Source organism: Mesoplodon bidens (assembly GCF_964165515.1).
Source record: "Mesoplodon bidens genome assembly, chromosome: 3".
In the NCBI taxonomy this organism is placed as follows: Eukaryota; Metazoa; Chordata; class Mammalia; order Artiodactyla; family Ziphiidae; genus Mesoplodon; species Mesoplodon bidens.
In genome coordinates, this window is record NC_138178.1 from 94,964,878 (window position 1) to 95,109,056 (window position 144,179).

General features: G+C 44.8%; 2 protein-coding genes across 2 annotated transcripts; one reads left to right on the forward strand and one right to left on the reverse strand.

Moving 5' to 3' along the window:
- Positions 1 to 469: 469 nt before the first annotated feature.
- BUB1B (BUB1 mitotic checkpoint serine/threonine kinase B) lies at positions 470 to 57,213 on the reverse strand. The gene is made up of 23 exons (XM_081227208.1): positions 56,952 to 57,213; positions 54,786 to 54,932; positions 47,735 to 47,794; positions 47,204 to 47,348; positions 43,060 to 43,256; positions 34,950 to 35,119; positions 33,300 to 33,514; positions 33,038 to 33,129; positions 31,265 to 31,494; positions 25,560 to 25,672; positions 24,909 to 25,024; positions 24,272 to 24,321; positions 23,065 to 23,125; positions 22,825 to 22,930; positions 19,227 to 19,501; positions 11,444 to 11,577; positions 11,008 to 11,148; positions 10,552 to 10,652; positions 8,199 to 8,348; positions 6,428 to 6,570; positions 3,355 to 3,526; positions 2,467 to 2,573; positions 470 to 1,024 (listed from the first exon to the last, which is right to left on the reverse strand). Exons 1-23 carry the CDS (start codon positions 56,984 to 56,986, stop codon positions 793 to 795), a joined length of 3,192 nt encoding a protein of 1,063 aa, XP_081083334.1. The 5' UTR covers positions 56,987 to 57,213; the 3' UTR covers positions 470 to 792.
- A 34,140-nt stretch (positions 57,214 to 91,353) lies between these two features.
- BMF (Bcl2 modifying factor) lies at positions 91,354 to 112,308 on the forward strand (the record flags this gene model as incomplete). The annotated part of the gene is given in 8 exon segments (XM_081227114.1): positions 91,354 to 91,418; positions 91,420 to 91,456; positions 91,458 to 91,482; positions 91,866 to 91,904; positions 91,907 to 91,993; positions 94,166 to 94,462; positions 95,995 to 96,155; positions 108,324 to 112,308. Coding segments are annotated over 8 exon segments (813 nt in total). The 3' UTR covers positions 108,426 to 112,308.
- Between the last annotated feature and the right edge of the window lie 31,871 nt (positions 112,309 to 144,179).

Consider the following 144,179-nt stretch of genomic DNA (forward strand, 5'->3'; position numbering starts at 1 on the left):
TCATTAACTGCGCCCCCACCAAGTCATTTTGCATGTAACAGAATGGTAATTATTCCATTTCTGAAAGGTTGCTAAAGCCCATTCAAAACCTTTTCTTTTCTAACTTGCACAGCCCTAATCAAGAGACCAAGTAGCAGCAGCACTGCTAGATTATATAAGTAGACCAAGGGGCTTGGTGGATAAAAAATGAAAACATTAAAATATAATAAAAACAAATAATTTTGCCCCTTGAAATTTAAGAAAATTTGGCCTTGTGGAAACCATTTTACCTGCTTTTCAATCTAGACCATTTAGTGGAAGGTCAGGAACACCTAAAGGAATGGTTGGCTATTCTGTCTCGTTACGATCCTATCATAACAGTTCCAAGTCTAGAATATACACATTTCCATGGTAAAGTAGCTCCTGTCTGCAAAATCAGGCCTTTATTACCTTAGTCAGCAAAAAGTAGATGAGATGTTAGAAGCACAAATTTAACAAATACTATTTTATTATTTACAAAATACCTAGTGATCATAAGGGCACAGGTCACAAATTACAAACAGGAAAAAGCACAGGGAAAAGTTGAGACAAATGCATTAAATGACAACAAAGTACCCATTAATATGGAATCCATTTAGAATAAAACAGTTCTTTGTTAAAGTTAGACAAGGCCAGGAGGAGGTACCTTGTTGAGTAGAAAATGCCAGTTACCTAGAAATATACTTCTACCAAAAAGCAGAAAAGTGTTAGTAGTGTACCTTAATTAAATCATAGCATATACAGGTCCAGTGTTCCACAGTACCACCATTGGTTTTAGGCAGGAATCTGCGAGAGACTTGACTGCCTATCTTGCTGTAAGTGGAAAGCCCCAGGACTGATTAACTTCCCTACCTTCCATAAAGCTTTGTTCAGGTGACTTTGGAATGTGGTGTCAAACACCCCATTCATTTCTGCTGCAAGTTCCCTCAGAACAGACACTGTGGACTCATCACTGGCATTCAGAATCCGCACAAAGAATTTATTCCACAGTTCACCACCTTTTAGCCTAAAAATATATAAAACCATTTTCATCAAGATTAGGCATATAGGAGTTAGAATTCTTTCTGTGTTTAACTCAGCGGTACATTTATGCACCAACATGATTTAAGGTAATACCTAACTCTAGGGTTAGAGATCATTCAAGTAGTGTCCTTTGAAAACCCAAGGTGAAACTACAAAAAAAAAAAAAAAGAAGAAGAAGAAAGACTACCATAGTGGGAAAAGCCATAATATAATGCACATAGAGGGAAAGAAAATCTTTCATCTGAATCTATAAATTTCCTCCATGTACTAAGATGCAGCATTTCTCTTCTACAAATAGAAGAAAGACAAATTTTGTCTCCTCTCTTCTAACTTTCCTAAAGTCTAGGTCATTAGAAAGACTACAGCTTCCTCTCTCCCCTCGCCCAGTGGTTTATTATCTTCACAACCTTCTCAGAATCCTAAGCTCAAGTGAAGAAACAACTGCTTAAGTCTATGATGTTTGCACCTTTTTTTTTTTTAAAGATCAGAGAAGCTTCTATTATTGTATAAGGCAAGGCTGTTAGGCAACCCCACCTGACCCCACTTGCTTCTGTTTGTGTAAGACCCACCTAGGACCATAACCAACTGGAGATAACCTGAATCTATCCTATATGCCTTACATTATATTTCAAACCTATTTTGAAAGTACATGTTAGAGACAAATAAGACTGGCCTAATTCTGAATTAAATAAAGAAAAAAATACAATTCAATTGTTGGGAGGGGAAAATGGAGGTGAAGGGGTGTTAAATTTCCAACACTGATTTTTCTTTTAACCAAAGAATGTATCAGTAAGTGATAGATTGGTAAGCTTATTCTGCGAAGTTAATAGCTATGATAAGGTAAGGGAGAACATGGGATATTTAATAAGTATTATGAGCAGGCTTGAGGGAGTACTAAGGTTCTGAGACCAAGCAGCTGTTATTAAGAGAGCATTTACTTCCTCACCAAGGAGATTCAGTTCTCTGCTTTGGTTTCACCCATTCATTAAATAAATAATAGCCTAAAATTAGTATGTAATTTAGAAATTTAAGTTTCTTCAAGAGATGCTTATTAACTTTTGAAAAAAGCTATTAAAAAGGGCCATAAGACTAACACCAACTGGTTAGAAAATTATTCTCATAAAATGTTTCTATTAAGCCTTCTAAATTGAGAGGCTTCCATACTCTAGTCACGGTTTATATGTCTATGATACATCTAGGTCCAGAATGATGTCCTGAAGTCCAAATAGCTTGATTCCCATTTTTAATTAACAATTCCTTTGTCCTGCACAAGGTGCTCCACTGATACTCTAATGAAAACTGGTTAAAATTAATGAAATCATGGCATTTGGACTAAGAAATCAAGGCTGTCAAAGCAGAGAGAGCACCCAAGATAAAGAGAACATTATTTGGACAGGCAAAGACCCTGAAATCACCAATACTTACTCAGAAATATTTTGGCTAAGTCTCCAGAGGGACCCATCCCAGAAGACCTGCAGGTGTTCCTTGAACAATAGTAAATGTGCTAAATCTGCTATACCAAACAGATCTACCTGAAATCACAAAAAGCACCATCAGCTAAAATCATTCTCTGCTACTATCATGGCAATTTATTTATGTAGGAAGTTGACAGGTATCATAGTGCTTAGATAAGTTTATTTTATGATGTACATTTTAGTATACTGTTCCTTATCCTTACAGTAAAGAGAGAAACTCCCCAAAGAAGTGATCAGTAGAGCCAACTCTAGGAATTATCCTAGAACAAAAGATGACAAATATATCTGGACCGTCAAATTCAAATTTGTACACCTACTAAATTTGCATGGCCTCTAGCTGTGATCTAAATGTGTTCTAAATGACTAGTTCAGGGCTATGTACATATTCAATCAGCAAAATGCCATATATCCAGAGCTGAGTCAGAAGGGATTTCTGAATATAATGCCACCATATAAAACACTTTATATTTGTCCTAATGTCTTTTTTATATACATTATTTCATTTAATCCTCCCAAGAATTCTGATGTAAACAGAGCTGATTATTATCTTTATTTTACAGAGAAGATCACAGAAAATGATTTACAACACAGGTAAGTGGTAGAAATGGCCCTGACACTTGGGTTACTGAGTTAGTCATGTGTCTGCACGTGTATGTGTAAATTCTTCAGTGTTGTGACAGAAAAATGGTACATTTTACTTGAGTTGGTGATATTTGAAAACTAGGTCATCTGTTCCAGGAGAGACAATATCAGTAAACACTAGCTTTCATGGCTTATCTAGGTAAGAAAGAGATTAAGAAACCCTCTCCATATCTGCTCAAGGTTGTTTTACACTTACCTGGTAGGGAGAAGAACAGTTAGCCAGGATCTTTTGTCCTTCCAGGATCTGTACAGTCCGAAAGCCGCTGAGGTTAAAAACATCTAGCTGTGCCCTAAGGTCAACACTGTAGGAAAAGTCCACTATCTTCAAAGCTTGATTGTTCTTATTACAATCATAGGGATCGTGGATTCTAAGCCCAGATGTAAGAGAAGGAGATAATAAAAATAGGCCATGAAAGAAGCTGCATAGCTGGTCTTTAAAAAAAAAAAAAAAAAGAAAGAAAGAAAGGAAAAAAAGGTACTGCAGGTGTGCCTTAGCTATGCCAATAGCTCCCTCCAGTGGTTAGTTATGAAAATGCACCTGTAAGAGCAGTGGCAGTATTCACCCAACTGGGGAATGTTAAGATGAGTTTAGTGACCCAAGCTATATCTAAGCCACAGTGCATGGCCACCACAGAACATTTATCAAGTTTCCATATTATATAAACTAAATACTGGAAGTAGACTGCAGGCCTCTGTCTTGCACTGTACATATTAACATGTATAACAGCAATGATTTATACACTGACAAGAATTATGATGGAGGAAATTAAGCTTTGATAGATGTCACAGTCTTTCTTGTTTACTATTAGATTAGGCTTTCCGAGTGTCATTCAGATCCCTCCTTCCCAGAGTTTAACTGAAAACAACATAAGGCTGTTTTGTGGTAAAGTGATACCTTTACAAAATACTGTAAACCATCCTGTTTATATTAAATTAATACCATACTCTGTCTTCATCTTATATGTAATTCCAATCCTGTTTCCTTACAAAAAAAAAGTTTTAAGAACTTTATAGCACTAATTCACTATTGATTTTCCACAGGCTTATCTATTCCATGTAATAAAGCTATTCTCCAAAGAGATATAGGAACTATTTATGTGAGGAAAAAATGGATTATTTTTGTGTTCCTTCTGTTTCTCTGCTTTCTCAGTTGGTTTTTTCAAATCCCTGATTGATATCAGTGGCAGGTCTTATATTCCTAAATACAGGCTTTGATTAATCCTATCACATATACCTCCACAGCACAGAATGATCTATTTTACTTTAAAATTTATGATTCCTTACTACAACTTGTTTTTGGCCATCATAAAACTATAATTCCCCAATATTTTCAAAACTTGGGAGAGGTAGGAAAAATGTTTCTGAGAATAATAAAAAGAAGCAGGAAGGTCTCCTAGCTCTCTAATCATCCATTCACTGTTACCCTGGGCAAGACATTCCACTTTTCTGGATCTCATTTTACACACACACACACACAATGTAGAAACTGCATTAAATGATTTCAAAAGGCTCTTTCACACAGACATAGAGAATAGACTTGAGGACATGGGGAGGGGGAAGGGTAAGCTGGGATGAAGTGAGAGAGTAACACTGACATCTATACACCACCAAATGTAAAATGTAAAATAGATAGGTAGTGGGAAGCAGCCGCATAGCACAGGGAGATCAGCTCGCAGCTTTGCGACCACCTAGAGGGGTGGGATAAGGAGGGTGGGAGGGAGATGCAAGAGGGAGGGGATATGGGGATATATGAATACATGTAGCTGATTCACTTTGTTATACAGCAGAAACTAACACAACATTGTAAAGCAATTATACTCCAATAGAGATGCTAAAAAAAAAAAGGCTCTTTCAATTCCTTGTGAATCTATATGAAATTTCCTATCAAATTTGAAAAGTTGTGACAAAGTAAAAGGCAATGTCTCTTCAACACTATGTGTTTTCCTGGAGTCCTCTAGTGACTGAGAGAAGGATATTTGAATACACAGCATACAAATGCCTAATCCCAAAAAGGCTTAGAAAATCTCTTTGCTTACAATTTCCATGAAAAGTCCTGAGAACTCTAGCACTATCCTCTGAAATTTCAGTGCTGTGAAATAGAACGAAAATAAAAACTATACCGGGGTTCTCACATTTGGAAACGTATGGGGAGATATTTGGTGATCACAATGGCTGGGGGATTGTAACTTGTGTTTGGGCGAGAGGTAGTTACGGGGAAATAGATATAAAATATCCTGACATGCTTGGACCAGACCTGCACAAAGAATTATCTCATCCAAACTACCTGTGGTGCCCTGGATGAGAAATGCTGCTGTATTATGCCTGGGGAAGCCTTTAGGACTCTGCCATCTCAGGAAAGAAGGTAGGATGCTCTAGTTTTTTTGGTTATAATTGCAGAAATACATTGAAGGTTCTTTTAATTTCCATGCCAACTATGATTTAGAGTCTAATTCAGTTTCTTCTTACAGAATAAGTAGTCAGGAGAAATGTAAGGAATGATTCCAGCTTTTAGTGTACACCAATGACCTCAGAAAGTTAACTGCTTACCCAAGTTACAGGCTTGGGGCAGACAAAGCATCTTTAAACCAGACTTCTTCACTCAAATACCATGAGATCAATGCCCATTATTAGACGGGTGTGTTGGTCCTCTAGTCCTTTCCATAAAACAAAAATTGTTGAGCATCTTTGCCTTGTTTATGCCTCAATGTTGTCTGTATTTTCTCAGTTCTTAGTATTTGGGCTTCATTTCTTATTTCCTGCTCTGTGCTCACCCCTTGAACCTGATGGCTAAACTGGATTTAATTTGAACACTAAGCCCCTTTTCTCAGCATGATTTGCATTTGTACTCTGGTTTTACCTACTTCTCTTGGCAATTACCTCAATTTGGTGTGACTTAAGCTTTGGTCTTTGAAACTGAGCAGCACCTCAGTTTTGTTAGCATCCTTGCTAGCTCTGCACTGGTCCCACACAAAGAAAGACTAGACAATCTACTTCACATTTCCCCAAATATTCACATTTTACATCTCTTCTTGACAGGAATCATCACGATAGAGTTGTTAATTCTTTTTTTCTGAATTTTTTCCTCAACGTGTTTTTTTGTTTGAATTCTTTTAAACTATTCCCAGTGACTATTGACTTTTAGGTAGCAAATATTCTCTTAATGTACTGTGTTCATTAATATGGCATTTATCAAAAGGCAAAAGAGAATGGCAACTATCCATGTTTTACGACAAAGCTGACAGAATTATAAGAGAATGAAAAGGACCAACCTGTTTCTAAGAATCAGACTCCTTGGACTCAAGTCACCATGGACTATTTCTGCTTTGTGTAGTTTCTCCATCATTGTCAAGAGGTTATAAATAATCAACACTGTCATTTCATGGGTAATAAATTCACTGTATTGAAGAAGATCCTGGAAATAGAAGGATAGAAAACTATTTCTTAATTTGGGGTGACTTATACTCAATACCTTGCTTACCACTGCCCTGTACTCTTCCTTGTTGTTCTCTATTAGAATGTCGGCTCCTTTGTAGGTTGGGTTTTTGTCCCATTTTTAATAATGCTGCTCTCCAGTTAGATTGTTTATAAGGATTTAATGAAATAATGGATGAAAAGCATCAAGGGTGAGCCTGGCCCATAATAGGTGCTCTATAAATGGTAGTTTTAAAATACCATCATTCCAACCATTTTGGAGAATTTATATTATCATCAAAATTGCAGCAAAACCATCACTATGTTGTACACCTGAAACTAATATAACATTGTCTATCAACTATACTTCAATTTAAAAAGAGAGGTGACAAATAAAAACCTCAGAAACACTAAACTAAAAAAAGGCAGTAAACTCTCTTAAGAACATTCTAAAGAATAAAATGATATATTGTGGGGAGTTCCCTGGTGGCCTAGTGGTTAGGATTCTGGGCTTTCACTGCCAAGGGCCTGGGTTCAATCCCTGGTTGGGGTACTGAGATCCCGCAAGCCGTGTGGTGTGGCCAAAAAAGATATAATGTGTTTGGGTTCCAAAAATGATCCAGGGGGAAAGTATAGATAAGACAAGAGTGGCAAAAATAGACCTCTGGTTTCCATTCCTCACATAAGGAGCTTGGAAGTTACCACTGTCCTAACATGTAAAAAGCTGAGCCAACTGAAAAATCAACAACCTTTTAGGATCTGTAAGCATAGGGGGGCCCCACATTTTTGTGAACTTTACCTCTAGGAGCCAGACCAGGTTCTCACAGTAAATATCACAGAAAAATTCCTCTAGTGCTTCCAGCAGCGGGAAGGGAAAAAAGAACCATTTGAAATAGGCCACAGCACTCTGTTCTTTTTAACAAGGCCTGCCTTCAGGGGAAACTAGTTAACCAGAGCCTAACCTGCTGGGGCATTATCAGAGCCTACCTGACCTGGGGAAGGGAAATAAACAATTCCAGCCCACTCCAGCCATCTTGTCCTACCTAAGCCGGGTGGTGGGGGGTATGGGGGTAGGAAACTGAGAAACTTGTGAAGTTCACAGTCCAAAGGCATAGGCTCGCTGCAAAAGACGATGAATCATAGCACTGTACAACACCTTCCCTCCCCTCACACCTTATGATCATATTACTGAAGGCCTATTTACAGTAGTTCCTTTTACCCAGTACATCATGCCTGGCTATCAAGAAAAAATTACAAGGCATACCAAAAAGCAAAAAATGCAATTTGAACAAGCATCAAAACCAGATATGGCAGCGATGTTGGAATTAGCAGACCAGGAATTTAAAACAAAAGTGGACATGAGCTGGTGATTGATGGTCACAGTTAGATGACCAGGTCATTACACAATTCTGTCTACTTTCATATGTTTGAAAATTGACATAATAAAAAGTTAAAGGAGGTTCTTGGTCAAAATAACTTGGAAAAAGAAAACAATGCTTTTAACTCATAATTTAATTGGTCTATTTCTAGAAGATTAACAGGAATTCTGTACTAAATTCCTTTGCTAAATGGAGCACAAATCTCTCTACTTGAAGACTTTAAATGATATGTTTTCCTATTATTGCAAACCTGAAGGGTGAAGCAGTTTATATATTGGTGCCAAACAATACAGCCATCTTGGTATTGATAACAGATACACAAATTATCACACTCCTCATTCAAACGTTCCTTTAATTTGAAGTTGATATAAAAGTCCCATGGGACAGGTTGAGAAGATACCTGTAAGAAAATATATTTTAAAAATAAGAGTCATTAGAATCTATGGTTATCGTTGGCAGAATGAAAACATTCCCTCCAGCCCTTCCTATATCCCAACAGAAATAACAGTAACGGGATATTTTAAAAGGTAGAAATCTATAATAAAGGATGGAGCAGCAGGAAATTCTGAAAGCTGGAAAGAGAATAATAAGAGGTAACAATCCACTTAACAGACCCAAGAAAGCTGATTCTAGCAATGGAGAAAGCTGAAAGCAACCATATTTATACTACAAGACCATCTCCCTGTAATATAAAACTGTTGGTACTAATTACCTATAGAAGTAAGGGTGAAGGTGGAGCTAAAACAGGAGTGGTTGAACTCCGTAAAGAGAACATCAGTCCCCAGATTCCCCTCCTGCTCCTGTAGCCCAGCCTAGCAACTGCCTCTCTCTCATTCCTGAAGACCAGAAGTTTATTTCTAGAGAATATAAAACAGAAGGGCTCTGGACTAGAGGACACCACGCATTGTTGAGGGTGGGAATACCGTATGGAGAAGAGGAAAAAGTTTATTATATGTCAAATGTTAAGATGCATCTTCCTGCCCCTCTGCTCTCCAGACTAACGTCCCCATGCAGCTTTCAGGAGGCTAGCAGCCAGGATTACATGCTCTAGGCAGAAAACCAGAAGTTTTCTCTGAGGAATCTGATAAGCTCAAAAGACCCACAGATTGAGGATTTTCCAACAAAATGACCAAGTGAGATCACTGTACAGTGAAGCCTACAGCTGTCAAGGTCCCACCATATAACAGAGCTTTCAAACTGGCTTTCTAGCAACCCACACTTAAATATGAAGAGACAGCCAAAGACTTGAAGAAAGCCTCTAATATGAAAGACAGAGATCAAAACAGACAAAACGAAACAGATGATGCAGGGAGAAAAAAAAAATTAAAGTATCATTAATATACTCAGAGATAAGGAATATTTCATCTTTGAAATGAAGAACAGAATGCTACAAAGAAAGAACTCTTAAATACATAATAGAAGAAATGAAAAACCCAGTAAAAAGACTGGAAATAAAGTTGACAAAACATTCAGAAAGTAAAGCAAAAAGACAGAGAAAATAGGAGAAAAAAAGATAAGGTTTTTAAAGAATCTGTCCAGGAGACCCCAAATCCTAATAAAAGGAATTCTAGAATAAGAGAACAGAAAAGACTGGGGGGAAGAAATAATTTTTTCTTTGAAGATAATTTCTCAGAACTGAAGGAGTCTCCAGACTGAAATGGCCATCAAGTGCCTAGCATATGGGTGAAAATACACTTTTACCAAAGCATGTAATTGTGAAATTTCAGAATGCTGGGGACAAACATAAGATCCTACAAGGATCCAGAGAGAGGGGAAAAAAAAAAATCACACAGAAAATGGCAAAAGATTTTAAAAGCAAGGTTAGAAGCCAAAAGCTAATGGAGCTTATCTTCAAAATTCTAAAGAAAAAAAGTTTTGAACCTAGAATTCTAATATCCAGCCAACCTACCAATCAAATAAAGATGTGGAATAAGAAATTTTTTGACATGCAAGGTTTCAAAAAATTTACATCCTATGCATCCTTTCTCAGGAAGCTACTAAAATATGAGGACTTAAACCAAGAAAGAAGAAGAAAATGGGATCCAACGTAACTAGGCATTCAATATAAAAAAGAGGTCATGTGAATCCCTGGGATATTGGTGAATGGGAATTTCAAGGTAATATAGTGTGTGTGTGTGTGTGTGTGTGTGTGTGTGTGTGTGAGTGTACACGTGTCAAGCCTAGAATGTAACTTGTCCAGAGGTCATGTGAATCCCTGGGATATTGGTGAATGGGAATTTCAAGGTAATATAGTGTGTGTGTGTGTGTGTGTGTGTGTGTGTGTGTGTGTGTGCACGTGTCAAGCCTAGAATGTAACTTGTCCAGACTGGAGTGAGCCAGAAAATTTCAGATGTCCTCAAAAAGATAGAAATTGATGTAACACCTGACATGTTTGGACACATTGAGAGATTTACACAATACCCTCTCATTTCTGATATCTCATCTTGGCATATAATGGTGAGTGATTTCTTTATGTATCACTGACTTTCCTATAAGGAAGCTTATAGACTATGAAAAGGATCTTATAGTACCATGGGGTCACAGTTACTACTTCAACCAACATTATTTACAAAGAAATTGAAATGACAGAGAATCAGTCCCACCTTTATTATGGTTAACTCTGCAGAGTTTCTTGGCGCCACCCAGAATAATTTGTAGTCTTCACATATCAGGTATTGTTGTTTAATGCAATAATCCTCATTATCTGTTGAGAAGGTTTGATTCCATTTCAAAATCACTGTGAATATGTATAGCCCCCCTAGCTTTTACTTCCTGGCTTAAGGGCTAAAGGCACTCACTTTATATTTGCCAGTTAGTAGCATCTAGAATACTTTTCAAAATCATTTGTTAAAAACTGAAAGAGGGGATAAAAAAATTGAAAGAGGGGAAGACAATTCCTATTGTTACTGGGACATGAACTTATCAATGTGTCAATTTCTATAATGCTGTTTCTTACATTCTAGAAATATTGATTGTACTTAAGCATCAAATTCAAGTACAAATAATCACTTATTTGTATACTGTCATACACAAAAGGACATGCATTCAACGATACTTACCTAATTCAATTTCCTTCTCTATTTCCAAATTAGGCATTGGTCTATCTTCTACAATAAACTCTGTAGAGGTACTCAGCTCTGGTAGGGATTTTAGTAGTTGTCTGCGATACTGTGAACACCAGGGTGACTGAGTAGGGCTGTCTGGGGGAAAAAAAATGTTGAAAAAAATTATCCCAAAACTTTAAATGGGTATTATAACAGAGGAGGGGGAAAAAAAACCATGATCGCATGATCAGTACTGCTAACCTAACAACACTCATCTATCTCAGGTCTTTATGGTACCGAATTCAGTTAGTACTCACTTATTCTAGAGATTTCACAATTTATGGCAACTTTTCTAGGGAAGAAATACTTATACCTCGGTTTGCTCTGATAAATAAGTGTTCACTGGACATGGATATAGATATTTGTTTACAAATGGTATATATGAACCTACCTGCAGTCTCACTAGTGAGCTCCAGTTTCTCAGGAATTTGAAGACATTTGATGGAGGAGGTGCTTGTAACTGAGGCAGAAGATCCAGAGAACCCAGAGGAGTGTGTGGCTTCACGGCTGTCTTCAATAATTGGGCTGAAAGAACCACAGATGAGTCAATCCTCAAGGGGGTAATTTATATCAACTTATCTTTATTATACTTTTATTTGCTATTCAATAGTCTCAATTTTAAAGTCCATTATTTTCCTGAAAAAAAAAAGATTCATAATCAGAATCTAGGTTACTTTATCTACTCTGGTTGAAAAGCAATGCCAAGCATTAAATTTATGTTTTATTAACCTAATCTATAGGAAATGCCTTATTCTACGTCTATTCTAAACTGACTGAGAAAAACTAAGACACTAACTTCCTTCCTCTTTATCCATTCTTTGGACTTTTTAACTCTTCAATAAGCAAAGGTCAAGAAAGAAAAAGGGAAATTATTCAAGGTGAACACATGCTAGAAAATGTGAAAAAAGTTTGAAAATACAGTTTTAAAAGCACAAAATGGCAAATTAAAGAACATTCCTGGGCTTCCCTGGTGGCGCAGTGGTTAAGAATCTGCCTGCCAATGCAGGGGACACGGAATCGAGCCCTGGTCCAGGAAGATCCCACATGCCGCGGAGCAACTAAGTCCGTGCGCCACAACTACTGAGCCTGCACTCTAGAGCCTGCGAGCCACAACTACTGAGCCCACGTGCCACAACTACTGAAGCCCGTCCTGGAGCCCGTGCTCCGCAACAAGAGAAGCCACGCATCGCAATGAAGAGTACCCCCACTCGCCACAACTAGAGAAAGCCCGCACACAGCAATGAAGACCCAATGCAGCCAAAAATAAATAAATAAAATTAAAAAATTTTAAAAAGCAGCTTGCTCCTTAAAAAAAAAAAAAAAAGACTATTCCTAAAACTGGAATAAGTTTGTTTAAATAAGGTGGCTTTTAAATATGGGGAGATCACAAGCCTTAGTCCCTCTCTATGCCATTCCCCTCTCTTCTTTATTCATTTCCATCTCTCTATCAAAAGATACTTAAAAAAACATGTCTCCAGTGGAGTCAAGATGGCTACCAGGAGGACGCGAAATTCGTGTCTCCTCACAACTACAGCACCTACCAGGAACTGGTGGGGGACCACAGACATCTAAGGGGACGGGAGGAACCCCCAGCCACCGGGTAGGATGTGGGGCATGGGGGGAGTAAAGGGGGAAGAGAAGTGGATGGGGACCGGACTGGTGCCCCTGAGGGGCAGCTGGGGGAGGGTAAGGGATCCCACCCTGAAAGGGGGAAACTGGGGAACCATTAGGAGGGCAGAGGATCAAAAGGGAGCATGGCCAGGTTTCCACTGCCCACTTGGACCCCCAGGAACCTGCTGAGATCCTGGGCCTGATCCTCTGCCCACTGAGGCCCTCTCCACACGTGCGGGTCCTGAGGGAGTGGGAGGGAGGGAAGGGGGAGCAAAAGTAAAGGTCGGACTTCAGGGACCAGCACCCCTGAGGGGTGTCTGGGGGAGGAGGAGTTCCTACACCCAGCAGGACCCACCCATGGTTAGGGGTCCAGTGGCCCAGTGGGGGGCGGGTGGGGGACACCCTGGCAGAGACCGTGGGGTCTGAATGAAACAGAAGGTAACACGGCCAGTGCCTTCCCTGTCCACTTAGGCACTGGGAAGCCTGTTGGACTCCAGGGCCTAATCTTCTGCCCTCAGAACCTCCCTCCTGCCCCGCAGAGCCCAAGCCCTGCCCCTATACCCTCACTCAGGGCCCTACCTCCAAACTCCCGAACGCCACACTCTAGAGGTCCTTCTTTCCACGTGCTGCCTACCCACTTCTGTGCAGGTGCTAAGCAGAGGACCCGCCCCATGCCTGAACGTCGCCCCGCCTAGGCCCCACCCCATGCTCAAACGTCACCCCCATGCCCTAGGTCCTGCCCTACCCTAAACCCCACCCCCGCCTAAACTCCTCCCCCATAGTCAAGGCTTTTTTTCTTTTCTTTTCTCCTCTTTTAGATTGGGTTCTGTTTTACCTTGTTGATTCACTGTTGTTGATTCTTTTATATTTTTATTTTTCCTAATAAACCTTTTATTATTCTAATTTTATTTTATTCTTTATACTTTGTTAGTGATCTCTCCTTTTGGCTTCTTCCCCACCCCACCCCACCCCTTTTTTACTTTTTTCTGCTGCGGTTTTATTTTACCTTGTTGCAGTTGCTTCAATTATAGTTTATTTTTCCTAATATATTTTTTTTTATTCTTTGATATTGTACTGCTCCTTCTTTTCTTTCTTTCTTCCTTTTTTTTTTTTTACCGTGCCACAAAGCTTGCGGGATCTTGGTTCCCAGGCTGGAGGTCGGGCCTGAGCTCCTGTGATGGGAGCTCCGAGTCCAAACCACTGGACTAACAGAGAACCTTAGACCCCAGGGAATATCAATGGGAGTGAGGCCTCCTGGAGGCACCAACGCCTGGATCTATCCAACTGCCTGCAAACTCCAGTGCTGGATGCCTCAGGCCAAACGACCAGTAAGACAGGAGTACTACACCACTCATCAAAAAAAAAAAAAAAAGAAAAAGAAAGGACAAAATAACTTGTTACAGACGAAGGAGCAAGGTAAAAACCTACAAGACCAAATTAATGAAGACGAAATATGCAACCTACTGGAAAAAGAATTCACAGTAATGATAGTAAAGATGATCCAAAACCTCGGAAACAGAATGGAGAAAATACAAGAAACATTTAACAAGGATCTAGAAGAACTAAAGAGCAAACAAACAGTGATAAACAACACAATTAGTGAAATTAAAAATACTCTAGAAGGAATCAATAACAGAATAACTGAGACAGAAGAATGGATAAGTGAGCTGCAAGATAAAATGGTAGAAATAACTGCCAGGGAGCAGAATAAAGAAAAAAGAATGAAAAGAATTGAGGACACTCTCAGAGACTCTGGGACAACATTAAACACACCAACATTCGAATTATAGGGGTCCCAGAAAAAGAAGAGAAAAAGAAAGGGTCTGAGAAAATATTTGAAGAGATTATAGTTGAAAACTTCCCTATCATGGGAAAGGAAATAGTCAATCAAGTCCAGGAAGCACAGAGAGTACCATACCGGATAAACCCAAAGAGAAACACGCTGAGACATATATTAATCAAACTATCAAAAATTAAATAAAAAGAAAAAATACTGAAAGCAGCAAGGGAAAAGCAACAAATAACATATAAAGGAATCCCCATAGGTTAACAGCTGGTTTTTCAGCAGAAACACTGCAAGCCAGAAGCGAGTGGAAGGACATATTTAAAGTGATAAAAGGGAAAAACCTACAATCAAGATTACTCTACCCAGCAAGGACCTCATTCAGATTTGACAGAGAATTTAAAACATTTACAGACAAGCAAAAGTTAAGAGAATTCAGCACCACCAAACCAGCTTTACAAAAAATGCTAAAGGAACTTCTCTAGGAAGGAAATGCAAGAGAAGGAAAAGACCTACAATAACAAACCCAACAATTAAGAAAATGGTCAAAGGAACATACATATTGATAATTACCTTAAATGTAAATGGGTTAAATGCTCCAACCAAAAGACACAGACTGGCTGAATGAAAACAAAAACAAGACCTGTACATATGCTGCCTACAAGAGACCCACTTCAGACCTAGGGACACATACAGACTGAAAGTGAGGGGATGGAAAAAGATATTCCATGCAAATGGAAATCAAAAGAAAGTTGGAGTAGCAATTCTCATATCAGACAAAATAGACTTTAAAATAAAGACTATTACAATAGACAAAGAAGGACACTACATAATGATCAAGGGATCAATCCAAGAAGAAGCTATAACAATTGTAAATATTTATGCACCCAACAGAGGAGCACCTCAATACAGAAAGCAAATGCTAACAGCCACAAAAGGGGAAATCGACAGTAATACAATAATAGTAGGGGACATTAACACCCCACTTTCACCCACGGACAGATCATCCAAAATGAAAATAAATAAGGAAACACAAGCTTTAAATGACACATTAAACAAGATGGATTTAATTGATATTTATAGGACATGCCATCCAAAAACAACAGAAGTGCTCAAGTGCTCATGGAACATTCTCCAGGATAGACCATATCTTGGGTCACAAATCAAGCCTTGGTAAATTTAAGAAAACTGAAATCATATCAAGTATCTTTTCCAACCACAACTCTATGAGACTAGATATTAATTACAGGAAAAAAACTGTAAAAAATACAAACACATGGAGGCTAAACAATACACTACTAAATAACCAAGAGATCACTGAAGAAATCAAAGAGGAAATCAAAAAATACCTAGAAGCAAATGACAATGAATACATGACAACCCAAAACCTATGGGATGCAGCAAAAGCACTTCTAAGAGGGAAATTTATAGCAATACAATCCTACCTCAAGAAACAAGAAAAATCTCAATTAAACAACCTAATCTTACACCTAAAGCAATTAGAGAAAGAAGAGCAAAAAAACCCCAAAGTTAGCAGAAGGAAAGAAATCATGAAGACCAGATCTGAAATAAATGAAAAAGAAATGAAAGAAACAATAGGAAAGATTAATAAAACTAAAAGCTGGTTCTTTGAGAAGATAAAATTGATAAACCATTAGCCAGACTCATCAAGAAAAAAAGGGAGAAGACTCAAATCAACAGAATTAGAAATGAAAAAGAAGTAACAACTGACAATGCAAAAATACAAAGGATCATGAGATATTACTACAAGCAACTCTATGCCAATAAAATGGACAACCTGGAAGAAATGGACAAATTCTTAGAAAAGCACAACCTCCTGAGACTGAACCAGGAAGAAATAGGAAATATAAACAGACCAATCACAAGCACTGAAATTGAAACTGTGATTTTAAATCTTCCAACAAACAAAAGCCCAGGACCAGATGGCTTCACAGGTGAATTCTATCAAACATTTAGAGAAGAGTTAACACCTACCCTTCTCAAACTCTTCCAAAATATAGCAGAGGGAGGAACACTCCCAAACTCATTCTATGAGGCCACCAGCACCCTGATACCAAAACCAAACAAAGATGTCACAATAAAAGAAAATTACAGGCCAATATCTCTGATGAACATAGATGCAAAAATCCTCAACAGAATACTAGCAAACAGAATCCAACAGCACATTAGAAGGATCATACACCATGATCAAGTGGGGTTTATTCCAGGAATGCAAGGATTCTTCAATATATGCAAATCAATCAATGTGATACAACATATTAATAAATTGAAGGAGAAAAACCACATGATAATCTCAACAGATGCAGAAAAAGCTTTTGACAAAATTCAACACCCATTTATGATAAAAACTCTCCAGAAAGTAGGCATAGAGGGAACCTACCTCTACACAATAAAGGCCATATATGACAAACCTACAGCCAACATCGTCCTCAATGGTGAAAAACTGAAATCATTTCCACTAAGATCAGGAACAAGACAAGGGTGCCCACTCTCACCACTATTATTCAACATAGTTTTGGAAGTTTTAGCCACAGCAATCAGAGAAGAAAAAGAAATAACAGGAATCCAAATAGCCAAAACAATCTTGCAAAAGAAAAACGGAGCTGGAGGAATCAGGCTTGCTGACTTCAGACTATACTACAAAGCTACAGTAATCAAGACAGTATGGTACTGGCACAAAAACAGAAATATAGATCAATGGAACAGGATAGAAAGCCCAGAGATAAACCCACGCACATATGGTCATCTTATCTTTTTTTTTTTTTTTTTTTTTTGCGGTACGTGGGCCTCTCACTGTTGTGACCTCTCCCCTTGCAGAGCACAGGCTCTGGATGCGCAGGCTCATGGGCCCAGCTGCTCCGCGGCATTTGGGATCTTCCCGGACTGGGGCATGAACCCATGTCCCCTGCATCGGCAGGCGGACTCTCAACCACTGCGTCACCAGGGAAGCCCTGGTCACCTTATCTTTGATAAAGGAGGCAGGAATGTACATTGGAGAAAAGACAGCCTCTTCAATAAGTGGTGCTGGGAAAACTGTACAGCTACATGTAAAAGAATGAAATTAGAACACTTCCTAACACCATACACAAAAATAAACTCAAAATGGATTAAAGACCTAAATGTAAGGCCAGACACTATCAAACTCTTAGAGGAAAACATAGGCAGAACACTCTATGACATACATCACAGCAAGATCCTTTTTGACCCACCTCCTAGAGAAATGGAAATAAAAACAAAAATAAACAAATGGGACCTAATGAAACTTCAAAGCTTTTGCACAGCAAAGGAAACCATAAACAAGACGAAAAGACAACCCTTAGAATGGGAGAAAATATTTGCAAACAAAGCAACTGACAAAGGATTAATCTCCAAAACATACAAGCAGCACATGCAGCTTAATATCAAAAAAACAAACAACCCAATTCAAAAATGCACAGAAGACCTAAATAGACATTTCTCCAAAGAAGATATACAGAATGCCCACAAACACATGAAAACATGCTCAACATCACTAGTCATTAGAGAAATGCAAACCAAAACTACAATGAGGTATCACCTCACACTGGTCCGAATGGCTATCATCAAAAAATCTACAAACAGTAAATGCTGGAGAGGGTGTGGAGAAATGGGAACCCTCTTGCACTGTGGGTGGGAATGTAAATTGATACAGCCACTATGGAGAACAGTATGGAGGTTCCTTAAAAAACTAAAAACAGAACTACCATATGACCCAGCAATCTCACTATTGGGCATATACCCTGAGAAAACCATAATTCAAAAAGAGTCATGTACCACAATGTTCAATGTAGCAGTATTTACAATAGCCAGGACATGGAAGCAACCTAAGTGTCCATTGACAGATGAATGGATAAAGAAGATGTGGCACATATATACAATGGAATATTACTCAGCCATAAAAAGAAATGAAATTGAGTTATTTGTAGTGAGGTGGATGGACCTAGAGTCTGTCATACAGAGTGCTGCAAGTCAGAAAGAGAAAAATAGATACTGTACACTAACATATATATATGGAATCTAAAAAAAAAAAAGGTTCTGATGAACCTAGGGGCAGGACAGGAACAAAGTCACAGATGTGGAGAGTGGACTTGGGGACATGGAGAGGGGGAAGGGTGGGCTGGGACGAAGTGCGAGATTAGCACTGACACGTATACACTACCAAATGTAAAATAGATAGCTAGTGGGAAGTAGCTTCATGGCACAGGGAGATCAGCTCAGTGTTCTGTGACCACCTGGAGTGGTGGGATGGGGAGGGTGGGACGGAGATGCAGGAGGGAGGGGATATGGGGATATACATGTGCATGTAGTTGAGTCACTTTGTTGTACAGCAGAAACTAACACAACACTGTAAAGCAATTATACTCCAATAAAGATGTTAAAAAAAAACAAAAACATGTCTCTAATTGCCTATTTGAAATTAGCATCAACCTACTCTACCATTATTTTAAGCTCAGTATTAAAGGAAAAATAAATGCCTCGTCTCTATCAATCAGGTACACTTTGCTGAGTTTTCTCAAAGGTACCATAACCAGCAAAATTTACTTTTAACCCTTAGAATCAAATCAGTTACTAAATCCCATTAACACTTTATCTGGAGGAGCCCAGCTGTCAGGTAAAGCACTTAGCACAGTACCCAGCAGGTAGTAAAAGCTTCATAATTGATTGCTATAACTGACAAGCACACACAGAATAAGGAAGCCCTCAAACAACCTGATTTGTAAAACCTATAATCACCAGTCACCTCAGCTTCTTGATGCTGAGAGTTGGATTGTAGATAGTGCCAGAAGCAGTTTGCTGGTCCTCAGAAGTCTTCACATCTAGGTCCTCTTCCTGCAACAGTCTCTCAGGATCAGAAGGGAGATCCTTCAAGGATATTATCTCATGAAAAGGAGTGGATGCAAAACGAGCTGCTCTAGCGAAGTCACAAGTGTCTTCTGGGTTAGGACCAATAGTTACATTCCTGAAACCTGTGATAATAGCATCCTCACTCAAGGGCTCAATTCCTGTAAATTCATCCTGAAAAACCACAAAAAACTTGGCTCAAACATTTCAGTGAGCATATGAATGGCCTATCTTTTTTAGTGAAAGAGATACATATTAGATAAGTGATTTTTAACACAGGGAACAAAAGTATCATATCAGAATCTCTAGAGAAAGACAAATTTAAAAAGCACATCATTACATTTGAGGAAAAAGGTTTTGTATTATGAAAACAGCAAATTATATTTCATCAAAAAATACACTGCGAGGATTCTCCATACAAAGGAAAAATACTGGACAATGTTTTTTTCCCAACCAATTTCACCTAGGAACTAGAGGACTAATGCTATTTTTCTTCTGGCTTTGGCCTAAATATGTTCAAATAATCTGCTATCCTCCTTGCTTTTAAGTCTTTTTCTTTGACAAATGTTTAATTTCTATTTTATTTCTTAAAGGTAATTCATGAGCATGGTAGAAAATATGGGAAAAAAAGTATAAAATAATGGAAAACATTTAAAATACGCCTTTGTCTTTAAAAGTAATACAGTATATAGTTTTAAAAAGTCAACTAGTTTAAAAGGATATATAGTGAAAAAGTCTCCTTTCCACACTTGATTCCCCCTGACATCTCCACTCCAGTTACTACTCCCCAGAGGCAACTGCTGTGACCATATGCATCTGGTAGGATACATGCACAAGCATATTCTATGCATTTAAAAAGGAGGTTTAAAAAAAATAAAAAATAAAAAAATAAAAAAGAGGTTTTAAACAAGTGAAATTATAGCATCTATGCTAGTCTATATTATTCCTTCTCATTTTATTTTTTAGTATATTTTCTGTGATATTAAATATTCTTTAGAAACATGATGGTAACATCGTGGGTTTATCAGAAGTTGACCAAATGTTTTAGGTTATCCCCTGTTTTTCACTGTCATAAAACTATTTTAAATATTCTTGTAGATTTAAATCTTTAAGAATATGTTAACTTTCTTAGGAATAATTCATAAAAGTATAACTATCAGGTCAAAAAGGTAATTGAACACTAAGAGTCTTTATACATACTGCCTAACTGCCCTCAGAGGGACTGTACCACTTTATACATTTACCTGAAGTACACAAAAATGTCTATTTCATTTAACCCTTATAGATACTAGATATTAATTTTCTAGATCATTACCAATATGATACATACTCTGAATTTCTGACTCAACATTATTTAGTAGAGGTGAGATACATCTAGAAGAAACAATAAGTGAAACTAAAAAATTGTAAGATTAGAGTAAAATAGATGTCTGCAGTCTAAGAATACATTTTATGCAAATTCTACTTATGGCCCTATTAGTTTAGACACTTAATTTTTTTTTTGTAGGGGAAAGAATCCTGGTAGGTACCTATTAACATAATTCAAGTAAAAGGTTTAAGACAAAAAAACTAGATTGAGATTTACCCCTTTAATAACTTAGTCCATCCTTGAACAGTTGAACCTAGAACCACTACCTCCAAATCTAGCCTATCCATCTATTCTCTGGTGGTATTCTCCAGAACACAGTATGTAAAACTTACTTTTCCACATCATTATCTTTTCATAGCAGTCAGTGGATTACCTATATTAGAATTACTTGGGAAACTATTTAAAACAAATAAAAATACATGCTTGGGTTTTATCCCTGGAAATTCCAATTCAGTATAGTTGGAATGGGGCCTGAGCACCTTTAGTCATAAATGGCTCCCAAGGTTCCTCTGGGTTGCTGGAAATTTTCTGTATCTTGACATGGGTGAAGACCGCATGGATATTCACATATATAAAAATTAATATTTGTGCAGTTTATGAATATAAAATATACCTCAATAAATAAGTAAACAAAAACATGTTTGAGTCATTCCCTAGGATGTGGAGAATATACTGTTTTAAATCACTGTAGCTACTGATCATGTCTCCCCTTAAAAGTCTTCAGATTAAACATACTCAGTTCCCTTCAATCTCAAGACAAGTTTCCAGATTCTGGTTTAAGACTTCAATGAAATGTCACTGATAAAGTTTATTTACTTTGTCTTGAATGTCTACACAGCGTCTTTTTCTATCCTAAGTATTATCATGTCAGTAGTCCACAGTGGTTAAAATAAAACATTACCACACACACACAAAAAAAGCTTGGTTCACATAACTCTTTCATTGCCAAAGTTTCATAAACATTTTATAAGATCTTTGGCTTTCAAGGCAGTGATTTTTTTCCCCACTTAAAAAAATTGAGATATAATTAACATATCAAAAACTTCACCCCTTGGGCTTCCCTGTGGCGCAGTGGTTGAGAGTCCGCCTGCTGATGCAGGGGACATGGGTTTGTGCCCCGGTCCGGGAAGATCCCACGTGCCGCGGAGCGGCTGGGCCCGTGAGCCATGGCTGCTGGGCCTGTGCGTCCGTAGCCTGTGCTCCACAATGGGAGAGGCCGCAACAGTGAGAGGCCCGCATACCGCAAAACAAACAAACAAAAACAAAACAAAACAAAAAACTTCACCCTTTAAAAGTGTGCATTTCAGTGGTTTTTAGTATATTCATAGGGCTTTGCAACCATCACCACTATCTAACTCCAGAACATCTTCATTACCTTAAAAAGAAACACCATATCCATTTGTAGTCACTTTCCAACCCACTCTCTCCCTAATCCCCTGGAAATCCCTCATCTACTTTGTCTTTATGGATTTGCCTATTCTGGACATTTCACATAAATGGAATCATACAATATGTGTTCTTTTGTGTGTGGCTTCATTTTAGCAGTGTTTTCAAGGTTCATTCATGTTGTAAGATATATCAGTACTTCATTCCTTCTTACGGCTGAATAATATTCCATTGTATGGATACACAACATTTTGTTTATCCATGCATCAGTTGACGAACACTGGGTTGTTTCGTTTTTGGCTATTATGAAAAATGCTGCTATGAACATTCATGTAGTTTTTTGTGTGAAGATATGTTTTAAATTCTTTTGGATATATACCTAGAAGGGAATTGCTGGATCATACGGTAAGTCTATGTTCAACATTTTGAAGAACTGCCAAACTGTTTTCCAAAGAGGATGCATCATTTCACATTCTCACCAGCAAAGTATGAGGGTTCTAGCTACTTCCCATCCTCACCAACACTTGTTATTTTGTCTTTTTGATTATAACCTTCCTAGAGCATGTGTGCAATATTTCACTGCAGTTTTGATTTTCATTCTCTGATAACAGGTGGTTTTGAGCGTCTTTTCATGTGCTTATTTCAAGCCAGTAATTTTCATTTTAACCCTAAACTTTTGTGAGAATTGAATGAAACTATCCACTAGTCCATTTATATAAACTTAGGGATATTTGCTCCTTACGCAAACATCTGGAGACACATCCTCATTTGAGGTGATGCTTTCTGAAGTTTTGAGAATTGCAAGGGGTCTTCGTTGGGCTAAAACCCGTGGGGGATCTGCAGAAGGACTGGAAAAAGACATATTTCATTTAGCAATTTTTCTCTTAACATAGATAATAGTAACCTCCTATTTCATCCTCATTTATAATAATAGAAAACTTTTAATTGTCAAAACAAAACAAAACCAAAACCCCCCTCAAACCTGATAGTCTTTTTTTCTGAAAGAAGAAATTCATCAAAAATGGAGAAAGGTACACTGGAACCTATAGAAAGAGAGACTAAATTTACACTCTTAAGAGTAAATGCCCTACTCTTCAAGACAACTAGGTCAATTAACATTTTTGCTGTTTGAAAGCAGAAAGACAATTGTTTATCTTTTATAATAAATAATTTCAAATATATAAAAGTAGACATCATTTAATAACAATTACCTAAACATGGATGATCTTGTTTCATCTTTATTTCCCACTACTACTCCCCCAAACCTAACCCAATTCTGGATTATTTTGAAGCAAATACAAAACACCGTATCATTGCATATGTAAATATTTTAGCACATATTTCTTAAAGAGATAGCCTCTTTTTAAAAAGCATAATCTCAAAACATGATCATACCTATAGAATTAACAATTTCTGTATTCAAATATCCAGTCAGAGGTTTCACATTTTACCAAAACTTTTTAGAAAGTTTGAATTAGGAATGCAAAGTAGATTCATACACTGTGACTAGTTGAAATGCCTCTTAAATTGCTTTTATTTTATAGGGTTTTTGTTTTTGCTATTAATTTTTTATTTTAGAAACTGGGTTGTTTGCCCCATAATGCTGGATTTTTTTGCCAGTTATATTCTGTTTCACATGTTCTTCTATGCTTTGCATTTCCTATAAATTAATGGTTAGAATTAGAGGTTTAATCAGATTCTACTGAATTTTTTAAACTACTTATAGATGGATATTCATGTTTCTACCACTTTTAACATGTTTCTGAAAAGACAACAAATTTGAATATAAAGTAGCTTTAGTTTTAAACTTTCTCCCCTCATTCTTCCAAAAAAAACACTTTCCACTCTTGGCTGGGTACTACTGATATGCTTAGCTAGAGTACATTAACTAAAGTGGAAGATTATTTTGTAGTTAGTATAAATTTAAATTACATTTAAACCAAATATTTTAAAACAATGAGTTATTTTATAAAAATATTCTTTCAAAAAAAATAAAAAAATAAAAATATTCTTTCAAATGTCTAACATATCTTGAATCATATGCTTGTAACTGAATTCCATGATTCAAAGATAACAGTACCTTTGTCCCTCTCTCTGCTTTCTTTCAAATCCTTTTACCACAATCAAGAGAAGTATTTACACTTATTACATAATGCATTTGTATCATGAGATTGTCAAATAAAACTCACTTTTAGAATGAGGCTGTTCTTGCCAAATGTTTTCTGCAAGTGAAGTTTCCCTGTGAAGAAATTTGTTTTAAAACATGTGCTTAGTACCCACAGAAAGAATTATTTAATTCTTAAAAGTCCAAGAGGTCTTTTTATTAAATATAATCTTCTTCACTCTAAGATAAAGAAAATATTCTAGTACCATTAAACCAAATTCTTTAAGATAGAACCTTCAGTCATTAAAATTGTCATAGAATTATATTTGATAACAGATGTTAAGTTACATTAAGTTACATTAACAGTATAAGCAGATTACAAAATGGTAAGCTTTCATTTTTATAAAACAAAACCAAAACAACAAATAAGAAGAAATATATCTATGTTAATACTAGTCATCTCTTGGTAGTAGAAATGGGTGGTATTATCATTTTAAAAATTATTTGATTGTTTTTATAAGAAACATGTATATTTTTTAATGGAAAAAAAGCCAGCACCCAGACCTCCCTCATCAGCATCAAAGCTTATGTTGTGACAAAGACTTGTAAAAATCATGTCTCAATACTATAAAAGTTAAGGAGACTTCAAGTCACTAGAGAGTCAAAGGTTGGTTCTAAATGCCCTCCTATAAGCACCATCCCTCCCACCAATGCGGTCCTACCTGGCACAAGAGTTTACTGGGCAAGCAGAATTGCATAGAGCCATTCCTGGTATTTCCTGAGACTCTGAAACAATTCGCAGTTCAGCTGTCTCCTCTGTAGACATCTTCTCTTCTTGCTATTTGCATTAAATAAACAAAATCAATGTGTCTCTCCTACGTAGAAAATGCTACCTATTCTCAAGTTTTAGTGCCAAAATTAACTTTACTATACTCCTCCCCTAGACATATATTAACCATATAAAATGCCTGTACCACAAAAGTTCTTCCCAATAATTTATGTTCCCAGTATAAACTGGTACTGTTGTACTCAACTGAGTAGTGGCAAGGAAATAAATACACACTAAATTTCTTTAGCTAATCTCATTTTAATGGAACATAACTAGAATAAAAATCTAAAGTCAGAAGTAACAGAATAGTGATTTAGAGTATAACTAAGAAGTCAATAGTCAATAAATTGCATCACTTATATGCCACAAATTCCATTTGAAGTCACCTGTTAAATTACTTTCCTGCTCAACTTTACTGATACTAATAGTGAAGAAACTATCAGAAACTGAGTGGGTCTGACAGGACTTTTTACTTTCTATATTTTTATATTGTTTAAATTTGTTTCAATAAGCATTAATTGTACGTATTGAAAAAGAGAATGACCTGATCACTTGCTCTTTCTTGCTGAGTAGTTTGGATTTCTTTTAGCTTCTTCTCCATCTCTTCAATCTGCTTCTGCATTTCTGCTCTCTTCTCTGCACTGGTCAGTAGCTCAGCTAGAAACAGTGAAGTTGGCTGAGGCATTACGCCTCACAGCAATTTATCCTGTCAAAAACTGTCTTTGGGGCTCATGTCCTCAACGTATGTTAATATTACAGATAAGAATGATACAAATGGAGCAAAGCCCTCAACTTGAGGTCTAGGTCTCTATTATTTTTTTATTTTTATATATATTTTTTGCGGTTCACGGGCCTCTCAATGTTGTGGCCTCTCCCGTTGCGGAGCACAGGCTCTGGACGCGCAGGTTCAGTGGCCATGGCTCACGGGCCCAGCCGCTCCGCGGCATGTGGGATCTTCCCAGACCGGGGCACGAACCCATGTCCCCTGCATCAGCAGGCGGACTCTCAACCACTGCGCCACCAGGGAAGCCCATGATCTGACTTTTTTAAAAAGATAATTTTCTGTGAATAAAATGGACTGTGTTAAGGCCAGAATGAGGGTAGAAAGTCTAATTGCAGTAGTCGAGCTAAAAGACTGTGGTTTCGATTGAGATAATAATAGGAGTGGTGATAAATGAAAGATTATGAAATTTTTTGGTGATAAAGTTGATAGGCTTATTCATTAGATGTGGGGGAATGGTAAGGAAAGAGGGATCAGAGATGACTTCTGGACTTTTTTTGGCTTGAACCAACTGCGTGTATGGGGATGCCTTTTATTGAGATAGGGAAGCCTGTGGTACATTTGTATATTGGGGTGTGGTTTGTGACAGAAATCACTAACTTTGTTTTTCTTTAAAATATTTATTTGGCTGCACCAGGTCTTAGTTGCAGCATGCAGGATCTTCCCTGCGGCATGCGGGATCTTTTAGTTGAGGCATGTAGGATATTTAGTTGCGGCATGCAAACTCTTAGTTGCAGCACATGGGATCTAGTTCCCTGACCAGAGATCGAACCAGGGCCCCCTGCATTGGGAGTGCACAGTGTTAGTCACTGGACCACCAGGGAACTCCCAGTAACTGTTTTTGGTTAGGTTGAGTTTAAAATGTCTATTAGGATAGCCAATAGATGCAGGCAACTAAATGTGAGTCTGCGGTTTAGGTAAAATGTCAGGGATGGGGATATGAATTTGAGAGTCCATGACTTGAAAACAGTATTTAATCTATTACCTAAAGATAGCTGTTGAAAGAAAAGATAATTGGGATACTTCAGAACTCTCCCCTGGGCCTCAGGAAGAGGTCCTGAATGAGAAGAACAGCAGTAAAGGAAACTGAATGGGAATACACATCAAGGAAGAAGCCAAGAGAAGCATTTCATAAAGTAGTATTTCATCAACTGTGCCAAATGAAGCCAAGAGGTCAATAAAGATCAGGACTGAGAAAGAGCCATAAGATTTGGCAAAAAGGAGGTTTCTGGTCACTGTGATCACTGGAATAGAAGAGATGCTTGAGGAAATAATAGGCAGCAAAAGAAGATTACAATTCTCCCCAAATTTTGCCGTGAAAGAGAGTATAAAAATGGGGTAGTAGCTAGAGAAGAATATGAGGATAATGGAGATTTTTTTTTTTTTTTTTAAAGAATGGAGACATTCGAGTATATACGTATATATTAGTGAGAATGGTTTAGTAAAAAGGGAAAATGCTGGAAGGGGAAGAAAAAAGGGCCACTCCTTTGATAGGAACAGAGAAACATTAATTTTTTTAAAAAATTTATTTATTTATTTACTGGCCATGTTGGGTCTTCATTGCTGCCCACGGGCTTTCTCTAGTTGTGAGTGGGGCTACTCTTCGTTGTGGTGCACAGACTTCTCATTGAGGTGGCTTCTCTTGTTGCAAAGCATGGGCTCTAGGGGCACAGGCTCAGTAGTTGTGGCACACGGGCTCAGCTGCTCCTCGGCATGTGGGATCTTCCCAGACCAGGGCTCGAACCCGTGTCCCCTGTATTGGCAGGTGGATTCTTAACCACTGCACCACCAGGGAAGCCCCAGAAACGTTAGGTTTAACAGAAAGAATGAGTGTATAGGTACAGATTGCAGATATGGCAAATTTGGTGGAAGAAAATGGAGTTACCATTACATTCCTTCTATTTTCTCAATGAAATTGGAAACAAGATTATAGGTGAGGAGGGAGAGGGATGCAGATTTGAAAATATGAAGGAAAATTAAATTAGTTGTTTAGCAGAAAGAAGATTCACCTACCAGGAAACTAGAATGATTGTTAGGCACTGGTAAATGCTCATTTGAGATTTGTGGTCAAGAATTTAAAATGACTGGACAGCTACATGTAAAAGAATGAAATTAGAACACTCCCTAACACCATACACAAAAATAAACTCAAAATGGATTAAAGACCTAAATGTAAGACTGGACCGTATAAAACTCTCAGAGGAAAACATAGGAAGAACACTCTTTGACATAAATCACAGCAAGATCCTTTTTGACCCACTTCCTAGAGAAATGGAAATAAAAACAAAAATAAACAAATGGGACCTAAGGAAACTTAAAAGCTTTTGCACAGCAAAGGAAATCATAAGCAAGACGAAAAGACAGCCCTCAGAATGGGAGAAAATATTTGCAAATGAAGCAATGGACAAAGGATTAATCTCCAAAATATACAAACAGCTCATGCAGCTCAATATCAAAAAAACAAACAACCCAATCAAAAAATGGGCAGAAGACCTAAATAGACATGTCTCCAAAGAAGACATAACAGAAGAGGCACATGAAAAGATGCTCAACTTCACTAATTATTAGAGAAATGCAAATCAAAACTACAATGAGGTATCACCTCACACCAGTCAAAGTGGGCATCATCAGAAAATCTACAAACAACAAATGCTGGAGAGGGTGTGGAGAAAAGGGAACCCTCCTGCACTGTGGTGGGAATGTAAATTGATACAGCCACTATGGAGAACAGTATGGAGGTTCCTTAAAAAACTAAAAATAGAACTACCATATGACCCAGCAATCCCACTACTGGGCATATACCCAGAGAAAACCATAATTCAAAAAGACACATGCACCCCAATGTTCATTGCAGCACTATTTACAATAGCCAGGTGATGGAAGCAACCTAAATGTCCATCAACAGATGAATGGATAAAGAAGATGTGGCATAGGCTTCCCTGGTGGCACTGTGGTTAAGAATCCACCTGCCAATGCAGGGGACACAGGTTTAAGCCCTGGTCCGGGAAGATCGCACATGCCGTGGAGCAGCTAAGCCCGTGCGCCACAGCTACTGAGCCTGTGCTCTAGAGCCTGCAAGCCACAACTACTGAGCCTGCATGTCACAACTATTGAAGCCCGTGTGCCTAGAGCCTGTACTCTGCAACAAGAAAAGCCACCGCAATGAGAAGCCTGCGCACCACAACGAAGAGTAGCCCCTGCTTGCCGCAACTAGAGAAAGCCCACGCACAGCAACAAAGACCCAATGCAGCCAAAAATAAATAAATTTATATATTAAAAAAATGATGTGGTATATATATATACAATGGAATATTACTCAGCCATAAAAAGGAACGAAATTGGGTCATTTGTAGAGATGTGGATGGAACTAGACACTGTCATACAGAATGAAGTAAGTCAGAAAGAGAAAAACAAATATCGTATATTAACGCATATATGTGGAATCTGGGAAAATGGTACAGATGAACTGGTTTGCAAGGCAGAAATAGAGACACAGATGCAGAGAACAAATGTATGGCTACCAAGGGCGGAAAGTGTGGGGTGGGATGAACTGGGAGATTGGGATTGACACATATACACTAATATGTATAAAATAGATAACTAATGAGAACCTGCCGTATAGCACAGGGAACTCCACTTCGCTGTACAGTAGAAACCAATACAACATTGTATAACAACTATACCCCAATTAAAAAAAAAAGAATTTAAAATGAGACCAATACACACAGCTGCGTTTTTCTCCAGCTACATTTAAACTATCAATACTTGGATGCAGGTACAGAGTGTGAGCAGAGAGCTGGATTTAACCAGGGTTGAGGTTCTGCCAGGTGAATACAATATAGTGGATGATGTAGGGAGTAGAAAGTAAGATATGAGCCAGGTGCTTAGTCAGTTAATGAGTGATAGGGAGTGACTAAAAAGTCTGAGGTGAGAACACTAAGGAGGCTCAAGAGGTAGAAAAAAAAAATTGGAAGACATGAATCCGAAAGCAGCTTTTTGAAGGAGGGGGAATATGGTTTGGAAGTAGCAATGGGAAGAAAGGATAACAGCCTTGTCTTTAGGACCAACCTGTGGCTTCCTCATTTCTCATATCCCTGCCTGAGAGTGAAAGTCTGCAACAATCTTTGAAGCTAGTTTTCAATATAAGAAGAAACCTCTTTCTTATAGGCATAAGGATTTATAAGAGTACAAACTAGATCCAGAGACAAGTTTAGGAAACGAGTATTAAAATATCCTCAAAGGTCAATACTTCTTTTTAACTACTCAAATCCCAACTAACTGTAGCTCAGGTCCTTCTTTGGCTAGTTGAGAATAATGTACTATTTTACTTTTATATACTTGGTATAGCTAGAGCCGTCCCTTTAGGAAACAGTAGTTTTAATCTAAGTACCTAGTTCCTTTCCCAGATCATATTTGGCTACTCTGCTAGCATACTTCTTTGTTGTGGTGGTTCCCACTTTGAAAAGCTTTACACAGCCAGCTCCTTGCTTTTTAACCATTCCCTGTCTCCTACCTAGACACGTAGATTCCATTTTTCAATGTATTATTTGAGCCCAGAGCACTTCTGTCAACCTTGGAAGGCACCAGTTGATGTAACAAATAGGGCAATTCCAAACGTACAGTCTGCTTTACAGACGTTTGCTTCTAACTTGTCAGCCGGAACTCTGAAATATTTTTTCTCAAACAAATTATAAGTGATGGTTAAGTTTCCCAGCTAGCCTTATGAATGCCACATCTCCTTAAGTGAGCTGAGCTGCAATAGTAGGTTACTCTGGATGCCTGTGTTTAAAAAAAAAAAAAAAATTTCTTCTTTCTTGGTATAGATCCTAGTCAAAATGTCTAAATGAATGAAATTTATTTCTGGACTCTCCCCTACCTCCTTTTCTGTACTCTCGCGCATCTTCTAATGCCTTAAGCTCCAAATGCTATACTTCCCTACTTTCAGCCTATTCTGCACACCTCTTGCCCCCAAGTACTTCTAGGCTTCAGAATCAGAACCACTTCCCACTTCCCCCAAATTCCCAGTTTTTCAATTTATAGTGAAGCTTCCCTTAACTTAGAAAGAACATAATGTCTTTAATAAACAGTACACATAACTATCATCTAAATGAGTGAGTATGTTAACCTAAATAAGCCCTGGGAGAAATTTCAGCCGAAGTATGAAAAGTAAAGTGAAATATTTAGGAAATGTTAGGAAAAGCACTCTGTCTGCCAATTGCAGGGAAATTATGAATTGGTAATGCAGTTCCTTTACTTTTGAACACAAACTTAGTTGCTTAACATTTTTCCTCAGGGGTTTCATGGAAAGCAACAATGGAAATTCAGCCTAAATGGAGAAACACAGAAACCATACAAGCATCACATAAAGGTACACACAATGGGGTAATTTTCCTCAGACTTAACATATCAACTCAATCTTCCTACAACTAAGTTATTTTTACAAACTTGAACTAGATCAATACACATACCTTCTCTTTGCTCTTTTAATTTCTTCCGGAAAACCTCAGCCCGGATCTCCTCAAAGGAGAACTCCCCCACTCCTGCATAAATCTTCTCCTTACAATACATCATTTTCTCTTTCTTCTCCTCAGACTCTTGCTGAAGGCTTTGAACTCTTTGTAGGAGATCTCCTTCTTCCTTTCTAGGCTTTCTTGTGCTTAGAATGTGGTTTATACTGGGTTCAATTTTACATGGTGTCCTAAAAGAAGCAAGATAATTATTATTCACAATACAGATCAAATGAGTTATTTCTTACGTTTTGACAGAACACAGGGACAATGTCAGTAGTGAGGCTATATGTGATCGATTCCAAAAAAACAAAAACAAAAAAGACTGAGAAAACAGGCTAAAAATAATTTACATGGTCCATCAACAATTATGTTCTGAGTACTACTATGATGAAGAAGGAAATTATGTGTAAGTTAGGGTCATCATATAGCTTTTATTACTTATAGGTAAAAATAAATCTGAATACCATACCTTTTTTTAAAGGAGGTAATATTTTTATTTTTATTAAAAAAATTGTTTTTATTGAAGTATAGTTGATTTGTGTGTTAGTTTCAGATGTACAGCAAAGTGATTCAGTTATATATATATATATTTATATATATATTCTTTTTCAGATTCTTTTCCCTTATAGGTTATTACAAAATATTGAGTATAGTTCCCTGTGCTATACAGTAGGTCCTTGTTGGTTATCTATTTTATATATAGTAGTGTGTGTATGTTAATCCCAACCTCCTAACTTATCTCTCCCCTCATCTTTCCCCTTTGGTAACCATAAGTTTGTTTTCTATGTCTGTGGAAATATCTAAATCAAAGCCAGTGTATGAAATGAAGTTAACTTATGCAATACAGCCCATTTTCCATTGTTTAGCACCCCAAAGAATTAGAGTTAGGAATATAGCATTTAGGGAACTGATGATGTGAAATTCAATGTTCTCAGCTGAGGGGGAAGAATGAGAGTGGTAATATAGGTTTGAAAAGAATGAAGCATAAAGTACCTCAGTCGGGATAGGGCAGATGTTCTCAATCCGGACAATGGATCAGAATCACTTATATATCTTTTATTTTCTTATGTATCTTTTTACAACTAAAGATACCTGGTCTTCACCTCAGATACACTAGATCAGAACCTTTAATGGCCCAAGCATCTACATGCTTAAAAGCCTTCCTCAACTTGCTCAACTGATAAAAGACCCTATGAAAATCCTACACAAACATCATACCTAGCATATATGAAGGGTTATAGCTTAGTTATGAGGAAACTCTTGCAATGGGGCGCAAAATACGACCTAATACTAGAACTCCACAATGTTACATATTAGACTGAATCTCAGACTGCCTGATTATTTAATCATCATCTATCATATTTTTTCTTATAAACAGAAATGCCAAGGGTAGGGAAGAAAAAGACATCCAGAAAGAAAAAGCAGGTTACGAGGAAAAACTGCCATAATTTCTCATTACTGTCAATAACAAAGGTAGAACACCTCATTTAAATCACAGTGACTGTCTTTGACTACAGCAATGTAAATATAAACCTATCGAGTTTATTCCTTAATAATACTAACAAATAGTCTTTCAGCCCTAACATACTCAAAAAAATATAGATGTAAAGGAAATAAAACTTTGGTTTACCTTCATCCCCACAAAGAAGAAAATGCCTTTGGGAACTAGGATAGGTGCCCCTGCCCACTCTTCATAATTCCCACCTCAAAATATCTGGAAACCAAACTCACATAACTGGCTGTTGTGCAGTCTCTTCCACATATGGAGTAAAACTGGGAAGCACAGAGGGTACAGCTGTCATAGAAGCTGTATTGCCACGAGGCTGGTGATGAAGAAGAAAACTAAAATTACCATGGTTTTACACTGACACAACATATGCAGACCATGCCTAATTATTCAAGAGGAATTAAAAGAGATGCTAAAAATACACCCCTACTCTAACTCTGAAGTCTTTGTTATGTCAGCAAATAAACTGGATCTAAGAGTCCTTACCCTGTATTCCAAAGGCCTGCCTGTGTTCCAAGGGCCAGCTTGCAGCTCATTCTCTTTGGCCCTGGACACAGGAGGTGCTATCCATGGCTGCCCCGTAGGCCTAGATGACTCCGCTCCAGAAGGTTCATCAGCATTTTCATCAAAAACAGTAATTCTAGAATTACTTTGCATCTGTTGAGGAACTGGATTTTGGAGTCCTCTGTTCTGCCTTGGAGCTAAGAGAAAAATATTAAAACTTCATGTAAAATCTTTAATTATCAATTTAGATGCCCAAGAAGGTATACCTACTTCCTTCCCAAATCAAGGAGATTACTTCTACTACCACAGAATCAGAAATTTTTTAAAATAATAATTTTAAAAACCTTAATGGATCAAATTAGTAATTTTTAAGTCCAGTCTGTATGTTACTTGTACCCTACCTCTTTTCCCTCACCTGTAATCTTTTATGCATAGATGTCCAAAAAACAAATTCTACATCTTCCTTCAGTCATCATTCTAACATTGCCTAATTTTACCAAACTAACTTAATCGTAATCTTCATTTTTCAGTTTAAAACTTTCTCTCAATGGAAATCAGTTGAAATGCACTGAATCTAGACAAAACAAATTAGCCCACTTATTAGTGGTATTCTCTTTAGTGGGGCTGCTTATTAGAATCAAGCTTCATCATGATCTGGATGAAATATTCTTTAAGACTATATTCCTTATACCCTAATTCTCAGATCTCCAAGGAACATTCTGAGTATTAATTTTTATTTATTTTTGGCAGCGTTGGGTCTTTGTTGCTGCACACGGACTTCTCATTGCAGTGGCTTCTCTTGTTGGGGAGCCCGGGCTCCAGGGCGCACGGGCTTCAATGGTTGTGGCGCACAGGCTCTAGAGCGCAGGCTCAGTAGTTGTGGTGCATGGGCTTAGCTGCTCTGTGGCATGTGGGATCTTCCCAGACCAGGATTCAAAACCCATGTCCCCTGCATTGGCAGGCAGATTCTTAACCACTGTGCCACCAGGGAAGTCCCCATTCTGAGTATTAAAAGTTGATATCAGGAAAGGGATAAGAGATCTTTTAAAAATCTGGTCTACATGTCTAACTGCTATAAATTTGGTTAATAATTATTTATCTTTGTACCTTCCACTCAATTTTGCTGTAAACCTAAATTTCCCTAAAAAATAGTGAATTTTTAAAAAAGCTATTACCGATCATCTTTAGGTATACAAAGAGAGCCCAATTTCTGACCCCTCAAAAGCTGAAGACCAAGTTAAAACATTCTTTGAGGATTTGGTACATGTAAGCTTTACTTTGATAATACTTGCTATATTATTGCATATATTCTTTCAACTAACAACTAAAACTGAGAAACTCTAGATGCTCCCTGTATATTAGGTTAGGTTTTTTTCTCTCTCTCTCTTTTTTTTTTTTTTTGCATTATAAGGGCCTCAGAATGGGTTTTTCTTAATTAAGAGACAAAATGCTGACATGTTTTAGTGATACTGCACACTGTGATCTCAGTTCTCCTTAGACTTTTCTTTTTTGCTACCTAGTACTCAGAACAGAAGGACAATATCCACATATATATTTATACATGTTCTCCTTACATAATTTGCCTACCACCTGAGACTAAGAGCTTCCCATAATAACATTTAACAAACTTACCCTTGAGAGCACCTCCTACACGGCTGATTGGAGCTCTTGCTGTCTTTTTCCCTTTGCTTTTTAGTTCAGCCAATGTGCTTCGTTGTGGTACAGAAGTTCCAAAAACTTCCTCCTCCTCTTCTTTCTCAAGTGCCAACAGAGTTTGCCGAGACACTCGAGCTTGGAATTGTCTAAAGTAAGAGAATGGACAATTAACATTTGGTGAGATGAACACTACTCACCAGATTCAAATTTCTTAATTTGTTAAACAAGGGCGAAAAGTGGGATAGGGGAAGAAATATATACAAACAGCCAAAAGAAAGTGTTTACTCTCTCAGGAATAAAGAAAGCCACCTTGAAATCAGAAAAGGTTTTGGCTAGAATGATTTAGCTCCCCCTCTGTATGTCCAAATTTGACCAATTAAAAATAATCTGAAGAGCACCAGTAGGTTGATCTCAGGATCAGATCAGGATGTCTAAGATTAAGATCATAGAATTTATTAAGATCAGAGTTTCCCATCAACTTTTTAAATTCACAAAATAGTTGAAAGAGTAAATGAGCACCCATATACCCTTTACCTAGATTCACTAATTGTTAACATCTTGCCACGTCTATTTTTATCACTGCATGTCTTTCTCTCTCTACATAGAATCCCCACCCTACACCCTACCCCACCATTTTTCCTGAATCAGATGAAATGAAGTTGCATCCAACAGGACATTTTACTTTAGCAAAGCTGGCAGAAGTTTGAAGATTAAACTTCCTGTGCTGCTGCCCAAGTTTCAAGCATTATCAAAAGAGTAAAAAAACTGAATAAACTGCAAATGCTGGCCAAGATGGAACGAGCTCATGATAGCTTCTCTCTCTCTCACTGATTAGAATTAAAAACTCTAGACAAAATACAAGAAAGCAACTGAGGCCTCTGAGACATAAACAAAAGCAAGTGGACTGTGGAGAGGGGTCAAACTTGAAGAAACAACCCACACAGGGCTGCTTCCTGGTTTTGTTTTGTTTTGTTTTGCCCTTCATCTCTTTTCCTTACTTTGAATTGTTACACTGGTGCTGTGGGAAGCTAAAACTCCTAGAGAAACTTCACCTTTCTGGCCAGAGGACTGGGAAAACGGGACTCTGAGGGCCAATGAGTATGGGAGAAACACTGGAGAGGATGAGCTGAAGAAAGGGATCTCTTAATTCTATACATGAATTGGCACAAGCTCTGGACTCACCCCTGAGCTATGCATACACAGGGCAGACCCAAAGCAGCAGAGAAAAGGCTTTGAGAATTGAACTATAGTATAAACCACTGCCCAAGTCCTAGACTAACCCCAGAGCAACAGACACATGGGACAGACCCAAAGGTCTTTGGAAAACTGAACTGACACTGGAACTGCTACCCATATAAGATGAAAAAGAAATTATGATATCTGAAGGTTAGTTACCTAATAAGACAAAAACATCAACATTCTCCAGAGAACATCAACCAACAGGACCTAGAGTCGAATAATTCAGGATAAATGTCCAGGATATAATCCAAAATTATGTCACACACGAAGAACTGGGAAAATGTGACCGATTCTCAAAGGAAAAAAAATCAACAGATACAAATATCAAATGACCCAGGTGTTAGAGTTTTCAGACAGAGATTTTTTTTTTTTTTTTTTTTTAATTTTATTCATTTTATTTATCGCTGTGTTGGGTCTTCGTTTCTGTGCGAGGGCTTTCTCTAGTTGCGGCAAGTGGGGGCCACTCTTCATCGCGGTGCGCGGGCCTCTCACTATTGCGGCCTCTCTTGTTGCGGAGCACAGGCTCCAGACGCGCAGGCTCAGTAATTGTGGCTCACGGGGCCAGCCGCTCCGCGGCATGTGGGCTCTTCCCAGACCAGGGCTCAAACCCGTGTCCCCTGCGTTGGCAGGCAGATTCCCAACCACTGCGCCACCAGGGAAGCCCCCAGACAGAGATTTTAAAGCAGCTATTATAATGATGCTCCATAAGATAAAGGTAAAAACATCTGAAATGAGTGGAAAGATAGTTCTCAGCAGACACACAGAAAGTATGAAAAAGAATCAAATGGAAATTTTAGACCTGAAAAACATAGTATCTGAAATAAAAAATTTACTGGATATACTCATTATCAGAATGGAGAAGACAGAAAAGAGTAAATGAACCTGAAAGCAAATAAATAAAAATGGCCACCCTAAAGAACATAAAGAATAAAGGTTAAAAATTTTTTTTAAATGAACAGAGCTTCAGGGACCTGTGGGACAATATCAGAAAGTCTAATATGTGTAACTGAAGTCCCAGAAGAAAAGGTATAGACACGTATTTTTTTTTTTTTTTTTTGCGGTGTGCGGGCCTCTCACTGTTGTGGCCTCTCCCGTTGTGGAGCACAGGCTCCAGACGCGCAGGCGCAGCGGCCATGGCTCACGGGCCCAGCCGCTCCACGGCATGTGGGATCCTTCCGGACCGGGGCACAAACCCGTGTCCCCTGCATCGGCAGGCGGACTCTCAACCACTGTGCCACCAGGGAAGCCCTAGACACGTATTTTTAAAATAATGGCTGAAAACTTTTCAAATTTTGTGAAAGGCATGCATTTACAAATTCAAAAAGTGCAGTAATCCCCAAATGGATTAAACATAAAGGTAATCACACTTAGACACATCACGATCAAACTGCTGAAAAGCAATGTTAAAGAAAAAAATCTTAAACATACCCAGAGAAAATCAACACATTACAAAAAATGGGGAAGAGCCATTCAAATGACTACAGGTTTCCCATCAGAAATCATGGAGTCCAGAAGACAGAAACATGTTAAAAGAACTGTTACCCAGAATTCTACATCCAGTGAAAATATCCTTCAAGAATGAAGATGAATAAAGACATTCTCAGATGAAAATAAAACTAAGATAATTTTTTGGCAAAAGACTCATTCTAAATGAATGGCTAAAAAAAACCCTCACTGGGCTGAAAGGAAATGATACCAGAGGAGAATTTGGAATTTCAGGAATAAAGAAAGAACAAAAATGGTAAATATAAAAGATTATTTTTCTCCTAAGTTCTTTAAAGTATGTATGGCCGATGAAAGCAAAAATTATAACATTGTCTGATGGGGTTTCCTTTTTTAAAAAAAATTTATTTATTTTATTTATTTATTTTTGGCTGTGTTGGGTCTTTATTGCTGCACATGGGCTTTCTCTACTTGCAGCGAGCAGGGACTACTCTTCCTTGCGGTGCGCAGGCTTCTCATTGCGGTGGCTTCTCTTGCTGTGAAGTACAGGCTCTAGGTGCGTGGGTTTCAGTAGATGTGGCACGTGGGCTCAGTAGTTGTGGCTCGTGGGCTCTAGAGCGCAGGCTCAGCAGCTGTGGCTCACGGGCTTAGCTGCTCTGGGGCATGTGGGATCTTCCCAGACCAGGGATCGAACCCATGTGCCCTGCATTGGCAGGCAGATTCTTAACCACTGTGCCACCAGGGAAGCCCCTGATGGGGTTTTCAATGTATGTAAATATAATACATACAACCAGTATATCAAAAAAGTAGGGAAGATAAAGAACCTATATGGTTATAAAGCTTCTATATTTTACTTGAAGTGGTAAAATATTAACTCTAAGTAGACTGTGAAAGGTTAGATATGTGTATAATATACCCTAGAGCAACCACTAAAAAAGTAACAAAAATCCAATAAAATAAATTTAAATGAAATAATAAAAAAAATTCAAATAATCCAAAAGAAGATAGGAAAGGGGCAACAGAGGAACAAAAGACAGAGAACAAACTGAAAACAAATAATAACAGATCTAAATCCCCCAAAATTGATAATTCCATTAAAATGTTCTAAATATACCACATAAAAGATACTGCGAGAACTGAGAAAAACACAACACCCAACTCTTTAGTGTGTAAGAACCACTTTAAATATAAAGACATTGACAGGTTAAAAGCGAAAGGAGCAACCTGATTAAAAAATGGGCAGAAGACCTTAAAAGGCTTTTTTCCAAAGAGGAAATGCAGATGGCCACAAGGCACATGAAAAGATGCTTAACGTCACTAATCATCAGGGAAATGAAAATCAAAACCACAATGAGGTATCACCTCACACCTGTCAGAATGGCTATCATCAAAAAGAACACAAATCACAAATGTTGGCAAGGATGTGGAGAAGAGGGAACCCTTGTACACTGTTGTAGGAATGTAAATTGCTGCAGCCACTATGGAAAAGAGTATGGAGGTTTCTCAAAAAACTAAAAACAGAACTACCATATGACCCAGCAATTCCACTCCTGGGTATATATCCAAAAAAACCAAAAACACTAATTTGAAAAGATAAATGCACTCCAGTGTTCAGAATAGTGTTATTTTCAATTGCCAAGATATGGAAGCAACCTAAGTGCCCACCAACAGTTGAACGGATAAACAAGATGTGGTATACATATACAGTGGAATACTACTCAGTCATAAAAAAAGAATGAAATCTTGTCATTTGCAACAACATGGATGAACTTGGAGGGGATTATGCAAAGTGAAATAAGTCAGAGAGAGAGACAAATACTGTATGATATCACTTATATGTGGCATCTAAGAAATACAACAAACTAGTGAATAAAATAAAAAAGAAACAGACTCACAGATATAGAGAACAAACTTGTGGTTACCAGTGGGGAGAGGAAAGGGAGAGAGGCAACATAGGGGTAGGGAATTGGAAGGTACAAACTATTAGGTATAAAATAACCTACAAGGACATATTACACAACACAGGGAATACAGCCAATATTTTATAATAACTATAAATGGAGTATAACCTTTAAAAATTGTGGATCACTATATTGTACACCTGTAACTTTTATAATACTGTACATCAACTATACTTCAATAAAAAAAAGAACTTCCTTTGTTAAAAAGAAAAAAGTAAAAGGGAATCCACACAAAAACCTGTAATGTGAATGTTTATAGCAGCATTATTTCATAATTGCCAAAAAATAAAAACCTAAATGCCCAATAAGTGATGAATGGATAAACAAAATGTGGTATGTCCATAGAATGACATATTATTCAGCAATAAAAAGGAATGAAATACTGATATATGCCACAACTATGTTCATCTATGATGAACCTTGAAAACATGCTAAGTGAAAGAAGCCAGTCACAAAAGACCACATAATGTAGGATTCCATTTACGTGCAATGTCCAGAAGAGGCAAATGCAGAGAGAGAAAGCAGATTAGTGGTTGCCTGGAACTGGGGTGAGTGGGAATGGGGAGTGACTGCTAATAAGTATGGAATTCATTTTGGGGTGTTAAAAATGTTGTAAAATTAGATTGTGGCAATGGCTGCACAACTCTAAAACTGTTAAAAAAAAAAAAAGTAAAGAAAGGAAAAAGATGTACCATGCAAACTAAAGAAAGCTGGACTGCCTATATCAATATCAGATTAAGCTGACTTCAGAACGAGTATGATCAGGGATAAAGATGAACATTATATAATGATAAAGGGATCAATTCTAAATGTGTATAAACCTAACAAGAGAACTTCAAAACATATGTAGCAAGACTGATATGAGCTCAAAGAAGAAACATAAATTCACAATAAAAGAGGGAATTCCCTGGTAGTCCAGTGGTTAGGATTCTGCGCTCTTATTGGCGAGGGCCCAGGTTCAATCCCTGGTTGGGGAACTAAGATCTCACAAGCCACGCGGCAAGAAAAACGAACAAACAACCAAACAAACAAAACACAATAAAAGAAACTTCGAAATTCCTCTCTCAGTAATTGACAGAACAAGTAGACAGAAAATCAGCAAGGATACAGAAGACCAGAACAAATTACCAATCCACTTGACCTAAATGACATTTACAGAACATTTTACTCCAAAACAGCAGAAAAGACATATTTTTCAGGTATACAGAAAACATTCACCATGATAGACCATATTCTGGGCCATAAAATGAACCTTAATAAATTCAAAAGAATCGAAATCATACAAATTATGTTCTCTGATCATAATGGAATTAAACTAGAAATCAGTAACAGGGAGATATCTGAAAAATCTCCAAACACGTCCTAATTAAACAATACACTTCTATATAACCCGTGGATCAAAAGGAAGACATAAAGAAAATTAAAAAATATTTTGAACTGAATGAAAATGAAAACATCTTATATCAAAATTTGTGGGATACGGCTAAAGCAGTGCTTAGAAATTTTTTATATTAGAAAAGAAAGTTCTAGAAATCAGTGCTCTAAGTGTCACCTTAAATTAGAAAAAGAAGGGCAAGTTAAACCCAAAGCAATCACAGAGAAGGAAATAATAAAGAGCAGAAATTAATAAAATTAAGAGCAGAATATCAATTAAGAGAAAAATCAATGGAACCCAAAGCTGATTCCCTAAAAAGATCAAGAGAAATCAATAAACTTCTACCCAGACTGACAGAGGAAAAAGAGAAGACCAATATCAGGATTATCAATATGAAAAACGAAAGAAGGGGGGTTACTACATAACCTACAGACATTAAAAGGATAATAAAGGAATACTATGAACAATTCTATGTCCATAAACTCATCACTTGGATGAAATGGACCAATTCCTTGAAAGACAAAAACTACCAAAGCCCACTAAGAGAAATCAAAGATCTAAATAAATGGAGAAATATACCTTGTTCATGCACAATATTCATCAAAATCCCAGGAAGCTGATTCTAGAATTTATACACAAAGTCAAAGGAACTAGAAGACTTAAAAAGAACAGTTAGAAGACTCATATTACCTGATTTCCAGACTTACTATAAAACTCCAGCAATCTAGATAGTGTGATATATACCAATGATAGAGATCAATAGAACAAAACAGAGTAACAGAGATAAACCTATACAAATATGATCACTTGCTTTTTGACAAAGATACAAAGGTAATTCAATGCAGAAAGTCTTTTCAACAAGTGGCACAGGAATAAATGGAGACTCATATGCAAAAAAAAAAAAAACCAGCCTTGATATCTTCTACAAAAATTAACTCAAAATGGATCACAGGGCTTCCCTGGTGGCGCAGTGGTTGAGAGCCTGCCTGCAGATGCAGGGGATGCGGGTTCGTGCCCCGGTCTGAGAGGATCCCACGTGCCGCGGAGCAGCTGGGCCCGTGGGCCGTGGCCGTTGGGCCTGCGCGTCTGGAGCCTATGCTCCGCGGCGGCGGGAGAGGCCACAGCAGTGAGAGGCCCGAATAACGCAAAACAAACAAACAAACAAACAAAAACAACCACAAAAAAACCTTCAGGATAAAAACATAGGAGTGACCTCTGTGACCTTCAGCTAGGTGGAATTCTTAGATATACCAAAAGCATGGTCCATACAAGAAATAATTGTAAGTTAAACTTCTGCAAAATTAAAAACTTTTGTTCTATAAAAAACACTCCCAGACTTAATTTAAGCTGGGGGAAAAGATTCACAAATCACTCATCTGACAAAAGGCTTGTATTTAGAATATATAAAGAACTCTTAGGGCTTCCCTGGTGGCGCAGTGGTTGAGAGTCCGCCTGCCAATGCAGGGGACACGGGTTCGTGCCCCGGTCAGGGAAGATCCCACATGCTGCGGAGCGGCTGGGCCCGTGAGCCATGGCTGCTGAGCCTGCGCATCCAGAGCCTGTGCTCCGCAATGGGAGAGGCCACAACAGTGAGAGGCCCGCGTATCACAAAAAAAAAAAAAAGAACTCTTACAACTGAAATGCATTATGCTAAATGAAAGTAGCCAGAATCAAGACTATATACTGTATGATTCCATTTATATGACATTATGGAAAAAGCAAAACTATAGGGCTGGAGAATACATCAGTGGTTGCTAGAGGTTGGGATTGTGAGTAGGTGTTGACAACAAAGGGATAACGTGAGGGAATTCTATGCAGTGATGAAATTATTCTATATCTTGATTATGGTAATGGTTACATGTCTCTACTCACTTGTGAAAACGTATAGAACTGTACACCAAAGAGTACATTTTACAGAATGTTAAATGGAAAATATTTAAATATGTCTTTTAAAAAACTGAATAGTAATGAAGTTAACTTGCCAATCCATAGAGAGCACTTTATTCAGATGCAAAATGATTGTTATTAGTTTTAACAAGTTAAGACAAGCTCCAGAGAAGCAGTTTACCGGTGCTGGGACTGCAGTCTTTCCAGTGGTTCAGCCTTCTGTTGAATCCCTTCCTGAAATATCACATCTGCTTTCTTAAAGTTTTCTCTAGCTTCATATTCTTCAGCCCATGAGATATAGAACTGAGCAAGTGAAATGCCAATTCCCTGGTTATGTAAATAACTGTACATATCCAAAGGTTCATTGCATAAATGACCCTGTAACAAATGAAAAGCGTTAGCAGTTAACCAATTTCTCTTCACTTACTGAGTGTCTATTATGTGCCAAACAATCATTGGAGATACTATATGTAGTTTCTGCACCGAAAAAAATATATCTATTATAATACAATGTTATAAGGAATATATTGGGAGGACCTAAAACATAGACAAAAGTAAGAGATTAATTTGTAAGAAAAAGAGATAGGGAGGAAAGACTTTAAGGTATGACATTTGAGTGTGGTGCTTAAGGAAGAACAGACTTACATAAGGTAGACAATGGAAAACGAAGGGCATTCTAGGCAGAGAAAATAGCATAAGCAAAGACACTGAAGACTAGAAATTTGTAGGTGTGTAGGCAAGACAGGAGTTTGGGAAAAAAAGGTCTGAACAGTCTTGAAAGTCAAGCTAATCAATTTTAAATATACTTGGTAGTCAATGTTATATGTGTTGGGGTAGGAGAGCTATAAGCAAAGAAATGACATGGTCAAATCTATATTTTAGAAGGGACTTTATAAGACCAGATACAATGTAGATAATTCTAGTAGCAAGAAGGGGAGGAGAGAGGGATCACTAAAAATCCCACACCACTAACAGTTTTATGTATTTTCTTCAGTCTTTGTTTTTCCCTTAGGGAAAAAAAGGAACATATATCATTTTACCCAGGATAAAAGGATTTTACAGTTTTAATCATAATTAAATGTTTTTATTCCATTTGACAGTGCATCATTCATTTTTCCATGCAGCTACTTACTTTTCATTATTATTTTTAAATGGGTGAAAAATGTTCCATCTAGTAGATCTTCCATCATTTAATTATTCCCCTATTTTTTGGATAAACCACTTCTAATTTTGCCTAATATAAATAATTGTATAATAAATATCTTTAAGCATACTGCCTTTCACAATTTACATTATTCCCTTAAATTCCTATAAGTAGAACTATGTTAAAAAGTAAATTGCTTTCTAAGATGGTTGTACAAATTTAAAATGTTAGCAGTTATTCCCAAATATAATTTCACAGATAATATTTTTGAAAGTTTCTCCTTTCATACAGAAAGTAGCATTTCAGTGTTCTAGTTAGGAGTTCTTTTACTACTGCAGAGGATAACATTTTCTCCTGTTCATTTACCGTCTGTCTTCCCCAAAAAAGTAAACTCCACAAAGGCAGAAAACATTGCTATCTACTATATTCAGGTCCCTACCCAGGGTCTGGTAGAAAAAGGCTGAAAAAATGAAATGCTCCATTTATATCTTTGACAAAAACAATTAGTATTTTATACTTTAATTTTGCAGTAATTTAGTAAATGCAGTTTTTCTGCTTATCCAAATTAGAGATGTTTTCCCATATGTGATGGTGTTTCAAGCAAAGTTATAATTCTCAATGCATTATCAGTATAAGATCCAGTCCTCGATATCTATTACTACAAAAATAAAGCTTAAAATTGACTGCACTTCGTTAACGGCTTTCTGAATAGCTGTGGTACAGCATGGGATAGCCAATACGGATCAGGTTATTCCAGACTGCTGAATGAGATCACTTAAGAAATAACATAAATATCAATAAAAGGATAAGACGGCGAGATTAATAGATTCAAAAGTTAAACCTATCTTTTTGGTAACCTTAAAAAGCCAAATTAAAACAATTTTACATTTTTAACTAAAAATACTGGATATTTTCTAAGAACAAATTTTTCCTTAGCTAGATTGTAGTTATCCTTTATAAAAATAACTCTAGGGCTTTCCTGGTGGCCAATGAAGGAGACACAGGTTTGAGCCCTGGTCCGGGAAGATCCCACATGCCGTGGAGCAACTAAGCCCATGTGCCACAACTACTGAGCCTGCGTGCCACAACTACTGAAGCCTACGTGCCTAGAGCCCGTGCTCCACAGCAAGAGAAGCCACCACAATGAGAAGCCAGAGCGCTGCAACGAAGAGTAGCCCCTGCTGGCCGCAACTAGAGAAAGCCGGCGTGCAGCAACGAAGACCCAACACAGCCAAAAATAAAAATAAATTAAATAAAATAAATTTAAAAAAACCCTCTGACTGCAGAAATCTTTCTGCAAAGCAAAAGAGTAGTGTGAGAAACCCACCTTTACTCCTCTTGACTAAGAAAGACAGCAAAATAGTTTCATATGGACCTTATTTTCCAGGTGCAAAGTTTAAATTACTGCTGATTACTCTAGGGCTGATAATTTGAATTTGACGGTTATCTAGACCAGTCCTTCTCAGATTACCTGTGGTGAAGGAGGCGCGCGCGCGCGCGCGTGTGTGTGTGTGTGTGTGTGTGTGTGTGTGTGTGTGTTTTAAAAGTTTCCATTCCGTTGCTGATTTTTTTTTTCCATTGCATTCATCTACTGCTGTATCATAAATTACCACAAATTTGGTAGCATAAAACAATTCAAATTTACTGTCTTACAGTTTTTTGAGTCAGGATCAGTTGGGTTCCCTGTTCAAGGTTTCACCACACTGAAATCAAGGTACTGACTGATATTTTTTAAAAATACAATAAAAAGAGAAGTCACCAGAAAAATGAGGATGTGCTTAGATGTTGTGCCAATGCTAAACTGTTAACAAAATTTCTAAATGCTTACTCTCAATTTTTGTACTTATCTTGAACAGTCTACAGACCATTCTTTCAGGAGTATTGGTTTAGACTATGTCTTTTACTCTATAATAATCACTGCTTTTCAGTACAAGCACCAGGTTAACACAAGTGAACAGAGAAATTATTCCAATTGTTACTTTTAATAGCTCCAACTAAATATAGTCCTAGAAACCTGAGATTAAAAGTCACTTTAGAGGTTTATTTAGTTCAACCTTCTAATAAATCACACATAAGAATATTATATAGAATAGAATGAAGAACAAAATCCATTAGTATACCACCAGGAACCACAGTCTCCATACTAACAAATCTGTTTAGAATTCTTTGTGTGCCATCCTTTGTTATAAATTCCCCTAACTACTATCCCTAAGGTAATTTCACCAACTTGTATAAGGATGCCAAGATATGTCAAATGTCCTGCAGAAATCAAGATAATTATGTCTTCAGGATTCACCTAACTTCCTGTATTAGTAACTATTTGAAGTTTAAGTTAAGTCCTCCCCAAGAGATATATTTTAGCCAGAAATCTTATTAATTTCCAATGTCAGTATTTTATCATATTACAATGGTTGTAAATATTCTGTTATTTAGAATTATCTAATTACTTATTTTTAATAAATTTTTAATTTTAAAATGTATTTTTATTTTTTAATATATTTTATTAAAAATTTTTTTATCCAATATCTAATTCTGTCATCTAAAATTCTATTCTAAATATTTATCACTTGCTTTTTTTCTAATCTCTTTTAGGATAAAAGCAATGAAATTAATGTCCAAGAAACCCTGGCCATAATTTTTACAAAGACATTTTCATAAAAAAATCCTCAAGAGTATTCTTAAAAGAACTACATGTCAAGTAAGATAGTACAAAGTGGTCAGGTCAATATTTTTAATTGTAGCAACATACTAGGTGAAAGAAACCCAAAGACAGATGGAAAAAAAAACATGACTTTTTTTTTATGGTGAAGATTCAAAAAATGGGAGAAAGGGATACCAGAATCACCTACAAAAGCTTTTCCCCAAACAATCGTACTGCTGCCATGTGTTGGCTCCTACACATCCTCCCCCAGTACAGTTGCATGGCCCAATGATGTTTAAAATCAATAAATAACCCACTCCTACAGAGAAATAAGACAGGCCTTATGACCACTTTTAAAGGGATAAAAAAAACCTTATAGTAAAATCCACCTCTAAAGTAGAAACAATTTAACAAATATTGAATATTTATTAAATGTTTAGTATCTACTGAACGGCTCAGTTTTTTGGTGTACAAGATACCTCTAGAGAAAATCTCTTGGTTTAATATTTTAAACTCAGATGGCACTTGAGAAAGACTTACCAGCTTAAGCCAGAGACTAAGAAATCGAGGATCATTATAATATCGTTTTTCTCCTTGTAGTGCTTCTACAGCTCTTTCTAATAATGTTGACATATTACTCTCCTTCCCGCCCTGAGGATAGTTCTGCTCTGTCCAGTTAATATACCTGAATGAGAAGAGAGGAAAAGAATATTTTTCAAGTTTAACATTATCTTGCTCCAAGACCCATTCTGGACTTTTTAAAGCAGAAATATCTAATATACTGAAAATGTTTATTTAGAGGTCCTCAATGACATGCCCTAAGCCTGTATACCTCAAACTTTTCCAAATATTGCTAACATATACCTGTGGGAAATAATGGGGATGGTGATAGACAGGTATAGCTTACAGTCACACCTCAGGAAGATACACTATGATTATTCTGCTTATCTGTGTCTGCAAAACACTAGTCTCTACTCTAACACACTGCTCCACACACCCCAGTTTGAGATGCCTGGCCATAAGGACTCACCTGTTAAGTTTCTATGGCTCTTGTTAAATAAAAAGACTCACCTATCCCAAACATCCAGAGGGTCATTTCCAGCATAAAATCGAATTTCAGATTCAAATGCCCTGAAATTTAAACAGAAAATGTGAGCATAAGCAATAGTGATAAAAGCCAAATGAACAAGTATCACCTTCATTTTTTTTTTTCTTTCTTTTTTTTTTTTCTTTTTTTGCGGTACTCGGGCCTCTCACTGTTGTGGCCTCTCCCGTTGCGGAGCACAGGCTCCGGACGCGCAGGCTCCGTGGCCATGGCTCACGGGCCCAGCCGCTCCGCGGCATGTGGGATCTTCCTGGACCGGGGCATGAACCCGTGTCCCCTGCATCGGCAGGCGGACTCTCAACCACTGCGCCACCAGGGAAGCCCTCACCTTCATTTTTATTCATTATTAAGTGTTTACTATCAACCTAGATAAGTGCACTGGAGTTTGAGGGTTTATTAAACAGAAAGAAAAAGAATAGAAACAATCAGGATTCTGCCTGATAATATAACAGGAGAGATAAAATATACAGAAATTAGAGAAATTCCAAGACAACATATAGAAAAGAAGTATTACACAGCAGTTTAAATCTCTGGAACAAGACTCCCTAGGTTCCAGTGCAGCTCTAGTAATCACTAGCTGAGTAACATTAGAAAAACTATTTAAACTGTTTTCAGTTTCCTCATCTATAAAATGGGGATAATAATACTATCTATCTTATTAGGTTGACTAGTCTTAAGTGTAGTGTTTAGGTAAGTACTCAATAAATGACAGCTATTATTTTATATGTATCTGATAGTACTGAAGAAAAACTAAACACACATACATACAGATATATATAGAAATAAGAATCTTAAAGTTAAAGAAAAATTCCATGGGTAACATTAGAGAAGAATTAGACCACATATAAATTGGAGGAATGCTTCAGAGAAAGTGTGAAATATGACTTTGTAAAGAGCTGGGAAAGCAGAGGGCTAAGACTAAGTTAAGACTGACCAGTTAGAATAGAGGGGAAGTATTGGGTAATAAACCACAATTTAGATAAATGCTTAATCAATAAAAACTGTATAAGGGGTTACGTTTGACATAAAGAATAGTCCCTCACACAAAGGAATTTATGCCCTAATAAGAAAGCAATACATAAATGAAAAATTAATAACACAGAGCAGTATATTACAGTTGCCAAGAATGGATAGTAAAGGCTTTATGAAGTCAAAAGGAGGTATCATAGAAGCAATCTTAGAAGGTGGGACTCTGAAGGAACCATAAGATTTGAAAGAAAAAGGGAATTTTCCAAGAGAGAGGGAAATCAGTATTGAATAAAGTTGTCAAAATGGGACAGTTAACCCAGAGGGGAATTAAGCTATAACATAAAGTCAGTATTGGGAATAAATGGAGATATCTGGAGAGGTAAGAAGGGAATGCTTTAAATGTAAATTTAAAGAGTTTGGATTTTACCTGTTCAAGCCAGTAGTGGTTCTTCAATTGGAGACTACCTTGAATATGGTAAGTAAAGATTTCAAAAAGACTAATCAGGTAACACTGAGACAGGCTGGGACCTGGGACCCTTTGCTGCAGTGCGGGCACCTGGACAAAAGTCTCCTTGTGCAACAGAATACAAAGAAACTATAAGGGACTAAAAATAACTGTGTACATTTGCAGTTGGGGCAAATTATGAACAATAAGATCCAAAAAGACCAAAAACCCACCACTTCTGAGGTTTCAGGAACAAAAGCAGAGTACTGCTAATGATCCCTGCACACAGCACCGAGGGGGTGGGCAGATCACCCAAGTCACCCCTCTGGCCCAACCCTTGGACCTGCTCCTACCCTCACCCCATTTAAGAAACCAGATCGCCCCAGCTCAGGGGAACCTGTTATTTGTTTTTGCTTCCTGCAGCACGAGTCCCAATAAAGCCTTCCCTGAATTTCTGGTCTGGCCCCTTATCAATTTCTATTGAGTAAAGAGTCCAAGAGCCCTGGGTGGTAACAACACTATAAGAAAAGGAAAAATTAGAAAAGGGTACACAATTATGTAGCTAAGGGGACACAATTATGTACACTACTGATAAAAATCAGCAACCCTCCAAATTTATCTATGGATTCAACGCAATCTAAGCCAAATCCCAGCAGTCTCTTTTCTAGAAACTGAGAAGATGATTTTAAAATTTGGAAAGGCAAAGGACCAAGAATAGCCAAAACTATTTTGAAAAAGAACAAGAGTTGGAGAACTCACGCTACCTAATTCTAGTCTTTACTATATAAAGCTAATCAAGACAATATATAATTGGTGAAAAGAAAGACAATTAGATCAATGGAACAGAATAGAGAGCTCAGAAATGACCCACACATATACAGTCAAATGATTTTTGACAAGAGCCCCAAAGCAATTCAATGGGGAAAGAAAAAAAAAAATCTCTTCAACAAATGGAGGCAGTACAACTAGATATTCACGTGGGGGTGGGGGTGGATGCGGAAGACCTTTTACTCCAACCTCACACCATACTCAAGGATAAATTTAAACATAAAGCTAAAACAATAAAGTTAGAAGAAATCACAGGAGAATATCTTTGTACCTTTGGGGCAGGAAAAGATTTCCTAGAGAAGATACAAAACCCACTAAAAGAAAGACACTAATTAATTAAACTTTACCAAAATTAAAAACTTCTGGACTTCCCTGGTGGCACAGTGGTTAAGAATCCACCTGCCAATGCAGGGGACATGGGTTCGAGCTCTGCTCTGGGAAGATCCCACTTGCTGCGGAGCAACAAAGCCCCTGTGCCACAACTACTGATCCTGTGCTCTAGAGCTCGTGAGCCACAACTACTGAGCCCACGCGCCTAGAGCCCATGCTCGGCAACAAGAGAGGCCACTGCAATGAGAAGCGCATGCACCACAACGCAGAGTAGTCCCCGCTCTCCGCAACTAGAGAAAGTCCGCGCGCAGCAACAAAGACCAAATGAAGCCAAAAAATTAAAAAATTAAAAACTTCTGCTTGTCATATGGTACTGACACAAAAACAGAAATATAGATCAATGGAACAGGATAGAAAACCCAGAGGTAAACCCATGCACCTATGGTCAACTAATCTATGACAAAGGAGGCACAATGGGGAAAAGGATATACAAAGGGGAAAAGGATATACAAAGGGGAAAAGACAGTCTCTTCAATAAGTGGTGCTGGGAAAACTGGACAGCTACATGTAAAAGAATGAAATTAGAACACTCCCTAACACCATACACAAAAATAAACTCAAAATGGATTAGAGACCTAAATGTAAGACTGGACACTATAAAACTCTTAGAGGAAAACATAGGAAGAACACTCTTTGACATAACTCACAGCAAGATCTTTTTTGATCCACCTCCTAGAGTAATGGAAATAAAAACAAAAATAAACAAATGGGACCTAATGAAACTTAAAAGCTTTTGCAAAGCAAAGGAAACTACAAACAAGATGAAAAGACAACCCTCAGAATGGGAAAAAATATTTGCAAACGAATCAACGGACAAAGGATTAATCCGCAAAATACATAAACAGCTCATGCAGCTCAATATTAAAAAAACAAACAACCCAATCCAAAAATGCACAGAAGACCTAAATAGACATTTCTCCAAAGAAGATATACAGATGGCCAAGAAGCACATGAAAAGCTGCTCAACATCACTAATTATTAGAGAAATGCAAACCAAAACTACAATGAGGTATCACCTCACACCAGTCAGAATGGGCATCATCAGAAAATCTACAAACAACAAATGCTGGAGAGGGTGTGGAGAAAAGGGAACCCTCCTGCACTGTTGGGTGGGAATGTAAATTGATACAGCCACTATGGAGAACAGTATGGAGGTTCCTTAAAAAACTAAAAATAGAACTACCATATGACCCAGCAATCCCACTACTGGGCATATACCCAGAGAAAACCATAATTCAAGAAGACACATGCACCCCAATGTTCATTGCAGCACTATTTACAATAGTCAGGTCATGATAGCAACCTAAATGCCCATCAACAGACGAATGGATAAAGAAGATGTGGTACACATATACAATGGAATATTACTCAGCCCGAAAAAGGAACAAAATTGGGTCATTTGTAGAGGTGTGGATGGATCTAGAGACTGTCATACAGAGTGAAGTAAGTCAGAAAGAGAAAAACAAATATCATATATTAATACATATATGTGGAACCTAGTAAAATGGTACAGATGAACCGGTTTGCAAGGCAGAAATAGAGACACAGGTGTAGAGAACAAACGTATGGACACCAAGGGGCGAAAGTGGTGGTGGGAGTGGTGGTGGTGGGATGAGATTGGGATGGACATAGATACACTAATATGTATGAAATGGATAACTAATAAGAACCTGCTGTGTAAAAAATAAATAAAATTCAAAAATAAAACAAAAACAAAAAACTTTTGCTTGTCAAAAAATACCACCAAGAAAATAGATAGCCATGGACTGGGAGAAAATATTTGTAACACATACATTTGATAAGGGATTTGTATACAGATTATATAAAGAACTCCTGCAATCCAATTTTAAAACTAGGCCAAATATCTAAACAAATGCACCACAAAAGAAGATATATAAAAGGCCAACAAGCAAGTGAAAAAGTGCTCACCATCATTAGTCACCTGGGAGATGGAAAGCAAAACCATAGTGAGGTACTATTATACACTCACCAGAATGGTTAAAATGAAAAAAAAATGACCACATCAAATATGGGAGTGGATTTGGAGCAAATAGATTCTCATACATGGCTGATAGGAGTGTAAAATGTTACAACCTCCTTGGAAAACCAGCAGTTTCTTAAAAAATTAAACATACATTTATTCTAAGACCTAGCAATTCTATTCCGAGAGAAATGAAAATCTATGTCCACAGAAAGCCTTATGCAAGAATGTCCATAGCAGCTTTATTCATAAAGCACATAATTAGAAAGAATCTACTTGTCCATCAACTGAATGGATAAACAAATGGAATACTACTCAGTAATAAAAAGGAAAAATCTACTGATACATGCAACATGAAAAAGGCTAAAAAACAAACTGAAAGAACTGTAGGATTCCATTTATATAAAATTCTAGAATAAACAAAAGTAACCTATGGTGATAGAAATCTAATCATTGGTTGCTTCATGAGGGAGAGGAAGACTGATTGGGAAGGGGCATGAGAGAACTTTCTGAGGTAATAAAAATGTTCTGTGTCTTGAAATGTCTTAAAACTAACTAAAAATATGAGCATTTCACTGCATGTAAATTATACTTTAAAAATAAAAATCACGGGCTTCCCTGGTGGCGCAGTGGTTGAGAGTCCGCCTGACAATGCAGGGGACACGGGTTCATGCCCCGGTCCGGGAAGATCCCATATGCTGCGGAGCAGCTGGGCCCGTGAGCCATGGCCGCTGAGCCTGCATGTCTGAAGCCTGTGCTCCGCAACGGGTGAGGCCACAATAGTGAGAGGCCCGCGTACCACAAAAAATAATAATAATAATAAATAAATAAAAATAAAAATCAAAATCACATGGGCTTCCCTGGTGGCGCAGTGGTTGGAAGTCCGCCGCCGATGCAGGGGACACGGGTTCGTGCCCCGGTCCAGGAGGATCCCACATGCCACGGAGTGGCTGGGCCCGTGAGCCATGGCCGCTGAGCCTGCGCGTCCGGAGCCTGTGCTCCGCAACGGGAGAGGCCACAACAGTGAGAGGCCCACGTACCGCAAAAAATAAAAAATAAAAATCACAAATCCTTAGTAATTGACTAAATAAAATTAGAGTGAGAGGGCAGTGAGGTAAGATCATTCAGTTGAGTTTTGGTACCATTAATCAAAATGGAGTAGAAAAAGATAGGTCATTTATGAGAGAAGAGATTCAGTATTTAATACATTAGTGAAACAGTTATCTAATTATGTTACAGGTAGATAAAAAGGCATTTATCAATAGAAGGCAAGTAAGAAATGGAAATAGTAGTTAAACAATCCTGGAAAATTTGCATATGGAATGAGAACGGAGGACAAAGAACAGAAACTTAGGTAAAATGCAGTAGGAAGCCAACAAGAAAAAAGGAAGAGTAGTTAGTGACGTGGAAGAACTACTACAACATCACAGAACCAAGAAGCTTTAAGAATAGAACACCATCTGTGAAACAAAACCATAAAATTCAATGCTTTTAAAGATCTAAAGAGATGAACACGGATATTCACCACATTCTATCAAAGTTATGAAAATTTGGGGACTTCCCTGGCCATCCCGTGGTTAAGACTCCGTGCTTACACTGCAGGGGGTGTGGGGTGGATCCTTGGTCGGGGAACTAACATCCTGCATGCCGCGTGGTACGTCCAAAAAATTAATAAAATAAATAAAGTATGTATAAAAAATATGACAATTTGCCTATAATATCAGAATTTTGTCATGAGATTGAAGGTAGAAACTGATACTTTACTTTTTTGAAAAAAGTATATTTATCAAAACATTTGTCAGAGGAGAGCAAGTCCCATAGGTCCATTTGAATAATGCAGTGGTATTTTTCAGCTTTTCATTATCCTGAGTTTGTTAAATTCAGTTTCTCTGAGGTTTACATTTTCTTTGGAGACCACTATTTCTTTCTGGCACATTCTCGAAAATACTTTCCTAGAAAGTTAATAATTTAGTACACATAAAAGATAGCAGATTCACTCTCCCTCAGTACTCAGAATCCAAAGAAGCAATTTCATTAACTGATTACTCTCAGAGTTCATTCTGCTTAGGGATCCAGAATGACATAATACTTTTGTGAAATATTGTAAAATGATACTTGCTTTACTTATCAGTTCCCCCTGTATGAGAAATATTTCTATTGATACAAGAGTTTGGCTGCTCCACAATGAAATGAAATCCTATAGCTCTTGTTCGTAAGTGCACTTGAGGAGATCTTTAGATAGCTGTTGTGTGATGAGAAAGCAGGAGGGGAACAGATTCTCATCCTACCAGCTTTTGAAGAGTAGTTTAGTACTCCTCATGCCATACTGCACGGGTCCACACCCACATTACCTACCAAACTGGGGATGAATGATGACAGGTTGAGCCCCAACCATTCTACCTACCGTTTCTGTTGCTGAAGAGTAGTGTTACAAGCAGATTCTTGCTGTGCCAGTGCTCCCTGAAGTGTGGACATGATCCGCCCCTGCCTTAAAGGTTGGACATTTTCTTTACTCAGCTCCCATTCATCTCCCTCCAAGGACATGACTTCACTGCGAAGAGGGAAACAAAAGTAAATCTCATACCAACACTGAGTTATTATAACACTAGATTATTGTAAATGTTTTCAGAAAAGTGATCATGATCTTTGGGTTGAATATAGTGGGTTGGCACGTTAGTAGTGTTATTATACTCCTAAGCTTCTGAGCCTTTCTGTGACCTGGTTTCCAAGTTTATGGCTATACTATTGCCTAATGGAAGAGAGAACAGGGCTAGGGTATTGTGAACAATATTATAAGAAGAAAGTTTATGGCAGGAAGAAAAAAAGGGAAAAAAGTATTATAAATTTGGTAAAGTAGACAAAAAGCAGTTCGATGCCTACCACTGAATGCATCATCTAGTTTAATTTAAAATTAGCATCGTGTTTATCAGACTAACACCCCATGTTTCAACTGATGACTTAAAACTGAAGTTTATGTATATGGGTAGCCAAGAGCAGAAGCAGACAAAAATACAGTTTACTGGTCACAAATGGCTCCCCCCATTCTATCAATTCTATGGGGGGGAATCCCCAAAAGTTTTTTGGAGATAATCACCACAAAGGGTATGTACTCTGAACTTCAGAGCTCTGCAGTGGTCGAAGAGAAGCTTACTTCTGGGTGAGAGACACTATTTCTGGGTTTAAAACAGATAGGCGGGGCTTCCCTGGTGGCGCAGTGGTTGAGAGTCCGCCTGCCGATGCAGGGGACACGGGTTCGTGCCCCGTTCTGGGAAGATCCCACATGCTGCGGAGCGGCTGGGCCTGTGAGCCATGGCCGCTGAGCCTGTGCTCCGCAACGGGAGAGGCCACAACAGTGAGAAGCCCGCGTACCGCAAAAAAAAAAAAAAAAAAAAAAAATCCAGAAATTAATCTCTTCTCACCATCTCCACTGTCTCCAGCCTGGCTCAGGCCACCATCTTCTCTTGCCTGGAATATTTCAATAACCTCTAAACTGGTCTCCCTGCTTCCACCCTTTTCTACCTTTAGTCTTTTCAACACTGCAGCCAAAGTGATCCCATTTAAACACATGTCAGATCATGTCTTTCCTCTGCTCAAAACCTTCCAATAACTTTCAACTACACAGTAAAAGCCAAGTCCTTACAATGCCTGCATCCTCACTTTTACTTTGCTTCCTTTTATCCTCTGGTTCATTCTGCTCCAGCTACTGGCCCAGTACGCCTCCCTCCCGCAACTCTCACCTGCCAGCCTTTGTACTTCCCCACTCCCGCCCCCAGATCTATGCAGGACTAGCTCTTGAGTTTTCTTCAAGTCTTGACCCAAATGACACCTTCTCAGTGAGGCCCTCTGTTCAAAACTATCGAAAATTGCACCGCCCAAGTGTTTTATTTTTTTAGTACCGAACACCATCTAACTTTTAGTTTATTTATCTTGTTTATTGTCTGTTGCCCCTACCCTCATCCCACCCCAGAACTTAAGCTTCAGGAGGGTAGGAGTAAGAGCTTATATATGTATAAATAAGGAAGAGCAGCCAGCATGCAGACAAGGGCTTTTCAGATTTCTAACTATGCTACTAGCTTAATGCTAGCATCTACCATGTGCTGAGCACTTACTTGGAGGCAGTTACTTTACAGATACTTTGAATTCTCCCAGAACCCGGCAAGGTAGCGTTAATAGCAGCGTTTTCCATATTAAGACGTGTCCAAGGTCAAAAAGCTAGCAAACGTCTGGGCTGAGATACCAACACAGACCACACGACAAATTCCAAGCTCTTTGGCCCTGAGAGCTGGCGTCCCACAGCCCCTGGCGTCCCACAGCCTCCTTGGCTTTGAAGCTGGATGCAGCATGATTCTCACGCGCCCTCACTCCACTGAGGTCGGTGCTAACCCTGCTCTGCGCCTTCACCTCCACCACTTGCGTCCGACTCCAGCAGGGAGGAGGATCCGGCCGGGCCTGCTCTTCTCCTGACCGTGCCGGTGCTCTCCTGGGCTGCTCTGAGCGAAGCCTCTGTCACCTGCCAGGCACCCTCGGGGCTCGCAGGCCCAGCTCCCGGCCGCCCTTCTCCGGTACCTACCTCGGAGCACCCGTTTCCTTCTGCATCGCCGCCATCCTGCATTCCCGGCTCAGGGCCTCGTCCTGCCGCAGGCCTTTCTTCAGGGCCGCAGACCGCCTGGGCCTCCTTCTGCAACCTGCCCTTCGAGGTACTGAAGCGACCGGAGGGCGCTCCCGAAAAAAACCACACACCTGACTCCCTCGCGAACCAGCCACCTCAAGCCCTCACGCCAGCCGCCAAGTTTCAAATTTAACGGTCCCGCGCCGACAACGGGCTACGCCCCTCCGCTCCTCCGCGCTCGCGCCTCCAACCCAAGGAATTCTGGGACTTGTAGTTTACTCCAGGTTTAGTCCTCGCTATCGCGGTGCATAGTGGGAGTGGTAGTTTCCGGGGGACTGTGGCTGTCCAGGTGCTGCAGATTTAGGAAGTGTAAATTCTCTCCAGGTGCTCTCTGTGTCCAGGCTCTAGAGCTAATCTTTGAGCCTAGCGAGGGACATTTTAAGCACCAGGATTCTCTGATGTCATGAGCATAGTGAGATATCTTTGAGTGCTTGCGCTTGGCCTCTTTTCTGGGGTGGCTGGCCAGGCTATGACCACCCCTCTGCCCCAAGTCTCACACATGTCCTGAGCTCTTAGGGCGGCTCTGACCCAGCTGTTTCCTGCCCCACGCTTGAACTGAGAAAAGCCGGATTTTAGTTCTGTAAGAATCGTACCAAATGTGCAACCTTAGGCAAGCCACATAATCTCTCTGACCTTCGATTTTCCTCGTCTATAATGCGGTGATATTGCGTTGCTTTCTCTGCTGCACAGTCCCAGACAGAAAATGCAGCTATTGCACAGCTCCCCAGGTTTTACCTCTTTTCCCCTTCAGCAGACCAGCCTCCACTGTTCTGATTTCCTAAGGAAGAAACTATGGTAGCCTCAGATGTGGCTGGGAAGCTGAACAAGCCCAGCTACACTGGAGTCCTGAAAGGCTCTCTAGAGCCCTTAATAGCTAAAGCACACCATGAATCTCTGAGGGAGGGGGTGTACTCTGTCTTCTAATGCTGCTCTAAGAAACTACCATAAACTTAGCAGCTTAAAACATCACAAATTTATTACTTTGCAATTTGGTAAGTCAGAAATTAGACTCGAGTTTCACACTAAACAAGGTGTTGGCAGGACTTTGTTTCTGGAAGCCCTTCAGGAGAATTTGTTTCTTCTTTTCCAGTTTTTAGAGACATTCATGGGTATTCCTTAGCTTGTGGCCCCCATCCTCATCTTCAAAGCCAACAACATAGCATCTCTCTGACCCAGTGCCTGTCATCACATCTCTTTCCCTGACCACAGTCAGGAAAATCTCTCTGCTTTGAAGGACTCATGTAATTATATCGGGCCCATCCATATAAACTGTCTCAGGGTCCTGAACCTTAATCACATCTGCTAAGTTTCTTTTGTCATGTAAGTTGACATATTCACAGGTTCCATGGATTAGGAATGCACATCTTTGGGGGCCATTATTCTGCCTGCCACAGGGAGTGCTAAAATATGTTGGCATCTCTAAACTTATTTGACCATAAACCTTTTCACACATCTTTCAGAACAGATTTTGGGCTCTTTGTGTTTTAACAGTAGGTCCCAGGAGAAGAAAATTCATAACGGAATAAATCTTTTTTTTTTTTTTTTTTTGCGGTATGCGGGCCTCTCACTGTTGTGGCCTCTCCCGTTGTGGAGCACAGGCTCCAGACGCGCAGGCCCAGCGGCCACGGCTCACGGGCCCAGCCGCTCCGCGGCATGTGGGATCCTCCCGGACCGGGGCACGAACCTGTGTCCGCTGCATCGGCAGGCGGATTCTCAACCACTGGGCCACCAGGGAAGCCCCGGAATAAATCTTAATGGTGGAATTTCAGGTACAGTGGGAACTGGTAGCATTTGGGGACTAGCAAGCCTCTCATTTTCACCCATTTATATGCAAAGCCATACCTATGTGCATCAGTGGCTGTTAGAGGGATTTAGGTGTCAGAAAATCTATGATCTCTTGCTTGGTCTTGTGGAGATGTGTGTGTTCTTGATTGTCAAAGGCTGATTTTCCCCAACTTTGCCTTCATGGGTTAGGCAAAGTCCTACTTTAGCAGGCTAAACGCTACAAAGATGAAAACCTCTGGGTCTCCAGGGAACCCTTGGACGAACTGCTTGTTTACTGTGCAACCACAGGAAGAGAGAGGGACTATCTGGGGGTGGGAGGAAGGTCAAGAGAGACCGAATGAGGGTGTGTGTGTTCAGGGCCTGAAGGAGACCACATCTGGCAAAGCAGCATCACCAAGCTGGCCTTTACCCCAGCAACAGATGAGCCAATCAGAGCAGCAGCTGCGTCTTTTATTTACCAGTGATGAGGTAGAAGAACCAATGAGAAGGAGGCATAATAATCCAAACCATCTTGTGTTGCCAGGAGGAAGGGAGGTGAAGGGTGAAAAGATGCATTAGCCCCAAGGCTGGAGGCTACTGGCTGCTGCCTAGTTGCATCTCACAGTAGCTGTTATTACAGGGTATTAGGGAATCTCCTAGGGGCTGGGTCTCTCTCCAGTTCCATGGAAACTTCTTTCTGAACTCTGTTTTTGCTTTTCTGCAGAACCACCCTAATTTTCATGGGTCTTCTCAAATCATTGGAAATTGCCTGACCCACAATGTCCACACTGATATATGTAAAAAATATACACACTGAACAAGAAGATATCAGTTATCAACTTTTCTGCATCTGGCAGAAAAGGACCAAAAGGTCAGAATGGACCACAAGCTGAGAACAGAAGCAGTCATATGGCAGGGCTGTTAAGATACAAGTTAAGATGTAGAGCTAAATAAGCTATGTTGCTAATAAGAAGTACAAAATTAGGCTCTTTTGCCCTGGAATTAGGCTGACCAGAGTTTTGTGCTCCAGGGAGGTTTGGAGAATCTAGAAGCTTCCCAAATATTCATCATTGTGCTCAATTTGCACATGAGCTGATTCAACCTCAAGGAAATAAAGTGTCGATGAGAATCAGCTATTAAGGAAGAATAGAGTAGGATCTGAATGCTGCCAGCTTCTAACTTCAAGCCCAGTACTCTGGGCGCCACAAACCTAAGCTCTAAATTAAGGGATTCAACCTTAATTTATGTTTAATTCATTCAACCCAAGTTTATGTTTAATAAACGTCAGCTTCTGGGTGCCAAATTCTGGGGGAGGAAACCAGCATCATACGGAGTGGGAGCCTCCACTTACCCTAACATGTATTTACCTGTATAACAGGTATTTCCAAAAAACTATGGGTGGGGCCCCTGGCAGGCAATTTTGTGTGCTTTTGAGGAAGAAGAACGGTGGAACCACGGACTTGGGGAGAACTGGAATGGGGAGGGCCACTTGATATCTGTCTTGAGCAGCGACCCTTCCTTGGCCTGGCCCCAAGGACCCCTGGCCTTGTAGAGAGAGGACTGGTAGGCAGAGGATGTAGAAGTTGGTACTGTGTGATGCTGGGCTCCACCAGCTCTGTCTTCATGCCCAGGTGCCAAGGGTACAGCCCAGCTCCAGCATCTCAAGTTCTGGCCATTCTGAAAACACTGGGAGGCCACTCCTGGACTCGGTCATCAGCACCCTCACAGCAGGATGCAGCAGAGGGGACATACCCTCCAGTGGCCTCAGAGGTAGAGGCCATCAGCCAGGAAGCTAGAGCAGGAAAGGAAGAGTATGGCGGATACTGGGTGGTGACAGTGGGGAATGGACTGGTTTGTGAGCACCAGAGCTCTGGAAAACACCCAGATGACCTGGGGGAGGCTTTGAAAGGGAGGCTGATTCAGGGCTGCATGTATAGCTGTTCAAATTATGCCACAGGGCTTCCCTGGTGGCGCAGTGGTTGAGAGTCCGCCTGCCGATGCAGGGGACACGGGTTCGTGCCCCGGTCCGGGAGGATCCCACATGCCGCGGAGCGGCTGGGCCCGTGAGCCATGGCTGCTGAGCCTGCGCATCCGGAGCCTGTGCTCCGCAACAGGAGAGGCCACAACAGTGAGAGGCCCGCATACCGCAAAAAAAAAAAAAAAAAAAAAAATTATGCCCCACCCAAGAGTGCCTGGCCAGAGGCATGAATGGAGACACTTTTTCCTGCTTCATTCACTCAGAGTAGGCACTTAAAAAAATTCATCTGCCCAGAGGGGCCTCCTTTTCCTAATTCACACAAATTACTGTGTGTGCCAGATCATGACCCTGGGCCTGGAGATCCTATGGAAGAGCCAGTGGAGTTTTCATTACTCAAGTTCATGTGGCTCCATAACACTGAGGCTTGAGGAATGAGTTACGTACTGGTCTGTCCTTATTCGAGGAGGTATTGATGCCATGACAGGGTGACAACAACTGGGATGGCACTTGGCAGAGCCAACCAATATGGGAAACTGACAGGAGGATGGAGTGTGTAAGCGTGGGTACCCTACCTCCCATTGCTTGTACACCTGGCAAGCTTCCTCGCTCCCTCTCTCAGACGTTGCCTCCTGGGGCCTGGTGCAGACCGTGGAAAGTTTGCTTCTGACATTCTGAGGGGCCCAGCTATGGGAGACATTCTGCGGATCTGGGCTATGCGCTGCTTTTCCAAGAAATGGTCAGAGGTCAGAGGCCCCCAGGCTGAGACAGGATGAGATTAGTGGAAACAACTTAGTTTGGCTGAATGTGGGAGCCAAGCATGGAAATGTTTGGACTGTACAGTGAGAAGTGGCCATGGCTAGATGTGAGGTGATTCAGAGAATTAAGTGAGGTGACAAGCTATCTGGCCTCTGCTGCCACCTCCACCTTTTCCCCTGAAGGCTGTCCTTTTTTGATCCTTGCTTGGAGGTGTGGGTCCTCTCAGGACTGGTCAACATTCTTCCTTCCTTAAAACAATTCTGAGACTGAGGGCCAGTGGGAAACCTGGTTTCCCAGTGGGAAACCAGAGCAATGTTAGAGGAACTCTTCACATTTCAGAATCCCAGGTTCACTCCTGGGCTAGAACATATCAGTGATAAGAACCCCAGGCTCTTGAGCCAGATCAAAACCACACAAGCTTCCTTTCTCCACAGAGGTCTTCAGGACGTGTTGCCTCTGGGAAGTTGCAATGTCTTTCTTGCAACACAGGCTCCCAAACTGAAGGAGGGAGAAGAGAATCCAGGGACAGGCAGAGTTAGAAAAACATCATCTCTTAACAGCTAAAGACGAAAGTGACAGCTAAAGACAATCTGATCCTGTTTCTGATTTTCTATCCAGCCTCTTTATAAGGAGTTAGAGAAGGCAGTGGGCATGCCAAGAAAAGTGGCAGGGACGTTTGCCAGCTGTGGTCCTTGTGATTTCACCAGGGGACCTCTGATATTCGAAAGGCTGGCTTCTGCCAATTGGGAGACGTGTGTCTGGAACAGACAGACCCTGGCCATATACTACCTATGGCGGCTGTCATGGGGAGGACCCCGCCTCACAGTCAGGTATGAGAGAGGCTCAGGCCTCCCATCTGTTGGTGGCAGTTTCTTTCTCAACTGCCAACAGATATTGGACCTGCTGGCTCCTCCAAGCAGCCGAAGGCTCTGCGTTCCTCCTTCCTCCATGTGTCCCTCGGAGTGTAAGAGCCATAAGGCAGGGTGTGGCAGTTCTGGCTCTTCATTAAATTCCCAGGACCTGGCCCAAGGCAGGTGCTCAATCAACACTGGTTAATTGACTGACTGACTGACAGAAGCAAACAAAAGAGAAGAGCTTTTTTTGTTTGTATGTTTGTTTGTTTAAACATCTTTATTGGAGTATAATTGCTTTACACTGGTGTTAGTTTCTGCTGCATAACAAAGTGAATCAGCTATACATATACATATATCCCCATATCTCCTCCCTCTTGCGTCTCCCTCCCACCCTCCCTATCCCACCCCTCTAGGTGGTCACAAAGCACCTAGCTGATCTCGCTGTGCTATGCGGCTGCTTCCCACTAGCTATCTATTTTACATTTGGTGGTGTATATATGTCAATGCCACTCTCTCACTTCCTCTCAGCTTACCCTTCCCCCTCCCCACGACCTCAAGTCCATTCTCTACTTCTGTGGCATGACCTTGGTAGACCAAGTACTCCAGGATGTCCTTCATTCACTCAACAAACACTTTATAAATATATCATGTCAGGTGCTGTACCTGACAGGTATGGACACATTTTCATATAAGTATGAAAAATAGCACAAGTCCTATGCTTGAAAAAACAATCTATAGCATGGCAGCTTATGAGCTAAAACCCAGCATGTGCCTGGAGTTAGGGGAACTCAAAAGAGGATACAGTTCCTTCCTCTGCTTGGGGGCTGGGAGAAGGGGAGGTCAGAAAGAACTTCCCAAGAGGGGTGTTGGAAAATGAGTAGGAGATACTGGAAGGAGAGGAAGTGGCTTCTAGGCAGAAGGAGCAGCACAGGTAACGTGCCTCCCTGAGAAAGAGAGAGTGTGCAGGTGTCTGGGGGGCCTGAAGGTAGTCATAATGGCAGGAGCTTAGGAGGGGTATGTGGACCTGGCTGAGGATGCCGCCACTCACTGCACCTGGCAAATGGCAAGGTTGGAGGGCAAACCCAGCCCTTCCTGCTCCAGCCTAGGGCAGGCGTCCAGCTGCAGTCTGGAAGCTGGATCTCTTCCACAGAGCTCTCAGGTTTCCCAGCTACTGAGCCACCTATTCCTCCCGGCTCTGGGAAGGGCCTGAGGATCCCTCTCCCCCATCCCAGGTGAGAAGGAGGCAGGGCAGGGCACAGAATGGGCACCTCGCCCACCTGGATGCCTTCCCTTCGTCACCTCAGACAGCTCAGACGGGCCTTTCGGATGCCCACCTGTTGTCATTTATTTGCTTTATCTCGACTAGGCCACTGAGGCTGCCCGGACCAGGGGGGACTGCCCCAGCTGGTCTGACTGGTTGGGCTGCAGTCGCAGCTCTGTCTCTTGCACAGGGCTTCTGTGTCTCCCCTGCTCCCCTCCTCTGCTCTGCCCCTCCAGCTCTGCCATGTTCCCATTGGCTGGGGTGGCTCCTCCAGGGCCAGCGCTCCTCAGCTGGTACCCTCCACCCCTCGGGGATGTGGTGAGGAGCACTGCGGTGTTTTAACTTCTGCATCTTTCCTTGCCTCCTGGACCCATCTGTAGACTGAGGCAGCCCGCTGTCGGGCAAACTGTCCATACTGCAAGAAACACTCCCCTCCAGGGGTTTGTACCCTGAGGTGGTTCTGCTCCTCAGAGGGCATCTGGAGGGTGCGGGTAGCTCTGATTGCCTTGGAGACCAAGGAGCACTGTGTGGGCATTTAATGGGGATGGGGCGGGAATGCCCTGTAAAGCAGGGGACAACCCAACAGAACAATGGATTGTCCCCCGCCAAAAGGCAGTAACTTCCCTTGTTGGGAGACCCTGCTTCGGGGCCCACCTTATTCACAGGGTGCAGTTTATGTAACCTCTGCAGCAGGGCTCGTCACACTTCATAGTGCATGAATCACCTGCGGATCTTGTTACAATGCAGATCCTGACTCAGTAGGCCTGGGTCTGGGCCTGAGAATCTGTATTTCATATGAGTTCCCAGGTGTTTTTCACACTGCTGGTTCAAGACCACACTTTTCAAAGCAAGGCTTTACAGCACAAATGTGCATGTCTTTTCTTTTAAGGGGAGCATTTTATCTGCAGAATTTGTTGAACTGGATATTGCCAAATGTTTGTTTAGATTAGTGGTTTTCAATGGGGAGTGATTTTTGCCTCCTCCCTGAGGGGACTTTTTTTTTTTTTTTTTTTTGCGATACACGGGCCTCTCACTGTTGTGGCCTCTCCTGTTGCGGAGCACAGGCTCTGGACGCACAGGCTCAGCAGCCATGGCTCACGGGCCCAGCCGCTCCGCGGCACGTGGGATCCTCCCAGACAGGGGCACAAACCCGCATCCCCTGCATCAGCAGGCGGACTCTCAACCACTGTGCCACCAGGGAAGCCCCAAGGGGACATTTTTGACTGTCACAACTAGAGGAGCGGGGGCACAGGTGCTACTGGCATCTAGTGGGTGGAGGCCAGGTATACTGCTGAACATCCAGCAATGGACAGGACAGTTCTGCACAACAAAGAATGATCCAGCCCAAAATGTCAGTATTGCCAAGGCTGAGAAACCCTGGCTTAGATAAAATGTTAAAACGATGAGAAATATATTTGTGGGTGATCTGACTTCATAGCAAGTTGGTGACTCCAGCCACAATGCTGTGAATACGTGTCATCCACTGAGTCTGGGGCCCCTCTGAGCATAAGCACATCCAGCCAGTTGGAAATCAGAAGCGCTGGGTTGTGGTCCTGGTGAGTAAACTCTGGTAGTAGGTGTAATAATTCATCAGCCTTGGAGAGCCAATTTTTATATTTTTAAATAAATTTATTTATTTTATTATTTATTTTTATTTTTGGCTGCGTTGGGTCTTCATTGCTACATGCAGGCTTTCTCTGGTTGTGGTGAGCGGGGGCTACTCTTCATTGCGGTGCATGGGCTTCTCACTGCAGTGGCTTCTCTTGTTGCAGAGCACGGGCTCTAGGCGCGTGGGCTTCAGTAGTTGTGGCTCGCAGGCTCAGTAGTTGTGGCGTGGGCTCTAGAGTGCAGGCTCAGTAGTTGTGGCACACAGGCTTAGTTGCTCTGCGGCACGTGGGATCTTCCTGGACCAGGGCTCAAACCCGTGTCCCCTGCATTGGCAGGCAGATTCTTAACCACTGCACCACCAGCGAAGCCCTGGAGAGCAAATTTTTAAAAAATCTATGGAGGGTAGTGGGTGGTGGGGAGAGGGATCGGATGAAGGAGGAGCACATATGTAGAGGTGGCTGTGGTCCATATTTTAGTTCTAGCACTGGGTGTTCATGGGTGTTTTTTATATTATTTTGAAATAAACAATTTATTAAACAGAAATAAACACAAAGTTGGGCCACGCCTGGATCGGTGAAGAAAGAGAGCCATAGACAAAGGATTGTGATTAATCCAATGTACCTGGGGTTAAAAAAAAGGTGAACTTGCAGGGTCAGTGACAAATAATAAAGTGATACCATTATATTCATGGCAAAAATATCTGCGAGGGGGAGAGAATGTGACAGGTTAAGCAAAAAGACAAAAGTAGGCACCCTGGGAAGATGCCGCTTGCCTTGGGTCTGACTCTTTCCTTGCACGGGCAGAGCGGAGGGGGGTCTGGAAGGCGCGGGAGACGGGCTCTTCCCTCTTCTGCTCAGTTTTAGCCATGCAAGGACTGTCTCATGGGGTATCACAGTAGAAGGTCAATGCCTCCAGGCCACATCCTGACAACCTGCTGCCCAGAGGTGCCTTCCATCAGGTGCCCTGGTCTGCCCTCCGGGAGCAAGGTGTCCGTCCCTGCCCCAACCCGACTCTGAGATCCACAGCCTGGCTGATCATGCTCAGCTATTCTGCTAGCCAGACACAGGCAGCTGATGGTGTTTTCTCTGGCAGCTTTCTGTGTCCCAAAATTCCCCAGTGTCTTTATGTCCCCTGTGTTCCGGTTACCCAGACTCCTAGCTTCCTTTCTATTTCTTGCAGAATCTCAGTTAGTCCCAGAATACACAATTCACCTTGCTTCAGACTTTCTCTCCTAACCACGTCAACACTGACCTCCCCTTTGCCCCTTCCTCCAGACACCTGTCTCTGAGGCCCGCTATTTATAAACACCAGAGAATTTTCCTCAGTGATGCTGATGGATTTTTTATTATGATAACATCCCCATGTGGTTGTATGCGCATTTTAACAGGAGATATCTGCACAGCTAACACCTCAATCCAAAGAAACAACTCCAGAAGTGGGAGTTCTTTGGTCTATGATGGGAGTTAAAAATCGCCGAGTGTCAGAATGAGAAGAAGTCTTGAGATCTTCTAGTGCAACTCTCTCAATTGAAGGACGAGGGAACCAAGGTTCAGAGAAGTTATTTGGGGGCTTCCCTGGTGGCGCAGTGGTTGAGAGTCAGCCTGCCGATGCAGGGGACACGGGTTCGTGCCCCGATCCGGGAAGATCCCACATGCCGCGGAGCGGCTAGGCCCGTGAGCCATGGCCGCTGAGCCTGTGCATCCGGAGCCTGTGCTCCGCAACGGGAGAGGCCACAACAGTGAGAGGCCTGCGTACCACACACACAAAAAAAGAAGTTATTTGCTAGAAGGTCACACAGTATAATGGGGGCAAAAGTGACAGCACAACCCAACTCGCATTCCTTTATTCAGTCACTCGCTTAGTCACTCAGTCAGCAAATCCTTATTGAGCATTTGCTACTACATGCCAGGCACCAACTGCACGATGGGGTCACAAATAGGATGCGATCCTTGTCCCAAGTCACACCGAGCCTAGCAGGTGACTACAGCCTAGGGGGAAAGAAAATTGCAATACAGTGGGGTCAGTGATTCAGCAGAAGTATCACATTCGGCTTGGACACCTGGAGGAGGGAGAGAGTAATTCTGAGGAAGACTTGGCAGGGCAATCTTCTGACCTTGTCTAGGGTTTCTCTCCATAACTCTCACCAAAGGGGGAACCTGGACACCAGACAGAAACTTGGAGCTACTCCACGGTGACCAGAGAAATGATTGTCTAAAATAATAGTAGTGATGTGTAGTGAAAGGGGGCACTTTTAAAAATTATGCTTGGGGTTTCCCTGGTGGCGCAGTGGTTGGGAGTCCGCCTGCCGATGCAGGGGACACGGGTTTGTGCCCCGGTCCGGGAAGATCCCACATGCCGCGGAGCGGCTGGGCCCGTGAGCCATGGCTGCTGGGTCTGCGCATCCGGAGCCTGTGCTCCACGACGGGAGAGGCCACAACAGTGAGAGGCCCGCGTACCGCAAAAAAAATAAATAAATAAAAAATAATTATGCTTGGGTAGCAGTTGTATATTATGTGTTGGCATTGTCCTAGGCAAACCCGGACACAAGGTCTTCCTAACTCTGGGGTGGTACCCATTGGACCCGACTCCTGCCGGCCCTCCATCATGCTGGGGGATTGCAGTCTAGGATAACTTCTACCATTCTTAGCAGCTAAGTGGTTCTGCTTCTTGAGATTGAATCACCAGGTGCACAGTCCTGCTTACTGGCCTCTGAGGATGGCCCAAAAGCTGATAAACCAATCCTTCTCGCCCCTCACCTTCCACCCCAGGCAGAGGATTTGCCTCTCTTCTCTTTGTCCCTCATACCTTGCAGAGGGGGTACAGGGATGATTCTATGAGGACTGTGGAGCTGTCCTTGTTCACGATCTCAGCTCCAGGGAAAGGGAAGCACTGTGGGCTCTTCCAGAGAACACTGGGCCTGGGTTTGAGTCTGGTGTTTTCTTACCTTAAAGGGAAGGTGTTTGGATCCTCTACAGCCTTACTAATCAAAGTGTGGTTTACATTGTAATTAGATCTCCAGGTGATTCAGTAAGGTTTGAGCACACTGTCTTAGGCATTCAGCATAACACTCTTTAAATGTTGGCTTGAGCCAGGAAGTGGGTATACAGTATGGGTGGTTAGAGGCAATGCAGTTTTGAAATGACATGCTTTGTGAGTCTGTTTTACTGTCCCCATTAACCATAAGCTCTTCAGGGTAGGGATTATGTAGATTTCACACATTCCTCCTCAGCTCATATTCCATTGCCATTGCCCAGGAAGGACAGAGCCTGGTGTGTTGCCTTGGGAACCTGTTTTGTTTCCAGTCACCTTCTCTTCTGCCTCTGATGAGTAGATGCCAGCAGAGGAGGAGAGATATCAGGTGATATGGAGGGTTAGCAGCCACCAGTGGTAGGGGGACCTCAACACAGAAAGAGTGTTTATGATAATAATTTATGGCAATGGTAGCTCTTTCTCCTCCCCTTCCTAGCCCCTGTCCATCAGCTGCCTTCTCCTCTTTCACCTTCCAGCCCTCCTGGCTGCATGGTCAAGTCCTCAGGGACATCTTGAGCCCCTTATTACACATTCTACATCAGCTGTGAATTTTTAGTAATAGAAAGGGCCATGATAAGGCATCTGGTGCCTGGTTTTGTTACTGCTCACGACAAGCTGCAGTGTTTGGGCAATGCCCTTTCAGAGGTCTCAGGCCTTAGGCTCAAGCCAGGGAAGAGTGAGCATATCCCAGATTTGGCACTCCATGGATAGCCAACTCCTCTGGGGCCACAGAAAGAAAAATTGGCAGTTGCTCTGGAGAGGAGCCACAAGATAAAATAAGATAGTGAGGGAAGGTCCCCTTAAGAAAGTGACATTTGAGTAAAGATATAAAAGTTGTGAGGAAATGAGCCATGTGGATAGCTGAGGGAAAATTTTTCCAGGGATAGGGAACAGCAAGTACAAATGTTCTGAAGTAGGAGCACGTCCAGATATTAGAGGCCCAGCATATGGTTTATCTTGATAAATGTTCCATGTGTATAGAATATGCTTTCTACCGTTATATTTTTTTTAATTTTTTGCTGTATGCGGGCCTCTTACTGTTGTGGCCTCTCCTGTTGCGGAGCACAGGCTCCAGACGTGCAGGCTCCGGACGCGCAGGCTCAGCGGCCATGGCTCACGGGCCTAACCACTCCACGGCATGTGGGATCTTCCCGGACCAGGGCACGAACCCATGTCCCCTGCATCGGCAGGCAGACTCTCAACCACGGCACCACCAGGGAAGCCCTCCGTTATTCTTATAGTGATTAATAAATATCAGTTAGATTAGGTTGGTTGATAGTATTATTAAATTTTCTATATCTTTTTCAGTATCCTTACTGAGTTTTTGTCTACTGGTTCTACCAATTACTGAAAAAGGAGTGATAAAATCTCCAACTACAATTACTGATTTATTTTTCCCTTTAGTTCTATCAACTTTTACTTTATGTATTTTGAAGCTTTGTTATTGGGCACATACACATTTAGGATAGCTATTTCTTTTGAAGAATTGATCCCTTCATCTTTATAAAATATTCCTGCTACCTTTGGCAACACTCCTTGTCCTGAAGTCTACTTCGTTTGATATTAATACAATCATGTTTGCTTACTCATGATTAGTGTTTGTGCGATGTATCTTTTTCCATCCTTTTACTTTTACATCCTTTACTTTGTCTTACTATTTAAAGTACATCCCTTGTGATTATCATACTACATAAGTCAGACGGAGAAAGACATATCATATGATAGCACTTACATGTGAAATCTAAAAAATGATACACGTGAACTTATTTACAATACAGAAACAGACTCACAGATATAGAAAACAAACTTATGCTTACCAAAGGAGAAAGGGGGGAGGGATAAATTAGGAGTTTGGGATTAGCAGATACAAACTACTATATAAAAAATAGATAAACAACAAGGTCCCACTGTATAGCACAGGGAGTTATATTCAATATCTTCTAATAAACTATAAGGGAAAATAATCTGAAAACAAATATATATATATATATATATATATATATATATATATATATATGAATCATTTTGCTGTACACCAGAAACTAGCACAATATTGTAAATCAGCTATACATCAATAAAAATATAAAGTACATCTCTTGTAAACAATCATTGTTAGATCTTACTTTTTAAACTAGTTTGACAAGTTCTGCCTTTTCTTTGGCATGTTTAGTCTATTTACATTTAATTCAATTATTGATATAGTTTGGGTTCAACTCTACTATTTTGCTATTAATTTCTATTGGTTCCATGTGTTCATTGTTTCTTTGTTCCTCCTTTCTTCTGGATTGATTGTTTTTTAATATCCCATATTGTTGCCTCTATCTCTTTTTAGCTATACCTCTGTTTTGTTTTCAGTGATTGCTCTAGGGATTGTGATATGCATCTTTAACATGTTGTAGTCTGTTTTGAATCTATATTATACCACCCTGCAAATAATGTAAGACATTTATAACATTATGCTTGCATTTACTTCTTCCCATCCTTTGGCTATTTTATCAACTATTTTACTTCTGTATATGTAAAAAAAATACCATAATACATGGTTACTATTCATGTTTAAATAATCGTCTTTTAAAATAAATTAAAATAATTTTTATATTTACCCACATATTTACCATTTCCAGTGCTCTTCATTGCTTTTGGTAGAGCTAAGCTTCCCACTCATACCATTTCTTTTCAGCCTGAAGAACTTCCTTTAGTATTTCTTAGAGTGCAGGTCTGCTGGCAAGGATTTCTCTCAGCTGCTGCTTACCTGAAAATGTCTTTATTTCTTTTTCACTTTTAAAAGCTATTTTTCTTGTGCTTCTAAAAGTGAAAAAGAAATAATTCTAGATTTTCTATTTTTCTTTCCTTATATGTCATTCCATTGTCTCTTGGCTTGCATTATTTCTAAAGAGAAGTTAGTCAGCATTCTTATCATTATAATATTCCTTTTTTTCTCTAGCTGGTTTTTATCTTTGGTTTTCAACAATTTGACTATGACGTTCCTATGTGTATTTTATCCTACTTGGGATTTGATGAGCTTTTTGAATTTGTAGGTTGCTGCTTTTCATCAAATTTGTAATTTGGGGGCTACTATTTCTTTTTCTTTTTTCAAAAAAATAAAGTTATTTATTTATTTTTGGCTGTGTTGGGTCTTTGTTGCTGTGTGGGCTTTCTCTAGTTGCAGCAAGTGGGGGCTACTCTTCCTTGCAGTGTGCAGGCTTCTCATTTTGGTGGCTTCTCTTATTGCAGAGCACAGGCTCTAGGCACACAGGCTTCAGTAGTTGTGGCACATAGGCTCAGTAGATGTGGCTTGTGGGCTCTAGAGTACAGGCTCAGTAGTTGTGGCACACAGGCTTAGTTGCTCTGCGGCATGTAGGATCTTCCTGGACCAGGGCTTTAACCCATGTCCCCTGCATTGGCTGGCAGATTCTTAACCACTGTGCCACCAGCGAAGTCCCTGGCTATTATTTCTTCAGAAATATTGTTGAAACTATTTGTCCTCCTCTCTTTTCTGGGACACCAATTACAGATGTTAGACTACTAGATATTATCCTATAGGTCATTGATACTCTGTTCACTATTTTTTTCTCCCTTTGTTTCAATTTAGATTAATTTTGATAATTTCATCTTCAGGTTTGTTGATATTTTGTTCTCTAGTGTCCAGTATGCTATTAAGCCAATCCAATGAATGTTTTTTAAAATTTATTTATTTTTATTTTTATTTTTATTTTTGGCTACATGGAGTCTTTGTTGCTCTGTGCGGGCTTTCTCTGGCTGCAGCGAGAGGGGGCTACTCTTCGTTGTGGTGTGCGGGCTTCTCATTGCAGTGGCTTCTCTTGTTGCGGAGCACGGGCTCTAGGCATGCAGGCTTCAGTAGTTGTGGCACATGAGCTATAGAGCTCAGGCTCAGTAATTGTGGCACACAGAGCTTAGTTGCTCCGCGGCATGTGGGATCTTCCCAGACCAGGGATCGAACCCGTGTCCCTTGCATTGTCAGGCAGATTCTTAACCACTGTGCCACCAGGGAAGCCCCCAATCCAATGAATTTTTGATATCATATCATATTTTTCAGTTTTAGAACTTCCGTTTTTTTTTTTGAGTTTACATTTTTCTCTTGAAATAACCCTTCTATCCACCCATTATAGTCATCTTTTCCTGTGAACACTTTCACATATTTATAATAATTGTTTTAAAGCTCTTATCTGCTAACTCCAATAACTGGATCATCTGTGGATCTGCCTTTCTTGATTATGTGTCACATGTTTCTGCCTCTTTAATCAGTTCATGTTTTTTTAAAATATAGTATTCCAGAAATTTTGTATAAAAGAACAGTACAGGCTAATATATATGTGTGTGTGTGTGTGTGTGTGTGTGTGTGTGTGTGTGTGTGTATTTCTCAGAAAGTGCAATACTTTTCTTCTGTCTAGTGTTTGGGCTGAGAAGCAGACCATTCAGATGTCTTCTAGGGTAGAATTGAGTTGGGGTTGAACTGCTTTTTGATTATATTGCATTCTAATTAGTTCTGATTAGCCCAGCCCCCAAACTTCTGCCTCATTTTTATGTGTTAGTATTTGAGGTGAGAGTGGGTAGGCTACAGTTTCAGATATTTTTAATCATCTCTGGACTTAACTCTGGCAGGACCCTGGAATCTAAGCACTGTGAAAATGTGCAGGGCTGTGCTATTCTCTCCAGTGCCTCATCTGCTGCCACTTTTGTGGCAAAATTCAGGAGGGGTGTGTGTGTTGGGGGGTGTTTGTGGAGAATTACTAGGCCAAATGATCTGTTTTTACGCTGTGGCTCTTCCAGATTCCAATATGTCATGCCAGCCCACGATACAGCTCAGCTGATTTCTTCTCATCCCTACAGAGTCTCTGTCTATGGCTTGCTCCTCCACATGATTGTAGCCAAACTGGGTACACCCCCAGGTAAGTAAGCTATTGTGACTTTCTGCACATTTGTGAAAGACTTGTTTCTTCCTGGAATTCAATTCATCGAGGCTTCCATGCATCCACTGCTCTTTACTAGCTCAGTAGAAAAGTATGATTTTAATTTTGTCTGTTTTTTCTTGTTGGGACCATGGTAAGCAAAAGCTTTCCATATCTTTCTACATCTTAACTGGAAGTGGAACTCTCCTAGATGTTAGAGGAATAGCAAGAAGGTCAACATGACTGGAACAGAATGAATGAGTAGAGGAAGAGGAGAGGAAGTCTGAGAGGTAACCAGGAGTCAGTCTGTGCTCAACTTTGTAGGCCATTGGAAAGACTGGCTTTTACTCTGAGTGAGATGGGAAGCAATTGGATGGTTTTGAGCAGAGCATGACACAATCTGGTATGGGTTTTAACAGGATCCACTCTGGATGCTGGGATGAGAATAGACTATAAGGGGCAAGAGAAGCACTAGGGAGGCTAGTTATTGCAACAGTCCACATAAAGGTTAATGGTGGCTTGGAATAGTGGTAAGATGGTGAGAAGTGTTAAAATCTGAATACATTTTGAAGGCAGAGCTAACAGGGTATACTGACAGATTACATGTGAAGTAAGAGGAACTGGTGACTCCAAAGTGTTAGCCTGAGTGACCAGAAGGATGAAGTTGCTGGTTGCCATGGGGAAGTTTGAAGAAGAGCAAGTTTTTTGGAAGTACTCTTTAGACATCTAAGTACAGATGTTGAGGAGGCCCTTGATCTGCAGTTCAGGGAAGAGAAAAGGGCTGGGTTTATACATCTTTTTTCATAAGTGAGTGTGTGAATGCAATAAATCCCATCAGTCTTGTTTAACATATTAGTAGCTAACATTTATTGTTTACTCTGCCAGGCATTGTACTATGTTCTTACAAATGTTAACTTCTTCAGTCCTCACAACAACCCTAAGAGTTAGGTTCTATTATTATTATCCACGAAAGGGAGGTATGTTAGTTTGCTAGGGGTGCCATAACAAAATGCCAGAGACTGAGTAGCTTAAACAACAGAAGTTTATTTTCTCCCAGTTTTGGAGGCTGTAAGTCCACGATTAAGGTGTCAGTCAGGCAGTTTGGTTTCTCCTGAGGCCTCTCTCCTTGGTTTGCAGATGGCCTTTCCTCTATAGACATGCTTCCCCAGGGTCTTCTGTGTATCCTACTCTTCTCTTTTTACAAGGATGCCAATCAGATTGGATTAGGGTCTACTCATATGACCTTATTTTAACTTAATTACCTTCTTCCAAATATAGTCCCATTCTGAGGTGCTGGGAGTAAGAGTTTCAACATATGAATTTTGGGGTAGAAACAATTCAATCCATAAAGGAGGTTTAGAGAGATCACGCAAAGTTCACAAGGTCACACAGCTAGTAAATGGTAAAATTAGGATTTGAATTCAGCAGGTCTCAGTCACAGCCTACTTTAACATAGTCTATATAGTCTCCTAGTAGTGATACATCTTGGTATAGTTTCTTCTCCACCTGTAATAGCTCTTCATACATGTTTACAATCCCTTATCTGAACACTTGGGGCCAGACAATATGGTACATGTACCATGTGTTTTGTTACCACCTCCAGCAGGGTCTGGGCCAGCACTCCATTAGTAAATGCTTTGCTAATTTGGCAGAAAAAATGTAGTATTAATCACCCTAAATGGGATAGGAATTATGAATAGTTTCACACCATTTTAATAGGATTTGATGCCAAATGACTCTTTGTTTAAGATTTTGGAGCATTGGGCTTTCAGAATTTTGGATGAGGGATTGTGGACATGCACCTGGCATTCTCCTCACTGTGGCGGTAACTATGCTCCTTAGTAAGTTTTATACCCCACTTGCTGATTCTGCTTAATCGCTTATGAGGCACACTGCACTAAAGCAATTTGTCCCATGATGACCAACTGAACACATGAGGTGTGAAGCCCCTGTGGGAGAGGGGAGTGGAGGGAAGTAAAAAGGGAGGTTTTGGCCCATGGCTTTGGTCAAAGGAGGAAAAATCCCTTGGTCCTCGGGAGGAGGTTGTGGCTGAATTTTACCCCAGAGAAGGTAAAGCACCTCCTATAGGGGAGGCTACAGCTCCTTTTTCTTTTTTCTTTCTTTCTTTCTTTATTTTTGGCTGTGTTGGGTCTTCCTTTCTGTGCACAGGCTTTCTCTAGTTGTGGCGAGCAGGGGCCACTCTTCGTCGCGGTGCGCGGGCCTCTCTTGTTGCGGAGCACAGGCTCCAGACGTGCAGGCTCAGTAGTTGTGGCTCACGGGCTTTGTTGCTCCACGGCATGTGGGATCTTCCCAGACCGGGACTTGAACCTGTGTCCCCTGCATTGGCAGGCAGACTCTCAACCACTGTGCCACCAGGGAAGCCCTATAACTCCTTTTTCTAAGACTTTCTTCTAGCAACTGCTACATCTTTTTTTTTTTTTTAAGGTAGGAAAAGATATTTTTAATACATTAAGCACAAATATTCCAATGTTTTAAAATAGACTACAAATATTTATGCAAGGAAAAAGACTGGGAGAAATACATTATAATGTTAACTGCAACTGCTGCATCTTAACAGGACCTTCTGGATACTCCAAAAGAAGGATTCCAATTGTGGGATCTGCAGGCCTCAGAGAAGGCTGTGGGAACCCAGAGTTTTGGGGACACTTCTCACATCATTCCACATTGACAACTGCCATCTTGGTCTAAGTGTGGACAATCCTGTGAAGAGAGAAGGTAACTTTAGCAATGCCATGTGGGTGGCTCTGGCCTAAGGGTCATGCAGGATCTAGAGACCTTACTCACGGTTGGGCTCTGACCTCAGGAGACCAGATAACTCAATGGCTTAAGGGCACAGAGCTCCTTGAGAGTGGAATATGAGGCCAGAGGTCAGACTTCCTCCTAACCCTGAGAGGCTCAGGACCAGCTGTGGACGCTGGCATACATGCTGTCCCCTCCCACTTCCTCCAGGCACTGCCAGACTTCTAGAGCAGAGTTCTGAGTGACAGCTCATTAGACGCAGAGAGCCAGTGGAAATCCAAACTTCAGAACAATCTGTCTGACTTTGTCTGGGGCCAGACTGGTCAGCAATGGCCAGAGAACAAAGGGCTCTGCAGAAGAAAACAGCGTGAAACTTTAATGGTGTGCTTTAAAGGCAGGTGTAATGGATCAGGGCCAAACTCCACCCCACCCCCCAAACCCCCGGCTCCTAGGTTTGCTCCTCTGCCTGCCTTCCTGGAGATTTCCTTACAAGGCTCCATGTTGCTGGCATGCTCCTACATGTCTGTCCCACTGTAGGTGCTGTGCATATTCTCTTGGGGGTGTGGGCACTGCCAAAGGGATATGTGCCTGGCAGGTCCCCTCTTCCCAGACTGGGGAGCTCCCTGCAGCCTGAGGATCTGGTGGGGCTCAGGCCTGCGTTAACTCTGTGCTGTCAGGGGAGCCATGGCCTGGATCTGGAGGGGGAAGAAGAGGGAAGTTAAGAGTGTAGAGAGGTCAAGGGAGAACACTAGGTCTCTGTGGCACTCTCTGGCCTCACTTCAGGGAGACCCCAGAGCAGTAGCTGCTTCTAGGCTGTAGCACTGTCCTGCCCTGCCCTGTGGTCATGCCACCTGCTTCACAGGCCAGCTTGTAATATTAGGGTTGATTGCAATCACCACTGGGCACCCGAATTAATTCACTGTGCACATTTGCTTAAAAGTGTATGCAAATAAGCATGACATCTGTGGCTATCCCAAGAGGCTTGGTGTTATTTTTGTTCAGGTTCCCTGGCTGGGAATGTGGGGTTCATGTGGGGTTCACGTAGGCTGGGGGCATTTAAAAGACGGGACCATTTCCTTCTTAAAACAGCCCATTTTCCCTGTACTTCCTTTTCTTCTTTCTTTTAGAAATTCAGCCCTAGACTGTGAGAGAATGGAGAAATGTGAACCCAAACCCAAAATTGAAAGCCTAGAAAAAAGCCCTAAGTCCTCATGGGAATAGGTACAGCTTGTAAGGCACTGTCTCCCCTGTGAAGAAATAGGGTCACAAGATTGTCACATTATTTTTTACACTAATCATTTTGGAATTAAAATAAAATTTATGTTCTGCAGTTTGAGTTTCTAAATTATGTACTGAGAATGCAGGTTGTCACTGAAAGTGGATTAAACCACAAGTTTGCTGCAGCCCTGGCTGGAGAATTACCAGAGCGGTATTTAACACGTAAATCTTACCCTGTTTTTTTTTTTTTTTTTTTTTTTTGCGGTACGCGGGCCTCTCACTGTTGTGGCCTCTCCCGTTGCAGAGCACAGGCTCCGGACGCGCAGGCTCAGCGGCCATGGCTCACGGGCCCAGCCGCTCCGCGGCACGTGGGATCTTCGCAGACAGGGGCACGAACCCGTGTCCCCTGCATCGGCAGGCGGACTCTCAACCACTGCGCCACTAGGGAAGCCCCTCTTACCCTCTTTTTAACGAGTAATATCTCTGAAAGACACAGACACTGAGTTGCAGGGACACTGGTGGCTCCAGGAGGTCACAGAGGAGACTCAGGCAGCTGACCTATCATACCCCTCCTGCTCCTTCCCTTTTCTGGGAAAGGGAAGGGAAACTAACATTTCCTGAGCATCCATGTAATCGGCACCAGGCTAAGGACGTGCACGTATGTCATCTCATTTTTAATCCCCAGTTCTTATAAACAGATGAAGAAACTAGGACACAGAAAAGTTAAGTAACTTATAAGGGGCACAGCAGGATTTCTTTGTGTCTGAGATTCCAAACCACACCCTTTTTCACTACTAGCTACTTCCCTAAAATGGCCTGTGGCAGAGGAAGCTTCTGCTTTACTGGCAGGAGACTGGTGGCTCTTCTTGATAATTGCAGGCAAGGCTAAGGGCAAATATCTGCTGCTTCCAGAGGCCATATCTTGCACAACCACTTATATAGGATGACACATGGGCTCTAGGCTACCCTGGCTTCCATTTCACTTCCATACTCGGCTGAGCTCCACACCAGGTTCTCTTTCTGTCTGAGAAGGAGTCTTGGACTTTGAAGGCACCAAAGATACACCAGGTCAGGCAGGGTGTGGCCAGCATAAATGCGGTGAACAGGCCTCATCTTGGGACAATCTGGATCAGGCTCCTCTGGTGCACGATTGGGGCTGATGAAGGATCTTTCTTGTTTCATGAATAAGTTAAGGATTTGGGTGACATGAGACCCTCTGTGTTCAAGGCAGACCTAGTCGTCCAGAGGGAATTTAACACGAGTGATTAAAAATGAACATCAGGGGACTTCCCTGGTGGTGCAGTGGTTAAGAACCTGCTGCCAATGCAGGGGACGCGGGTTCGATCCCTGGTCCGGGAAGGTCCCACATGCCGCGGAGCAACTAAGCTCGTGTGCCACAACTACTGAGCCCGTGTGCCACAACTACTGAAGCCTGCACTCCTAGATCCCGTGCTCTGCAACAAGAAAAGCCACCACAATGAGAAGCCCGCTCGCCGCAACTAGAGAAAGCCCGTGCATAGCAACAAAGACCCAACGCGGCCATAAATAAATACATAAATACATAAATAAATAAATAATTTAAAAAAAATGAACATCAGGCTTGAGCTTTCAGTATCTGTTCTCTGGGATGGCAGTCCACCCAAGGGGAGGGGAACAGACTGGATGCATTGTTCCACACCCCCCAGCTCAAGCTCAGGTTAGAGAAGAGGCTCTGTTTTCTCTTCTTGTAAGGCAGGTTTGGGAGGAGGGGACATAAGATGGAAAAGGGGTATTTTAGGGCCTCTTCCACAACCTGCATTAGTAAGTGTATTAATTTTAAAGGTTGAATCTTCATCTCTTCTCCTTTTTAATGCAAGGCTCTATCTAGAGACATAGTCCTAAACTCCAGATGTACATTTGAATAATCTGGGGAACTTTACAAAATTCTAAGGCCTGGATCCCATCCCTAGAGATTCTAATTGGTCTAAGGGCAGCATGGGCACTGGGATTTTCTTTAAGCTCCACAGGTAATACTAATGTTGAAAACCACTGCATCCAAATCACCTGGAGGGTTTATTAAACCACAGATTGCTGGGTCTCACCCTCTGAGTTTCTGAGTCAGTATGTCTGGGAAGGAGATCAAGAATTATTAGCATTTCTAACAAGTTCCAGGTGCTGCTGTTGCTGCTGGACCAGAGACCACACTTTGAAAACCACTGTTCTAGACAGACTCTTAAGGTGAAGGCAACTGTTAATAATAATAACTACTACCACTTACTGAGTACTTACTATATGTCACCTAACACTTTGGTGTTAAGCATTTTACATATTATAGCCTCATTTATTCCTATAGTAGTCATACTCTATATAATAATTTTTTAGGTATCTTATATGCTGTTTTTATAATGCTTCAGTTATTTTGTGTGTGCTAGGTTTGACTCCCTAACTGGAACATGCACCTTCTGAAAATAGGGTCAAGGGTTTTTCCATTCTTCTTCTGGATTTTCTTTCCCTAGCCTATGGTTGTCACACAGTGCTGAACACATAGTAATAGCTGATTTCTTGAGCATCTGTTATGTACCAAAGCACTCTGCTAGGTGTTTTGTATAATTTATTACAATTTCTACTTCCCAACAACCACCTGAGGAGGTGCTATAATTATCTCCATCTGACAGTTGATGTAACTAAGTTCAGAGAGGTTAATTTACTTGTCCCAAATCACCAGTAGGTGCCTTTGCTGGAATTTGAATGCCCATCTGTCTGACTCCAGAGTTTTCTTCTTACCTTTTGGTTTCTTAACTGAGTCACAACATTATCTCTGGCCACCTAATTAAATCCCCAAGGAGTCCTAGCTCCTTTTTCAGTGGTCCCTGGGCATGACAGGAGTGGAGAAGTGGTAGGGGTGGGGGTCTTGATGATTTCTTGGATGCTGGCTAGAATGGCAGGGAGGGAGCTAACTAAAAGCTCCTTGGCCCCTGCACCTTTTATCTCCTCAAACCATGATACCTGGCACATAGTTGGTACACAATAAATATATATTTACTAGAATAGCACTGATGGTCTCTACCTTATATTATAGTACTTGGTTACATACTGTTTTGTGTTAATGTCTTCTATCCCTTCTTCTGTGTAAACTGTATCTCCTCAAAAGAATATAACAGCAAAATACTAGCAAACTGGGACTTCCCTGGTGATTCAGTGGTTAAGCATCTGCCTGCCAATGCAGGGGACATGGGTTCAAGCCCTGGTCTGGGAAGATCCCACATGCCGCGGAGCAACTAAGCCTGTGCACCACAACTACAAAGCTTGCAATCTAGAGCCCACGAGCCACAACTACTGAGCCCATGTGCCACACCTCCTGAAGCCCGCACACCTAGATCCCATGCTCTGCAACAAGAGAAGCCACCACAATGAGAAGCCTGTGCACAGCAACAAAGAGTAGCTCCCGCTCACCGCAACTAGAGAAAGCCCGTGCGCAGCAATGAAGACCCAACACAGCTAAAAATAAATAATAAATAAATAAATTTACATTTAAAAAAAGACTATCCAACTGATATTAGCAACACATAGAAATGATTATACATGAAGTGGAATCTGTAAGGTTGCAAGGTTGGTTTAATACATAAAATCAATCAATATAGTACTCAATATCAATAAAATAAAGGACAAAATCACATGAACATCTCAATAGAAACAAAAAAAGCATTTGACAAAAATCCACCAAATTTTCATGATAAAGACCCTCAATAAACTAGTAATAAAAGGGAACTTACTCAACCTGATAAAGGGTATCTACAAAAACCACACAGCTAACATCATACTTAATAGTGAAAGACTAAGAGCTTTTTGCCCTAAGATCAGGAACAAGATAAGGATGTTTATTCTTGTCACTTCTGTGCAACATTTTACTGGAGGTTCTAGCCAGGGTAGTTAGGCAAGAAAAAGAAATAATAGACATACAGATTGGAAAGGAAAAAGTAAGACTATCTCTATCCACATATGATCTGATCTTGTAAATAGAAAAGCTCAAGGAGTCCTCAAAAAAGAAACGAACAAACAAACAAAAACTATTGTACTAATAATTCAGTAAGATTGTAGAATACAAGATCAATATACAAAAATTAATTGTATTTCAATGTTCTAGCAATGAACAATATGAAAATAAAATTAAGAAAATGATTGTATTTATAGAAGCACCAAAAAATAAAATATTATACTTAGGAATAAGTTCTTTTAATGTGTAAAATGTATACACTGAAAACTATAAGACATTGTTGAAAGAAATTAAGATCTAAATGAATGGAAAGATATCCCATGTTCATGAATTGGAAGACTTAATATTGTTAAAATGGCAATATTTCCTAATTAATTTACAGATCAATGCAATCCCCAATCAAAATCCCAGATGGCTCTTTTGTAGAAATTGACAAGTGTATCCTGAAATTCACATGGAAATGCAAGGGACCAAGAATATCCAAAAGATCTTGAAAAACAGGAACAAAGTTGGAGGACTCACACTTCCCAATTTCAAAAGTTACTATATAGCAACAGTAATCAAGATAGCGTGGTACTGGAATAAAGGATAGACATATGAAAGGAGTAGGGCTTCCCTGGTGGCGCAGTGGTTAAGAATCTGCCTGCCAAGGCAGGGTACATGGGTTCAAGCCCTGGTACAGGAAGATCCCACATGTCATGGAGCAACTAAGCCCATGTGCCACAACTACTGAGCCTGCGTGCTGCAACTACTGAAGCCCATGTGCCTACAGCCTGTGCTCCGCAACAAGAGAAGCCACAGCAATGAGAAGCATGCTCACCACAACAAAGAGTAGCCCTAGCTCACCACAACTAGAGAAAGCCCACGTGCAGCAATGAAGACCCAATGCAACCAAAAAGTTAAAAATAAAATAAAAATAAATAAATAAAAGAAAGGAATAGAATTGATAGTCTAGAAATAAACCCTGGACATTGATTTTCAACACAGCTGCCAAGACCATTCAACAGGGGGAAGAATAGTCTTTTCAGCAAATAGTGTTGGGACCCCTGGATATCCACACATAAAAAACTGAACTTAAACCCCCTTTTTAATACTATATACAAAAATTAGCTAAAATGGAGCATAGGCCTAAATGTAAGAGCTAAAACTATAAAATTCCTAGAAGAAAACATATGAGTAAATCATTGTGGCCTTGGGTTAGGTAATGATTTCTTAGATATGACACCAAAAGCATAAGTGACATAAGAAAGAACAGACAAATTGAACTACATCAAAATTAAAAATGTTTGTGCTGTAAATGACATCATCAAGGCAAGAAGTAAAAAGATAACTAATAGAACAGGAGAAAACACATGCAAACCTTATATCTGATAAGGGACTTATATCCAAAATATATAAAGAATTCTTACAACTCAGCAAAAAAAAGACATAAACTAATTTAAAAATGGGCAAAAGATTTGAATAGACATTACTTTAAGGAAGATATACAAATGGCCAATAAACCTATGAAAACATCCTTAACAGCATTAGTCATTACTTAAATGCAAATCAAACGCACAACGATTCTCCAAAAGATTAAACATAAAGTTACCACTCAACCCAGCAATTGCACTCCAGAGGTACACTCAAAAGAATGGAAAACATGTATTCAAACAAAAACTTGTACATGAATGTTCGTAATATCAAAAGGTGGAAACAACTCAAATGTCCATTAACTGATGAACAAATGAACAAAATGTGATATATCCATGCAATGGAATATTATTCAGCCATCAAAAGGAATGAGGTACTGATACATGCTACAACATGGATGAATCTTGAAAAGATTATGTTAAGTGAAAGAAGCCAGTTACAAAAGACAACACGGTATATGATTCCATTTATATGAAATATCCAGAATAGGCAAATCTATAGAGACAGAAAGTGGATTAGTGATTACTTGGTTATTTGGGCTGGGGAGTGACTGCTAATGCATATGGAATTTCTTTTTGGGGTGATGGAAATGTTCTAAAATTGTGAATGTTTTAAAAACCACTAGATTATACACTTTAAATGGATGAGTTTTAGGGTAGGTGGATTATAACTCAATTATATCTCAATAAAGACTATAAGGGCAGGCAATGAGAAGGCAGGCAGGAAATGTGTCTTATACCTCATGGCCTCTCTAACACTCCTCAGATAGTCTGAGGCACATAGTACATGCTCAATAAATACTCAATGTAAAGGAGATAGTTTCTTTGCAGAGAAGAAGCAATAGTGATTCCAGTTAAACCTGTTGGGGATGTGTTAGAAATAGGAAGAGACCCTCTCCCCGCTGGCCCCATTGCCAAAGAATCAAAAGAGATCAAATAAAACAAGGTCCCCAAAACATAAGACTAATTTTTTAAAGAAATCACATTTCAAAGATAATGACCCAAACTTTGTTTCAAGTACAAAGAAATGGAATACAGAAGCTCTCTGCCTACAGGGAATATTTGAACAATAAACATTTAAGCAAAAACTTCCTTCCTGCAGACAAGGAAACTGGTAAACTCCAGGAATGCTTTCGTAGGGACTACATTCTAAACCCAAGATTGTTTTGTTCTCCTCCCCTTTGAGAGCTTACCTAGTCCAAAGGCACAGTGAAGGTCATAGTCTGTGACCCTGTCTTGGAGCTGAATTAAGCTGGGAAGTAGTTTCTCCCTAAAGTCAGTAAGAATTTATGCCAGATGCTTTATATAGAGGTCAGTTTTGTTTATTTTATTGTGAGAGGGATCAGGATTGAAAAAATGATTCTACTCTGAAGCATCTGGGAATTTTTCTCCAGTTATGAAAACCAGGATTGATCCCGATACTTAGTTTCTTCATTACAAGTTACATAGTCTCAGATGATGCTTAGGAGTTTATATGAAACCTGGAATAGGCTGCATAACCTGGTCTGATCTGGGGGAAGAGTTGAGAGTCCTTGGGTTCCCCCTTCATTCCATAGAGGTTATCACATCTAGAACAGGTTTAATGACCCTGAATGCTTAGGAGAGAGCCTGAAATGGTGCTATTGTTACCCAATTTCATGTTGCAGTTTGACATTTCTTTAAACAAAGTAAACCAGTATTGGTAATTTAAGGCTGGGCTGGTCCTAAAAGAACAACTTGATATTTATTCAAATCACTGATTTTGGTGTCCTAACCCCTGCCAAGGAGTAAGTCAGGTTTGTGGTACAAAGAGCATCTGAGAGCTGGGAGAGATCCATATAGGGTCACTGGTTTAGCATAGCTATCTCTCTGGGTGAAGAAACAGTAATAACTCCACTCGTAGAGCTGTTTAAAATGTCACTCAGACTCAGGCAAACCACTTTCAAATGGGGATGATAACATGAAAAGAAGCAGCCTCTCAATTTTTCCATTCCTTCTCTGAGAGGCACCAGCATCTTCGAACTGGAGACATCTCAGTGGTCTACGTGAGGACTTTGGATGGATGCAGCTTAGATATATGGTGAGGAGTATCTTGAAGTGAATAAACAGATTCATTCTCATTAATTTGTATTTCAACATTGCTGTATTTTCTGTTCGTCTTTAATGACCAGTTATGAACGTAATTAAATAATACATGACTAAAAGTAAAACAATGTAAAGTAAAATAAAAATAAAGATTTAAAAAGCAGCACAAAACCTCCACACGGGATGATTTCCACTAAAATGTTGAGCATTTTATGAGCCCATGAAGGGCTGACTGCTGTTGCTGTGGCTGAAGGCGAGGCCAGAGGGAGGTGACAAATGCAGGAGGAAAGCAGGGTAGGAAGAGAGATTAAGGAGACAGATGCTGCATGGGGGAGAGGGAGAAGGAAGTTGGCAGAGAGGGAAAGGAAGTCCAGGATGGGCAGAAGAGGAACTGCAGGGGCAGGGATCTATCCTCAGTTCCAGAAGATTCCATGACAATGTAGGGAGGGCAGCACAGCCCAGTGCAGTGTGTCTGCCTGTCTAATGGGCCTGAGACACCACACCAGAGACGTCCTGGCTGTGTTGGTGGGCTCTTCAGCCCCTTCCTCTCGCTGGCCCACCTGACAGCCCACGTGGCCCAGACGTGGGCACTCATCCTTGAAAGGCAGATGCGAGGTAATGGTGGCTTCTGGGACTTGTCTGCTGCATCCAAGAGGACTTTTTCTTTGAGCCCTTTTCTTTGAGCCCACGGGATCTCTGATTGGTCCTTGGCTGGGAAAGCCCCTTCAGCCTGACCTCCCCTCCCCCCATCCAGCAGCGTTCAGAAAAAGGATGAGAGGCCCCTGTTGGTCCCGTACAAATCCCATCCAAGCAACAAACCACAGTCCTCTGTCCAGACATGCACGTTAGCTTGAACCCACGGAACCAGCGCAGGAGTAGAAGATAAGGTAGTGTGCTTAACGTATGCAAGGAGAGAAGCAGGAACTGAAAATGTGCCCCAGAGCAGAGGCTGGGCTGCTGGACCGCTTCCTGCGGGTGATGCAATCGCTTCTGCTGCAGGTGGTGGCAGTGGTGGGAGTGTTTGCAACGAAGAGAGGCTGGAATTCACCTCGCTAGGCTGCCTCAGGCTTGGCCTTCCTGTTCTGGGGGCACTGGGGACGGTGTGTTATTGAGGGGGAAGGGGAGTGAATCCTGCCTGTGGGGAGGGGTTGGGTGTGTCTTTAAGGCCATAGATATAAGGGGTGTGAGTACTGGCTTCCATGCCAGCCAGATGTGACCTTAAATCAGGGTTCTGTTGCCTGTCTTTGGAGAAGGGACCTTAGCTTCCTTGAATGTAAAATGGCACTGATGGTGATAGATCCCTCTTGGCATTGTTTAGGATTAAATGAACTGTCTTTTGCCATGTGTCTGGCATTCAGTAGAGACTCAATAGGTAAGAGTTGTTTTGATTATAGCCCAGGGACCTAAGGCAGGATTGGGATAAGAGGCTGGTGTTGCCCCTCCTGAGCCAACGTGTTTACTCAAGTTATGCCACCTCTGAATCTGTAAGGGCAAGGATGTAAATGTGAGTGTTGGAGGGTCACTTGTTGATGGCAGAGCTGGGAACTGAACATCTAGTCTGGAGCTCTTTCTACTCAACCTGATGATAGGTGGGCTTTAGGAACAGGGAAGTGGGGCATCAGGCATTTCCAGGATGCTCTGTGCAAGGAAAGGCAAGACCACTTCCAGGGATGCTCAGCCTCCCTGGGAAGCGGGTCTCCCTTAGCTTGTGCGGTTGCAGCTCTTCCTGCCATACCCTCCTCCTGCCCCCAGTTTCTCTTTGAGCTTGTGTGTAGGTGTGCTGATGAAGGTTCATGTGTGGGAAGAAAGGGTGCAGATATGCTCAAGGATCCCCCCTAGGGATTGTATCTGCACCTTTAGCCCTTGGTGTGGAGCCTAGCACATGACAGGTGCTTGGTAAATGTTTGGTGAACTCACATCTGGGTGAGTGAGCCCCTTGTTCATTGTCAGACAGTGGCCCTCTCCCACTCCAGGACAGCAGGGGCAGAGGGCTTGGCTGGGAAACAGCTGATCCGACTCACTTCTCAGCCCAGAGCCTCTTGAACACCAGATTCAAAACCTGAGAGGCTCTAAGCCCAGAAAGAACGGGTCCCCAGCTCTTCCGGTGGCAGGTTTCCTTAATAGCAATTGATTGTTCTCTGGCCTCAGGTGGAAATTTCTGAGATGTCCTTGCCAGCCCCAAGGAGAAGTATGCACTAACATACTAATGTAACTTTGCCCAGGAAAGAGGCTGCATCCTGGGGGATGCAGAGTAAAAGGAAGAGTATTTTGATTGGATTTCTTCATTCCTTGGCAGGATAAAGCCAACTTCTTTTCCATGGGCTGGGCAGGCTGAGTCCTGGACTGGGCAAGAGTTGAGGACACTTCCCGAGGGCCATGCTTGTAGTTTTTCTGTAAATTTGTCTCCACAGACTTAGTAAATTCCGTCATGTGCCAAGCCTGGAAAAGGGCGGTCTGAGGGTACCAAGATGTTGATGCCTTCACTTTTGCCTCCTGAGAGGAGCCTCTGCTGGTGAGAAGAAACTCAGGTAAGGCCAGCCATGCTAAGTGGCCAAGACAATGTAGATAGGACATTTATGGAAAATCTTCCACTGCAGCTTTTTCCCCACTCCCCAAACACAGAAATATATATATTTTCTAAATGTGGAGATGTACATTCATTCACTCATTCAGCAAATATTTTTTGAGTAAACACCAACACAAAACTATGTGTTGCCTGTCATAAGCATGTGATCCCGGACTTCACCTACTCTTTTATGTTCCACTGGGCTTTCGCAGGGTAGCCTCAGTCTCTGCATTTCCCTTTACATCCAGGTCTCTGAATTCCCAAATATTTTCTCTTTAGCGCCTGCTTTTTTGATTCGAATCCCACTCTCCAGTGATTGGTAAGGAGTGAGTTCACTGACTAGGAAATCAAGTCTCTCCACTTACTCAATTAGCAGAAGCCAATCTGTCTGTTCTGGTAGATTCCACACCCCACCCCCGCTCCCCCCTACGCCACACATGCATGCATGCACACACACACACACACACACACACACACGCACACCTCTGCAACTCAGAAGAGAGGGTCTATTCCTTTGCAGACAGATGGAATGATGCACAGAGAGATAAATTCACTCTGTTAGAGCAAGTCCAGCAAGGGAGGACACCAAGCCTTCCAGGTTCCTGGCCTTTCTTACACACATGATCCCTCCCAGAGGGAGTTAAGAGGCAAGAGGGTCGAGCACTCTGGGTTCCTCCACCAAGACGCCCACCTTACCCATAAATCAGTTTCCAATCTAACCCCTCCCTGGGGGTTGAGTTACAAACCTCAGTAACCCCAGGGCGGCCTGCCTGGTAATTCCTATTATTCAGCTGTCAGCTGGTTTTTTAAAAACCTCCCTTCCCAGTGATCCCGTTACCAGAGTTTTAGAGCCCATTCCTTGTCTCAGAGAGAAACCCTATAGCCAGGTGAAACAATGGAGGGGGCTCCTGCCTGCTTGCTACAGGGAGCTGGGTTTTCTCTTCTGCTGAAAGCAGCCTCCCCTTAACTCTTCGCATTCCCTCCCCGATTGTCGGCAGAGGTGTGCTGCCTCCCTCTCAGGCCTCCAGATGATGCCTTTCAGAGTAACTTTGCTTTTCTCTGGGCACAGTTTTGCCTCCTAGAGCCAGCATCAGTTAGCAGAGAAGAAAAACAAGCCGGGGCAAGGAGTGGGTAGAGAGAGAGAGAGAGAAGAGATTCTTCAAAACAACTGCTGCTGTGGCTGCAAGGTACATTTGCTCTGAGCCCAGTCACAAGTCCAGGGTTCTTCTGTTCCTAGGGTGCTGCTCTTGGTAGGGGGCTCCGAGCCCAGATCTCCAGCCCAGCAGGTCCTGACATTGCGGAGTCTGCCCTGTGCTGGAAGGAGAGAAAGGGCACAGAGGGAGGGGTCTGCTTTGACAGTGATGAGAAGTGGGGAGTGAGGCTTCTGACCTCCCTGACCCCTTTATCCCTGACAGTGTTTTCTGGTCTCTCCGGCTCAGAAGGCTGGGCCCCTGCTGCTTGACCTTAGAGGCTGAGAGCACAGGAGGCCGAGCCACGGGGTGTCCTTCAGAAGGAACCCGAGGGAGCAGGCTGGGAAGGCCTGGGAGAGAGGCCTGAGAAGAAATGTCACTAGAGGGTGTGACCCTTCTATCTTGCAACCTGCCCAGATCCACTAAGATGATCCTCCCTGCTCCCCAGCCTCATTCCCCTACAGTGGTGGATCTAAACCTTTTATAGAGTCACAGACCCCTTTGGGAAACTTTTGTAAGCTACAGAGCCACTCCCCCACACACAAAAATATCTGTGTGAACCCACAAACACCATTTAGCCAGTTTCAGGGGTTCACAGACCCTAAAGCTGAGGAGACCCTGGTGAGTCCGGCAAATACATGGATCCCAGGTTAAAACGTTTCTCTATCAGCTTCCTTGCCTCGTGAACCCAATTCCACCTTGCAGGGCTATGGTGAAGCAGACAGAGCTTTTGCAGTGCAGGTGGGTCAGGAGAATCAGGTTGACCCGTGCCCCCTGGGGCCTGTGCTGCCCCAGAGGACAGACTCAGAGCTGGTTTGTCCTTCAGTTCTATTCTTGACCCTAAGTAATGCCCATAGGCCCAACTGGCCTGCCTGAGATACTGGCCCAGGAGGAGAGCCACTAAGAAGAGTAGGATGCACGGAAGGAGGTGTGTGTGTGGCAAACATGGTGAGGGCTCCTCAGTGCCCTGCATGGAGGCTGGGCTTGGTCTTCTCATCTGCCCACATATGGCATGAGTGCTAGGTCACCCTGACCAGCTCTGACACTCCTTCTTGGCCAAGCCTCCTGGTAAAATAAAATACCTCCTTTTGGCTCCGGCACCTCTTTTTTTTTTTTTTTTTGCCGTACGTAGGCCTCTCACTGCCGCGGCCCCTCCCGCTGCGGATCACAGGCTCTGGACGCGCAGGCCCAGCGGCCACAGCACACGGGCCCAGGTGCTCCGCGGCACGCGGGATCCCCCCGGGCCGGGGCACAAACCCATGTCCCCTGCATCGGCAGGCGGACTCCCAACCACTGCGCCACCAGGGAAGCCGCTCCAGCACCTCTTTCTGGACATCTGTCAACTTCTGTGGGGACTGGGCTGATGGCCAAGCTTGACTTTTCCCCTTTTCCTTTTTCCTTCTTCTCCATTCTTTTGGGGACAGTTTTTCCTATTCTAGCAACCACAGCCCTCATGCCTTGTCCACTCTCTTTCAGGTACTCTTTGAGGGAGCTAGGGAAAGAATGCGTAGGAAAAAGGTACAAGGAGACTTCAGACTCCACTGGGCTAAGAGTCCCAGCTCCACTTAGCTTAAATCTGTCTGGGTTTACAACCCAGAGAGAGCATCTTGGTGGTCAGAGCACTGCCAGTCCCCACTGTGCCCTGGGTCAGGTCCCATCATTGATCACCTAATCTGTTGCAGGGACTGATCCCTCTCGCTGATTTCTGGTCTCTTCGTTTATCTTTTCTCAAGTCCAGGCTTGGTCAAGTGAGTCATCTTCTATAAAATCTTTGCTGGCTCCCGTTTGCCTCCGGAATAAAGTGCAGACTCCCCAGCCTGCCATTCCAGGGACACTTCTGTAATCTGATCTGAACCTCCCTGCCCATGCCCACCCTTCCTCAATCCGGGTGTGCACCCAATGATCCTGTCCTCCAGCCTGCCCTTGCTCCCTGGACAAGTTTTCCAGTTCAGCTCTTTATCCTGCTCAGGCTAGGTCTTGGCTATTTTATCTGGCTTTCCTGATTGAAAAATTGCCCCATCCTTCGAGGTCCAAGTCAAAAGCCACCTCCCTGAAGCCTTCCCCAGTCTTTGCATTCTAAATTTTTCTGCATTCCCAGCAGTCGTTATCCCTGGCAGTAACACATTTCATGTTGCTTTCCATTATTTTCCGGTCTACTTCTCTAGGTAGGTTATAAGCTCCCTGAGGGCCGGCACCAGGTTTCTGTCACCTAGCCCAGTAGCTGGCACAATGTAGGTGCTCAATAAATGTTTGTGAAATAGCCCAGAGACTCCCTTGCCGATAGTTTGCGGTCTGCAGGACACGTTGCTTTCCTTGCAGCCCCAGAACCATCTCTGGGTGCTGCCATGAACAGGACGCGTGTCAACTGCCCAAGCAGCCCCTGCATTCTTGATCTCTCCTCTCCTCGGCCAGATTTAATTTTGTTTATGTTGACTATCCACGCCCAGTCAAGGAGAGGACATGAGCGTCCCTTTGGATGTGTTTGATCTGAATGTTACTCGATAACAGTGTCAGACACACGTGTTCTCAACCTTCCTACAGCTTTGGGGCTGGAGTTTTCTTCTGACCTGCCCAGCAGCCGGGAGGATGCTTTGCCACTCCCCGCTTCCTCCTCTTCCACTCCCTTTCTGGACGCGCCAAAATTATTCGGCCCCTTGAAAGAGAAGACAAAAGTCACTTTGGCGCCCCCTATCTCCCTCCTAATAGGGAGGACTCCAGGGCTCTCGAGTGCTCCCCGAGCCGGCTTTAGGAACCGAACCTGCGTGGGCGACGGCGCTCCGATTGCGTTTCTGGAGGAGGTCGGAATTTGGCTCGGCCCCTTGCAGTGTTTCCAAGGGAAGGTTCGTACATTCGTGACCGTCCCTGGCAGCCGCCCAGCCCGGGACTTGGGGTTCCACTCGCCATTGGCCAGCCGTCGGTGTGACGCGCCAGAGGCGGGGCCTCATCAGCTGTTTGCGGGATGCCCCGAGCGGGCGTATTTTGGAAACAATACCGCGCGGTGCAGAGTGGCCTCCACCCGCGCCAGCCCGCCTGCCGCCGCCGCCGCCCCTGCCTGCGCCTCCCGCCTCCCGCCTTCCGTCGCAGCCCGGTGAGCGCCCGGACGGCAGGGGGCCGGGCGGTGTTGGATCGCACCTCCTTGGGGAAGCGGGGAGAGGATCGCGCTGCGCGTGGGGGCCCGGGAAGGGTTGGGCTGCGGGCGTCTAGAGTGACCATGGACTGGGGCGCTGGGGTATGGGAACGGGGTACAAAACCCACATCTAAGTGCGCTGCTCCACGAAGGAACGTGGGGGTAGTAGCATTTGAGACTCCAAGGAGTTGGGTCCAGGTGGGCAGGGGAACCTGCGGTGCACTTACTGAGCAGACCTGGGCGCTCGAGAATAGCCCGGCCTCTGGATCTGACTTTGGGGTAGGGCAGGGAGTTGTGGGACGTCCTGCATCCCTGCGGAGTCTGAAGGCTCCTCTCCTTAACAGCCGGGCTTTTTCCCTCCTTCCCAACTGAGTTTGGGCGCCAAGCCCCCGAGTGCTCATCACGCTGGACCCTGGCGCGGAGCCCTGGCATCACGACTCGGAGGCCGAGATTCTCTCCTGGAGTCACCCAGGTCTGCAGTGTGTTGTGTGAGTGCGTGTGCGTGTGTGTGTGTGTGTGTGTGTATGTATGTGTGCGTTGCCAGATTTTAGCCCTCGTCGAGGTTCAGAATGTCTAGCTACTGCTTCTCCTAGGAGAAGGAGTCTGACTTCAGCATCCCTGTTAGAGTCCTTAAGGGCTGGGATGGCTCCAGCAGGCTTTAGAGCCCCTTGCTAGGAATAAAGACTTCCCTAGTAGTGCACTTAGGAAGTGCCCTTCTCCTGCCGGTTTGCACACCACCTCTTCAGCTCAGGGGAAGGGGAGAAGAAGGTCTCTTTACTGTATCTCAGTTTACACTTGACCTTGTCCAGCACCTGTCCAGAGGCTCCCACCTGCAGAAGAGCCACCTGCAGTTCCTGTGGAGAGTGGGAAGGGTCCCCCTCAGGCTTGCAGAGCCACACCCTCTGGCTGCACCTCCCCCACTGTCCAGTCCAGGCAAGGGTGGAATTTGGGGCTTTGCTGGGAGCGGGTGGGGGAGGTGATAGGCTTCAAAGGAAAACCCAAGACAATGACTCCTGACTGTGATTGGCTTTGGAGGGCCCCATCTTAGGTTGGGATTGCCAACTTGCTGAGAGGAGGTGGAAGGGCAGGAGGGGAGCCCCTGCCAGGTGACTGGCAGGACAGCACTTGGTCCTTTCAGCGGGAAACCTTGTTTCCTGGTACTGATGAAGTGTAGTTCTCTCACTCCCCTTTGGGAAACACTGTCCAAAGAACACCATGTGCCTGTTTTGCCATCCAAGCGGGCATCTCCTCGCTGTCCAGGGAAGAGGGCAGGATAGGGACCATAGATAGCTCAAGGGGGGTGGAATGGAGGGAGGGTTGAAGCAAGCACCTCAGAGAGCGCTTGCATTTGAGAAAGCCAAGATTTCTGAATTTAACTGAGCTGCCTTAAATACTTTACCAACCCACAGACCATTTGGCTTGTTCTTCAAAGGCAAGAGACTGGGAGACAGAATTCCCAGGGGACCTCTAATTGACTCTGGCAATGACAAACACTGTCTCTCTGTATCCTTAACCATTCAGGTGGTTGCTTTTCTGGCTGCCTCAAGGACCCTAAGGGGTTCCTGGTGTGTGTATAAGGGGTTGGCTTGGGAGCTCAAGATGCTGCGTGGCTCCAAGCTCAGACTTCCAAGAGCCATCGGGTGGAGCAAGTGGAACTTCTTTATCACCAAGAAACTCGTTTCAACAACCTGAGGAGTTTAGGCAGCGAGTGAGGTCACAGACAGAGGGCTAAATTTCACTTCCTTCTGTGAGGCAGGTTGTACCAATCTCAGGTTCAACGCTGGCAGGAGTGGTAGGCTCTGGGGAAAGATTTGAAGCTGTGGAGACTAGTGAGTAGACTGAGCTGGGGTAGGCTGGCCGCTTTGCTGGGTGCTGGACCTCCCCTCTAGGCTAAGCTGTGGTGGGCAGACAGCTGTACTCTGCTGAGAGGGCAGCTGCAATGACTAACCTGGGTTTTTCTCCGCTCTCTCTCCCAGGACACACTCTTACCACATCGTTCAGCCTGTTTGTTGTGTTGAGCAAGCAGGGGGTGGAGACTAGGGTCTTGGGTAGGGCTTAGCAGGTTTGGAGGGAACCTGGCCACCCTAGGACTGCTGGCTTTTGTTTTTGCTGCTGAGCCTGGAGCTCAGCTCAGAGTGAGATGAGAGTTTGGTGGTTACTCCTCAGGCCAGTGAGTGAGTGTGCGTGTGTGTGTGTGTGTGTTGTGAGCACTGTGTGTACAGCCAGTCACAGCGCCCTCTGCCCTCCCACAGCTACTCACAGAGGCTAGTCTTGTTGACATTTCTCCAGGTACCCTGCGTGCTTGTAGCAGCTGATCATACCCCTCTATGGCTCAGAGTCAATAGCAGTCAAACTGCATGACCGTGACCAGCCTGGGTTAGAAGAAGAGGCCGAGGGGAGGGAAGGTGGTTCTGAGTGGGCCCAGGGAAGAAGCGTGGAGAGTCTCAGAACTGCGAGGCAGCCCACATTTGGGGGCAGTGTCACCCTTGGCAGTGCTTTAGCTCTAGGGTTGTCTGTCGTCAGTACCTGACCCCACTTCTCCACATAAGAAGGGGGAGCAGGAAAGAAAGAAGGGGAGGGGAGTCCTTCCAGGTATAGCCTGGGTGGGGGCAGCCTCCCGGATGCCTGCATTGCACCCTAACAGGGGAGATGGAGCCACCCCAGTGTGTGGAGGAGCTGGAGGATGATGTGTTCCAGCCAGAGGATGGGGAGCCGGGGACCCAGCCTGGGAGCTTGCTCTCTGCTGACCTGTTTGCCCAGAGCCAGCTGGACTGCCCCCTCAGCCGTCTGCAGCTCTTCCCTCTCACGCACTGCTGTGGCCCTGGGCTTCGACCCACCAGCCAGGAAGACAAGGCTACCCAGACTCTCAGTCCAGCCTCCCCAAGCCAGGGTGTCATGCTGCCTTGTGGGGTGACTGAGGAACCCCAGCGACTCTTTTATGGTGAGTGCTCTTAGCCTCAGGACTCCTCCCTTAGAGACTGGGGGAAAAGAGGGGACTTTCCCTCCCCAAACCTGCTCTTTGCTATTTCCTTCCCCAAATTGAGCAGCAAGGGCTATCGATGCTTTAACTCTCACCTGCTGCTTCTCTGCTTGTTACTGTTCCTCACCTGTGCTCCTCAGGCCCCAAGCAGGGCAGATTGCCTTGCCATTCTTTCTGCTCTTTTGTCCCTTCCTGGAAGGATCTTTGGGTCCATGGTGTCTCCTTGGGTTGGAAGAAGGGTACCTGGGCCTTGGCCTTTACATCCTGTGGCCTGTTGTGTGGCCCAGCCCTTTGTGTGGTGATAGTGATGTACCTTCTGTAAAGTGGCTAACGCTGCGTGGGGAAGGCTGGGGGATCTGTGACTCGCTGTTAACACTGAAGGGAAAAACCCAGCCTGTTCTGGGAGGGTAGGTTCCTGAAGGCAGAAGGTGGCCCCCAGTTGTCACTTGGGACTTTCTGTGCTTGGAAGGGGAACTGGAGAAAGAGGTTGGGCCTGCCTGGGCTCAATGCCAGCAAAGGGGCTGTTTCCAAGGCTCAATCAGACAAGACCCCTTCATTTGTGGGCTTCAGTGGTTGGTTTTATGAGCAATCTGCCTTCCTCTGGCAAAAGGGCAGGGTTAGACACTCAGTCTGTTTTCTTCATTTAGCACAAAGCTTCTGGAGAGAGGGCCGAGGTTTGGAGGCTATCTTGCTGTGTCTGACGGAGCAGATTGAGGAGACGCTGCAGTTATTCCCAGAGGGAGCTGCCCTATAGGACAATTCTGGCAAAGTAGTCCTGGCAGGAGTCTGAGAAGATAGATAAGGCAGGCGGGGAAGAGGGAAAGACGGGAGCAGGCCGGCGGGCGCCCCTAGTGGCAGCTCTTGGTAAGTGAGGAGCGCAGGTCTAGAGGTCTGGCCTGGGGCTGCCTCCAGAAAGGAACCTGGCTAATCTGTGGCTCAGAGGAGTCCTCTCTCCGTGTTTTTTGTGCCACTGCCCAGAGCTTCAGGGCCTGAGACCAGCCTTCTTCTGCTGCATTAAAAAGCGAAGATACTTTTTGCCTTTCTCGTTCTCTGTCCCCTTGCTTTGCTCAACCCAGGAACTCTGGAGAGCTGCCTCCAGTGCTTTTCCAGAAAAGAGCTTCAGCCTGCTGCTACTATATGAGGGTAATAAATAATAAACTGTGGTCAAGCGTAGCTGGGTAAATAAGGACAGAAGGTTGGCAAGTTCACCCACACTTATTACCTTTGCCATGGCACTGCCGGTGAATGGAGGACTGAAGGCAAGGCTGGGACCATTCCCTTGTCTTCTCCAACATCAGCTTTCACACTCTTGGGCAGCAAGCAAGTCAGGCTGTCCACATTTGGCAGAGTGCCCTGCTAAAGGCAGACTAAGTTCCTCTCCTTTCCCACACTAGGGTCTGCCCTCGGCCCCAGGTCTCGGCCAGGAGTGGCAGGCATGGGGAGGATGGGGCAGCTGTGGAGCATGCTGAGATGTGGGCCCTCTGTCTTTGCAGGCAATGCCGGCTACCGGCTCCCCCTCCCTGCCGGTTTCCCTGCAGGCTTGCCCCTTGGTGAGCAGCCCGCTGAAGGGCAGTGGCAACATCGAGCAGAGGTACAGATTGCCCGAAAACTTCAGCGCATTGCAGACCAGTTCCATCGGCTTCATATGCAGCAAGTAGGCATGGGGGACTTTTGGGGGGGGTGCGTCTGCTGGGGCTGGGGGGCTGGGGCCTGCCTCAGTAACTCTGTCTCTGCCAGGCCCCAAGGATAAGGTCCCAGAGTTTTGGCCTCATGCTATTGTGATTCTCGTGGACTGGATGGGCACTCTTGCCCTCACCTCTGAGATACAAGTTGTTTATCTGCCCACTCTCAGCTCAGGCTCCAGGGAGATGCTACGATCCCTCCCAGGGGATGGGATAGCTTTCTGCAGCCTTGATTGACAGACTCTCTCTTCTTGAGGCCAGGGGTGGGAGGTGGTTCCTTACAGGCCTAAGGGGAAGATTTTCAGGGTGCTGAGGAAGACTGGACAGTCGGGGGTGCCTGGCTGCGGTGCAGTGTAAAATGGGTAACCAAGGCCGGGGATGGGCCTGAGTTGGGGAAAGTGGTGGAACCGGTTGTAACCTGACACTTTCCAGCTGGGGAGGCCGCTTCTCATTGTCTCTGCCTGGGAACCGGGGCCTGGGACTCTGGAGTGTGTACCTCAGAGAGTCTCTCCAGACCAGCGGCCGGGCGCTCGGCCGGGCGCTTGGCCGGCAGCCTGGCACCAGCCCCGCCAGGGCGGAGCATCGCGTGTCAGTGGAGCATGCGGCAGAGCCCATCAACAAAGGCGGCGGCTGGCGGGCTCGTGCTGGAGGAGCCCTACGTGCCATGGGCTGGAGGCTGCCCTGCTCTGCAGCCGCTGTCTGGGCCGTCCCTGGGCGCTTAACCCTTCCTCTCTGGGCTGACTTTCTGGATGGCTGCCAAGGTGGGGAGAGGAGCCTGAGGCTGGATCCCTGCTAGTACAACCACTGCTGAAGCGAAGGCACACCACCTGGAAGTGAACACATTTGCTACCTGTGGGACAGTGTCCCTGGCCCAGTCAGCTGTGTGTGTGTGTGTGTGCGCGCGCGCGCACGCGCGCATGTGTAAGTCTATATCTGACTGTATATCAGGAAATCAAGAGAATAAATAATCCACCATGATTGGGCAGACCCTGAGGTTAGATAGGGAACTTCGGGTGACCAGAGGACAGCTATTGGTAATAGAAGGTTTGACTTGGCCAGCACCAGGGGGAAGAGAAATTGACTTTGGATTTCCTGAGAACAGGTCATCCGGGGTTAGATATGGTGAGTGCCCCTGCTAAGGGGTTCTTAGGGAAACTTGGGGCTATACCTGGTCCTGGTGGCTCTCCCAGTCCCTCAGGAAGGGAGGGTGGCCCTATGCTTAGATAATAAGGCAGCCTAGCCGCCTCCTCTGGCTCCAAGCTCCAGCCCCTATTCGCTCCTTTGATTTTTCTGTGGAGACTTGGCTTAGAGTTTCCCCTTCAGTCCATGTGTGGATGCACTCTGATTCTTGATTTCTGCCTCTTGGCCTTCTTCCTGCCCATTCACTCTGCCCTGGTTGTGTAGGCCTGTGGTTGGCCTGAGCTCGCAGCTTCCGGTCCCGGGGCTGCAGCTGATAGAGGACACGGTGACTGTGGGTCTCCCAGGCTTGTCTGGAGAACTATCTGGAAGGCAGTTTTCTGCGTTCCCAATAGCCCTGATCTCTCTCACCTGTTCTTTCCCAGAATGTTCAGCCATCCACGGGTGAGCCCCTGTGGGCTTGGGAGCAGGCTGGGAGGCCTCCCTTGCCCAGCTGAGCCCTGGCACAGGACCAGAACTCAGCCCAGGGCCCTTTCTTCCTGACTCAGTTCCGCACAGGAGAAACTGGCCCTGATCCCAGGTCTGACCGTGCTCTTTGCTGCTTGCCATCATTGACCCCCGTCCAGGGCTGTCTCTTTGAAGGCCTGGTTCAACTCCATACAAGGTGCTGTCCTCTTAGCCAGAGCCTTCCAGCTGGGGAGGAGGAGGGGCAGAGCCAGAGGAGAACTGGAGGAGAGTCTCCCCTGCTCTGCACCTCACCTCTTACTGGTTCCTGACTTCCCTGGGCCCCTCACCATCCTGCCAGCTACCTACTCCTACCGTGCAGTGGCAGGAGGCTGGCCAACGAGGCCTTTCTAGCCAAGAGCTGGTTTCCCCAAACTTTCCATTGCAAAGAGCCAGGCTTTTTGTCCACTGGAGTCTTCTTGCTTTTATCCCCCTCCTCCCTGCTCGCCCTGCTCACTTCCCTAGGAGCTCGTCCTGTGGGAAGGGCCGGGGTAAAGGCTATGGGCAGATGGAGAGCTGGCACGTGTAGGACCTTTTAGCAGCTAGTTTTAAGAAATGAGTCATTTCTGAACTTGATTATGATATAAACTAATGTCTAAATATTTCGTATCTACACAATACTGTTGTCGCTCTTACATTCTTATCCTTCATCTTCTTTCCCTATTCCTTCCCCTCATCTATGCAGACAAGGAGACTGAGGCACTGGGATGGAAGTAATTTAGGGTTAAGTCTCTAGGCTTCAGATACAAAGTCAGAAGGCCCAGGTTTGAATGCCAGCTCTGCTACCTACTAGACACCGGGAAGTCTCTGGCAGAGCCTGTTTCCTCTTCTGTAAATTAGACCTAATGCCAGAGAATCTGATCGTGAAGATTCAGTGAGAAAATACCTACGAGAGTTCCAGGCACACAGTAGGTATTCTTTAATGCTTGTTTTCTTCTGTCTCTCTATAATCCTGATTGTCCCCCATATTTGTTCTTGTCAGTTCACAGTGCATTTCCCACCCCACCTGTCCAGCTGGTCCCTGAGCAGAGCTGCCTCCCGTGAGCTCCCTCCCATGAGCTCCCTTCTACCTACCCTGTCCAGAGAAATCAGCATCAAAGCTGTTCAGTTTTGGGTCTTGGCCTTGTACATTTCTCCTAGGAGAATAGTGGTCAATCTCCATCACTGTGGGCTGAGTTAAATAAGCAAGAAAGACAACCCAAAAGGCAGTAAGAAGGTTGAAGGAGCCTGGCCATCTCTTCTCTCCTCAGGTCTGGGATTGGTGTCCCAGGGCCAGACTGTGGCCATGGGTTCCCGACTCCTGTAGGGAATGTGAGCTCCTGCCTTTTGTCCCTGGTTAGGGACCTCAGTTGTCCTTTTTCTGTATGAGAGGAAGCCTTCTCCCTGGGAGATGTGGAGCACAGGGAAGGGTGTGATAATGGTAGTGTGTTGTAGGATGGCTTTATGGCAAAGTGAGTGCATCAGCATGACTCTAGATGCAACATGCTCCAAATTCCCCCTGGTGCTGGTTTTTGTGGGCCATAAGCCCTCCCAGCATGTTTCTCAAGGAGCTTGCTGGATGGAGCTCTAGCCTGGCTACCCAAGTTCAGGTCAGCCACCTGTTTAGGGTGGATTCTCTGGGCAAGGAATTGGAAGCAGACGATCAGTGCCAGCGAGGTGCTTGCTGTCAGCGCTTTGGGTCTCCAAAGCAGCAAGAGACTTTGAGGCAGAGTGAATGGAGGTAAAAGCCTTTCCAAACCTGGTCACACACCCCCAACTTCCTCTGCCTGGGTCAGGAGTGAAAGATTCTCCTCCTTGCTCTTCTGTGAGCTGCCCAGCTATAGCAGGTGACCTCTGGTGGTCTGCTGACTGTGGCCTACCTTGACCTTGGCTCTGTGAGGGTGCCCTGGTGTTTCTTGTTTGCCCAGCTTCTACAGGGAAGATGGCAGTACAGGTTTGCTTCCTCCCTGAGCTCAAGGGATGCTCTGGCCAGAAGGTGAGTCCCAGCTTCTCTCCATTCCTCCTGCTGTGGTCTCCTCCACCATGAGCCGAAGAGTGGACAGAAGCTGGTGTCCCATCCCCTTAGGAGAGTCTCCTGTCCCAAAGGCACCATCTTGAACGTTGTGGGATATTTCCGGGCGATGTTAAGAAGGCAAGAATCCTAAAAAAAAGAAAAGAAAGAAAAGAAAAAAAAAAGAAAGAAAAAAAGAAAGAAAAACGTGGCTACTGTAGACAGTTGCATGAGTAAAGCTACAGGAGGATTGGAATTCTTCATGTTGGAAGTGGCTTTTTCACTTGGACCAGGAGTGGCTCCATTCAGAACAGTCAGATTTGGAAATTCCCTGAATAGTAATTAGACTTTCTGGAAAATGACATCTGAGAAAAATTTCAGCCACTCAGTTGAAACCATCTTTAGTTGCAAGATCACAGAAAGAATCCTGGACTTAGAGACAAATACGAGTTCAAATCCCACCTCTGTCACTTGTGAGTTCTGTGTTCACAGGCAAGTCACTTAACTTCTCCGAGCCTCGATTTCTCACACCCATCTTGTAGAGTTGATCTGAAAGCCCTTTGGGAATTGTAATATGTATAACTATTAATGCGTGGACAGTTTAACACTTGAAAATGGGTTAAAAGCTGATCTTAGGATTTTGTCCTTCGGGAGCTCTTTTGGAAGTTGTACCCAAGGTGGTGTTTGCATGGTTTATTAACTAGTGGCCTCTCCGCCAGCAGCCTGGATCCTTTGTTCAGGGAGCTCCTAACTACTTTCTGACCCTTTGGGATGCTCTCCTTGTTGGTGAGTGGTTTTCTGGAGCTCAGACTATAGCTAATAAAGTTGTTCAGGCTCTAGATGGGACAGCCCTGGGCTGGAGCCCCAGAGATCCTCCCTAGAGTGAGAAGGGTCCCTACGGAGCCAGCCTGTGTCCCCGGAGTGGAAGGTCCCCCTCGGACATTGCCTGGGGAAGAGTGAGGCTTGGGGAGGGGCTGTGGAGAGCGCTGTGCGTGAGAGCCAGGGCCAGGGCTTGGGGGCCCTGTGTTTGCTCTGTGGCTGGCTCTGTTTATATCGCTCACTATATTTAGCTTCTGAGTCATCAGCGTGGCTGAGTAGAGCTGAGTTCTCCACACAACTCTGCACCTGACTGCTCTGTCTTCCAGGAGAAGGGCCTTGTAGTTCCGAACAGTTCATTCCCTCCCCACCAAGGCAAGCCATGGGGATGGGGTTGGCTTTGGGTTTTTTTTTTTTTTTTCCTTGGAGGGGGTGGTGATGGGAGGGAGGACTTTGGGGGAGGTTCTAGAAAAGAGGGATAAAGAAAAACATCTTGTTTGCCTTTTGATCCAAGTCTGGCAACCAAGAGGGCATGTTCCATGACCAGTACAAGAACAGCCGGTGTGCACGGTGAGGAGGAGGGTCCGGCCTTCTGTGCTCAGCTTGCTTGTCCTGTCCAGGGACTGGTCCCGGGCGGGACGAGAACAGCCAGCTGAAAAGGCCCCAAGTTGGGAGTTGGGGCCATGTGGGGATCCTTCTCCAGCGTCCTGTAGACCCACAACAGACCAGCCCCCTCCTCAGTCCCCTCTCTCCCTCATTTTTGACCCGAGCACACATACCCCTCTTCCCCCCTGAGTTCTTAAGAAGTTGCCCATTAGTTTGATGGGGCTGTTCTCAGACTGGGGGAGACAGAGCCACCTGGGGGAAGCTGGGTAAGGGCCTCAGTCCTTCCCATCTCCAGGCCGTGGAGGGGCAGCCCATGGCTCTGGGGACATGGGTGGCAAACACAGCCCTATCCCCACACCCCCAGTGGCTGAAGCCGGTGGCTTCCACCGATGTTAGAGGAAGCCCCCCTGTCTTCGACTCAGCCAGCCCCAGGCTGCCCTTTCTTCCTGGGAGAAGTGATTTGTGTTTCTATTGTGGCAGCTGGTGGCTTCAACCTCCTGTTAGCACTGCTGGCTGGGCTGAGGAAGCTCTTGTCAAGGAGGATTATTTTCCCTTTTCTGTTTTGCCACGTTGCTCATTCCTCAGGTGTCTAAGTCAAAAGCAATCTGGGACAGTGGGCCAACGGGGCCCAAGGGGCTGCCCCGTGGGTCTCAGAATCCCTTGCCCAGCTTGGCAGCCTGGAATTCTGAGCCCGGCTGCCTCTGGCTGCCATGGCCCATCTCACAGTGCAAAGTCAAGGATTTCCTCAGGACTTCATGAGCCTGCCGAGAAGATAGCGCTCCTGGGGCGGGGTGCTTTGAGCTGAGGGTGTTGAGGGAACTGCTCAGCAAAGTGCAGTCGGGCCCAGGTTTCCCTTGTCCTCACCAGGGAGTGGGGAGCTGCCTGGGGCAGCCACCGCCTCGATGCCTGGGGCAGCCACCGCCTCGATGCTTTACGTATACTTTTCTCATTTAATCATCACAGCAACCTTGTACTTCGAGACCCCATTATCCCCATTTTATTGGAAGCTGGGGCTCAGAGAAGTGGGATCACATGCCCATGTTCCACTGTAAGTGGCTGAGCTGGGAGCCATGCAGATCTGATTGATCCTAAAACCATGGTCTCCCCATTACGCACCCCTGCTCCTCAGCAAGCGCTGCCCAGAAGGTGAGAACCTGACGGAGCTCTCACTTACTGCCCGACCCTGGCTCTGACTCCTTTAAAACTGAGTTCTGCGTTCTTGCTTTTCCCCCCTTCAGATGGTAAAATAATCGAGGACAAGCCTTACAGCTTGCTCATTTTGGTGCTTCGTAACTCTTAGCTCAGTTGGGTACCTGATAAAAGTTTGCTGAATCAAACAAACATCTTCCCGACTTCTTTCATGTGGAGTTTTCCTGAAGTCTTCCTTAGCTCTGTATTCCTGTTCTCAACAGCAAGGCTTTGTCCTTCAGCCTTGCCGTGGCGGGTTTAAAACGGATGGGGGAAAGGGAAGAGGTGAGGTAGGAAAATGGCACTTTAGAGAGAGTGTATCTCCCTGTAAAGCAGGGTAGATACAACTCTGCATTTTAAAGAAACTGAGCATGGTTTCAGAAAATGATCTGCAGTTATCATTTCAGGCCAGTTTCAGCTTCATTTCTGTTTGATCTTCAGTTAGCTCTGCCTCTGAAAGGTTTATTTTTTTTCTGGTCCACAGCATCCTTACTAAATAATGATCTGGAAACAATTTCTTCAAACATACTAGGGGAGCAGTTAGGTGGGGATTCTCTTTGAACAGTTAATACCATTTTCATAATGTGAATAAACACACTGTAATATTTTAGTGAAAGAACATAGCTCTGGAGTCAGAAGTCAGGGGTTTGAATCACCCCCTCCCAACTAACTTGCTTGGGGTAACTTTTCTGAACCTTTGCTTCCCCATCTGTAAAATGGGCTTGAAAATAATACCTGCCCTTCCTATGTCCCAGACCTTTGTGAGGAGCAAAAGAGACAATAGGAAAGCATTTTAAGTATGCGATATAAATTGCTATCTGTTTGGTAAGTTTGCATTTTGTGTGTTAGTTTCTTTTAAATCAGGGCTACAATGTAGCTTTGCTCCTTCCTCGAATTCTTTGGGGGTGAATTAGCTCTTGCTGGAGCATCTGGTACACTGGTGACACACAGAGTCCCCAGAGGGTGTGAATTGGGTCCGAAGGGGGAGAGACAGAGGGAGATTCTTATCTGGGGGGGGCAGGGAACACTCTTTGTGCTTAGGGCAGAGGCCATGTGGGATGAAACAGAGTTTGATTTGTGTAATCCAACCTTGTCAGACACCACAGCCAGCTCTTTAAAAAAAAAAAAAAAAAAAAAAGCCTTTTACTAGTTGGGCCTCTCTAGGCAAGAGGCTGATCCCATCACATCAAGTACATCTTTAGACCTGGCCAGACATCAGTTGTTCCTGGCTTCAGACAAGTGGGTTATCTTGCAAGGCTGACTTTGCTATAGTCAGTCCAGTGTGCTTGTTGAATACCTACTATGTGCCCTACGTGTTCCCTGTTATCCAGGACGAATGATCCGGGTGTTCAGTTACAGTCCCTTGTGCACAGGGGGAGTGACTCAAACACTTGTCAACTGACTGCCTCCATCCCCTGACCACAGAAAGAAAGTGGGACTGAAGGAAGAACCCTAGATCTCTCATGCCTGGTTGTGCTCTCCTAACTGAAGAGAATATTTTTTATCCACCACGTTAGGGCCCCTGCCCTTGGGGCGTTCACCTCTATTCTTTCCTTCCACGTCTTGGTCCTACCCTCTCGGCTCTGAATTTGAGAGCTCTGGTGTAAGCTTAAATTCGCATCAGCTTCCGACCTCCTGAACCCCAGTCTCCTACCCCTGAGGTTACCCTGGCTATGCATTCTGGGAACCCCCATTCTTTGCAGGTTCCCAAACTTTGAGGGGTCCCAAGCCAGCCTGGGAGAGCTGAGCCTTGCACCAGGGGTTTGTACCCACTGATCTCAGTCTCTGCACTGGGTGCTGTGCCAGGTGCCTGAGAGTCAGAGGCCAAGCGTACCCGTTCCTGGCTCCCCCTTCCTTCTCCCCTTCTCCCCCTCTCCTGGAAGGATCCATGTGCTCTGGTGTTTCGGTGTCTGTGTACCTTGTCCTGTTCGGTGAATGTTGATTTCCTTCCTTCTCAACTGTTTCTCTCCCTGGCCTCCCTTCAAGACCTTTTTCTTTCCTTTCTAGTCAGGCACTTTCGTTTAATTTTAAAAAAAATATTTTATTTATTGTTGTTCCTCAAAAATCAAGGCATTCTTTGATTCTCTTGCTATGTGGCAATGTGGTTTCCTTTCAAAAAAGGGCATTCTGGGGGCTGCCCTGTGGCAGGAGAAGGCTGACTGGGGTATGTGTGGCATTGCTTGTGCTCAGAGAAAGGGTCGCTGGGGCAGTAGATGGTTTCTCAGGCCCTGTTCTTGCTGGTCGCATGGCTGCCAAGGCAGCCAGCTTGACCCTGTACTAGGCAGCCTGTTCTCCAGGCCCACCCAGACCCTCCGCCAGGCTGACCGAATTCAGTTGTTGGAGCTCTGAGTTATAGTCCTCAAGGTAATTGTGGATGACAAACTCCGAATCAACAAACGTTAGGGTTGGAAAGCACCTCAGTGGTTTCCAAATGCCTGTCTGTGGCCTGGCTGCCTCAGAAGCACCTGGGCAGGATTTACCTCCGGGTTGGCCAAGTCATTACTTTGGTGGGAGGGAGGAAAGAGACTAAAGAAAATACCAAATCATGAAATGTTTTCTTCTACGCTATAGGATCATGAGTGATTTTATTTTCTCCTCTCTAATTTCTTGTATTTTCCAATTTTTCTACATTACTTTTGTGACTAAAATAGACAATACATGCTACTTCTGATTTTTAAAAAATGTCACTCAGGGAGCATGTTCAGTACACAAATTCCTGGGCCCCTTCCCTGAAGATTCCGCCCCAGTTGGTCTGGGTGGGACCTGGGGACTCTGTATTTACAATACCACCTCAGTAGATTCTGTGATGCAGTCGGGTGTGGGAACCACTGATCTAATACCACACCTGCACTTCACCTATAAGGAGACTGAGGACTCGGACAGGCTGGTGGGAGGCCAGGTTCCTCTGATTCCTGGCCCGGGGAGCCACCCACTGCCCAGAGTGCCTTCCTGGATGATTCAGGAGCCCGGAGGCCTGTCCCAGGCAGAGGCACAGAACCTAGGTCCTTCCTGAGGCTGGGCCTGTGTGCACCTAGGTCTGTCTGTGTCTCCCAGCAAGACCTCAGCCTTCCAGTCTGACAGCACTGTCTGGCCCACAGCTGCGTCTAGGTTCCCCAACACCCACAATGATTGGAGTAAGGATGCTTCCTTGCCTCATCCCCAGAGACCTCAGGGCCCAGGAAGTTACCCAGGCAGCAGGTGGCCTCCATGAGGGGAATGTGGGGAGAAACTGAGGCATACAGGGATGGGATTGGTCCAGGCCCCAAATGGTCGAGTTGTGATCTCCCTTCCTTGGCCCTTGAGCTGTTTTGAGATGATCTAGAGAAGGGGAGGATGGAGGGTCTGCTTGGGTGTAAAGAAATGTATATGGTGGCGCTTGGAGCATAGTCGTAATGGGTAAGGACATTGCCCTAGGGCCAGGTGGTCTGGACTTAGCCCAGTCCCTGCCACTTACTAGCTATGTGGCCAAGTTACCTAACTCTTTGAATGATCTCATCTGTAAAATGGGCATGATAATACATACCCGCGTCATAGGGTTGTTGAGAGGACCAAAGGAGTTTAATGTGTGACCAGTCCTTCTCATACTCTAATGTGTCTTAAAGTCACCTGGGCATCTTGTTAAAAACGTGCATTCGGATTCAGTAGGTCTACATTTCTAATAAGCTCCCAGCTGATGCTGAAGCTGCTGGTCCGTGGACCACATTTTTTTTTTTTTTTTTTTTTTTTGCGGTACACGGGCCTCTCACTGTTGTGGCCTCTCCCGTTGCGGAGCACAGGCTCTGGACGTGCAGGCCCAGTGGCCATGGCTCATGGGCCCAGCCGCTCCGCGGCATGTGGGATCTTCCCGGACCGGGGCACGAACCCGCGTCCCCTGCATCGGCAGGCAGACTCTCAACCACTGCGCCACCAGGGAAGCCCAGTGGACCACATTTTGAGAAGCAAGGATGTAAAACACAGAACCTGACACGCTCAATTTACAGTTACTGTCAGGATCATGGTTGTTATTGTTACTTGGCCTTTTCAAACAGGCACCCGAGGAGCCTCGGAATTCCAGCAGACTGGCCTCCCCAGAGACCAGTCTTTTCCTGGATTTTCCTCGTATTCCACCCTATGACCTTTGCACCTGTCCTGGGTAGCAGCTGGGGAGGGGAAGCAGAAGGAGGGGGTGCTGTGCCCAGCTGCTGCAGGCCGGCCTGAGTCTTCAGGTTTGCAGCTGAGTCCATTTTCATGCTGCTTTACCCTAACCAGATTTTGTTAAGCCGGGTGTGTGTCCTCTTTTTACTTGTCTTTGTTTACAAAACATGAGGAAGCCATCAGTCTCCCCAGTCGCAGTCTGCCAGGCCTCTGCTGTGGCACACCCCGATTTCCCTTCCCCTCTGAGCAGGAGCCTGTGCCTCCCACTTTCTGGGTTGTTTTCCAGTCTCCCCTTCTGCGGGGGGGAAAGAGGAATGCTATTGCTACAGGTATGGGGTGGGGGGAATACCTGACAGGGCCCTGAGGTCAGCCTCAGTTGACATCTCTCCTCTCTTTGTGGCCTCAGGCAGGGTGACAGGGAACCCAGCGAGGTTCCTGCACAGTTGCCTGGGGACAGGTCAGGGAGGCCAGGGCGAGCCGTCCCTGCAAAGCTCTGGGAATCCAGGAGCCCTGGGCTCAATTTCCAGCTCTGTCACTGACTTGCTCTAGCCTCTTCTCCTCTGACTAGGAGTTGCCTGGTGGGGGCCTGGGCTGTAGTTAAAGACAGCAGGGGCTCCAGCTCCCTTACACACACGTGCGTGCGTGCGCACACACACACACACACACACACACTTCACATAAGCGTGCTTGCTGCCTGGGCCACTGCGGCAATCCAAGTCCAGCCTCTGTGCTGGCTGCTTTTTTGCACACTAGGTTCTTATTCCCCTGTCCACTGAGAACCCCGTGGAGAGGGCCCCAGCCTAGTCCTCCTGCCCTGGCAGATAAAGAGAGAACAAAGACCGCCTCTTCCAGCACCCCTCAGTGCCCTTTGGACCTCTGCTGGCCCCTGGGAAATGGTACCTGTGTGGGCGGGGCACCAGCCACAATCCTGTGAGCCACTGACCGCTGACCTTTGCCCCCAGCTTCTCTGCCTGACAGTAGGACCTGGGATAACCTCCAGAGAGTAGTGTGCATTCTTTGTTTTTGTTTTGTTTTCAAGTATGTTCTTGCTTAACGTTTAATTGGCTCCAGTCAGTAGGAAAGCGCTCCAAGAGGGATTATTTATGGCTTACTGTCAAGAGCAGCTATAAAAAGGGCAGCACGGAGCTGGAGATGCTGGGAAGGGAGAGAGGGCGGGCGCACAAGTGTGTGTGTGTGCTGTGTGTGTGCGTGTTTGCACTGGATGAAATCAGATTTTTGCTGCCTCAGCAGTGTGGTTTAAATGGAAGATTAACCCTTTGACCTTCACAGTGTCAAATCACTTGCAGATGGAGGCTCCCCCGCTTTTCCCCCTTGTTTTCTGTGTTACTTTGGAGCTGGGGGAGAGAGGGGGGCAGTTCTTCTCTTTCTTTCTGAAGAAAGTTTGTTGTTCATGCAGCTGAGTTTTGCGGGGCTCAGGAGCCAATCTGATTAAAAGCAGCACTTGGCTAAACTTTGGAAAATCCTGCAAGCAGGGGAAAAAGTTTAATCCTCTTGTGCACAGTGCATAAAGAGCCTGGTCTTTTCTTTTTAATGTTCACACTGCAATTGTATTTGGAGAACTCAACTATCTCCCCCTCATCGCCACTTCTCTCGTCCCTCCCCCAACTCCCCCAGTTTGCTGTCCTGATGGCATTAAAGTGCCGCCCCAAGACGTGTGGATCTGAACTTTGATTGGAAATGATAAGGAGTCGTGGTCTAAGGCTGCGTTTAGGAGTTACGTTGTTCTGTTTTGTTTTCCTTTCAGCACCAGCAGAACCGAAATCGCGTGTGGTGGCAGATCGTCCTCTTTCTGCACAACCTCGCTTTGAATGGAGATGAGAACAGGAATGGGGCAGGTCCCAGGTGAGGCTGGGCTGCCCTCTTCACATGGGGCACCACGGAAGGACATCGGCGAGGACTGACACTGTGTCTTGTGAAGTTGTTGTTGTTTTGTGTTTTTATTTTAAAAATTTCTCTCTGTGTACATAAGACATACCCAAGCGGGACCTCTTTCCCAGTTCAGGGCCTCGACCAGGAATGGGGCCCTTTGTCAAACACTGTTGAAGTAGAGGCTGGTGTGTCTGTGATGTGGGACCTCCCAAGGGCTCGGATGAGTCGATCCTTCGGTCGTCAGTGGTTGAAGACAACCAGGTAGTGATGTGCTCCGGCGAGTGGACTGTAGTTTTCACACAGGAACTTATTTAAGAAATAGGAGACTGGATTAGACCCCTGGTTCCACCAAACCGATCAGCCTTCCACTGTGGATGGGGCCCAGATCCGACGGGTCACACTGCTTTAACCCACCAGGGCCTCAGACAGGGCCTTTCCAGCTGCGTGTGGCAACTTCACTAGGTCGGTCAGCCAGCTCCATGTCTGGGTTCTCCTTGGGCCCAGCCATTGCCCACCCCAAGGGCTCAGGGATTCTTGCCCAGCCCCTGTCATCTCCAGCAGACCTCAGGGAGGGTTGGGTTTCTCCACGGACCCCTCAAATGTGCCGCAAAAATGAACCAAACTTCTGGGTAGGCCTCATGTCTGACTTGGTCCTACTTGGAAGCCCCAGGATTGGTCCTGAGGTGCAGAACCACTGCCCCCTCTGGCTGCCTGGGACTGGCTGGGTGTCAACCATGGATGAGCCAAATAGCCAGTCAGTGTGCTGTAGCCAGCAGCTTGTGCCTTTGTCAGCTCTTGTTTTGAAAGACCCAGCCAACAGACGGCGTCCCACCCCCAATAGCAGCTCTCTAGCACCAGAAGGGACAGGATTGCATTGCGGTGGCTCTGGGAAACGAGGCGGCCATCCCACCTCTAAGAGTCAGCCTTGAGGAACCCAGACCCCTTGGTTTCCTTGGAAACCACATACCTCCTCCCTTTTATCCCCATTCCTTTCTCACACCTAGTGGGATACAGGAAGAAGCCAGCACAGCGGCTTTGTCAGCTGAAATGTGTCTTTTAGAGTAACAGACAGTGATTAGAGTGTGGAACTGTCAAAGCTGGGTACACACTTCCTGTCTTCCTTCAGCTTCCAGCCAGGCCAGAAAGGCATGCTCTGGAACTCAGCAGGATCACAGATGCCTCTGAACTTCTTCCCTTCTCTCCCTGCTGTGGCACTAATGGAGAGAATTTAAAGCAGCCAGTCTGGCAGCTCTGAGAGCAGACACAGGGAATCTGTTAACCTAGAAATTAAATTATCATTTTTGCATCTGTGAGAAAAGTTAACATTGGTGCTAACGGTGAAGCAAGGCCCAAGGAAAAGATGGCTTCCCTGGGCAGAGAAGACCCCAGGGCGACCCAAGGAAATTGGAGGAGTCCTGAGTAGACTCTCAAATCTGAACAAGCCCAAGCTCCTCTAATTCTGCAGAGAGAAGGTCTTTGTTACCGTTGAAGGACACATTGATCTTCCTGATGTACGGTCAGGCAGGTTGTTCACTGCACAAGGCCACCTGCAGAGGAAGGTAACGGAAGCTAGAATCCAGCCCGTGCTCTGCTCACTAAGCTGTATGCCCTAGTATAGGGCTATGTCTGCTTACAGGAAGGGGTGCCTTTCCTAATTTGCACAGAGGTGCCCTATGGGCTCACAGTGGCTCGGAGAGGGACTTCAAACTGCATAAGCCTTGGTTTTGTTCTGCTTGGATGTTCTGGAGGTATTACCTATTGTTGGACAGAATTATATTCTCAGGGTGTGTACCATGGTTTGTCTGCTAAGAAGATAGGTTCCGGCCTACAAGAAGGATCCCAGGGAACAGGCATGAAGACTGGCGCTGGGACACGCTGACCATTGTGAAATCCAGCCTTCCCTGTGTGTCTCCACACCATTTTTTGACGCGCATAGGACATGTGTTGTTTTTCCCTCTCCTGGACCAAGGCTGTGATGGGCAGGCTGCTGGTGTATCTTTGAGTGGCACACACAAGAAAACCAGGATTATTTCTACCAGCCACTTTTATCTACTCTCAGCAGACTTTCCACATGAGCTGAGTGAGAGAGCAAATAAATGGTCCAGGCCTTGGTGCCGAGGCAAAGCCATCAGCTTCAGAGACCTTGCCGGGCCTGGGTGGGATGTCCTGTGGCCTGTCCTGAGAACTGAGCGCAGAGTTTGAGCAGCTCAGCTGAACATCGTGCCTGGGGCCGGGTGGAGGGTCATCTGACTGCACTGTCTCCATCTTCTGTGAAGCCAGGAACTAACTCACTATCCTAAGCAAGCCAGGGCAAAATGTACAATGCCTCTCCTTCCCCTCCCCCCAGAACCCAGGAGGTAGAATAGCCCCAAGAGGAAGAGAGGTTCCCCCTGGCTGGCTGTTTTTAATTGGCCTAGGGGTCTAGACTGGCCCCTTCCCCCTCTGCCTGGTGAGTTGGTCTGAACATTCCTCAAGTCCAACCTCAGGACACATGTCCCTCCCCCTGGGCTCCGTCTCCCCATCCCCCAGGAGCTTGGCTGTCTCTAGTTAGGGAGTGGAGAATCAGATTTAGAGGGAGGGACAGTCTGACCTGGCTCCTGACCTGTAACCAACAGAAGACTTGTGGAGCTTTTGTGGTTTGCTGAGGGTGGGGGTGGGAGAGGGACTGGAAACCTCCCTCCCCAGTAGGGATGCCCTGGAGGAGGGGAAGCCTGATATTCAGGGTCAAAACAGCCCTTCTAATTCAGAACCCCAGAGTAGGGGATTCTGGAAGCCGGTAGAGAGAACTGGGGAGGGAACCCCCTCAGGCCCCCCCCGTCTGACTCCCCCAGAGAGTTGGAGGACTCAGCCGGGCCTCTCTGCCCACTTCAAAGTCTGGGCTGCTGGAGAGCCGCCCCCCGTGGCCTTTCCTTGCTCAGTCCGAGGCAGAAAAAGACCACCTCCCAGTGCCCTCCACGAGCCCCTAGGGGAGGGGGTCTGTGTCGGGAGCTATGTGGCAGGCACGTTCCGAGCGCTCAGAGGGGCCCAGCTGACTTGTCTCTCTGTCCCCAGTGGCCCAGCCCCATCCAAGGATGGGTCTGGCCTGGGCATGGCAGGGAGGGGGTGATTTGGGGTGATCCAGCCAGGGCCTCCACTAGGGGCTGGGGAGCCACTGTGACTGTCCCAGTCAGCAAGGAGCACGTGGAGAGCTTGCGAGCTTGTCTCGTTTGAGGGACCTGATGCAGTGGGGTAGGGCAGGTGAGAGCCCGCAGAAGCAGGCACTTCAGCTCTGCGGGCTTCTGCACATTAGTGCTGCAGCCCAGGCCGGAGGAACCTGCGGGGTCCCTCTGTGTGTAGGTGGGGACACCTTGGTGAGAGACCACCCTGGCCAGACTACGTAACCCATCAGTCTGTGAAGCCTCCTGGGGACAGTGTGGGCAGTGGGCTCCTCAAGGCTGGTGGGGACTTTGAGCCTTGAGGGAACCGCAGAGAAAGACACGCTCTTTCGTAGAGGCGCCAGCCTCTTGGGCGGAAGGTGATCGGAGCCCTGCAGGCTCCCGGTTCGCACTGCTCCACTCTGTGCACAGGAGGCCAGTGCCTCTCCCTGCTCTGTGAGCATTGCCCAGTGGGCTGCCCCATCCCTGGGTCCACAGGGCCTGTCCGGGGAGACCCAGTGAGAATGTAGCATTTTGTCCCTCCCAGGCTAGCTGTCCTGGGTTCTAGGCACTCTGCCTCTGGGAGAGAAACAAGGAGAGAGAGGGAGGGGTTGGGGACTCATTGTTTTTAAACCTGTACAGAATATTTGGCTTTGTGTTCTTCACATGCATATATGTGTGTGTATCTTTTCCCCCATCAATTGGTACAGTTTTTAATAAAACCATTTAAAGCAAAGCTTGTCTTTTTCAAGGTGTAGTAAAAATACAAGGGGATCTGTTGGTGGATTAGAGACTCCCAACTTGCTTCTCAGCTGCCCTCCTGAGTTACCGTCCGGGACCCCCGGCTTTTGTCAGGACTTCCTTTCCCCTCTTGGAGTTGTGAAGAGCCATTCTAACCACACAGTAAGCAGCACAGCAGAGGCCCCATGAAGTGGAAAAACATGGGCTTTGGATCCAGACCTGGATTTGGATCCGGTTCCAGCCTCCACCAGCTGAATGATCATAGGCAAGTTGTTTAACCTCTCTGAGCCTTCAGTTCTTCCATGTGTAAATTACAGCTGTGCCTGACTTGCAGGATTAAAGGGAGTGTGTACAAAGGACCTGCCCAGGGCCAGCCCTCAGCAACTGGCAGCCTCTGTGACCAAAAGTACCCTGGCGGCCCCTCTGCACAACCCCCCACCCCTGTCAAGCTGGGGTCCGCTTTCCTTTTGTCGAGGTAGCATCTCATGAGGTAGGCAAGTTGTAGGGGGACTTCCTGGCTTGTCTTTCTTTGCGGATTAGCAATGTTGTCTGACTCAAAGGGGTAATTTAAAGCGCTTGACAGAGTTCTAAAAATCCTTGGGAAAAAGCACTCCTGGTCCTATCAGCAGTAAGCTGTGAACTGGAGGGCCAGCTCGCTGTGCCAGTGCTGGGCCCCCGTACTTAGGAAGCTGTTGGCTCTCTGAGGACCAGCCTTCCACTCTGGTTCCTAGCCTTGTAGAGAGTGGGAGCTTGAAGTGATGTCAGCTGTCTTGTCTGACCTCTTCATTTTATGGATGAGAAAACTGAGGCCCAGAAAAGGGATGCAGTTTTCTCTTTGGGCTTTTTAAATAGCTGAGTCAGTCAGAGGGGGGCTTACCCCATCCATCTTGGTTTCCATTTGGAAATTGCAGTGCTCTTGCCCAGATCTGCGGGGAAGCCAAAACTTGTCTGTTTTTAATGCCAAATAACTGCCTCTTCTCCTGTAAAACATGGCACTTCTAACCACTCTATATTTGGACAGAGAGGTTTATTTTTACTGGAGTGTGGTAGAAGTGGGGCCTGGTGCCATGTCCGGATGTTATTCTACATTTCACATGCAGGGTTGTAGTTGAGCCTGTGAAGCAGCTCCTCTGAGGTTCGCAGGGAATTAGGTGATTGTGATAGTAACGGCTTTCTTTCAAGTCATCTGTGCCTACTTTGGGTGAGGCTGCACTCAGTTGCCCGGCTAGAAACCTGAGACCTCACTCCCTCCCTTCTCTCTCGGATCCCTCCAGAGGAAGTCCAGTGAGAAGTTAAAGGCACAGCTGCCCAAGTTTGAACCCAGGCGCTGCTGTTTGCCAGCTGAGCGGCACAGGGCAGGTCACACAGTCTCTCTGTGCCTCGGTTTCCTCATGTGTAAAATGAGATGATACTAGTACTCACCTCATAAGGTTGTTGGAAGCATTAAATGTGTGAATATGTGTAAGGGGCTTAGCATAGTGTTTGTTACATGTTAGTATTTAACTAAATGTTAGCTCTTAATGTTATTAATAATATTACTTTTATTATTATTTTTTGGAGGCAGCTGATCAATAAGCTCTGACCACTCTTTCTCTCTCTCTGTTTTTTTCTTGGCTGTGCCATGTGGCTTGCGGGATCTTAGTTCCCTGACCAGGGATCGAACCCGTGCCGCTTGCAGTGGAAGCGCAGGGCCCTAACCACTGGACCGCCAGGGAAGTCCCAGCTCTGACCATTCTTATCCAGAAATATGCCTTGCACCTATCTTCTGTCTATCTCTGCCACATTGTTTCTTTGCCTGGACAACTGCAGAGCCCCTACCTGGTCTCTTTGCCAGCCTTGTCCCACCCACAGTGCCTTCTCTGCTGCCAGGGGACCTTTCTAAAAGACAGACTCCCTCCCATCCCTTCCCCCTGGAAAACTTGCCCTACTAGATCCATTCCACATTCCGTAGCCTGCCTCTCCAGCTACCCCCTTGTATGAGTATTCTGTATGTGTATCCTTATATTTGTATTCTGCATAACAAATTATCCCAAAATGTAGCCGCTTAAAACCACCGACATTTATTATCTCACAGTTTCTGTGGGTCAGGAATTCAGAAGTGGCAGCCCACGGTGGCAGCATGTTGAGAGGCTAGTATTAAGGTGGAGATGCCTGGAGCACCCAATCAATTTACACTATATAAGCTCAGTGAGACCGGTGCGGGGGTGGGGATGCAGTGGTGGGAGGGGAGAGAGAGAGAGAGAAACGTACGTATGATGTAATGCAGCAGACCTGTCTCTGGCCCTGCCCTCAGTGCACATGTGGTACCTGGCGTGAGTGGGACATGGGAACATGCATGACAGCCCTTTCTTGACCTCCTATCGCACCAGCATCTTCTCCCTCAAAGATACGTTTTTCTAGTCCAGTCTGGCCCTAAATGTCAGTGGTTTCCTCGGCTGTTCAACTGAGGCAAGAGAACTGTCTTCCAACCTGAAGGAAAGCTGGCTGGCTGGGGTTTCCCTGAGAAGTGATCTTGTTCTTCATGGGTGTCTGACAGGACTTTCAAGGGCAATTTTCACTTCCTGTGATTTTGGCCTTACAGGAGGTCTTAGAACCAGCCCCTGCGGAAAATGAGTCTCCACTGGACCCTGAAACCAGCCATTCTGCCCTCAATCCCCTGCTTCCCTAGAGAAGTTTTTGCCCTCCTATGTGGGAAGGCTCCGCGTGGAATTAGAATTGGAATCGCCCTGAAGGGAGGGTGAGAGTAAGTGATGTAAGTGATATCCTGTCTGGCTGCAGCTTTGCTACCATTTAAAGACTCCATGGTACTCTGCAGGCAGATCTGTCACTAGTGTTTGAACTAATGCTGAACCCTGCCTGGGAGAGAAGACAAACGAGGTCCATTGAACGAGCTGACGGCCTTGGCTGAGCCCCTCACCAGGACGCCACTGTAAGCCCACGTACAGATTTGGAAAAACACATGATCCTTGCCCTCAACATTAGGTCCTAAAAGAAAGCCAGTTGCTATGAAGCAGTGGGAAGCCCACCTGACTGGGATTAAGGAGACTGGATTTTTAAGCTGACTCTGTCACTAACTGGCTGATTGACTTCAGGCAGGGAAGTGACTTCACCTCTCTGGTTCTTGATGTCCTCATCTGTACATTGGGGTGGGACCAGCCTGCATATCTGGGACCTGCCCAGCATTTTCTTCCATCGTTTCTTTATTGGGTCTTGAACTCTTTTAAAAGAGACTCTGCTGAGACTGTATACGGATCCCCTCCTCAGGAGATGGCACAGAATACACAGACTGAAGAATATTTCTATAAGATTTCAGGCAGTTTATTGGGTGTCTTTATCTGTCACTTGGTCTCCAGGTTTAAGGACTCTGAGGTAAAAAGCAAAAGAACGAGGACTGCAAAAACTCAGAAACCAAAGCAAGCTCTTTCCTCATTCTGCTCCTGCCTTTGCTCATCCCAACAGAGGTGACTCCCTCCCAGACCCCTCACCCTTATGTCCAACATTAAGGAGGGCAGCATAGTCCCTGGAAGCACTATATTTACGCTACTGTGTTCTTGAATCCAGAGATGCCCATTTCTCCCATCAGCACACAGGGGGGCTGAAGCTGTGACAGACGTCTGTTCCTTTTGGAGGCCCCCGCCTGGGTAGGGGGTGTCTTTGTGGCCCTTCTACCTTATCTAGCTTGAAGGAAGGCAAAGAGCCTGGGTGCCTTCCTGTAAACTCAGGGAGGAAAGGGGCTTCTGATGAAGGTGTCTTGGGATCGTGCTGAAGGAGCTAGTGGAAGCAATTGGATGCTCCCGTGGCCCTGGGAGACCCAGGGGCCATCAAGGTCAAAGACCTGGGAACTTTGGGCACCCCTGTTAAAAATTCTTGCTTTTCACCTGAGTGAGCCCAGGGTTCTGCTCAGTGATTCTGTCTTTGAAGTGGAGAGGGTTCAGTGCCCGGTAGCAACCTCATTTCTAACACATCATTACGTTTGCCCAGTGCCCTTGAGCACCACGTACAAATTTTACAGGGACTGTACACACACACAAACACACACTCAAGTGGGCTGAGTACTGTTTTAAACAGTGACCACAGTCTGGTAGATCAGCGCCGAGTCTGGTAGATCAAACCTGGGGTCAGTGAGCCTTTGGCCAGAGCACTAAGGCTCAGTACTGCCTCAATATGCTGCTGCTGTTGCCATATACCTAATTTCAGTGATCCCCCTCCTGAAATGTAGAGAAGAGCTGGTGACATTTCATCAACTGGGGAAATTGAAATGCACCTGTAAGAATGGATGTCATTCCATCAGGACCACCTCTCACCGCTGGCAGCCACCATTTACCCAGTATGTTGATCAGCATTTTCTTGATTAGCATGTGAATGGCTCTGTGCTTGCCTGGGAAGATTCTTGGTGGCAGGAACTGGTCTGTCTCATTCACCACTATATCCCCACTATCTAGCAAAGAACCTGACACTTGCACGATGCTCAGAAATCTTTGTGGAAGGAAGGAGTGACGAATAACAATGGGAGGAATGGAATGAGAACTGATGTGACGATGTTCAGTGAGATACGCCATCCTCTGCCATATTTATTTCTGAACTCCTCCTGGGTCCCGTGGGTCCAGGCTTTAAGTGGAAAAATGAATCTTGTTTCCTTTTCCTCCCCTGCCAAAGTCTGGAAGTCAGATTTTTGCAGACTTTCAGGAAACTTGACTTGCTCACTACAGTAAGATTGAATGCAGTGATTTCTGGGCAGAGGTGGGGTCGGGGAAAGGGCACGCCGGCCCTGGGCAGGCGGGCTGTGAGCAGTACAGGATGGTGGGCGAGGCTCAGTGTTGGCCGTGATCAGAGCCCAAGCTCACCAAGTATCCGTGGGTCCCCAGCACCTTGGTGAATGATGCTGCCGTGGGCTGCTGGTGCCTGAGGGTGCAGCCAGGGTGGGCTGAGTCAGCAGCCTGCCAGCCTTCCTTCTGCAGAGCCAACCCTCCTCCTCTGGAGGAGGGGCAATGAGGGGGAGATGTGGTCCAGGCTGTCCTGTTGTCTTCTCTGGTTCATCCCAGCCATCCAGGATGAGAAGGGGGAGGAGTTGGGGGGAGCATTGGCACAGGAACAGCCTGCAGTGTTTAGACGTTGGGACTCCAAGGAAGTTCTGTCGTATGATCTATCAAAAACTCTCCCCATGGACACTGCTCTTGCTTCCAGTTGCTTCAGCCTGCCTCTTCTCCACACTGGCTACAAGAGTACTGTGTCCCTTTGCAAGCCAAGGAAGCTCTATTTATTTTTTTGAAGTTGTTTGCTCTACCGTGAGCCACAGACAGAAACTCTCCCCACGGAAGCCTGGGAGCCTGACACAAAGAGTTAACTTCCCTCCAGTGGCATCCTATTAGACCCTTGAAACCTGTGTCAGCGCTCTCTTTCCCCGCTCCCCCTGTGTTTAGCCTCAGGACTGCCAGTCGCTTGCTCCTTGCACACAAAGGCTTCTCTGTTTCTGGCCAGGCTAGAGTCACATGCTTTCACTCTTAACCCCAGAGCTTTAAAACTAAACACCCACCCTCTTTGGCCCCAGATGACCCTGTTTACGTCTGCTGAGCCAATTCCAAACAGCAACAGTAGTGAAACTTCTGTCTGGAGAGACTTCTCCACTAATGGTGTAAGAGAACAAATCTTCACTTTGTATAACATGAGGACTTTAAGAAGTTTTGGGAAATGACTTAGAGGGAAACAAAAAACAAAACAAAAAAAACCCCAAAACACAAGCAAGCCAGCAGCCTGCCCCAACTTCTCTATTTTCTAAAGTGTCTCTTACCAGAGACCCCAGGGGCTCAGGATAAAGCTTGCAAGAAACAGAAATGGTGAGCAGAGTTTTAACAGCTGAGAGAAAGGACATTCTGGATTTTCTTTTTGTGATCCTACTTTTTAAAATTCTTAAGGAAAGGGATATTATCTTTCTTTTTTAATTTATAATTTTTTAATGAAAGACATTCTCTTTGCTCCATGTCACTGATGATAGGAAAGAAAGATTCCCTTCCTTGGTTTAGGGGAGTGACTTGTGAAGCTTTAGAGGCTTCTGGAGAGGAGGGCTGGACTGATCCATTTCAAAGTTCTGGGTCAGAAGGACTTGCATTTCTGTTTTTCCCTAAAGATTTCTTTTCGTTCAGTCTTTGTGTTAGCCCATGTTAGCTGTGAAGGAAGTCAGGTTTCCTTTGATTGTTCTTACCCTGATCAAAGTGGTAGAAGTTGAAGGGAAAATACCAGAGCCTGAAATTGCTGGTAACACTGGAGGCCCAGATTAGGTATTTGTAAACAGTATAGATAACAGAAATGATCAAGTGTCTGTTGGTCTCATGTCCATCCCCAAAGAAAGCAATGGAGGTGGAGCTCAAGGAAACCAAGTTCTGTGTCCTAGGGGTCAGTGAAATTCCATAAACTGAGAGTGGCGGATAAGTTTCATCTCTAGTGATGACACTGAGAAAGTGGCAGCCACCTGTGTTGGGAAGGATTCTGATGCTACATCTGGACGTAGCAGAAAAGAGTGCTACGAGCAATCAGCACTGTCTACTGGGCATGGGCGGAGGAAACTACAGTACATGTTTGCTGTCCCTGTCTTAGTGCAATCTCATAAAGTTAGATTATCGTATGTACGTAAAGATGAATAGAAAACAGTCAGTCCCAGAGAGGAAATGGCAGACGGCATGGGAGAAGACATAGTAATTATGGCAAAGACAGTGGTGCTCACTAAAAACTGTATTTAGTCCTGCGTATTAGGGGGGCCATGTGACAATTTCTGAGCAGTGAAATAGAAGCAGAAATGCTGTGTCACCTCCAGGCGGGGGTAGAAAATATGCGTGAGCCATTTTTTATTCTCTTCCCTTGTTCCAGTGATTGAGGAGGACTCTTGTTCCGGGTAGTGCAGCTACAGCATGGTGTAACCTTTGTCACCCTGGGTCCCTGAGGGCTATGTGGAGAAGAGCCCCTGGCCAACCTGGAATGAGCACATAGCTTAAGAAAGAAAGAAGCCTTTTTGTGTCCACTGCGTTCAGAGTTACTTTATTACTGCAGCATACCCTAGCCTATCCTGACTCACATAGTTACCAAGGGGGGAAAATTTTTCTTTTCTTTTTTTCACTTTCTGCCCACATTTGAGATCACTATTTCAAAAAAATGAAATGATAAAGCTTTGAAAATCAACTCTGGTGTATATGAGTGTTGCGAGTCTGGAAGATTCTGTTTGAAGTAGGGATTACAATTCTGCAATATATTGAAACTGTATGTGAAAGCAATTTGAAAACAGTATACAAATATAGTATATTTCAGACATAACTTCCAGTACTTACCCTAGAAATAGTACCATCACTGCCTGGGGCCAGAGAGGATGGTGAGAAGTATCACTTATGAGCAAGAGAAGAAAAGTCTTCAGATTCATGAAAACACTAATGTTGGGATATTTGGGCTGGAGAAATCTAGATATAAAAGGTAAAAGAGACCTTGGTAATTTAATCATACGTCAAAGGATTTCTTAGGAAAAAATGCTGAGTACCCCTGACTGCAATTAACAAAGTATTTCCATGGCAGGATCTGTTCACCAACCTCTCTCAAAATGCTTGCACAGGGGCTTCTCCCTGGTGGCGCAATGGTTGAGAGTCCGCCTGCCGATGCAGGGGACGCGGGTTCGTACCCCGGTCCGCGAGGATCCCATGTGCCGCGGAGCGGCTGGGCCCGTGAGCCATGACCGCTGGGCCTGCGCGTCTGGAGCCTGTGCTCCACAACGGGAGAGGCCACAACAGTGAGAGGCCCGCGTACCACCAAAAAAAAAAAAAAAAAAAAAAATGCTTGCACAGAGGGTTCAGTTTACGCACTTGTTAACCACCAGCCGTTTTCTTATTTTCTTCTCAACTGCTGTTCTTCCTTATTCCTATCACAACTATTAGTACTTGTACTACAGTGCAATTGCCCAGTCTATCTTTTCTCCTCAGTTGCCCACTTCCCATTCCCATAATTTCAGAGCTTGGTGCAGTGTTCACTGAGATTATAACCATTTGAGGTTTTGCTCATTCTTCTTAGGCTCTCTAAATCTTTGCATCTCTGATGATTTCTATAAGTGCAACATCTGGGTCAGAGATATCAGGAATGCTAACTGCTATATTATATAGCACACAACCCCCCACCCCGCCCCCCGGCCCTGGCCAAATCTCAAAGGCTTAACACAAAAAAGTTTATTTCTCACTCACACAGCTGCCTAATGTGGGTGTTTGATGGGTGATTCAGGGATCCAGGCTCCTTCTAGCTTGTCACTCAGCCAACTTCAGCATGTACCTTCAAAAGCCACTACAGATGGGGAAAGAGAGGGTGAAGAAGGCACATCTGCTTCTTAACATCAACTTGGAAATGACACACACCGGCTCCATTCATTTCCCTTTAGTGAGCACTAGTCACACAGTACCACGCTTATGCAAGGGGGGCTCGGGGATAGAGTCCCCGGCTGGGTGGGCACTTCCCAGCATCACCTGCATGCTATGGAAGGGCACATAATTTGTGCACAGCTCACCATTTCTGGCCACAAAGGGTATTCCACGTCCATTTGCATTAATTCTGTGAGGAAAGTCCCCAGCACTACTGGGTCATACGATTGATTAAGGTGGCTAAAATTTCACCCTGTACTCCATTCCTCTCCTCACCAGGCTCAAAGTGAATCACTTTGATTCTGATGGTGTGATTTTCCTGCCCTGTGTACCTCTTTCCCCTTCTGCTTTTACTAGGCAGCTTGACAGTCTTGCTTAGAGGAAATTTCCACCCTTACTCCTCTTCCCTTTTGGGGGGCGAGAAGTAACTTTTGCTGAGTGCCCTCATGTGCTCCTCTGTCCTTCTCCTGACCCACGGTGCCTCCCCTCTTTCTCCAGAGCCCCAGTAGATATTCCTCCGCCATTGGAATCTTCTCCACAAGGCTTATTCTTTGGAGCCTCTCTGGAAACCAGTTCCCTTGACCCTTTTGGGATTTAGATTTTCAGAGAGTGCCTCTGCTGATGCTGGGCCTACTGTGCACCTTGTCTCCTGGCCTGCTCACAGCCCTACTTATATATTCCTGTCCCCAGCTTCGGGGACAGTGCACAGGCTGCATCTAGCTGGCTTCAGTGCTGATCTGGAAGGGTAGACTCGGAGCCCTGGGCTTGTCCTTGGGCCTGGCAGTCTCTCCTGCAGTGAGTGGTGATGGCTGGCATGGGAACGGCAGGCAGGCGCTTCTACCCCCAGGTCCTGTTGACCCATCTTAACAGTTAGAGGATGAAAGAGGGAGAGCAGGGATGGAGGCGTGACATTAATTGTGCATGCACACTTCCCTGAGCACTGTACTAGGTCTTCTGGAGGAGTTAGATTGGTTCAGTGCTGAGCAACACGTATGCCTCTGGAGAACCGGGAAACTCCCAGTCGGGGCTGGGAGTGCCTGCCACACATTCTGGGCTCAGAGGCCCCTTCCAAGACCCCTGGGATCCAAGGTTCTTCCTAGTGAATAGCTTCCCTGGAAAGCTTCACCAGCAGGAAGGCAGCAGGTCAGGCAAACCCCTGTTGGTCACTGGCCCCTAGGAAGTATGTCCAGAAGCAAGTTATGAACAATTCATCACCTTCTTTCAGAACTGGTGATGCAGGTGCTCTTATGAGAGGTGCTAATGTTCTTCCAGCCCCAGGAGCTCACTTTCCCTCCTTCTTCCTCTCTAACCCTCTGAGTGTCTAACTCCATAGGAGAGCGTTGGCAAAGAGACCCCCAAGCCAGGGTGTTGGCTGACCTCTGACCTGCCTTGTGCTTCGGATTCTCCCCTCCCCGCCATACCTGTTTTCAGGATAACCCTCTGGAATGAACCTTTTTGGGGGAGGGAGGGAGCGGGAAAGACACCAATTTCCTCGAGAGAGGTGGGGCAGGGGAGACGCCGAGAGAAAGCTGCTCTGTCTGGAAAGGAAGCCAGAAAGGAAGACAGAGTCTCTTTGAACTTCTCCCCCCAAGCTGACAGGAAAACTGCAAAAACACCATCAGACTGGATCAGGATGCGAAGGCAGCAACCAGGAAGGCATGGCTCCTTTGAAGGCTGCCCGCTCTGCGTGAGGCATGCTTCTGGAGGGGAACCCCAGCTGGTGTGGTGAGCAAGCCTGGCTGCTCAAACTGACCCCAGGCTGGAAACAGGCTCACAGTGCCGTTGGGCTCCTGGCATCACCAGAGCCAGAGGAAAGGGGGGATGTAAGACATAGATGCCGATGAGCTGTCTGGGGACGGTGGAGGATCGGGGAGGAATGCAGGGGCCGGCGGCATAGAAGGAGAGTTAAGCGAGGGCAAGACCATCCGGGGTCCTGGGGAGATTCTGTGCTGATGAGGCCCAGCAATGAGGGACCTGGATGCGGAAGGTCAGCGTCGGCCTCAGGCAGGGGGACTGGTGGGTTGTGAGAAGAACCTGATATGTAATTTGTGGGACCCAGTGCAAAATGAAAATGCGGGCCCCTTGTTAAAACATGATGAAAAAATTTAAGATGGTGACAACAGACTATTAAACCAAGTGCAGGGCCCTTCTAAACATGTCTGGGGCCCTGTGTGACTGCTCGGGTCACACACCCATGAAGCCAGCCCTGGGTGTGAGGTTATCCAGAGTGAGAGGTCTGCCATCTCCTGTGTAAACAGACGCCAAAAGGATGAGTCCAGGCTGTAGAGGTGAACGGCAGGGTGAAAAAAAAAATCAAACTCCCTGAGGAGTCTTTTGGTTTTAAAAAATGTTAGGGAAAAGTAAATGCACTCCATTAACAACACGTTTTTAACTTTTTAACAGGCCTTCTCATTTCTAAAACCATATAACAAAGGTGACAATTTTATGAGCCAAGTTATGTATAGCACATTTTATGTTACTAAACGACCTAAGTGATTTTTGTAGGTCCTCCAAGGACACTAAAAAAGTAAGTGTAGTGAGGGAAAAAAAGAATTGTATGTGTTTCTATTTCTCCATCAAATGTCCATATTTCTTTTATAGAAAAGTCATCTCTCCCACCATTCCTCTCTTCCTCCCTTTGTCCAAAATGTCTGGACATTTCTCATCCGGAGTCCAGACTAGTTTGTTTCTTTTTTTTTTTTTTTTTAATTTTTATTTTATTTTATTTTATTTTTTTTCTGTGCTGGGTCTTCGTTGCTGCACGAGGGCTTTCTCTAGTTGCCATGAGAGGGGGCTACTCTTCATTGAGGTGCGCGGGCTTCGCATTGCGGTGGCTTCTCTTGTTGCAGAGCGTGGGATCTAGGGCATGAAGCCTTCAGTAGTTGGCGGTGCATGGGCTTAAGTTGCTCCGCAGCATGTGGGATCTTCCCAGACCAGGGCTCGAACCCGTGTCCCCTGCACTGGCAGGCGGATTCTTAACCACTGTGCCACCGGGGAAGTCCCAGACCAGTTTGTTTCTTACTTGTCAGTGCATCTGTCTTTCATAGTTCAGAGGCTGCACGTCCCCAGTGTTATGAGAGCTGGCGTCATTAGGTGGATCACACATCCTCCTCCCATCCCCCCATCCCCCTCCCATCCCCCATCCTCCCATCCCCCATCCTCCCATCCCCCCAGCCCACCCATTCTCAGCTAGTCAGTCATTGCACTATCAGGCTCCGTCTGAGAACAGCTCACGGAAAAGTAGCGGATCTGGTCCCAGAGCTTGAGGAGGGAAGCGAGGGAAACTGAGGGTTAGAGGGAGAACTAGAGGTGGCATGAGAGCTCGCTGCTTTTCCTCTGCTCTTGGAGGTCTGTTTCAAATGCCTTTCTCACTCCCCATTTCAACCTCTCTCTCTGGGTAACGGGTGGGGCAGGATTATCATTGCCTCCTGGGCTGGGATGCACCTGTGCATCTGCAGCTCTGAGGATGTGGGACCATTAGGCCGTTGCAGGACCTGACCTCCTTGCTCTCCACCTGGGGCCTCAGGAAGCAGGGACTATCACTCTGGGCACATAGCCAGGTGTTTTCTCTCTCTGGGCTTTTTTTTCTGGAACCCTCAGGGGAGAGATGGACTAACCATCCCCTAAAATTTGGGGATTCTGCCCAGTGGAATGATCTCTTCCCTGATATCAGGCCAAATCAGCAAGTCTGTGAGACCAACAGATCTCCTCGGAATAGGCTCAGGAGCCAACCTGAGATGGAGACACACGCAGGGATGAAGGGTTATACTATACTTCACTGCCCGGGGGAGAGCATCCAAAGGGAGTCTGGGAGCTAGAAGTCAACTTAAAAAAGCCAAGAATTTCCCTTCCCCCCAGTTAAGCCCCGCTTGTAAACTGCAGTGCGAACAGCTTCGAAGCAGCAAGGCTTGAGACAGAGCCCTCAGGTTGGCTCCCCTGCCTCCCCTCCCATCCCACTTCAGGGTGGGGTTTCTGATGTGGAGCAGAGCCCAGTGGCCCCGCAGGGTTTTCGAGGGACAGGAAGAGAAAGCCTCCATCTGGAGAGCAGAAGCGGGGGCTGCTTCACCTGCTCTTCCCGCTGACAGACACCAGCCAAGCTGAGCAGCTTCCTTTAGTCCTCATCCTCGCTGCTGTCCCACCCCCTAGCCCTCACTCCACCTCCACCCCCCACCCCTGGTCTCTGGGGCCACAGAGCAGCCTCCGAGGCAGCCTGGGGCTGGAAGAAGAGGCTCTATCAGCGACAGTCCCGTGGGCAGGACCAAAGGTCAGGGCCGAGGGTCTGGAGGCTCAATGGGCGGCCCTTCCCCACTGGCAGTGACGCAGCTGGCTGGAGCCCGGCCAGCTGGTGGCAGCGGCCCCCCGGGGCAGGACTCATGCCCTCGTGGCCAGGGTGACTGAATCTGCCAGCTGTGGGGCCCGCCCGTGCCAAGTCTGCCTTGGCTCCGTCTAGTCGTAATCGATGCTGGCGCCGGGCCAGGCCCCCTGCCAGCTCCGGTCACACTCGGCTAACGCCAGAGGCCCAGCCCATTAACTCCTAGCCAAGGCCCATTGTCTGGGTCCCTGCCCGGTGGTTTATTTACTCCAGGGCTGGACAGCGGGGGCTGGGAGGAGGTGACCTGGACGGCAGGCAGGGCGGAGGGGGAGGGAGGGGCGGAGGGCTGGCTGAGCCCAGTGGGCCGGGTGGACAGGATGGCGGCATCCAGAGCCCCAGGGCAGGGCATGCTGGGGAGGAGTTTTTGTTTGTTTTTTAATTTTTTTTTTGTTTTTTGGGGGCCACACCAAAGATTCCCTGTAAAGGCAGAGCAGGACAGATGCATTTCCAGAGGCCGACCGGGACCTTAGGGGTGGGAGCAGGCGCTGTAGACACTGGACCCTTAACTCCCAGACAGTGGCCTTCAAGTCCTCTAAAGGAATTGTTTACATTACATACCCTCTTGTATTTTTTTTTTTTTTTTTTTTTTTTTGCGGTACGCAGGCCTCTCACTGCTGTGGCCTCTCCCGTTGCGGAGCACAGGCTCCGGACGCGCAGGCTCAGCGGCCATGGCTCACGGGCCCAGCTGCTCCGAGGCATGTGGGATCTTCCCAGACTGGGGCACGAACCCGTGTCATCGGCAGGCGGACCCTCAAGCACTGCGCCACCAGGGAAGCCCCCTCTTGTATTTTTTAAGTTGGCATTTTAAATTTTTCATTGCGAGTTTAAATAGTTCCAAAGGATATCCTTTCTAGCATTTTATGAGCATTGATTTGTTTTCACTTTCCATGTGCCTTCATTTGATTTTATATTAGAGCCATGAAAATTCAAAGAAAAATGGATATTGACACTGCAAAACAAAAAATTTAAAATCTCTTTTAAATGTCCAGTGGAACCTAAATATCATAGCAATTTGATATCCTCCATTATCCATTTAAAAAATAGGGAAGCAGATTCTAATTTTTCAACAACTGGAAGTTTACATTGTTTCTTTCCCTCCATGAGCTTGTATTTCCATTCTACTCCTGTTATAGATTTTATCCTAATATAATGTATTTTTTTATGATTGAAAATCTTCTATTGAGTAATATATCAATAAAAAATTTTAAGTTAAAACTTCCTTAGCTAACAATTTTTGTTATGGTTTTAGTTGCTGTCACACTGACTAATACTTGATTGATCAGAGCCATGTAAATAATTATAAAATTTGATAAACAACTGTTAAACGTAAAAAGTAAATTTTATTGGAAATATATCTTTTAATCAGGTGGCAGGGGCATTTTCTTCCCAGTTAGTGCATCTATATGTGAACGACTTTGACTTACTGCTAGACTGAAGGTTCAGCATCTATTTCATTCCCACGTTTTATTTTTATAGATTTATTTATTTATTTGTTGGTTGGTTTATTTTTGGGAGTGTTGGGTCTTCGTTGCTGTGTGCGAGCTTTCTCTAGTTGCGGTGAGCAGGGGCTACTCTTCGTTGTGGTGCACGGGCTTCTCATTGCGGTGGCTTCTCTTGTTGCGGAGCACCAGCTCTAGGCGTGTGGGCTTCAGTAGTTGTGGCACGTGGGCTCAGTAGTTGTGTCTCACGGGTTCTAGAGCGCAGGCTCAGTAGTTGTGGCGCACGGACTTAGCTGCTCTGCAGCATGTGAGATCTTCCCAGACCAAGGCTCAAACCCATGCCCCCTGCATTGGCAGGCAGATACTTAACCACTGCGCCACCAGGGAAGTCCCTATTTTTATAGATTTAGACATTGAGAAACATTGTTCACATAAGTAAGTAAATATATGGAAACCAATGAGTTTTGACATAGGAATGTCATTCAATTCTTTGAACTTCTTCCAAGTTGTATGCCTAATATCATTATTATCATATTGTTTTTAATGATCTGCTGACAGTTTGATTAGCATCTCCTTCAATTTTGTTGGAAGCAAAGATTGTAAACCACCTGACTTACAAAAAGACTTGTTACCCCATCCTGAGAGTTCTCATACCTACTCCACAATGCAGTGCCCACAGTGTGGGTCAAAATGGGTGAGCGGTGTAGCTGTCTCTCTTAAAGCCCTCTTTATGAGAAAGGGGATGGCTTGTCTTAGGTGCATTTTTAGGAAGATTGCTTTTAGGAAAGAGAGCATAGAAAACTGAGGATCAGAAAATGGATTCTCTTACACTTGATTCACAACTCCTTTTGAGCACTCCTGGGGTACGATGCCCCAATTTCATGACTAAGACTGAAAATTTACTTGGGGGTCAGAACGTAAATTTTGACTCTTCTGCTAGGAGTGAGCTCAAAAATAGATGTGATTTAAACACACAGATGCTTGTGGCCAATGCTCCAATTCATGTTACCGAGGCCAAGCTCCTACTGCTTGCCTCACAACAGGCCAATCAATCAAGAGACGAGGTGTTGGGGTAAGGAATAGGAACTTTATTTGGAAAGCCAGTAGACTGAGAAGATGGCAGACTAATGTCCTAAAGAACCATCTTCCCTGAGTTAGAATTCAGGCTACTTTTATACTAAAAGGGGAGGAGGTAAAGTCAGGACTCCCCAGATTCTGTAGGGGATGTGTTAATTTCTTTCTTCCTGCAGCCATTCACAGGTGGGTCTGGTTGGGATGTTTCCTGTGAGCTAAACAAAGGTATTTTAGCTTAACACTCATTACCCGGGAGGCAGGGTTCCCAGAGATGGGCCAGTAGGTATAATTTAAGCTTATAGGCAACATCCCTGTAATGATTAACTAGTGGTAGAATACAAAGGCTCTTCCCTATTACATTCACAGCCCTCAGACTGCCCTTAGCAGAGCTAATCTCCCTTTAGTCCAGCCTTCCTCAGGATCCCAACTGCAACCTGCTATTTATTAATACATTTATTGAGGGTCCCCTGAACTGAGGGAAGAAAGTAGCTGGAGGCTGAGGGAGACCCTGTTCATCAATTAGAAACATCAGTCTATATCAGGGACCTAGAGAAGCGGTTTCCAGCCAATCAGCAAAAAATTGAGGGGCAGCATCCCCAGATTTTCATATATTTATAAATTATATACATGTAATGCTGTCAATCCCTACATTATGTGGGTTAAATTTTATTTTAGCAATTAAAAACAAAGTTTATTTATTCCCTACCCCCAGTGGACTGTCGACTTCTTTGTAACCCAGCGCTCTAGAGCTTTTGCTCCAGGGTATCCTCAAAGCCTCAGGGAATGTGTGGGGCTGGGATAGGAGGTGGCACTGGAATCTTTGCTCTGGCTTCTCAAAGGCATGGCGCTTTTCGGTCCTTCAACCAATGTTTACTAAGAGTACGTGCCAGGTGCTGTGCTGGGGTCTGAGAACGCAAAGTGACACGCTCTTTTGTTGTACAACAGTGTGAATATAATTAACACTACTGCACTGTACACTTAAAAATGGTTAACATGGAAAATTTTATGTTATGTGGTTTTTTTCCATACACAAAAAAGACAGTATCTAAATAGATTATAGAGTAGTAAGGGAAACAGAGAGTTTGCTCATTTGTTTATCTGGCAACTTTTCATTAAGGAAGTGCCAATCATGTTCCAGGCCCTGGGTAGGTGCTGGGGAGAAGCCTGTAAGTAAAACCAGGCACAGTTAGTCTCTTATGGAGCTGACGGTCCATGGCCAGGAAGGAATGTACACCTGCACTGCCCGATACAGTAACTACTAGCCATGCATGGCTGTTTAAATTAATTAAAATTAAATAAAATGTAAAATGCAGACTCCAGTATCACTAGCCACATTTCAAGTGCTTGATAGCCACAGGTGGCTGGTGCCACCATATTGGAAGCACAGAGAGAGAACTTTCCCATCACTGCAGACAGCTCTAAAGCGCGGAGTGTGGTCACCGCAAAGAATGGGAGGAGCCAGATCATCAAGTAGCGTCCTCGTCAGCCTATCCAGTGTCTCGGGGGCAATTTGTAAAAGATTTTCTGTCTAGGCAGGTGTAGCTCCATGCCACGGATAAGGCCTGTGGAGCAGAATGTGGTTCTGGGCCTAAGAGAAGTCCAAGTCTCAAGAACAAGAAATGTAAGCCACCATGTGGTAACCAGGTTCCCACTCGGGAACTCTGAGTTGTGGCCTAATCTCATCACACATTATACTCTCCCGTCAATGGACCACGTGGCCTTGCTCATGCTGTTTTGTCAGCCTAGGTCCTCTCCCCTCATCTCTGCACCAACTAAATTCCCTTCAAGGCCCAGGTGAAACACCACCTCCTTTCTCCCCACAGCCTTTCCTGAGCCTCGTATGAGGCTAATTAACATTTATTGAGCACATATTGTATGTGCTATAGGTGGGCATGGGTGGTGGAGTCTGGTACTGTGGCCACAAGATGAAGCCACAAGACTTTCAGTGTGAGTGGTTTTGGGTCCCAGAACCACGTGGCCAGCCGTGGTGGCTTCACCGTCATCGGTGCACATTCATCAGGCAACAGATGCTGTAGGACCCTGCACATCACCCTGTATGGTCAGGCCACTCAAGATGGCTGTTTCCTTGCTCTCTGTACATCCCCTGGCTGACCAGTCCCTGTTTCACCCACATGACTACACAATCCTCTTAATTGTAGGGTTTCATTAGTCCCTGGTAACTGATGGGCCCACCTGATGTGAATTCCCCCCTTAAATGGTAACCTCTTCTCCTCTAGTAGCGAAGCCTACTGCCATGTCCTGCCCGCTACCTGCTGCACATGATGGGGGTGTCTTGCTCCAGGAACCTTTGTGTAAGATCCCCCTATCCAATAATCCACTGATGTCTCTGTCACTGTCTCCGGACTCTTTCTTTGGTCTCAAAGCTGGGCAACTAGCAACTAAAAGGCTTATAGGCCTGTGGGATGCAGCCCAATAATCCCCCACCCCGCTCCTAACTTGCAACTTCTAGAGAGCAATAGCGGCCTGAAACGTCTTGTGTCCACCTCCTGCCTCAGGTTATACATAAAAGACACCAGAAATGCACTCGCTGAAGGAGTCTGCCCTTCCATGCCTCAATTATCCAATCTGAAAAATGGTGAGGTTAACCCTTACCAGCTGACAATGACTTCAAAGTCTCCAGAGTGTCTCTAAAGAAGCTGGGAATGTAAATAGCCACTTACCAGCCAGAGTTCTCAGAGCAGATCGAGACGTGGGCTGGTCTGACTTTTCCTATGCATCAGAAAATCTTCCTCTTCCAGGTGAATGTCAAGAGGGATAGGTATAGCTGCCTGAGTTCTGGAGTGATGAAAATGTTTCTCAGCAAAACACTTCCTGCCAGTGTCTGGCTAGTGGCCTCCTCAACCCTGCAGAACCTGTCTGGGTGAGACTGCAGCTTCTTTGTTTTCACAGCTGAGGCCTTGGGCAGGGCAGCCTGAAGACCCCCACCCTGTGCTGATGCTGGGGGCTGCTGTGTGGCCCTGTGAGAAGAGGATGGGTTCTGGAGTCGGGCCTGGGTTCAAATCCTGGTTCTGCGACCAGAGAGCCCAGTGGGCCTGGGCAAATCACTCAGCCCCTCTGAGCTCATTTCCGTCTTTGTAAAATGGACCATGATACCTGCTTCCCAGATTGCCGAGGAAACTAAACCCTGTGGTTTAGAGGTTAAGATCTTCACTCTGTTGCTTACTGGCTGCGGGTCTTCAGGTGAGTTACTTAGATGTTCTGAGTCTCTGTCACCTCATCTTTAAAGGGGGGAATCATAGTGGAGGCCAACTTCGAGGATCCTCATGACGAGTACTTAATGCCTGGTGCATGGTGAGCGCTTCGTGAACGCTGGCATTTATTGCTTGACCTTTCCCACAAGTGAGGTCAACAAGGTGGTTATTATTGTCCCTGCCCAGCAGCTCAGGCAGGATCCCGCTTGCTGTTAGGGGACACTGGATGAGAATATGCCTCCCCCACATCCTAGTCCAGGGCTTCAGATCAAGCCCCCAGCCAAAACCTTGTTCTGGTCATTTCCCTGGGCCAAACCCCAGGCTCCCAGAGTTGTCTGATAGTAAAGAGCCCAGCCCGGAGACAGGGCTGCCGGCTTCGCTCCCTTCCGGAGGGCCTGAGGAGCCTCTGCATGTCAGTCTGTGGCTTTGTCACTGGTCCCTGCTGGAGTCTCCCCATGGCCTGTGGGAAGTTCCCGCTCCTTATTCACGCCCGAGTTTCACTTCACTGCCCAAGGGAGGCCATGCCTACCTCCCTGGTTGCTCAGGGTCGGAGTGGCACGGGACAGTGAAGGAGCATCTGGGAGCCAGGGAGGAGGAAGGGAGCTTGGCTCTGCCTCCCAGCTCTCCTGACAGCAGGAGTGCAGTTAACACAAAGCAGGGCCCCAAAGAGAATAAAGCCTGGGCTAAGGGGTGGGGAGGCTGAGGAGACAGGAGGTCAGGGAGAGGAGAAGGAGGGAGACCAAGAGTTACAGAGCTGGGAGGCACCTCCTCTCCGCTCCACTTTTTTTTTTTTTTTTTTTTTTTTTTGCGGTACGCGGACCTATCACTGTTGTGGCCTCTCCCGTTGCGGAGCACAGGCTCCGGACGCGCAGGCTCAGCGGCCATGGCTTACGGGCCCAGCCGCTCTTCGGCATGTGGGATCTTCATGGACCGGGGCACGAACCCGTGTCCCCTGCATCGGCAGGCGGACTCTCAACCACTGCGCCACCAGGGAAGCCCTCCGCTCCACTTTTATAGGTAAGGAGAATGACGCCCATTTTGCTGAAAGTTACATAACTGCTTGTAGGAGAGTTTGGGACAAACTTCTAGCCTCTTGAGTGCCCACCCAGTTTTCCTTCCTGTACCCAATGCTGCCCGCGTTTTCCATTCTGAACAGTTGGTGCCGGGCAAGACTTCCCCTCCCCCAACCCCAACATCACTGCCCCAACGCCGCATACCACCCAAGGGCCCCGGCTGGAGGGGGAGGCCACCCATCTTCCCTTGAAAGACCATCAGGATAATCCCATCATGCCTTGCACCCGGATGTCCTCAGTCACCACCTGAAGTCTGAGAATCATGGTCATCCTCATCCCTTAGATTTTTACTCCTGTAAAGCTCTGTAATTCCTCCAATCTGATCAATCCCCCAAATCCTTTCACTTTGCTCTCTGGAACTCATGGTTTATCATCAGCAAAATCTCCCCCTATACTCAACCTTCTCTTTGAACATTCCTTCACCTTCCTGCTCTTGATGGAAAGCCCCTCGATCCCCAAATCCTAACTTCCTTGTAGCCACCTCCTGTGGTCACTATTTCTTCCACGTCCCTCATACCCATGAGTCTGGAGGTGGGGATTTATCCTCCTTGCTCCTGATGGCGGTTGCTATGGTTTCTCTCCTTTCTCCTCACCCTAAAACTTCATCTCCTTTGAAGGCATCAGAAGAATCTATCTCATCTAGGTGAGTTTCAGGAGGGCTAGATATTGCCATCAGACCAAATCAGCCACCGCCCTTCCAAGTTGTAGAAATTTACCACACTCTAGGCCATTCCACTCAATCCCAGAATATGCTAGTGCCTGGCTCACTATATTCCTCTCCACCACCACTCCTTGATTATTTCTGAGACCTTAACAATCATTCTTTCATTCAACAAATATTTTTGAACGTTTATTATGCGCCAGGTACTATTCTTAGAATTAAGGATATAGAAGTAAACTAGAGAGAAAATGTCCCAGCCCTCAAGGTTCTTACATTCTCACGGGAGCAAGGGTAATTAACATATAAATAAGTACTGCATAAAATATTAGGCAGAGATGCTATGAAAGGGAAACAGGCAGGTGAAGGATTAGTGGAAGGGGATGAGGCGCTATCTCAGACACAGTGGGCGGGGAAAGACATCTACATAGATGATGTTGTCTACATCTACCCAACACCTACCACTGGTGGTCTTTGACCTCCTCTCTGCACCAGTCTTCTTCCCACCTCTGCCACCCACTCCCATGGCCATAACCTGGACTCAACAATTTTGATCCTCCCAGTCTCTGATCACCACTTCCTGTGTTTTTAGCTCATTTACTCTGTCACCTTCATTGTGTTCTTTGTCCCCTCTGGGACTTCCATTCCGCTGAACGCACCCTCTTTCACTGTCCATCAGTCCGTTATTCACCCACTTACCTCTTTCTCCAGCTTGAGTCTGTGTTCTGTAACAATAATCGCCCCTTTGAACAAGCCCTTCACTCTCTTGGCCCTTTGCCTTCGGTTGGGCTCTCCTGACACACCTCGACCCTGCTTAACCCCAATGCCCTACCTACTCTGCACCTGTGCTGAGTAGCTGAACACTGCAGGGAAAATTCACAGCCACGCTGACTAGTCACACTCTACTTTTCTGACCACAAACCTCAAGTGGGCACTCAGCTTGACCAGTAATCCTACTGTGTTTCTCTACTAGATTCACTGCCCCACTTTCCAGATGAGCGTTTCACATCTCCTCTCTTCTCCAACTCTCAACACCTCCTCTTCCTTCCCTGCTGTTAGCTAACGACCTTGCTCCTTATTTTGCTAAGGAAATAGATGCAGTCATGTGAACAGTACCTGCCTTCTCACCATCAGCTCTCCCAAGGTGCCTGCACCTGTACCCTTGCCGCTGCCTTCCTTTCTTACAATGGATGGCCTCCTCTCGAATTCCCAGCCAGCCCCTCGACTTGTGCACAAGATTCCACCCCCTTCACTCACTCCACGACTTTGCCCCAAATCGTCCTTCTCCTTCCTGCGCTGGGCAACCGCCCTCCACCAGATCGTTCCCTTCAGAAGCTAAATGTGCTATCATCTGTCTCATGCTAAAAGCAAACCCTCCCGTGACCCTACGCCCTCTCCAGCTCCTGCCCCTCTCCTCCCACCCCACATCCTTATCCCCACTCCCTCTCAGCCCACTCCAGCCAAGCATTTGTCTCTGCCACTTCATTGAAAGTACACTTGTCCGAGTCACCAACGACCTCCTTGTTGGTACATCCAAAGGTCAGTTTCCTGTCATCTTACCCTGCCTCTCAACAGCATGTGCACAGTAGAGAAATTGCTGTCGTTTCCTCCTACCTTGGTGGCAGCTCTTTCCCGAGCTCCTTCACTGGCTCCTCCTCTTCTTGACCTCGAAGTGTTAGCATAGTATGGGGACTTCTTTCCTATTTACAGTCTCTCCCTGCTTAGATCCCATCTTGGCCTATGACTTTCAGTGCCGTCTAGAGGTTGGAATCTTTGAGAAGCAATGGGGAACAGAGTAGAGGACGAAACAGCAGCTCCAGCTCAGGACCCCCTGCCTGGATGTTAATCCCCGCTCCACCCTGACAAGCTGTGTGACCTTAATCCTCTGCGCCTCAGTAGATGGTATCTCCCATCTACATGGGGTCTCCCCAATGCAGGGTCTGAGACAGAGGCTAAACTGTGAGTAGCTTATTTGGGAACATGACCCGGGGAGCAGGACTGAGGGAGACGAAGAGTGAAGTGTGTGAACTAGTTGGCCACCTCTATGGGTGACTGCTGTTCCATCCTGCAGGACCTTCTGAGAAGCTTTATGAAATGTACTTCAGAACCTTCCAGAAGAAAGGGGGATCACTTATACATGGGCTCCTATAGAGTTACCCCATTGATGTTAACTCCCTGCAGTCCTGGGTGGCTCACGTGTCAATGCCAAGTGGGTCCCATTGGTGTCCCAGACACCAGGGTGTCAGGAGGCTTTAAGAGGCATGCAGAGGGACACTGTTGGCTGCACTTGTGTGACACTGGTTGAGGCCTGTGTAAAACTGGTTACCACAGTGGGGTACCAAACCAGAGGGGAGGCCGAGGGAATCTGAAGTGGTGCACATGACGTGCCCAGTACAGATGGGGTAATTGTAGAGCTCTCCTCATAGGACTGCTGGCCCTTAGCATGTGGCTGTCAGCATTGTGGTGACTCTGATCCTGACATCTCCCCTGCCTAGTGGACACCTCAGAGGCCTGTCATGTCCAAAACAGAGCTGTGGTGCATGAAAGGAGAGAAGGCTAGCACTCCGCTTGACAAGGATGGAAGAGGCCCTCGGGCCTGACAACACGCATATGGTTAAGGCATTGCCACCTACTTCGTGGCCTCTAACCACTGTTTTTTAGAACTACCATATGTCCCAGCAATCCCACTACTGGGCATATACCCATATGTATGGAATCTAGAAAAATGGTATAGATGATCTTATTTGCAAAGCGGAAATAGAGATACAGACGTAGAGGACAAGTGTATGGATATCAAGGGGGGAAGGGGGGTGGTGGGATGAATTGGGAGATTGGGATTGACATATATACACTATGGATACTGTGTATAAAATAGATAACTAATGAGAACCTACTGTGTAGCACAGGGAACTCTACTCAATGCTCTGGGGTGACCTAAACAGGAAGGAAATCCAAAAAAGAGGGACTATATGCATACATGTAGCTGATTCAGTTTGCTGTACAGTAGAAACTAACACAACATTGTAAAGCAACGGTGCTCCAATAAAAATGAAACCAAACCAAACCAAAACAAAACAGAGCTCTGATTCCCTGCCTCTCCCCCAGCCCAACCCTTCCTCCAGTCTTCCCCATTGTAGTTCAATAGCCTGGATCCATCTCTCTCCGCCACCCCTTACATCTAATCCATTATCAAACTCTAGCTTCGAAGTATACCCCAGTCTGACCTCCTCAGTAACTTCTGTCACAAAGCAACCAACCCAGGCCAAGGCACCTTTGCCCCCACACACCCCTCCCCTCCACGTTCCCCACCTCCTCCCCGGCCCACGACAGTGGCCTCCCAGCTGTCTCCAGCCTCTGCCCTTACTTCCTGCCAGTTTATTCTCCCACAGCAGACAGTGAAAATGTTACTCCCTGATTAAAGCAGCCCTCCAATATCTTCCCATTATCATTTTTCTAATAACAGCTTTATTGATATATAATTCACATACCATATAATTCACCCATTTAAAGTATACAATTCAATGTTTTTTTTTAGTATATTCACAGGACTGTGTGACCATTACTGTAATCAATGTTAGAACATTTTCATCACCACGCCCCCCCAAACCCCGCTCCTCCCGCCCCTTGTATCCCTTAGCAGTCACTGGCCCATTTCCTCCCAACTCTCCCAGCCTGGGCGAATCTACTTTAGAGACTAATCTACTTTTTAGTCTCTATGGATTTGCCTATTTTAGACATTTCACATAAATCGTGGAATATGTGTCTTTGTGACCAATTGCTGTTTCCTGTTATTCTTAAAATTAGACCCAAACTTCGTGGTCCAGCGCCCACTGCAGGCTCCCCAGCTTGCTGCCTGCCTGCCTGTCGGGCCACGCCTCCAGCCTCACTCGCTCCCTCTGTGCTCCTTCACCTTCAGGACCTCGACATTTGCTTTTCCCTGCATCCGTCCTGGATTCTTTCTTAGATCTGTGACTGAGCCAGTCCTTCTCCTGATTCAAGTGTCTGCCCGAATGTCACCTCCTCAGAGAGGATTTCCCTCTTTTCCGTCTCACCCCCAATCTCTACCCCTTCCCCTGACTATCTGAAATTTATTTACTTGTTTACATACTTGTCTGCTGGCTCTCAGCCCCTTCAGACCTTTAGACCTCTGTAGGGTGGAGATTTTTGTCACGTTTGTATCCTTAGCACCTTGGGCGGTACAGGGGTTTGGGCGAAGTTGGGGTTTGACATTTACTGCACAAATGATTGGGTGATGCTTCTGGAAGTCCCGCTGAGGAGTTTCCACAATTCCTTCCACCACCTAAAGCAGGGTGAGACACCTTGAAAGTTACAAGTTCTTCCCTAGATCTAATGAAAATCCACTGTGTTATAGTTTGCATTCATTTTCTTTTTCTGCTGGGTATCGTGGTCCTTACTCATAGACCACCCACCCCGTTCACCAGCTGAGCTCACTTGCCTCAGGCTCTCCTCATAGATTCTCTTGCTGGAGTCCCTTGCTCCCCTAGGGAAGGGTACCCCAATTGTCAGCTGTGACGGTTACGGCTCGAACACAAATGAAACAACATGGCCTGGGCCACACAGTCCTCAGCTATCCGTGTACCCTCACTGGCCAAGCTAAGTGCTCTGGGCTTCCACTCTGGACTTGGCCTTCTCCATCCCTCGCTTCTTTGGAGCCCTGACATTACCTCCTCACCTTCTCTTTAAAAATCTCAGCCTGCTGGGAAAACAGGCTTTTCCCATACATTGCTGGTGGGAATGAATATGGCACAACCTCTACGTAAGACAGTTTGCAAGGTGTCTCTAAATTACAAATGTCCCAACCCTTGGACCCTGTGCACCTGTGCGCATCTGGAAGGACAGATCCCGCGCTGTCTGACAGCAAAAGATTAGAGACTGACCACCTAGTCCCATCAACAGAGGACTGGCTTAGAACAAGGAACACTTTGCAGCTGTAAGAGAAAATGGACAGCCCTCTATGTGTGGATATGGAACAATCCCCAGCACATAGTCAAGAAAAACCATGATTATAGTAAACTATCTATAGAATAATAATGAGGAAGACCAAGAAAATCTACTTACATAAAGAAATACTGGAAGGATATAAAAAAAATTTTTTTTTTTTATGTCGGAGATGAGAACTGTTAGGAAAAAAATAGGAGGAAGAGTTCTCACTGAGATTTTTATGTCATTTTTGTATTTGAACCACGTGACTGTAATTACATATTTAAAAAAAATAACAAAATATATTGAAAGATCACAGTCCTATTTGGGGGGTTCTTGCCTTCTAAGGACTCTAAGATTTTTCTTTCAGGAAATTGAAAGTGCTCAGTAGTCATGGCTGGGTACAGATAGTAACCCCCTGTGATGCTGGCTGTGACGTCTGGGGTGTGGCCTGTCAGCTCACCAAGGATGGGCCTTGTTTTATTCATCAGTGTGTTCCCAACACCAGCACAATGGATCACACAGAGCAGGCACTCACTAAATATTCGTTGACCAAAATACAGACAAAAGCACGAATAGAAAGATTCCTAACTCAATAATGGAGAATTTCAATCTTGGTGAAGGGTCCATACTGATACAAAATTGTCAAAATGGGTGAATCTGAGCAAGGAGGAAAAGGACAATGCTGTTTAAGTCAGAAATGAGAAGGTGGCATTCTGGACATGGGCTGCAGCTCTCCCAGCCAGATTTACTGGAATTTTCTTGACACATGGGGTCTGGACAACCACAATGAGTAAATGCCCGTGATAGTGTAAGAACAGCAATAAAGCAAAAATATATGTCAGTAGCCCAGTGTAGGCAGGATCACCTCATCACGGGCCTCCTCACCTAGGCCCCTCTTCTCAGGAGCTCAAAGTTCTTTCACGGGGCTTTGCCTCCGTACACCTGAGGGCAAACGGAATCAGCAGTGACTCCCAGCCAGAGCTCTGTGCTTGCAGCCACATGGCACCACTGCAAACCAGCCAAGCACAAGTCTGGAGTTCACAGTGGACTCCTGGCACTGGCCAGGGTGGCTGGCATCGGCCCTACCCCTCTAGGGGTGTCAGGTTATGCAGGAGCGAGGACCGAAGCTTGCCCGGTGCCCACGCAGCGTGCATCCTCACCTCCTCCAGGCCTGGCTGCCACCCTGCAGTTGTCCTCGTCCTGAGGCAGAGGAGTGAGGACCGAATCTGTGGCTTTTGCTGGGTCCTCTCTCTCCCTCCTCCCCACATCTGACGCAGGGGTTTCTGCAGATGGGTAGCTCTGTTTCCTTTCAAGCCTCCTTTGCCAGATCGCCCTCCCTCTTCTTATCCTGGGTGGGGGAGTTGTCTCTGAGAGGGAGCTGGGCTTTTTCTGCAGACTGGAGGCCACCAAAGCCCTAAGCCTCAGGCCATAAGGCCTCACAGGGAAAGTGTTGAATTGAAGCAATTTGCCTGGAGCTGGACGTGAGATAAGCCAGAGCCCTGGGCCCTGTCACCGCCTGTACCTGTCAGACCTGGACCTTCCCATCCCTTCATCTACCAAGCCTCTGGACCCAAATGAACCTCCCTCGGTTGGGACTTGGGCGGAGCACCCCATGTGGCACCAGCCAGATGTCCCCCTGGGATTTGGGTGGAAGCCCAGCGGCCGAGGGCGGCACAGTGGGCAGGCTGCCAGCCATAGGCTGATCCTCTGGACCTCGCTCACCGGTCCTGGGGAAATGTCTCAGCAGGAAAGCTCCCACATTTTTTTGCTTCATTGTCTCAGAGTGAGTAGTGTTCTGAGGTGTCCCTTGAGCACATTTGGCCCAGAGGCCAACTGGGTATCTGCCCAGGCTCTGTAGCAACCTGCCCATTTCTAGGTGAGACAGAGAACAGAGCCTGCCAGAGTCTAGCGTTGTGGGTTCAAGGCTGCCTTGACCAGCAGAGGCCTGGCCCTGCCAAATCTCGCTTCCCCCTCTTCCTTCCTGTCCATCCCACTCACCTCTCACACTCAACTCACCCTCTGCTTCAGGACCTCCCCTCTCTCCCCTCCCCCGGGGGTATGCTGAGCCCACCCTAAAGACGCCACCAGCTTCTTCCAGAAGTCAGTGGAGTGGAGCCGGGGAAGAGCTGAGAGGCCCTGTGGAGAGGGTGTGTGGTCATCTCCAAAATGGCAGCCCCTGCCTTTGGCTTTAGGGGGAAGCCGGCAGTCCCCTCCCAGGTTTGGTCAGTCAGCCAGAGCGCTCCCTGTGGCAGGTCCAGGTCAAAGGACTTGTAAGGCCCTCCTGTGTCACCCCCAGCAGCTGGACCCAGGCTGAGGAGCCCCTCCCAGGAGCCTCAGGCCTGGGGCCTCTCAGGTTCCCTCGGAGGGAGGGAGGGAGCTGCCACAGAGCCAGCTGCATCTGTGGGAAACCACACACCGCAGCCTGCAGGTGCAAGCGGCCTGGGGGAAGGGGAGAGGATTAATTAACCATTTCTTGGAAGCAGGCCTTCTCCATTCCTTCCATTCCCAAACTATGGCTTCCCTAAGACGCCAGGTACCACACTTGGTGGTGTAGAGTGGGTCCGGGGCCAAAGAAAAATCAAAGGACTTGTGACCCAGGGATGCAAGAGACAGGTCCCCGCCCGAGAGGCCCTGAAGCCTGCAGAGAGAGGCCAGGGGACCATCATTGACTCTCAGCCGGCTTTGGAGGCCACTGAGAAACCTTGGGTGTCATGTCCCTTTTCATGGCTGGTGACCGGTTCCCTGGAGCAATTCCACGTCATGGGACACTGCCTGGGGGGAAGTGGTCAGGAGCCTCCTCCTCACGGATGGAGCTCACCCCCGCCCGCTCTGTCCACTGAGGACCCCTCAGAGGGCTGCCTCAGGGAGCAGTAGGCCTGGCCTTGGAGGAAGGACTGATGTCCAGCAGGCCCGCTCCCACTCAGCCTGGGGCCTTGGGGTGGTAACCATTAGTGTCAAGTAAACTGTGGCTTGGACATTGCTCTGGGGTTTCCAGGGGCTGGAAGCCATTCAAGCGGAAAGCTTTCACACAGTCCCCGGAAAGGGCTCCTTTCTGCTAGACCTGCCCCCAGAGGTTAGTGTTGTTCTTACAGCTGCCCATCTGCCCACCTGCCTGCCCAGGTTGGTCTGACTTCTCATCCTGCCCATCCACCTGCCTGCCGTGGAGCACCCACCAAGAGCAGTCTTCTGGGCAGGAGGCCTGGAAAGTGCAGGACCCTGTGGAAAAGGGCAGCCTTACCCTTGTTTTAGTGCCCCCTTCTCATTCTTGCCAGTATAAGTCATAAATCATCCCCCTACTCTCCTGATCCTTCCTAAATGCGAGAAAGGTTACATTTTCTAGGAGGAACTGAGTTCATTCTGCACATGTCTGAGCACACACTGCTTGGCAGGCTGTGCTAAAGCTTGGAATGTAGAGACATGTCCTTGTCCTGGAGGAGCTCACAGTCTGGCGGGATAGACATTCACACTCTATTCAGAGAGATAGGACTCTTCAAGGGAAGGCACCACGTTCTTCAGGGACAGGAGGGGCCGATGATAATCATGGATGTCTGCAGAGAGCTCACAAATGTTATACAAAATGTTACACACAGTGCTGGTTGTTCGAATGAAGCAGAAAGGGGTAAGGCAAGGAGCTTAGGACCAAACTGGGGAGATAAGAATATGAGTCACAACACAGGGCAAGAGTGAACTGACTGACCCAAAAGGCTTTTGGAATTCAGAGCAGGATAACTTCCCACTGGGGTAATCAGGGAAGGCTTCCAGAAGGAAGTGGTATTTCAGCTAGGGCGAATGTCAATAGATAGACCTGAATCGGGGGGCCTTGGTGCCAAAGCAGAGACTGGGGGATGCCTCCTCCTTCTGGATGAAACACCTGGGGGAAAAGTGAACAAACAAACAGGATGAAAGATTCTACCAAGATACCAAAGTGAGAGAGTTGTCTCTACTACTTTTCCTCTGCCTCCACTTCCTTGGGAGGGAGGAGGTGATTGCCTATCAATTTCTGACCTTATAAATTAGCCCCGTCCTATCTTTCCATCCTCAGCTCCCTCCTTTTTGCCATACAGGGAACATCCATTTTTCCTATACAGGGAACATCCATTACAACTGTGGTATAATACAAAAATCCATTTGGCCTTTGTCCCCCTTACCTACCTGGTACAGAGCTTTAAAAAATGCGTGTTATTTCCTAAGTAATAGGAATGTCTTTTGTTATTCACAACCAGCCCTTTCTGCCACAACTGAGTTTATGCTAATGAGGTGACCAGTGGTAGGTCCTTAGGTGGTTTGAAGCGGGGCAAGGGGGTGAGGTGGGACTGGCCCTGCTAGAAAGAAGGTGGGAAATTTCATCCCCACCCCACTTCCAACCTCTGGGGAGAGGTGGATGACTGGAGATGGAGTTCAATCACGTGGTCAATGGTTTAATCAACTGTGCCTATTGCGTGAAACCCCACATAAAAATTCTGGACACTGAAGCTCGGAGGAACTTCCTGCTTGGTGAACACACCAGGTGAGGTGACACACCTGATCCGTGAGGAGAGGGCACGGAAGCTCTGCACTCTGCCCCCGAGACCTTCCCTATTATGGATCTTCCCTTTGTTCTAGAATTATATTTTGTAATAAAACTCTAAGTATAAGTATAGCACATTTAGTGAGTTCTATGAGTCATTCTAGCAGATTACTGAACCTGAAGCAGGGTAGTGGGAACTATTGTATGAATTTGTAGCCAAGTCAGACCGAAGTATGGGTAGCCTGGGGACTCCATCTGCACCTGTCATCTGAAGTAAGGGCAAGTCTTCTGGGGGAATCTGCCCTTTAACTTGTGGGATCTGAAGCTAAGCCTGAGGAGTTAGTGTCAGAACTGACCCTGAACTGAATTGCGGGACTCCCGGTTGGTGTCAGAGATGTGTCAAAAGTACAACCAAAGAGGCTTCCTTACAACCTCCCCTATAAATCACATGCATTCCTAACCTGTCCTGTCTGAAATGTCTCTCTAGCCTCCCACACTCACTAGTCCACTAGTTTCAGCTTTTCCAAATCCTTCCTGTCCTTCAAAGCCCACTGCCTTTACAACTTGGTACTACAAGGGCTGTCCTGAAGCCTTTCCTTGTATGCAGAAATCTGGGCCCCCTGCCAGGTAGCATGTTTGGGGGAAAGGGATCTGGTGGTAGGAGGGTGCCCCAGGCAAAGGAGCTGCTCATTAAATGCTCCTGGACAAGTAGAAGGAGAGGGCTGCATTGCAGCGAGGAGGGCTGCTGGCCTGGCTGAGCTCTCCTTGAAGAAGCAGCCTCTGCTGCAGGCCTCTCCACCTCTCTCCTTCCTCTGTTCCTGTGAGAAGCAATGTCTTGGGGTAGGCAGGGGCTGGGAGGCGGGGGGGGTTCTGGCTCTGCAGGTCCCAGACCCACTGGCCCTGATGGTAAACACAGAGTTTTGGCATCTTCTCTGTAGTGATGGGCAGTGTTCACCCAGGCCAACAAACACACACCTTCTCGTGCATGTACCTTTGTGTGTGTGCATACACACACACACACACACACACACACACAGAGAGAGGCAGGAGCATGCCAAGCCCATGTCTGCATTGCTCTGGGCTGCAGTTGGGAAGTGCCCCACATTGGCGTGTTCTGGCCGATGGTCTGGTCCTCTCCTCCTTTGCTTTTTGCCAACACTGGTCCTGGCAGCGTGCGGCCCTGCAGGCTAAAGGCCAGCGGAGACCAGAGACCAGCGTGTTCCCCTCTCCCACACCCTCTAGGCTCCCTTCCACCCCACACACTCCACCCCGTGCTGAAGCTGCCTCCAAGAGCCTAGGGTTGTGGCTCCTTTTTAAACAACTCAAGACAGCGTCTAAGCCACATGGGTGACCTGGTGGGAGGCCAGAGAGCAGCGTCACCCCGACCCCCACACCACTGGACGATGAGCAGGTAGTAGATGGATGGGAGCTAAACTGGACTCTTCCCTCAGGGGCTGCTGAGGCCCGGGAGGCAAACATGGAGGGTTATACAAAGTGACCCAGAAGGCATTTAGGAAACCCAGGGGAACTGGTCTGCCACATCATTGCCCACAGGGAACTGGTCTGAGCTACCAGGCCTAGATCAGGCTTCAGAAAAAGCACAGCTCCTGTGTTATCTGGACTGCCCCTTTCTCTCCCTTTTCCAGTCCCCTTCCCCTCTGAAAGCCTCTCCCAGTATACCCTAGGTCCTAGGAAGGCAGAATCTTAGCTGTTTATTTTTAGCTTAACTGTGGCCTGAAAGGCTTGGTCCCCAGGTGAAGGCATTTTAAGGAGCAGCTTATATGGGGAAGAGCATTGGGAGGGCTGGGCTCTTTCTTTCCTTGCATTACTGCACCCCACTCTCTGCTCTCAGGCGTGTCCTTTCTCCCAGCTCATTGCAAATTGGGGGTGGGCAGCTGTGACTGAGGGATGACCTCAAACTATTTAGAAGGATTATAGCTCTTCACCAAGTGTTGGGGAACCTTCTATAAAATTAGCTCCTCTTGAGGTGTTCTCGGTCCAACAGACCCAATTCTCTATCATGGGGATCTGGGGAAGTAAAACCCTACCATCTCAGGTCCTAAATTGAATCCCATTCCATTTTATCTAGCCCTCAATCAGACGCTCATCCTAATTTCTTTCCCAGCTACCTGAGCACCAGTTACCACAGCAACCCCAAAGCTCCCTCAGAGCACTGGACTCTCACATTTTAAACTG

What these genes read in the sequence shown, in the direction of transcription:
- BUB1B (XM_081227208.1), bottom strand. Translation starts at nt 56,986, where the DNA reads ATGGCGGCGATGCAGAAGGAAACGGGTGCTCCGAG. An exon ending in AAGGAAACGGGTGCTCCGAG is followed by an intron (nt 54,933 to 56,951) that starts GTAGGTACCGGA and finishes CCCTCTTCGCAG; the next exon opens with TGAAGTCATGTCCTTGGAGG. An exon ending in AAGAAAGAGCAAGTGATCAG is followed by an intron (nt 25,025 to 25,559) that starts GTCATTCTCTTT and finishes TAATGCAAATAG; the next exon opens with CAAGAAGAGAAGATGTCTAC.